This window comes from Apus apus, chromosome Z (genome assembly GCF_020740795.1).
Source record: "Apus apus isolate bApuApu2 chromosome Z, bApuApu2.pri.cur, whole genome shotgun sequence".
Classification (NCBI taxonomy): Eukaryota; Metazoa; Chordata; class Aves; order Apodiformes; family Apodidae; genus Apus; species Apus apus.
The window spans coordinates 14,912,142-15,050,894 of NC_067312.1; the positions used below are offsets into that span (position 1 = coordinate 14,912,142).

Sequence of the window (138,753 nt, forward strand, 5' to 3'; positions counted from 1 at the left end):
AATATATTCATATAATTTAATTAAATTAACTCTTTCTTTATTGCAATAATTTAACACTTTCAGTATCGGGACATTTATCCTCAGTCCAAGTCATTAAAAGAGAAAAATTAAAGCAACACAAATGAATCAATAATCTTGATTCACAATTGTCAAGTGAATCAATAATCTAGTAATACCAAAATAGCACATTAGAAATGAAAAAACAACAACACAAAACCAAAGCAAAATAACAAACAAAAAAACAAGAAAAAACACCAAAATAACAAAAACAACAAAAACAAACAACAACCCAACAAAGACAATCAGCCCTCCTCGATATAAACATTTGCAATGATTTGTACACTTTTTTACCTCTGGGATTGCTAGTAATGCTACCAGCCACAAATGGTATCTACCCAGTACAGGAGTCTGATGACCCTAACCGTAGTCGAGCCCATCAAGAACAATCAAGAAAGTTCATAATATAATTTAAGACAGAGATGAATGTCAATAGTTTATTTCTAAATCAACAAGAAACATTGTTTCTTCTATGCAGCATTTCCCATATTTATCATGTGCTAAGGGTTTATAAACAAGAGCAGTATGTATCAAGAATGTTGCCACACAGCTTAAAGAGGATGAAATACATCTCTGGAATGTTCAGGTCCAGAGCCAGACTAAATTGTTATCTTTCTATTCCACTTAAAACTTCTGTGCTGATCCCTAGCAAAATTCATTCTGAAGAAGAATTTTAAGATTTTTTTTTTTCTACGAGGGAATCCTCTTCTAATAATTTGCTGATGTTGAAATCTTCGTCCCACTACAGTTAACAGCTGTAGCTCCTGTTGAGTTCGGTAAAACCAGGCCCTCAAACAATTTTTTGTGAAGGTACTTCTATCTGTCATCAAAAAGAAAAGGATAACACAGACAGTGGCTGTTAATGCATCACAGATAAAAAAAAAGAAGATAAATATTAAAACAAACAAACAAAAACTTTGAAAATTTAGCTGTAGAACCATAGATCTAATGCAGTCAGAAACATCTCCTTAACTATTAATGGTTTTGCACCTTAAGATGAAAATATCAGCTGCTGGAATATCTTAACTTTTCAATGACCTCACCTAAAAATGTTGTAAGGCACAAAATGATAATACTCTCTGGAATTTAAATAACTTACCTTCTTAAAAGGCAGAGAATAAAGCAGAAAGATTTTCTACTATCAGAGAAACAGCCAAGAAAATTCCTTTATTCTTCCACAGAAACAACACACACACTTTAGTCCCATTCAAATCAATGTCATTTCATGTGCAGAAGAAATTCAGTATAAATGGTAACTGTAAATTGGTATAAAGAATTTACACCAGCTTATATTGAACAAGATGAACAAGAATTCAGCTCTTGTGTATAAGTTGCTGAACATGTGGTTTTGCAGGGCCAATATAAATTTGTGAAGAGTTTGGACAAGAAAGATTTGAATCAGCATTACCACATGGAGGACAGACATTAAGAATGTTGTCTTTTGATACTGAGATAATGTTTTGGTGAGTTGTGTTTAATAACAAAAGACACTGGAAACAAAAACTAAGAACAAATCATCCCTTTGTGTCTTGGCATGGTCCTCTCAGTATTCTATCACTAGAATTATTTTAACCTCACAGCCTCATTTTCCATTATTTCATTTCATTATCCACTGCTTCAATGAAGTCTCTTTCTTCTTTAGTACAGTGCAAATTGGAAGCTCTATAGTAGCTGTCTTCAACTCAAAAGCATGCTTCTTTAAGACTCTTTTTCCTTTATTTTTGTTTCTCCAGAATGAGCAGTGAAAAGAAGAGACAAAACATACAGAGAGCATTTACCTCTATGGCAAAAAAACATTCGGCCAGAAGACATGTCCATACAAAAAGTTCCCCAGACTATTCCCTTTCTATTCCTTGGAATATGGTTGCAGTCCCAGCTACTGATTAATAAGTGCTTACGGTATAAAAAAATACAAGTTGTTTTGTTGGGTTTTTTTTAATATCATATAATGCTGAATTATTCAGAGTGGCCGAGGCACAATCACCTTCCTCTGATCACAAAAAAAAGTATTTTTTCCATTGAAAAACTGTTTAGTGCTTGTGAACTCCTTTTGGAAATACACAATGCAGAAAACAAACCCACAACTTCTAATTCTATTTTCTTCATATATATTGCAGATTTCTGAAAGCTGATAGGGAAAGGTTAAAAAAAAACAAAACAAAACAAACTGGCTGGGAAATTATATCAAATTCAGTGGGGAAATAATAGTAAGAAACACAAAGAAACTAGAGAAAAACCAGGAACTACAGCTATCTGAACTAATTCAGAGTAGTGTTTTCACCTTAAAATCAAAGACAGTAATACTAAAAGTACTGGATTCAATATTAATACCTTAAAAACACTGACTTTGAAGTTTGACACAAGTTTTCTAGCAGTTTGCACAATCACACCCATTCTCCACAGTTTCATTTGCAAATATATTTATTTTTTCCTGGTGCAACGAGATTTTTTAAAATATAAACAAAATTGCATAAGATAAAGTATGAAATTAATTGAACAGATTTCCATAAATATAGTGCTTTCAGTTTATTCAACTGAGTTTACTGTGGCAGCTAAGTGAAATTATTAGGGTTAGTTTATATAATAAGGTTGCAAGAAACAAGTGTCATTCACCAGTAGAAGGGACAGTAAAAGCAGATTTTTATTTCACTCATATTCTTTATGACTGCTTTGTTTTGTGAAAAGTATTTTTCAGCCAAGAAAGACTGGCAGATTTACTGTATAACTGACTATAAAACAGAAACATTGCAACTGACCCTTCACAAAGAACTCTAAGTATTAAAAAAACTCCCCAAACTAAACAGAGAGTAAAAACATTTAGTCTATCCTTTTTTTTCTTTCTTTTTTTTTTTTTTAACATCTCATATTTCATATAACAACAGCAAGGTTAGAAAATGTCATGGAAATTGATTAATGCTGGTTTTGTTCTCTTACAGGTATCTGCCTATATACTACCACAACTTCTGTCTTACATAATACCATGCATTAAAACACAGAATTTAGAAGCAGGATTGATGACACCCAATTTTCCCATTTAAAAATAAAGCATATTGGTTCAGTAAGATAGCAAGTTTCCCCTCTCTGGTCAGAGAAGATAGATGGGCACTCTCAGAGTACAATTCTACATGCTCTCAGGGGATGTCTCTGTGGCATCTGGAATACTCTCAAACTCAGGTTGGTGCTGAAAGGAAAAACTGCTTTCATACATATTTCTACAGGCCTTTGTATTTTCACATTCAATGAGACCAGGAAACAGATTAAAGTCAAAATTAACCTTCAAATTCAGGTGAAAGCACTCCAGGCAACAATCTTTCAGAAAAATAAAACCCAATGTAAGTCAACAAACACGTACAGGAAAAAATCTGTATGTAGAGAAAAGCAGCCTAGTTTCATTTAAAATGGTGATTAAATTTTAGCTTAAACAAGGAAGCAGTTCCAGAGTACCCCTTCACTACAGAAGAAACATAGACAACACTATGAGACTAGTGAAATCATATGAAACCCCTTTAATGTCTCTAATTTCCTTATAGTCTATAGGGCATAGTTATGAGACTTCTACCATAGTGCTTGTGGAGCAAGCTTTTCCTTGCATATCATTAAATTTTTTGTGCAAAACTTCCTTCTAGTGGAGATATAAACAACAAAGTGAACCTCTTAACATAAAATGATTATGCCCTTGCCTTTATTGCATTAATGCAGCCAGCTATGTCCATCTTTATATCTTCAGAAACTAAACTCATGAACTTCACGTGCAACTGAATTACACCTTTAAAAGTTTCTGGGTAATAAGTTAAGACTTTAAATTGCTCCTACAGAACTAATAGTCATGGAACCTGAGATCTGCAGAAAAAAATCAAACACTTAATGGCTACTGTGTAGAATTTCTAAAGCTCTGCTGAGCTGTCTACTGATAGCTGATCCTGCAGAGTTTCTAAGCACAATGAGACAAAACACCACAGACCATCTGAAGGATCTGAAGGTGCACAAGTCTATAAGACCTGACAGGATTCATCCACGGCTCCTGAAGGAATTGGCCAATGAAGTTGCAAAGCCTCTGTTCATCATATTTGAAAAGGCAGTCTGGAGAAATCCCCACTGACTGGAAATGAAGAAACATAACTCCCTTTTTCAAGAAGGGAAGAAAGGAAGACCGAGGGAACTATAGACCAGGCAGTCTCACCTCTGTGCCCAGCAAGATCATGGAGCAGATTCACCTGAAGGTTCTGCTAAGGCACGTGGAAAACAAATGGGTGATTGGTGACAGCCAGTGTGGCTTCACCAAGGGCAAATCCTCCCTGACTAATTTGGTGTCCTTTGACAATGGGGTCACAGCATTGGTGGACAAAGGAAGAGCAACCAATGTCATCTGCCTGGATCTGTGCAAAGCCTTCAACACTGTCCTGCAAGACATCCTCATATCAAAACTGAAACAGTACAGATTCAATGGATGGACCATTCATTGGGTAAGGAACTGGCTGGATGGTCACACTCAAGGAGTGGTGATCAGTGGTCTGACATCCCGATGGAGACCTGTGACAAGCGGTGTTCCCCAAGGGTCAGTACTTGAACCAGTGCAACTGTCAGTGAGAGGGCCAGTGGCACTGAGTGCACCCTCAGCAAGTTTGCTGATGACCCCAAAGTGTGTGATGAGGTTGACATGCTGGAGGGAATGGAGGCCATCCAGAGGGTCTCTGACAGGCTTAAGAAGTGGGCTCATGCAAACCACGTTAAGTTCAGCCAGGACAAGTGCAAGGTCCTGCACTTAGGTAGGGGAAATCCCAAGCATAAATGAAGGCTGGGTGGAGAATCGATTGAGAACAGCTCTGAGGAGAAGGAATTACAGGTGTTGGTTGATGAGAAGCTCAACATGAGCTGACAATGTTTCTGCAGCCTAGAAAGTCAACTGTGTCCTGGGCTGTATCAGAAGTGTGGCCAGCAGGTTGAGGGAGGTGATTCTGCCCCTCTACTCTGCACTCCTGAGACCTCACTTGTAGTACTGTGTACAGATCTGGAGTCCTCAGCACATGAAGGACATGGAGCTCTTGGAGCAAGTCCAGAGGAGGGCTCTAAAGATGATTAGAGGACTGGAGCACCTCTACTATGAAGACAGGCCATGACAGTTGCAGTTACTCAGCCTGGAGAAGAGAAGGCTCTGGCAAGACCTTATAGCGGCCTTTCAGTATCTGAAGGGGCTAAAGAAAAGCTGGGTAGGGATTTTTTACAGTATATGGAGTGATAGGATGAGGGGGAATGGTTTTAAACTGGAACAGGAGAGATCTAGTTTAGACATTAGGAACAAATTCTTTACTGTGGGAGTGGTGAGACACTGGAACAGGTTGCCCAGGGAAGCTGTAGAAGCACCATCCCTGGCAGCATTCAAGGCCAGGTTGGATGGGGCTCTGAGCAACCTGATCTAGTGGGAGGTGTCCCTGCCCAAAAAAGGGGTTTGGAACTAGATGACCTTTAAGGTCCCTTCCAACTCAAACAATTCTATGATTCTGTGAACTCCATACTTTTGGAACAAACAAAAATACATCAGGAAGTGCTGAAAATAATCTGATACATATATTTTTATAATTTCTATGCTAGATCTTACGAGATTTGAAATTCCAGATAGTGTAAGACTTCTTAGACTCTTAAAAAAAACCAAAACAAAACAAAAAAAACCCATGGTTTCCTCTTCTACTTAATACTACCTAATAACACATTTTCCTCAGGGAAAAACAAACAAATAAACAAAGAAGCAAACACCTTTTTTGTAAACCGACTTAACTTTTTAACACTTCAGGTGAAAAAGTAGACTGATTTTTTAAGAATAAGGATACACAAATATACATAGAGTAAAATATTTTTGTAGAATTTTCAATTTTCATAATTTGTGTATCACTTTGGATTTTTGTAAGACTTCCCAGGCTGCTTATAAAACCTGAGAATACAGCATCAAACCTTTCAGATCTCTGGAAAATGGTCAGTGTGCCTGGATGCAAACCAAGTTATACACAGGATACCATTACCTACATGAATGTATCCAATTAACTGGTATGTGGCTCACTGCTGCAAGACCCATTGTCCATGTGGTTATAGCTACATTCTGAGCTATTTTCATGCCTCTCGAGCACATATCTCACACTTTGAAAAATATTCCCACCAGCCAGTCCAGCAATAAAAAGACCAAATTACTTCTGTGTCTTAGAGCTTACAGAGACCATCTTCCTGGGTTTGCACTGTGCTAACTCCTGCTGTTACCACCAGACTCAAAATACACTCCCTGGTCCCCTCATTCTTTGAAGAAAAGAAAGATCAATAAATTGCCAAGAACCATAAAACCACAATTTATTTGAGTAAATTAATATTATGGTGGCTGAGAAAATACAGGAAACACAGTGTGTAAGGCATTGTTAATGGCAAGGACATGCAAGTAGCTTTGCCAGAGGACAAAGTACAAAACTTAGGCCTTCAAGCATACTAGATGACTATGAGACCACAGTGCCTCAAGTCTGATGTCAGTACAAGGTTCTTGAAACCCTTTATGGGTAAACTTCAGCCCCTGCCCTCTACCCTCACTGTCCTTTCTCCTACCCAAGAAGTCTCTAGCTACCAGCAAATATATGAGGTATTGGTATTCTCTCTTAAAGCATATATCTGAAACCTGTTTTTATTCCTGAGTCTCAGTTTTGCTGTTTTAGAGAGCTGTTCTCTTTCCCAGTTGGATTAGTCCCAATTCACACGCTTAAAACGACATTGCCCCTGAAACAGCTGGCACTCTTACCTATGAGCCTCTGAGGTCCCTTGTCTTTTTGTCTCTCCTGCTGACACACACGCACTATTACACAATTAAAATTACAATCCCACCTTAGCCAATTTCTTTGCTTTCACTCCTGATCCAGAATGTTGACCATTGCACTCACTACAGACAAGAGGCATACTTCATCTGCTACCTATACTGCATTTTGAAAGAAAGAAATGCTTTATCCAAGAAATATAATCACTGAGTGTTTAGAACATTATGTTCTCCAGTTCTGTTGGGAGTACCTGTTTTCATAATTTTAGTGCCAGAAATTAACTCATGGCACCAAAAAAAATAATAATCTTATCAATCCATCCTTATAATTTGCTAAAGTCTCCCAAGGAAGGTTTAAGTTTGTACAACACAGCAGTACTGTGCTGCTGCTATAAACAAAAGCCACTATAAGCAGTGTATACATTGAAAATGTTTACATTGCCAAGTGTGGCAGTAGGAGCACATCTGTATTTGCAAACCTGAAAATGGAAAAATAAACAAAAAGCACTAAGTATTTTTTCTAATTTACAGTTGCCAGGAGAATGGACATCCAGATCCTCAGGGATAACAGAGGCATGGGGAGATCACAAGAGAAGTCACTGTTTACAGGAGCCTCTAAGGAATGAAGATGTTATCACACACTCAAAAAAAAGCAAGAGAGAAAGCATTACTCAGAAACAAAAGGACAAAGAAACTCGTGGGAGGACACTGACTACCAAGGAAATGGTGACATGGGTAGTCGTCTAACTCACGAGAGAAAGAAGGAAATGTTGGACTTACCAAGGAAACATTCTTGGAAAGCTAAAAAGGCAAAAAAAGCAAAACTCAAGCTACCAAATAGAGGAGGAATTTAAAAATGTGTCTCTTTCTTTCATCGCATTATTGAAAGGCTGTACTGAAAAGAAGCAATGAATTTCCCCTCAGAAAACTTTTTCAGTCTGACCTAAATATCATATGAAGTATACTACCATTGCCATTGATCCCTACAGTAGAGATCAAGAAGCACAGATCTGTAAAGATCTGCAGAGGGTCTTTATCTGGGTGAAATTCTCCACAGTGGTCTTTTTTGTGTGTTCTAATCTCCACAAAGACAAAGGTTTGCGTTTCAACAATCTAAAACTTGAATGCTTAAGTTATCAGCGTAAATCAACTAGACAAAAGTTTCTGAAATTAAAATTTCAGCAGGATGTCAAGAAAGTTCTTTGTTAAACTTTTTTTAAACTGCAAGTTATTTCTAGCAAAAAGCAAGCATCCAGCCATCATGGCAAAGGCTCACAAACAAGTTGAAAATAACATATGAAGAGCAAGTCGAAAAACAAAGAGCAAAGGTAAGAGAATATAGTCCTACTGAAAAGACAAAATCTGCTAAGGTCTAAGCTCCCTTCTTTAAAACTAGTAGCAGCATCTTTCATTTTTCTTTTCAAGTGTAGTTTATTAAGTCTTAAAACTGGCAAAAAATTACACACCTCCAGTTCTGAGGATATAATCTCTACAAGTAATCCATCAAGTCTATTACGTCTACTGGAAATAGAGCCGCTCATTTTTTTCATTTCCCTAAACTGTTCATCTGTTGTCAGTTTAAATCTCTTGTGCAATATCTGAGCTTTCCAGTTACTGTAACAGCAATTTTAGCTTTAGAAGGTTTCCTCTTCCTCTTAAAGACTGAAATTTGTTTTGCAATTCAGTTCATTTTATTTATAAATATTTAATTTTTCATTTGCCTCCTTAAAATTTGTTCTGAGTGGATAGTAACATGAATTTATTATGAAGTGTATTTATCTTTCTGTACCTCATTAGTGCTCAAGAGTTCTGTTGCCTCTACTAAGCATTCTGCTAAACTTCTGAAGGCCAAATTCAAGTGCATGGAGGAAATGTAGCATAAATTCAGGATGCAGTTCTTGTTTTATGCCCCTCTGCAATCTTTCTCAAAACCACATGCCCCACTGGAATTCATAAATGGCATTAAGGATGGTGATCTGAAGATGGAAGACATGATCTGGATCAGTTTTAACTCCCCTGTTCCCTACACAAATTGCATTAATGTTACTTCCAGGAATAACCAAAAGTGGCAGTTTCAAGGGTTATAAACACACATCCAACAAAGAAAACGAATGAAAAAAACCCTGATCTTTAAAGAAGAAACTCTGAGTCAGGGCTTATAGTTGTTATCCAATATTACTTTGTATTAGATTTACTCACTGTTCATGTCTCTCTGAGACCTGAACACAACCAAATTAATCAGGCAGTTCAAATCAAATTTGAGGCTGCTTGAAAAAAACAGAAGTGAAGAATGATAGGAAGAATGAAGTTTTAAGATTATAAAAGAAAAAATTTCAAAGCCCTTACATAAAGCCTGTTGATTGAGGAATTACTGGCAAAGAGATAATGGAACTTTCATCCCATCTGTGGAGCTCATTGTGACAATGGCTAACAGCATTTTCAGCCTACCTTCAATTCACTACAGTTAGGAAATATTCTGACAACATAAATATCTTTAAAATACCAGCCAGGAGCAGCAGAGCATGATTTCAATCTGCACTAACTTATGTGTATCACTACAGCTTCATAGAAACAGGTCACAACTAATGGAATTTTACTTGTCATTTTAAAACATCTATGATGCAGCTTTCTTGTCTGGCTATCAAAAACTCTCTGACCTCTTACCTTTTAAGGAGAAATAAGAGACAAGTTGGGAACTAGGCAATTCCAAGCATAGCTGCACACTTTTTCCACTAAAGACCAGCATCACAACTCCTTTATGTTGCGTCGGTAAATTCACAAATCAAATTAGGTGTCCTTAAATAATTTGGGAGCTGGAAAAAAATGTAGAAGCAGTTACTTCAGTCTTGATTTTTGACATCAGAAATCATTGCAATGCCAAATGCCTTGAGTACAGTAACTGAGTACATCAGTCTGACTGAAAAACATACTTTATTTACACTCAGTGAAAATCTTACCATTGTGAGCTTAAAGCAATACAGAGTAAAAAAAAGAAAAAAGAAAAAAAAAAAGTAAATACACTAGAAACATTTAACAGAAGTTTTAAAAGAAAAAGTGCTTCTTAATGTCTCTGCACAGATAAAAGGGCTAGATAATGTATGTTGGGGCTGAATGAAAAATGCATTACACTCTTAAATAAGTGGGAAAGCATATAGTCAAAACTACCTCTACTGGCACTCTTAAAATGTCATAATGATCCATTTTCATTAAAATGGACTGATATTAATTTCTGTGTGTACTTCAGATAAGAGAACTAGTCTTTTGAAAAGTTCGTGCTGGTCCACTAAAATAGATACTGCAGTTCTCTGTATCACTAAAATACCCATCAATCTGCCACGCTGTGATATTTCAGACATCTAAATAGTTTTCTGGTTACTATTATAATGGACTTCAGACCAGATTTTATAGTTTATAAAAGATTATGTATTGCTTCAACACATTCTCTTCTTATTCCCAGACAAAACACAATGCTTAGAACTGCCAGTAAGGTTCTACGATAACAGACACACTTTTTCAAAATACTGCTCACTACAGATGCCTGCGGCATTTAAGTTTCCTGAGTAGGAGTTACTCCAAAAATTGATGTCTGCAACATCAGCTTTTATATTAACAATTTCTAGACATTAGACATTTACAGAAGTCACACATTTTATTACAGAAATTTCTGGGTTTATGTGGGGTTTTCTTGGCTATTAGGAGAGTCTTACCAAGAGCACTATTTATTAGCAAAACCTTGTGACAGTGAAAGTGAACTACCATAACCTGTTTGGTCTTCCTGATTATTTCTGGATTCCACTAAAAAATGTGGTTTGCAGTAAAGCACTAACTTTAACCGACGGGTTTTGAGACTGAAGTAATTGTTACATGCTTAGTGCATGGCAAATAAAATCATATGAGATTACAACTTGAAAATACAATTCATTTATCACCACAATAAAACTAAAAAAAAAATAATAATTTTAAAAAGTATTTTTTTTCTTCATTGTCAAAATTATTACCAAAGGAATAGAACAAATTCCTATAAACAGCATAGACATCAAACACTGGAAGAGTTCAGATCATTGATGTGACTGGCGTAGATAGTTTTTAGTATTTAAATCTTTATGCATTTGTATAAGATACTGGATAAGTCTTTACTGTTTTAAAAGATAACCACCAATGACTATCCAATAACATAATGAACAAAAACTAGGATAATAATTCAGGTAAAATAGGTAGATTAGTTCCTGCAGGAAACAAAAAGTGTACAGAAAGAACACTGATGTTATCATTGCCATACATTAGTCAAGTTTGTTAATATGGTGTCAGAAAGCAGTCCAATAAGGAAGTGATGAAAGCTAAAAACAAACTACATAAACTATTCATAAGATAACTCAGCTTTGAACAGATGCATGACATAGAATATTCGAAGGACCAATTTTAGACATGTAATCTACCAAAAAGCAACTAAGGGGTTCTTGCAAGAATAAGTGACAAAATACATGGAAAAGGGAAGCCATGAAAAGAAGAGATACGAAGAGGAGGTTTGGGAGACACATACAACAGAATAAGGATCAAAGCAGCGACAGTAGCACAACGGATTTCACAGAACTTTAAAAACACCTTACTTTTTCAGCATTGCTATGCGTGGCTAGGTCTGTATAAGTATATTATAGGTAGGGTTTACATGTTTGATTTGGTGGCTAAGCTTCAAAATTAGATACTCAGCATCACTACTGCTACTTAACTCTGAATATCAGCACAAACAGTTGTTATTGCTCAAGACAGCTGACATCTCCAATGCCATCATAATTTTAGTCAGTTTCACTTCTGTTCATATCTATGGAGAGTTTCACATTCCTTTGCTTCCTTTAGGTGTGACAGCCTAATCAAGGACATCTTCAGAAAGCCAGGCTGATGACAGGCAACAAGACTAATGACAAGTGTTCCTTGAGCTAGGTCTTAAAACCTATGTCTCACTACTTGCAGACGTGTGAGCTAATCTGTAAACTGATCTTCTTTTGCACTTCCAATTAATATTTAGTCATTCCACACAAAATAAAATACCTTCAAAAGGAGACACTGTAGCTATCCCACCTCAGAGTATTTTATATCCAGGATACTTTCCTGGAAGATAGGAGACACAGATTAGAGTTCCCTCAGGCAGAGGAAGGAACCAAATGCAAGTCTGCTGCCTTTTAACTGCTGAGGTAGTACATAGTATGTGTTGGGTGTGGCAGAACAGTCAGAGTTTTTCAACAAAAAAGGCCATATGTCTTATTTCAGGAAAGGGATCCTGAGTTGGAGACTTTGGTATGCCAGTCCCAGACAACAAAACTGCTTAAGGCACTTCCCCATCTGAAGTACTTATCAAGACCTCTACTAAGCAGCTTTCCATTCAGTTTGTTGGGATTTACCATATAACTCCCTTTTTCAGAGGGGCTGCCTCTGCAGCTAACCTTAAGGGTGTTAATTCACTAACACTGAGCACATAGGCACTGCAAAGCTTAAAGCCACAGCAGCTTTTGCTTTTTTTTATGAGTGTGGCGACCAGTGACTTAGAGAAGGCAGACATCCAGAAACAAGATGTCACTGCCACAGTGGGGAAATACACTGACGACTTGGATGGCAGCGCAATTCTGGGTGGGCTCTAGTTGAAAAGTGAGCAGCCCAGACTGAGAGTACTTTACCATCATTTGAACAGAAAGTTGTGAGAACATGGAGTGAAGAAAACCTTTTGGACATACGAGCAGTGAAATTTAGAGGGAAAGAAGTGCATCTACAAAACAAGTTTTCTCCAACTCTGCTTCTCCACACGCTCCCATTGTATTCATCTCTTCCCTCATTCCTACTCTTATCACCAAACCTCCCACAATTTGTATGCCACACAAGCTGTCTTCTTGAAAGCCACCATCTTTCCACAGTCTTACAGATAAAATCCCTTCTCTCATCACACTAATAAAATTAGCGTTAATCATTAAAATTAAACATTTTACATGTATCTCTCTCTGAACATAAAAAAAAATTGTTTTAGATTACTTGTAACATGGATTGTAATTTCCCCTAATTAGGGATACTGGGTTAGATGCTCAGTCATGATATGAATCAGTACATTTCCAAGAAACCATCAGATTTACATCACATGAGTATCTTGCCTAATTAATATGCATCAGAACATCATGCTGGAATGCTTTCCACATGGCATACCTGTCCATGAACTGAGTGATACATCGCACACATTCCTCCAAGATATGAGGTATCAGAGAGGGTGTCCCACAGCACTGCTGCACTTGCACCTGTTCAGGTAGGTGTGGCTGAAGCATTACTGCAATAAGAATATTACAGATATACGCGCAGGAAGCAGTTACAAATGAGATGGCATAAACCTTCAAGATTTCTATAGCCCATTATCATCCAACAAGAAACACTGCCCCTTTGCATTGTTTTCCCCTTTCTTTCTTGTCAGTGTGTCTAAAGGAGCCTTCTATATCACGGAAATACTTAGTACAAAACTTGAGAATAAAATAACATTTTTTCTGAAAACTGCCCAGCCACTTACAGGATTAGACAATAGGTCTACACATTAAAGTCAGTTTATCTAAGAAAGGATGTGAAACACAGACAGTTAATTTACCATATTACAACAGTCCTAAAGTGCAATCCTTCACATGACATGTGGCAGCTTCGATCTTTTCTTTTTTCCTCCTCAGATTAGATAAGGACTGCAGCCACTCCACTTGCTAAATCCATCTTCAAGTTCCTCAATAATTCTTCCAATTGAAACCAAATAAAAAACTACAATAAAACCAGCTGTGAAGAACTACAGTGACTCTGTAGAGCATTTAAGTTGCTTAATGCTCCCTAACTAGGAAAGAATCGTGTAGAGTTCCTTGAAAATGTTCAGACCTCAGCAAACAACAACCTTCCTAAAATTAATACTAGGCTCAGCAACACTGCACAAGATATCACGAGCCTGTATGATCACAGGTAATTACTCATAATCAGTGCGATTTGAGCTTTCATCACAATACCAAAACTGTTACAGCTGCACACAGTAGCTGTAGCAACTGAATGTTTAGTCAAGAATACTTACATTATCTAAATGCCTCATCTGAAACATGCACACATGTAAAATTCAGCTGCAATTTAGCAATATACATACTGAAATTACACAGAAAAGAGCAGCAACAATACCAACATATATAAACCTGGGTTTATCTTGTGAAAAGTTATGATTGCTGTTGACATGTGGAAGTTTAGACTGTTGCAATCAAAAGGCGTGTTTGCAAGTCTAACATTTATAATTACATAAACATTCCCCCACCCTTAATGTCAAACACACTGAATGCCTTTCCGACAGTGAGAGGCATTCCAGCTGGTGGAGAAAGCAACATCAGGAATTCCATTTGTATATTATTGAAAGCTATTATCTATCTACATTTCTAAAGAGTGTGGAGTTAATTTTCGTTCCAGTCTGCTACTCTACCACAGTCAGACGCTATAATAATGGATAGGCTATATGAATACCAGATGTAGATATGAAAATTCACTTATAAACTGCTCAAAAATATTCTTAAGCTAATACAATACCTTTAACAAATGGTGAACTGTTTATTTTAGACTGCAATGTTTCAAAGCTTATTTATGCCTATTTAAAGTATATTAATTGCTAAGACATGCACTCACCATCTGTGGCAAGCTTACAGTCTCAATTAACCAACATTAGTTCTTTGCAAACCGCTTACCAGTGAAACAGTGTAAAGTTCACACTAAATACAATAGATCAACTAGAAAGGAGTCTGCCTCCTCCAGACAAAGCCATTGCCACTCTGGGAGGCAACAGAGGCATCAGAGATTTCAAGGGGCAGGAAAATAACAATGCTGGGTGACTTTGGAAAAGCTGTCCCAGGTTCCTCCACCTTCTTTGGCTGTGTGGTGTTTAGACAAGAGCAATCTTGGATCAGTACTCAGGCCTGGAATCATCCTGCGTTAGTAAGATATATAACCAAAGTGGCTGCCCTAAGAGATTAATTGCCTGGGCTTCTTCTATAATCAGTGGAGCGCAAGACATAAATCTTCTACTGATCCATATAAAAGCCTTTCTGTATTCCTTTGACCACTTAGAATATGGGTTTAAAAATTGAATCAAGGTACTTCATTATACCTGTATTGCTCTGAAAAAATATTTTAGTTTCATCATTAATCCCTGATAGAGTCTGGGTTGTTTTTTTTCCAAGAAACATAAAACAATAATGTGACACTTCTGAAAGCAAATTCAAAACTAGAACAGTGAGAAAAAGCTTTTAACATAGACAGATGCAGCTAGATTTGATTTATAGGCCTACCTGACTTAGAAACATCTTTTAAAAAAATAAAATAAAACCCAACCCCAAAATACAAAGAAGTCACATACACCACACAGAAAACTCCAAGTGATAGTAAGACCAAGATCAAACTAGCCATGGAAGCATTTTCATGGACTTGATTGACACTAACCATGTTCACAGGTTTTTTTTAAGGAATACTGCTTTCCCTCTCCTCTCCTCTCCTCTCCTCTCCTCTCCTCTCCTCTCCTCTTCCTTTCCTTCCCTTCCCTTCCCTTCCCTTCTCTTCCCTTCTCGCTCCGCTCCACTCCTTTTCAAGATAATTGATGCAGATGTTCAAAATTAAAATACACAGCATGGTACTAATTACATTAAGATTCTGACAAAGATTAATAAAATGATAAATATTAGTTTCTGTTCTGTTATTCACTATTAAATTAGGTGGTTTAACAATGGCTGTGTTGAAAATGTCATCTGCTAGCTGTAAGAACTGCAGACGCCCAAAACAGCCTAAGGTACAGATTCTTAGTTTTCTTCATGGGTCTCTCAGGAAACACCCTGCCTTTTCTTTCCATTATCAGCAGACCAAACTGCTCTTTCTAGATACCAGGTAAAAAGACTAATACCCATGAGGAGCTGAAACTCTCCTTTGAATGGAAACCTATTCTGAGTAATAGGGGTTGATTGGACAATAGCAACAGAACAGCTGCAGATCTGCACAGCCCTTCTGTTATCCTTTGAAAGATTCAGTAGTCACTGCACTTCTCATGCTCTCACAACCAGAAGAGCTTCTGCTGCACTTCAGGACTGACAGCCACAGAATCTTATTGGCTGGACTGTTCCCTGACTGGTGATTTAAAATAAAATATCAGTGAGGAACCCAGAAAGAATAATGCCCTAGCCACCAGGGACCATCAGTATAGCAGAGAGCAGATGCAGGCAGTTACTATCACAGCAATCCACAAACATTTATTCTCCTTAACATCAGCTGCTGCAGCAGTGGGTGCAGTGCCAGAAAGAAGCATGGTAGATATCACCATCAGCAGAACCACCCCCAACTTTGTACCAGGATTTAAGCTGTTGTGTGTTTCACCACCATAGGTGGATATCCATGCCCAAGACTAAAGAGCTAAAACCAGGCAAAATTGCATTAGTCCAGCTCTCAAAGGGTTTTTAAGCCGCTCTAAACAACTAGAGTGATTCTATACATTCAGTAACAACAACAAAAAAAGTTTAATGTTGCATCTACTTTACTAGCTCACAAATGAAAGTCAAGTAGCTCTTAAGCGTCTCAGGCTGGTAAAGCAACTGTTCTCAGTATATGCAAACTACAGCAATTCTTAGAGGGCAAATGAAGTGCTTGGTAGCAGGACAGAAATGGGACTACTCTTGAATTTGGCTGCCTTTTCCAGTTCCAACCTAAGAACACACTATAGCCTTACAGTATGTTTAAACATTGGAACATGTGATGAGGTCATTCTGTTGAAGTTAATTTTTATTGCCCTATCTCAAATAAAAGGAAATGGGAGTCATTAAGTTACCTTTCCTATCATCCCTTCAACACACCTAGCTTCCTAGAGGATAAACTACCCTCTGCTGGAATAACAGAGAATTTACAGGCAAGAAAACATTTCCTTAAAAACTTGTTGGAGACCTTCTCAAAAGGATTCAGCTGCAATCATAATATGTCATTTGCTACAGGATTACTGAAGCTGGGTGTTGTTTAACTGATTTTACAGCCAGTGTCCTCTTAATGAAAGATAACTGACTCACCTAATTAATCATTACCACAAAACTAGCCTTTTTCAATAAAATTAAGTAGATTTTTCTAAGAACCAAGCTGCTGATTTACATATAGATATACAGTAGCTTGTTGGTTTGTATGCTTTTTCTTGGTCCTGGAATCCTTCAGAATTCAAAGCTTAATGTGATATGATCCAACTCATGGAAGAATTTATTACACACAGTAGTTACCTAGTGCACAAAAACTTTCAAAAAAATTGCAATGGCAAGGATTTATAAAAAAAAGAAAAAAATATTTAACAAAGAGCTCAGTCTCAGCATTTATTAGAATTCTTCCACCAGGCAATGAAAGAGCCATTGCATTGTAATACTAATTGTTATTCCAACCTGACAGCTGGAAACGCTTTCAAGCCCAGTCCCATAGTGGGCAGGATGGTGCAAGAAGATGCCTCTAGTAAACTTTCAGCTGATCATAACTCACATCTAGCCTCAAATCTCATGCCCAAGCCAGCTTTCATGCTGCAGAGATGACATAAAACCTCAGCATACACTACAAAAGATTCTGCACTTTCCAAAGATGGTCCAGGTACCTTCTCCTTCAGAAGAAAACAAATTTCACCTTAAGATTGCTGACAATCTTCTTGGAGTGCTTCAGCAGGGTAGAAATGGAGAACACAATTTGTACAGTTAGTACATTTTCCAGAGAAACTTCAGTTTATTTTACAAGAAGGTGTTGAAAAATAAAAATAAAAACAAAGTGAAGGATGACAACAAAGAAAGGAATGCTACAAAACCATGTACAAAACCAGCTACCTCCATGACTGTTAGTCTGGCTGCAAAAATCACAGGTCCATTGATTTCATCACAGGTGTCTTCAGAACACAGCTTTTGACGTGTGACAAAACTCTCAGCTTTCAAATGGAAATGCACAACTTCAGTTCCTTCTTCAAAGCTACAGAATAAGGTTGTTTAACACCTCCTAAATCCTGTTAGCCCACCTCACGAAAAAAGAGAAACTGTAAGAAGCTTGCCATTGTATTGAACTTTCTGGCACACAGATAGCGTCACAGAGTTACAGTCAGGATCCTCAGAAAGAGTCTTCAGTCTTCAGATCTCCCATCGAGCTAGGCTCAAGTAAGACCTGCCAGATAATTAACTTCCTGTGCAATGCTCAGTTGTTTCTTCTTCCACCCCAGACATCAATTACTTTACCTCGTCACAACAAAATGAACTACCACTCAGAGCCAACTGCAGAAAGCTAAAACAATTAAAAACCAAATAAAATCAAATTACTATTATTTACAAAGTATTCTCCAAGGTTCCCTCTGAAATTAATCCAACAAATGTTCTAAAAAATATTACTGCAGTCAAGGTGCTACAGTTTGTGCTCATGAGGAATTTAATTCATAACATTTCTTTTTTTTTTTTTTTTTTTTTTTTTTTGCATAGGGTCTGATTTAACTGTCTACTTGTAACTCATCAGGTAAGATCTGAAATAGCTATAACTATTTTAGGGGCTCAAAACCAAGAAAATGTTGACAGCCAATTATTAGTATTCCTCTGTGAACTTCCCTTTTATACTGCTGGCCTCTGAACTGCCTTTAAAAAAAAAAAAAAAAATCAGAAAAAAACCAGCATAAGCAACAGTTGAGGAAGAAGCTAATTTAATCTATAGTGCTCCAAAGAAACAGGTTGAAAAAAGTGAAAGTATTTTAACTGCTCATGAGGACTTGCTAACTGCTAAAAGAAACAACTTCAGTAGCAGAATTGACTAACTCAGAACACTTGACTGTGGAGTAAATTACAGAGCTGTGTTTTTTGGTATGATAGTGTCCTGCTGGAGTGCAGAGGTGTCTCACATGCCCATGCCCCATCGGATCCACTGGAATTCCCCCACGCAGGGAAATCCCCCATTCATCAAAATGTTTTATCTGGTACAACGGAAATGTTCCAGAAATACTAGTAATATTGCTAGTCATATTAGTAATAACCAGAGCTCCTAAAATAAATTTAATACTCTTACTACCTGCAATGATTTTATATGAAAATATGTTGCAGGAAAATATTACATGTTCTAATCTACTTTCAATGCTATTTCTACTGACATCACATTACAGAACATCCCACTTCCTTTTAAACACTATTTCAACTTACTCCTTTTTTCTTTTCTAATGATTAAAGACTGTTACATAACATTTGGTTCAGTCTACTTCCATTGTTTATTAATACTTATTTTATTTTGGCAGACAGTTTTGTTTAATGTTTGATTTTTGCCTGAAAAACTATGTGTCAAAAGCATGACAGCTGGACAAAAACTAAGCAAAAAAAAAACACAACACAAAACCAAGAAGAAAGTTCTTTCTTTGCCAAATTTCCCACCAAAGGAGAAAGGCTGACAAACTGCTGAGTAAGAATGTTACTGAAATTCAAATATTTAATCAGAGTTTAACATGCATGACATTTTTCAGACCTGCAGCATGTTAAGATCAGTCCAAAGCTTCTGAAGTTGGCTGCATATCCAATTTGTTGCTCCCAGAATACAAAGCTCCTCTGGAAGCAGAGCATGTAGAAGCACCTCCAGAAAATACCCCTCAAACCACAGGCCTACATGGGCACTTTGATGTTAAAATCAAACCTACATACAAAAGGGACACCTTTGTGTAGTTTATTTGTCTGTTTTCCAGCTGTCACTGAGCAATACAAGTCAGGTTTTGGAACCATTAGCTGACTAAAGGAGCTTTATAAAAGATGTCATGTGACAGCAGACACACAATGAATAAATATAAACTTCTTGCCACACCATGGAGGAAGAAAAAAAGAAGTCAAATATATTAATTTAAATCTTTCACCAAGCTAGAAATATGACCACAGCTAGTTATGCAGCTCAACTAATCACGCTATAGTAGTTGACTCATGTATTTGAGTATTAATCTTTTAAAAATTATAATGTTAAAATCAGAAAAAAGCTTACTCTGAAGCAAGAAAAAGCCTGCCCTAATCATTTTCAGTGTACATGTTTCCTAAACTTTTTTTTTTTTTTTTAATGAACTGTTTGGATTTTTTAGTACCCGATTATCACTCCAAAACTTTCATGTTTTCTTTGTGATATTTTGACTTGTCACCTAAGTGGTTTTTGCTCAAGTAGAAGTTCTTCGATGGTGTGCTACAACATGTGATCCTGCTGATATGACAGCTTGACAACTCATGATGCAAGTGGAATTTCTTCAGTTTCTCAGTTCTACTTTAAATCTCTCCTTTGCTCTGAAGATGAAGGCTTTTGTGTGGTTATGCTCCTTATCTTGACTAGCAGTTCTAGGTATCCAAAACATTAATTCAAAGGGAAACTCCCAGAAGTTATGGAACTTTTCTAATAAATCTAGGGGGTTTACACAATGGATAGATACAGTAAGCTCACATGCCACCTGTCCTAACAAAACTGACCTTGCTCTCCCTACACTCTAAACTATATTTTATGGTTTCTTCATTGATTTTGCTGGCTTCCCTACATTTTTAATTAGTTCTCTAGATGTATCCCTTATAAGACAGTCCTTATAGAATGAAAAATAGCCTTCACTCCTTCACCCACACATATACACCCCCCCTTATGGGACATGAGCACCCTCTACTACAGATGGAAGCTGCTAAAGACACACAGTGTGTTATGAGAAAGTCAAAATATCTTGTAAGGCTGCATCTGTGGACAAGAAAATAGTGGGGGAAAAAAAAAAAAAGGGAGCAATGAAGAAACACAAATAATTTCCTATGCCCTTAGTAATTAAAAATCTTCAGGGAAGCAAAGTAATTATTTTCTCATACTATTAATGACTGCTGCACCTGTTTCAACTTAATCCCACATATGGAGTCTAATACCTGAGCACCAAAGTGTCAGTAGAGGAAAGAAGGACTGCTGAGAAAGAAACTACACTGCCTGAATTCAGAGCTTGCTCTGTACCTGGGTTAGCTTTCCTAAAACAGTTAGAAAATTGTTGAAATGAAAAAATAACTTTGTGCTGTACTTTCTTTTGAAAGTATTTCAAAGTTATTAAAATTGCTTCTGACAATTAGGCAAACCTGACTGAACAATATATACTCCCACTTGTAGCTCTGTGCTTGTGGCAGGATGATTTTCCAGTTTTGTGAAAGATCAACACTAGCATAGAATTTTGAAAGTTCTGCGTACTTTCTCTGACCAGACGAGACAGCCACCACTACGATCATTTAGCTCTGTACATGTTTTATTTCAAAACCAATCATTTTTTTCTAAAACTGAATTTTAGTTTTCAAAGCAGCTAGATAACAACACCAAAAAGTTTTCTTCCCCTTTCTTCCTGTCTGTTGACACAGCATTGAAAACTGAAACTCTTGGTTCCCCTTCCTCCAGTACACACTTGTTCTCATATATTTTGTTCCGTCAGTAATTTTGCTGTCAGTACGTTATTTTTCTGACTTTTCCGACTGCTAGCAAGTCCACAGACATCTCTTCCACAAGCTTAAAAAAGAGAGACGGGGGAGGGCAGGAAGACCGGAAAAGGATCAGACTTCTGTACTACATTTTACCTTTACATCAGAGAAGAGGTTCTTTTAAGGATATAAACATCGTGCTTGGGGACACAGGTTTGGTGTCATTGGTAGCAACTGACGTCACCTACTGTATGAGAAAGGGCCTTAGACCATCTGGATCTGGGTGCCTGATGCAGGACAATGGTGTGAGGCTTCATCCCAAACCCAACAGCATTGTCAGAAGTCACTAGTACTTTACCTTCCATCAGGAAGAGCTGTGTGCATCACTTGAGGTGGTAGGTTTCTGTGGACATTTCTGGACCAGGGACTCCACCACCACGGCTGCTTGAATGACTGCCACACAGGCAGGCAAGGCAGAAAAGTGCCTGCTGATCCTCCGCCAGCCCAGCTGAAGACTGATCTGTAACTGTGAGGCTTTGCCGGCAAATGTAACCCTGTTTCCAGCATGCTCACGTTTGTCTCATGGTCAAGGCAAAGTAAGTTCTTGAAACAACCACATAAATACTTCCCTCGAACGCACACACACCCTTCCTGTGTTTAGAACCCTCACTAAAAGAGGCGAGATACTGGCAGGACGGCAAGAGACCTTCTCTTCAGCAGCAGGAGGCACCGCTCGGGCCCGCCTGATGCAAGAGCGCCCGCCGCCAGCTGTGTCAGTGCCAGCTGTCGTGCTGCGGTGTCGCCTCGCTGCACCTGCCCTTATCTTTGTGAGAAACGGCCCGGCCGCCCTCTCTCCCAGCTGCCGTGGCAAAGTTTCCCGGGCAGCAGCCCCGTCCTGCCCCGGGGCAGGGGGCTGACAGGAGCCCACCCGCCGCGAGGCCCGGGCACACATCTTCCAGAGCGCCGCGCTGGAATATGGTAGCCCTGACCTGGCCCAAGACAGCTCCTGGGAAAACACCAGTCCCTCAAGGAGCCCGCCCGGCAGCGCTGCCCTTCGGGGGAAGGCGCCAGGAGCTCTCGCTCCCATCCATTCCCGCCGAGGGACGGGCCAAGAGGGCCCGAGCACACAGCGCAGCGGGGGCAGCGCGGGCAGGTGCCCCGGCCGGGCCGGTGCCCGCCGCCCCGTCGCACGCCCACACACCGACACCCCCCAACCCAACCGCCTCCAAGCGCCGCCCGCCCCGCCCCGCCTCGCCCCGCAGGCAGCCCCGGGCGGAGTTGCCCGCGCCCGGCCCCGCGCAACCTGCCCTCCCCGGCGCGGCCAATGGGGCGAGAGGGCGGGGAGGAGCGGCGGGAGCTGCCCGAGCCGCCTCCGCCCTCCGCGGCGAAACTCGGCGGGAGCGCGGCGGGGAGTTAGACGGCACCCGCGCCCGTCACCGCACCCGTCACCGCCCCGCACCGCACCGCCGCTCCGGCCGGCGGGAGGGGATGAGCGGAGGCCACCGTGCTCTGGCACCTTCCCGCGCCGCCCCCAGGGGAACCTGGAGCCGCCGCAAGCCCACCCAGGGCAGCCCGGCGCCGCGCTGAGCCCTCCCCAGAGGAGGTGAGGTGGCTGCGCTCCGCTCCGCTCGGCTCCGCGCTCGGGCCGCCTCGATCTCCCTCCGGGCAGGGCGGCGGAGCGCTGCGGTCTGCGGGGAGAGCAGCGGCAGGAAGAGGCAGCCTCGGCTCCCCCGGCTGCAGGCGGCCGCTGCCGGACGGCGTCCTGCTTCTGACTGCTTTTCACTTTTTTAACTGAGACATAACCCCCTTTTTTTTTTTTTTTCCTTTTGTGTTTTTTTTTTTTTTTTTTTCCTCCCTCATTTGACTTTTTATTTTCACGCTAGACGACCCGCTCCCTTACTGTGCCTTTCCTTTTCGGACCCGACCTTGCCTTTGCTCAGCTCCCCAGTGGCAGCGTGGCCATCATGTCCTTCGACCCCACCATCCTGCCACCTGCAAACGGCTCCGCCAATGCGACTGCCAGCGGGGCTGAGGGCGGGAAGCCCCCCACCATCCCCACCGTCATGTTCATCTTCGGCGTGGTGGGCAACCTCATAGCCATCGTGGTGCTCTGCAAGTCCAGGAAGGAGCAGAAGGAGACTACTTTCTACACCCTGGTCTGTGGGCTGGCAGTCACTGATCTCTTGGGTACCTGCCTGGTGAGTCCAGTCACCATTGTTACTTACCTGCAGAACCGCTGGCCGGGAGGAGCAGCGCTGTGTGAGTACAGCTCTTTCATCCTCCTCTTCTTTGGACTCTCTGGCCTCAGCATTATCTGTGCCATGTCTATAGAGAGGTACCTGGCCATCAACCATGCATACTTCTACAACCATTATGTAGACAAAAAGCTGGCAGGGCTCACGCTCTTTGCCATCTACGCTTCCAACGTGCTGTTCTGTGCCCTCCCCAGCATGGGGCTCAGCAAGTCCACCTTGCAGTACCCTAACACTTGGTGTTTCATAGACTGGCGAACAAAGAAGGCCACCCATGCAGCATATTCCTACATGTATGCCGGCTTCAGCTCTTTCCTGATCATGGTCACTGTGATCTGCAACATCCTCGTGTGTGTGGCCCTCATCCGCATGCACCGCCAGTTCATGCGACGCATGTCCTTGGGGACAGACACCACCTCCAGCCGTTTATCTGACTTTCGCAGACGCCGGAGCTTCCGTCGGATGGCTGGAGCAGAGATCCAGATGGTTATTCTGCTAATTGCCACTTCCCTGGTGGTGGTCATCTGCTCCATTCCTCTGGTGGTGAGTAACGTGCAACCCTTCTTCTTTTCCATCACCCACACCACGGAGTCTTGTCTCCTCCTAGTCTGTGCTTGTAGGACAGACTCCTATTTATCTGGTGCTGCAAACTGTTATAATAACTTAAAGGCTGTTAGCATACATGCATGGTGAGAGGAGGTTGTGTTGAACTATGTTTATGAGGAAAGAAACACACTTACCCCAAGCCCTGAGTTCCTTTGATTTGTTAAAATACAGGACGAAAAATTCTCAATAATTTTTTCAATTGTTCAACTGGAATCCACACAGCAAAAATCTTACTGAGAGCTAAACACACTTTGAAGTTGAGTTCCAAAATTAATTTGTGATGAGTGAGGTTTGGGTCTGGCCTGCATTTTTGGATGTTTATTGTGTTTTAAAAATGTGTTCTTGGTTGCTGAAGGGTACAGCAGTCCTTGATGTGCAGAAGGAGGAGAGAGCTCTGTTAACTTGGCACCAGCAACACACAAAGTGCTGCACATCCAAAACCCAAGCTGAGCTTCCTGTCCTGAGGGACTTCACCCACCATATCTGGGGTAATCCCACACTCTTACATCCCTCCAGCAGCTTCCCACTGTGGGAGGAGTAAATTCTGTGGAACCACCTGGTGGTGTAACTCTCACTTACCTGAGAGTTGGAGGAATCTGGCCCACATAACCTAAGGATCATACTGAGATGTTAGACATTACCACTAATCATTTGCTAATTTTCTGAAATGGCTGATACAGTTATTGTCATTGAATTGAACATGAAGGATCTACTTATTTCAATTCCTAAACCTTATGTTCAAGGAAGAAAGAAAAAAACCCAAACCCACTAGCTGGAAGCTTGCTTGCCACCCACCATAATAATGCTTAGCAAACTTCTGTCCTCCTCTGGCTCAGAGACATTAAACGAGCAGTTGGCTTGCCTTATTTGCCACCTTCCAAAACACAGAGCATGGAGCCAAGCAGTAGCTGTCAGACAGAAAGTGTTTTTAGAAGGATTGATTTAAGGGGGTTTATTGTACTGTAGCAGATCAGATACGTGTGTGAAATACAGCTGGCCAGCTGGGGACATGAAGCAGTCTATACCGTGTTAAGGGAGGTGAGAGAAGTACATGTGAACAGGACTCTAGAGGTCAGCAAGTCCGTCCCTCTGCCTCAGAGGAGCTGTAATCTCAAGGGTTGGGCCAGTTTGGCCACATTACTAACATAAACAGGAGCCAGTGAAGTGTGGCTGTGCTGGAGCACCAACGCCCGGCTGTCGCTGAAGGCCGTCTCCTGTCCTTCAGCTCTGTCACTTTGCCTTGTGCCGTGGCATGAGCAGGCATGGTGCCGTGTGTTCATTGCTTGACTGGAGGAAGCTGAGAGGTGCTGCCAGAGCTGCAGGCAGGGTGTCTCCGGGAGGTGCATGTGCCATAGATGAAGGAACCGAGCTGTGCACAGCCTGCCCCGCAGCCCAGCTCCAGAAACTGCGGGGTAAGCTGGCTTGCTGCCCCTGCAGGCTTCCAGCCATGGAGTGGCCAAAAACCTGGCGGTACCATGGGTTGATACTATTTAATTAGATTACTCTAGTATTGTAACAGCTACTAAAGCAACACTAATAACTGCATTTTCAAAAGAGATGCTGGTAAATGCAGAGAATGGGTTCTGCATGGTTCTGGGAATTAAATACGATGTCACAATGTGATACAGGGTATCAGCTGATGGACTTCAGAAAGTTTCATAAAAAAGCCAAACCTTAACATGTGAAGGAGCAGCAGGAAGGTGGAGAAGTCTGAAGGTAAAATGCAAAATGAAATTGTTCATATCCCTTTGGAGCTAGGCAGTTTTAACAAATACTGAAAAACAAAAAAAACCAGGAAAAAATAAAGAGGGAGAGGTTAACAGAAAGGGAACTGGGTTGTTGACTGTTAAATTAATAATCCTGGGTGGGGCAAAAAGTTTGTTATTTAAACAGTAGCCAGTGAAAAACTTGTATATAGCAGAAGGTATGTGAAAGTGCAGGTAATAAAGTTGTGTAGCACTCTCAGACCTTGATTTCACTGCTTAAAAAGGCACAGTGTTACCTTGGGAGTGTTTACAGAAATTAGCTATTCCCTGCTAAAGTATTTTCCCTGCTAAAGCAGCACATCTTTTCTATATCTAAAGTAAAAGACTGTCATTTCACTTAGATGTGTGACTAAGAAGAAAAAAAAACTTTCTTTTGAAAAAACAATACAACCACACATGTACAAATCATCAGTGTCCAGTGTGGTTACATTTCTTCATTGTTAAGTAGCTTCTATAAGTCTTTTGCCTCCCCACTGTGGAAATAAGCTATAGCCATAGATGCTGTTTCATGCCAGGGTGTACTGCTGGGTATGCCACTGGATTAAGCCCTCTGGTTGCATACAGACCAAAGTCAAGAATTGAGAGAGCAACTCAGAGAAGTGGTGCCTCTATGTTATGAATGCCTATAAAGAGCCACTAGCAGAGACAGGTAAATAACTAATATAGACGTACATTTTCATGACTCGGAGGAGTTTTACAGAAGCTGTCACGGAGTGAGAAGCTCACAGTCTGGCAGACTTCAAGAACATGCAAGTGGTGTAAGGTGGTCGCAGCAGCATGATTCAGATGCAGAAAGCAGGCTCAGAGGGTGCTTTGTGACTGAAGTGTTCTGATGAGCCGACTTCCTACTGATGATTTCAGCTGAATAAACCATCACTTCAGTGAAAGCAATGCAGCATCTGAAGGAGAGTCCTAAAACTCTAACATTTTAGAACAAACACTTTTACAACAAAGTAAAATAGCTGACAGAGGCAACCCAGCAGGGTATGTTTATTAGAGTTTGACAAAAAAATTTCAAGTCTTAAAATACTAAACAGCTTTGGAATAATCACCAAAGGCTTGTCTTGATTTAAAAAGTGGTTAAAGAACAGCAAGCTGACCTACAGAGAACAGCAGTTTTTAATAATGTCACGTTCCAGCACTCAGTTTACAAGTAGGGTCATGTAGTTATTAATGATTTATTCATAAAATCAGCAAAATTTTAAAGTGACAATAAGTGCTAAAACAAAATTATGGGGGATTGTGTAAAACATCAAATGAACCTGACAGAACTGAAGCCTGATCAAATTTGTCGAGGAAAGAAAAGTTGAATGAAAACCATTAGTGAAAAGAAACTTCTTATATAACCTGATGTGTTCTCCATGTGCAGAAAGTGATGTGAAAGACATGAAGAATATTAAAATAATTTTAAAATTAAATAAGGAAAATACATAAATTCTGTGCTAACTGTTGTCTGCCCTTCACACTGGTTATCCCATCTTTTAAAATATAGTGACGATAAAAAACAGAACTGGATGGAGTTAAAAGGAGAGACTATGCTATATTAGGAGGCATTTTGCCAAGAATAGAGTAGAAATTATTATCTGGCCTTTTAAAAAAAACACAACCTCTTTCAAGAGTAAATATGCACACACAACTCAGAGTCTGCAGTTCACTCAGCAGTCTGTCAGATACCCTTAAGATTTTTAAGTGCATGATCCTTTTCTGATCCTGATTACTGACCATTGTTGTTGTATTGTGGTGAAGTGAAAAACAATATTTCATGTTTCAGAGTGTAGTTCTGGTTGATTGCATAAAATAAAAAGGAGTTTCTAACTTAATGTTTAATTGATCTAAAAGTTTGGATTTTCTTTTTGGTTTGCTTGGTTTCAACTTTTCTCCTTAAATATCAGGGCTTGTCCGCAGCCACAAGCAAGGTGGCAGGCATGATTTTTGAGCAACGGAGTAGACACCAAGCAGACTCCGAGCCCTTGAAGGGCAAAGGTTATTGGCTTGTAGAGGTGAAAAACTTGTTCCCGGTTACTACCATATGGTTTTTAAATTTATCTTATTAGTATGTGGGAAATTTTGAGGGCAGGTAGAAGCAGTGAAGACAATTACCAGTGTGCCTGTAACTATACAAGTCACTTTACAACACTTCATAGGATTAGAAATCATTATTTGCACCTAGTGACTAAAAAGGAAAAGCAGCAAACAGCACACAGGACTCTGATCCTACCAGCAGCTGTCACTTGAACATAAACTCAACATACCTCGAAGCTATGTGCTTCCTAACACAATTGCAAACAAACTGCTAGTACTTCTAAGATATGTTGCCTGAATTCTACAGCTACCAAGCTAACAGACAAAACTCATTCTTTTAAGATCTGAATTTCTCTAGTTCACTTCTTTCTTTAGTTAGGATTACAAGTTGCACAAACTCAAGTATCATATTAGCTAATTTAGGAGTGGATTCCACTTACTTGGCTTACTTGGAGGATGCAAGGCAATAATATCCTTTATCATGCTACATCCTGCCGCCACAGAAGACTGGTAGCCAAAACAGGGTACATCTCTTGCTGTTTTTGTAGATGAAACATTATTAAATGCTGTTTCACCAGTATGTAAAGAAATTATTAAAAAATGACATTCCCATGCAAATTAATTTTTACCTGATTAGGATGTAATCCCAGCAACAGGTCTGAACTGATAAATGCATTTGACCTTCTGGGGAGCTTCTGCCTTTCTGGGAAGTAGAAACAGCTTTGTATAGTCCAAAGTTTTCACTAAATAAATTAATCTTATGAATCTTTAACCTGTATGTGCAGCATATCTGTCAAAAGGAAAGAAAGCATACAGACATAAAATGAAGTAAGCTGTGCTGTGCAATTAGCGACTGTACTTTTCAGTCACAGAGTCAGCACTTAAAGACATTTTTGTCTTTCCAGGAACTCTGCCAGGTAGACGGAGAAATGTGAAATAAGTAGCTCAATTTCATATGCCGCTTATCAAAAGAACAATCCTGCTATTAAACCACCGACGTGTAACTATAGCTGCAAGTTTAAAAAAAAAAAAAAAAAAGTCAGGCCTCCAAAGTTGGACTGTGTACTTCTTCACCTATCTTCAAAGTGTGCCTTCTAGTTCTGTGATCTGGATGAATTTATCAGCAAACGCCCTTCCCTGTTGCACCTCTAATCTTCCTGGTAATGACTGCATTTAGTTGTATGAGCTGCTAGAAGGCCTCCACTCCTACAACACTGTCCTTTGGACTCTTGGCTCTCAGGGCACGTACCTGTCCAGTGATCAACTGGTCAAATACGTAGACTCAGCTTTTACACACTCTCAGGATGTATTCCCCTGCATAAGGAAGTCTCCGTACAGAAAAAGGAGCATTTGGAAAGAAATGTTGTTATGGCACAGGTTAATCCCCTGGGGAAATTTGACATTTTGTATATTTATATATTTGACCTTTGAGAAGTTACACGTTTGAATTCTTGTCGTTCAGGAGGGGGAAAAAGTCACACAAAAAAGGTGATGTAGGTGTTCCAACAACAGATTTTAACCGATGCCAGACACTGTAATGTCAAAATATTTTTCAGCCTTCCAGGTTCAGGAATCCCAACTGCTGCCTTTCAGGTTCAGCACTGATGTCACTAATAGCAGCTTTACTTGCACAAGCTGATAAATCGAGTTACAAAACTTCTCCCCACCTGCAAAGTTAACCCGTGGTTGCCCATTTTCATTCACTAGCTTTCTCTGGGATGCAGTGGCAGAGCAGCTGGCACCATGGCTTTGGGGTGGGCGGCCGTGACCATGGGACATCTGTGAAGGAGGCCGTGACCATGGGACATCTGTATGGGATGCTGTTAGTGTGGGACATCCGTGAAGGAGGCCGTGATGATGGGATGTCCGTGAGGGATGTTGTTAGTGTGGGACACCTGTGCAGGTGGCTGTGACTATGGGACATCGGTACGGGATGCTGTTATCGTGGGACGTCCATGGAGATGTCCATGGTTGTGTGATATCCTTTGGGGTGGCCGTGACTATGGGTGTCCATGCGGGATGCTGTGACCGTGGGACGTCCGTGGGAGCGGCCGTGACCCTGGGACATCATCTATGGGGGTGACCGTGACCGTGGGACATCTGTGCCACCTAGTGGTGCCCTCAGGGAAGGCGTCCTCAAGCCAGAGGAGAGACTGGCTTCTTCGCTCCGACCCCCATCCAGCAAATGGCAAGCGATTTTAATTAAGGGTATTTTTAAGGAATCATCAATGAATAGCAGCCACACTGTAATTATTTAAAAATCTTGGACTCTGGAGGGGCCCTTCTTCTCTCAGCCAGTGATACATGGAAGCACGTAGTGATGGATATCTGATAGGAGGCTAATATAAAATAAATCATTTTTTAAAAATGTAAGCACATAAAGCTTAATAAAAGAAAAACCCTTAAAAATAAGCGGAATATACATAGGAATTCTCATTGAAGTACTTGAATAGCGTGTTTGGCTTAAAAGAAAAATAAGGTAAATAAATTAGTTGTCAAAAAGACATCTGCACTGTTAGAAATCACAAGAAATGTAACTGAGAATAAAACTCAGATATTGCACTATAAATTCAAGATTTTACCATATTTTGAATTCTATGGGTAGTTTTTGTTACCCATAAACCTGGAGAAAAGTACTGAGGAAGAAAATATAGGCAATCATCAGTTTGACAGTCACTTTGAGACAGACTGTATGCATAGAATTTCCAAAGAGGGACTCTGCATTATTTTTAACATACTTCATTGACAGCACACTAAGCACATACTTCACTGAGCACACTCAGTCTCTGAAGAATGCCACGACATTGCCCTGCTGCAGAAAAAATTTGTCCAAACTGAATTAGGAAATTTTTCACCACCCTTGGATGGCTTGACATGCAGAACTTCTAATAAAAATTACGTAAGACGGCTGTTCCTGTTTGTCTTCTTGTCAGTAACCTTCTCCTAGCTAGGCAAGACTTGAATATTTTCAGGAGTTAAAGGCTGAGATTTGAAAAACCTTGATAATTTTGTTATGGTATCAGATTAAGAAGATAGTAAGGGATTTATTTTGACTTACCCTAAGGAATGTGAAGAAAACAGCATCTTCCATTACCAAATCTTCTCACTGGCTTTCTTTTCTATAATTGGACATGGCATAGGTCTTGCTAAAATGGAGATCAGCTATGTGAGACTGATCAACATAACAAACTCATATGATGTCATCCTCCTTAGCGACACTGAAAACATAACAATTGATATCAAAGAACTGAACTGTGTGTTACTCATAGTAGCATTTACAAAAGTAGCTGTGAACCAGGATAGGGCCAAAGTTACCATTTTTTTCTTGGATTCAAAGAACCCAAAGGAGACATTTCTATGTAGGAGATAAGGTCCTAATTAGTCTTAAATTATGTGTATGAACAACTAAAATTGCTAATTGAATAGTCACTTCATGCAGCAGCTTCAACACATTGGATTCTGGACTACTTCATCAGTATTTTTATGTTTTTGTAAGTAAAACCAAAATGCTGGCTCAGGTAGAAAAGCAGAGCACTCCAGTCCTGTGTTGTAGTCTCGACCTATTGGAAGTCTTCTGGCTGGGGGACCATTTCCCCCTGGCCTTCCCCCCTGCTCCCCAATTTCTTTTTTCAAAACCACGTTGCAACAAGCAAACAGCTGAGGGTACACAAACAATAAGAGCAGTAAAATGCATTTCTAAACCTATCAACACCTCTGCACTTGTATCTAGAGTTTAGTGTACTTGAATTACAATCTTTGTTTCAGTTGGTTTCTAAACAAACTAAGATTAGACCTTTGCTAGAGGAACTGATTGTCCAGGTCTCCTCAGTCAGATATCTGCAGCTAATGAAAGACTCAAGGAGGGGAAGGAGAGAGAAAGAGTAATTCCTTTCCTACCTGTAACAAAGATGGACAATTTGTAGCAGATTCATTTCTCTGATTTTTTTGCTATTTCAAAAATAAACCAATTGCAGCCACTCTGAGGTGCCTGGCTTTGCCACCCTCTTTTCTTGTCGAAACTTGTGGTTACAAAACTAGATCTCTGCTTTGAAATGTAAACTTTTGATTTCCTGATGTATTTGTATAATTGTGTCTTTTTTTTCCCCTGTCTTCTTGGGTAGGTCCGTGTCTTTGTGAACCAGCTGTACCAGCCAGAATCAGTGAAGGATATAAAGCAAAACCCTGACCTGCAAGCCATCCGTATTGCCTCAGTGAACCCCATTTTGGATCCATGGATCTACATCCTCCTCCGCAAGACTGTGCTCAGCAAAGCCATTGAGAAGATCAAATGTCTCTTCTGTCGCATTGGAGGGGCTCGAAGGCAGCACTCGAGGGCCAATTTCAACTGCGTGGATGGCCGCAGGACCTCCTCTGCCATGTCAAGTCAGTCACCCTCCTTCATCTCCCGTGAGCTGAGGGAGATCAGCAGCACCTCACAAACGCTGCTCTACCCTCCGGAGTTAAGCGAAAGCAGCGCTGGAGGTCGTGTGCTGCTTCCAGGGCCCAGCGCCAGCTTGGCTCAGTCTGACACCACGTCAGTAAGGACACTGCGTAGCTCCGAGACCTCAGACTCTTCACAGGGGCAGGACTCTGAGAGCGTATTCCTGGTGAATGAGACCAGGTCTGGTGGCAGGGCCAGCTCTACATCCAAGGGCAGTCCTCTCCAGGTCACCTTCCCCACAGAGACATTGAATTTATCAGAAAAGTGTATATAGATAGCCGTGAAAGGCATCAACCTTTGGGGATACTTCCTGGTACATTGGAAAAAACTGGTGCAATAGATAGGTGTTCTGTGTATTTGAGGGGAGAGGGGTTCAGCTGTGCTCCAAAGGGCTACTTTTCTCTTGCCATGTGATGGGTGCATTTATTTTAGACTACTGAGGACTGTGTGGAACTAACACTGCACTTGGGGATACTTACATCAGAAAACATACGAAGCAGCTCTAATGGGACTGGAAACATGAACTGCCTTGTTTTGTTCTAGGACACAGGAGACCTACTGGGCCTCTGGAAATAGAAAGACCCATCACTTATTTTTTTTCTTTCTTTCTTTCCCTTTCCACATCTGGTAGAACTGTGTTTTCTCTCTCCATGGCTGCTCAGCTATCAAGAGTTTAAGCTTTTGGTACCAGAGCTGAATGTGAGGCAGCTGCTATGAACTGGACACAGCTACTCTGAGGGCTGCCTGGGGCAGGGATTTTAAGTGTCTCACTAAAGCATGAAAATGTGAATTTTTACCATTGTATATATATTAGGATTGAAAATATTTAAATCTATTCTTCTCTGTGAGAAGGTTTTTTATTAATACAAGGTATATAGAAATGATTGCCAGCCTTCTCTTCCCCCAGTATTTCCTGCTGATAAGATATTCTTGGTTTAGATTTGTTCTATGCTAGATTCACAGCTGATGAGGTAATTCTCTAGCTGAGAATACATAAGCACTTTCTGAGTGAAATGGGAATATGTACAATATTAAGAGAGAAAAAGAAAACACGTACTTTCAGTTAAGAATATTCCTTTTCAGTATATGTAGATACTCCAAAGGCAGGTTTTATTTATGTGCTGAGAACGTTTCTCTCTATAACGTCTGCGCCTCTCCGAGTACTTTGGCCCACAGTCTGCACACACTAAGGCACACTTAACATCGCCTATCAGAGCAGTCCCTCTGCTGCCAGGGAGACTCCTTACATGTAAATTTAAGGTTGTATACAAGTGCTTTCAATATCACGGCCTAAAACTTTCAACCCCTGGTTAGTAGTCTTAATATTCACTTTAGTTAAACCATCACTGATGTAATAAAAGGTATTTTTTCATAACATTTATCATTTTACTTTAAATAGTAAATAGACTTTTATGACTGTGTAATCTGATACTCCATCGAATAAATGTACAAAACCATGGAAGCAGAATTTTCATTAAAAGTATAGGTTATATAGAAACATATCTTGGTCTTTCGGCCCTTGAAAATGATTTGTTCCTAGAGTTTTAATGGCAAACACATCAGCAAAACCAGCTGTTAACCACTGACAAAAAGGAGTTTTGTGTTTTATGTGGTAAGAGTTAGATCTTGTTCCAGAAACACTGTTTATCAAAATAATTCTGTACAGATATTTGGAAGATGTTTTGTCAAATACGAAGCATGTTATGCTGCTTGAAGTGTTTTCATGTGAAATGCTTTATTGTAATCTTGAGCCTTATGTTGATATGTTTAAGCAACTGTACTGACCAAAGTCATTTTGGAGATCACAATTAAATGAAATGTTCTGCTTGATCTCAGTTTATATGAGTCTGTCATTCAATGCCAACTCCTCATGTTAACAAGAAGTTCCACCTTTGTTCTGTAAGTTTCCAAAACACGACAGCACGATCATCAGCAGCAAGTGGCAGCCATCTCCAAAGATCTCCAGGACCACCAATATGGAGCCATGAAAATTCTTCATGCAAACAAACAAAAATTAAAAAAAAACACCCCACTGAATAAAACCTTAGGCCTGTTCCATTATTTTCTTTTGACAGGGGAGCAGCTGAGTTTATTTGCCTTGATATATGCAGAAAGTGAAGTTAAATCTCTACTCAAAAGTATTTGCAGCAGAAGCCACTTTTCCACAAGTTAAGCTGGAGAACAGTATTACTCAAGGTTCCTACTGCAGCTACAGATAAACATCTGCATGAATTCTTTGCAATTAAACCACTTAACTACAGTGTGTTGCTTACTAGTGACCAACAAATAGAATATACTCATCATTCTTCCCAAGACAGGAAATAATACCTGGCAGAGCAGGATGGTGGGACTGCCACCTGTACCAACACTGGACCACACCTTTGCAGCTGGCCCAAAGCAGCACAGCTGCTTTGGTACTGTATGTAGTGACAGAATTAAGCATCTACAATGCCTTATTATTTTTAATATATTTTTTAATGTTATTATTTTCTTTATTTTGTTATTTCTCACTAGTAATTATGAGAATTACATGTGTTTTGGAAGAGCTGTAAGCAAGAATAGACCTTCTTAAATAGCTGACCATCTAGCTTCCCTTACCAAACACGTAGGATAAGCCACAGATTCTACCTGCCCACAGCATTGCTGTTGTCAGCAGTAGACTGGACCCACAGCACACATCATCAACATTAACACCCTCAGTAATCAACTCAAGGATTCACAACCACAGATTGGACTACAAAGTCTCCTGAACAATACTGGCATTGTCTGCCACAAGTCAATGGAAGAAATGCACAAAATAGAAGCACCCCTGCTGTCTAGTTGCCAACACAGATGGGCATTCAGAAGTAGCCTGGCTAAAAGAACTGAGCACATCTGCCTTTACTTAGGGTGACAGACTACAACATCTCCCTTACTTGCCTGCTGGTCCTGCTCCACTTTGGCACCCTCCTCCATGCTGACCACAACCACATTACTGAATTATCTTCCTCCCTGGAAGTAACAAACCTCATAAAATAAACCTACAAGTTTTGCCACAGGGAAATTTAAAGGTTATTTTCCTGATAAGTGTGATGGGTAGTTTCCATAGCTTCAAAGTGCTTTCCTTCTCACACACAATAGCTCCTTTCCACCCTCAGCCCCCACAGATCAAATATACCCCCTAAACAGCCTGTCTTACACATCTGTATCCCCCTTCCCCAGTCCTCTGTGTTGAGAGAAAATGCAGCAGTTTGCCATTCAAAAAATTCTCATACCAAAATTTTATGTCCCTGATTCCACCCCACCAGTCCTGTGACTGGCAACAGCCGCTCCCTCACTTCCAGCAGTCTGTCCTGCCCACAAGTCCCAGTCCCCTGCTTCACAGAAACCTTCTCATCCAGGGTAATGCTAGACCTCCCACCCCCACACCATGCCCTAACTCAATTTAAGCCCCTGTCCTCTGGCACGGCTTGGAGAATCTGTCCACTCTAGGTAGTACGATAGCCAGTATCTGTAAGAGACAGTGTTTTCTATGAAAATTCATAAATTAATTTGAATCTCAGATCAGTAATATAAATTAGTATTATGATTGAGCCTGGGATTAGGGTGTAGGATATACTGACAAAGGGCTTGGACTATAAGGGTGGGCTGTAGGATCCTGTTTTACATCAAGCTTGTACATTTCTGCTGCCTGCAACACTAGGGCTGCCTAAGCCAAATGGCTGCTATAGGAACAATGCCAAAGCACAAACAAAACCAGGGTACTCTATTATCTTCAAATAGCACCAGGCATCATCCTAACCAAGAAGTGTTCTACGAACTTCTTAGTTCTGCTCTGAGGCACAACTGCAGATCTATTATACTCAAGGCAGATTTACTATCAGAGCTACTAAATACCACCTGACCTTTCCACTCCTAGGTCTTGCTCTAGACCTGCCACCTTTACCAGATGTGGAAACCAACTGAAACATAAATCATCTGCTTTCTGAATCCAGTCAAATCACTCCTCACTTCTAATGTACCCCTCCCCATTTACCGTTTACCACCCTTAGAGCTCCTGAGTTGTAGCTGTTAGAAAATCAGCCCTCAAAACCAGACCAGCATATCTGACAGGATCCAGCAATCATCCATGCTCATTAAGGTATTCCTGCTTCTAAACTAGCTCTCTGGAGATATCACAGGCCAAGGACCCCAATCAGTTTGAGAACATGGTGTTAACTTGATACCAACCTAACAAAAAACACAGGGTGCTTGCAACCTGCCAGTAAACCAAGCCTCCCTGCTTCTGCTTTTCTGTGCCCCAGCCCTAATTATGCTTATTATATAGCTATTATATGACCTCAAAATAAATTAAGAGACCAGCTGCCCTCAGCATTAGTTTTTACCTTCTTCCCATTGGTTTTAGGATTGGGGGAGCACTTACCTTGTATGGCCAGGCAAATTTCCAATGCTACCTCTTCTCATTTTGATCTCTGACACCAACAGATATTCAAAGACAATTTTCAGGAACTAGAAGAGCAGAGGAAACTGTTACATTTGCTTTTTTCCTCTCTGTAACTACTTTTAAAATCCAATCTTTTATGGTATTATCAAATTAAGTCACTGTTGTGTTACCTGATCCGTACTTCAACTCATTTTAATTCAAGTACTGTCAGAAAGGATTTATTCTCTCAGTATAATCTATGTTTAGCATTTTAAGACACTTACATCTGTTTGCTCTAAGGGTGGAATTTGCCCTGTTTCAGCATTTGAAGTTAATTGCCAGTCACCCATCTTCAGCTTCCTTTGTAGGCAAAGGAAATAATTAGGCATGTTGGAAGATACTTATCTAGTACAAGGCACCTGAACGCCCCTCTGAGGCTGTGTATTTCTTTCCATTGGATACAAAGGGATGCAAAAGAAAAAAAATAATTGTATTTAAATCTTTAATTGTAGATTTTAAATTAGGCAAAATTCATCCACCTAACATACTTTTGTTATTGAGATTTCCTCTTTAACAACATTGCAATACTTCATCATTTCAATATGTGATTCATATGGAAGGCAAACACATGGAAGCTACTGCAGCCCTTGCCACCAGTGATGAAGAACCACAAAAATAATTCACAGAATCACAGAACGGTTCTGGTTGTAGATGACATTTAAGATGATAAGAGTCCAACCTTTCCTGATGGCAAAGTGTGCTTCACAGACAGCCTCTGATAACAAAGGCTTTATCCTCTGGGTCCCTCTCATTTGCATATCCATGTGAGGTTTAAAAGCATTGAGCACTACCTACTATTAAACTTGTTTTCATGAGATGGCTTTTTTTTTTTTTTTACTATAACACATTAACACATTCAGAGGAGAAAGTAGCAGTCAACTGACTGAATGAGTAACACTCTAAAATGATCAACAGTAACCCTTATTCTTGTGATAGCCAAAAGAATAAACAGGCATGACTAAGCAGCAAAGAAGTCAATATTTTATTAAAACATATCCAAAAAATCCTATACATGCAAAACATGGTGTGCTGTACAAAAAACAATGTTGAAATAATCAATTTTTTAACTTCTTCCCAGTTTGAGAATAACAGTATAACAAGGACTTACCTGTTCTACCAGACACTATGATCCTAACAATATCTAGAATTCATAACCTAATATAATCAAAAGGGAAATGCCTCTAGTACAGGGATGAAAACAACCACCTCTCGGACCTGGCACAGCTGTTCTGCCTGGTGATGGCAGATAAATGCAAACCCCTCCATTAGTTTGGCCCAGTAGTGCTGAAGTCAACAGGTATTTTGAGAATCATTGAAGTGGAAACAGATTCAGTGATAACATGGATCCCTGGAAGGAGGCAGGCAGTCTTTCCTGTATGAGTAAGTATGTGACACTGACGCAAGTATAAAGCGCAAAGAAAGAAAAGATGTGTTGGATTATGGCCAAGCTCCTTCAGAATGAAAACATACCTTACAGCTTCTTACACATTTCCTTTTCCAGAGAGAGAATGTCTCTTCTTTGAAGAAATCTGTCCAAATCCTTCTCTTATTAACTTTTCCTACAGCTGAACAGCTTGTATTACTTAAGTTGTGAGGAAAAATAAGATTTAAAAGTTCCTAAACTGGGACAATTTAAAGAATCTATCAAACCGTATCTTACTCAAATGCCTGCTCAATAAGCATTTAAGATCTATTTTTTAACTGAATGAACTAGTAAAAATGTAGCATGGTGATGCTTTAGATTTCTTAATCTGTTTTAGTCACTGTAATTATAATTATTTTGAGTACAAAGGAGACATTAAAAACTGTAAATTTTGGATGTGTGCATGCAAAGACAGATCTAAAAATTCATACATCTACAAAATTATATCCAGGAAGAACTTTTGTAGAAAATAATGAAAACTTAAGAAGCATAACATGGCAATTAAGTTTTTGAAAGGGATAATTAATTTCTGCAAAGATTTTAAGTGTCCTCTTAAAAAAAAGATATTAAGCTGAAAGTATAATCTGAGATAACTAATTTTTCTAGAATACACTTTCTATTAGAAAATCACTATGCTTCTTGAGTAGCATTATTTCCTTTAAAAGTGTTTTTTTTGAAAATAGAAATCAGATATGAAAAATGCAAAGATGATTGATTTCAAAAGGTTTCACTTCTCTACAAATGTTTTAATCCAAAATCAAGCAGAAATTGTGTTCCCAATCCTCAGTTCTCCGGGAATTCCTCATTTGAACACTTCTTCTAGTCCAGTTAGGAGGTGACCATCTCTACCATGTCTCCAAGACAATGAAAAGAAAGCACTCTCAGCACAGAGCACAAAGAAACAGCCTGACTTGTTTCTCCAAACTGCTTGTGTGAGGAACCAATAGCCACCTTCCCCTCAAGAAAGATGAACATTAAACAAATCTCCTATACTGTGCCTCTAACAGTGTGAATACGACAGCGCCCAAAAAGAATAAAAAGGGAGACTCAGGCAATGTTGTCCTGAAAAATTGGTTCACTAAGAGAAGACATTAAATAGTAGGTCATAAGAATTTGGAAAAACAAATTGACTCCTGTTATCAGATTAGCCTCATCTGGGAAGAAAAGGCTAAGAGTAATACACTTCAGACACATCTGTTTCCAGCTCCCACCATTTTACTTTTGGTTTTGTCAGTAGCACAGCACTGAAGATAAGGAAAGACCAGTTCCAGTTCCAGATCAGAGTTTGCTCTTCTGGTGAAACACTTAGCCATGACTAAGCAAACATTCAGGGGCTTGTTTGGTATAGCATTTACCTTCATGTGATCAGAAAGTGCTTAACACATTCACCTATGAAAGCAACGTAAAGCTTTCTACTGATTTCATGTAACTACAAATAAGACACCAGATCAATCACACACACACACACAAATAACTACTCTCTGCTTCACAGGAAACTTCCTCATAAAAATGTAATCTTAATTAAAGACTTCTGCTAACAGAGAACAGCTCACACTTTAACTGAAAGATAAATAGTAAATGAATAAGGATTTAAATAGATTTTTTTTTAAATCCCTTTTTCTTTTACATTTCAAATAAAAGGATATTAATATAGACTATAACTTGTAAAATTATGAAATACATAAAGATGAAAGCAGTTGTCAGAATGCAGTTAAGCATTTTAACAGTACATTTGCTCGTAAGATTTTAAAATACTGGCTTTCTTCTCCCAAGATATGAAAAGAACAACCCGGGTCATTGCTTTTTCAATTTACAAAGGAAAAAGAATCGAATTCTTTAACTTTTGTAGGCTCTCCCTCTGCTTATAAAACAAAACAAAAAAGCAAGCCCAATACAATAAATAACACTAGTTCTTAAAACAGTATGGCAACCCATAAGGCTGCCCTATCGGGCTCTGATGAAAAGGGTTTCATCAGGAGTTGTAGGACAATTCTCCTTCTCAGTAACAGTCTCTACTGTGCCTGAAGCAGACACAATCACTACTGTTTTAGCTGCTGACAGAGCTTTCTCCTTCTCTGCAATGGCAGCACAGACTGCCACAATTTCATCACTTTCAAAGTCATAGTCTGGGATTGATTCTTGTACAGGCTCTTTTTCTTTTGCCAGTGGTTGCGTTGCCTCGATCTTTGTTGCCTTTTGTTGTTCATGTAGTTTTCTTGCCCAGGAAAGGTCCTCATTCCACACTTCAGGGTTCATTGGAAAGATGTGTAAGGATACCTGGAAACTTCGGATTGCCTATAAACAAAATAGGGAAGAAGCAAGGATTGAAAACTTTAAAGCCTACATATTTCATTGTAAAAAGTAACACCAAAAAGAAGTACATCATTCAAGCAAAGACAAAAGGGTGTTACTCCCAAACAGCTCTGCATACCAGTGTCTGAAAGTACAATATATGACCAAATCAGGTACCTGGCAACAAGAGCAAAAATGAGAGATGACATGTCAAAAATAATATTGTAATTAAAGAGTAAAAGTGAAAATATTTTTTATGGTTTTCTATCCTGCTCTCGTCCTACCATCAGATGAACAGAAAAGCAAAAGCAGACAGGTATGATTTAAAGAAATGCAGAAAAGGGATGATTTGGACTTGCAGTATCACCAATATTGCTGCTTTTTTATTAGCATGTAGTAATTTCATATACAGACTTAATACTATAGTAATCCTAGCCCTGTGATAAGCAGTTCTGGTAACAGTTCTGTGGTTGCAAACACACTTAACTAAACAGGCAAAAGTAGACAAATAATCTCCCAACTTGGAGAGTTGCTCTAAGAAAGAACTCCCATAATCTTATAAACATGCAAGATTAATACAAGCACATATAGTTGATACTGTTTCTCCTGTCTTTAAACCCAACTGGGAAAAGTCTCACAAATAAAAATACTTAACACAAAAGTTGTTAAATATAAAAAAGCCCTGACCATTTAATCCAGTAGATGCGAATCTTGGCAATAAGAAGATTGCTACAATACTGAAAAAATGCTAGACCGATAAGTACAATTGTGGAATCAGAATATGCTGAGTTGGAAGGGACCCATCAAGACCATCGAGTCCAACTCCTGTTCTTGTGTAGGGCACCCCAAGAATCACACCCTGTGCCTGAGAGCATCATACAAAGGCTTCTTGAACTCAGGCAGGCTTGGTGCTATGACCGCTTCCCTGGGGAGCTTGTTCCAGTGCTCAACCACACCCTGGGTGAAAAACCTTTTCCTGATATTCAACCTAAACCTCCCCTGGTTCAGCTTCCTGACATTTCCCCAAGTCCTGTCACTGGTGACAGAGTAAGAGATCAGGACCTGCCCCATCTCTTCCCCTCATGAGGAAGCCATAGACTGCAATGAGGTCACCCCTCAGCCTCCTCTTCTCCAAGCTGAATAATCCAAGTGACCTCAGCTGCTCCTCATAAGTCAGCCCTTCCACACTCTCCAATAGCTCGATGACCTTTTTACATTGTGGTACCCAAAACTGCACGAGTGGCCACACCAGTGCAGAGCAGAGCGGGACAATCACCTTCCTTGTCTGGCTGACAAAGCTCTGCTTGATGCACTCCAGGACACTGGTGGCCCTACTGGTTGCCAGGGCACACTGCTGGCTCATCTTCAGTTTCCCATCAACAGGACACTCTCTGCTATGCTGCTCTCCAGCCACTCGTTCCCTACTCTGTACTGACCACTAGGGCTACCCTGTCTGAGGTGCAGAATCCAGCACTTGCCCTTGTTAAACTTCATGTGGTTGGTGACTGCCTATCTCTCTAACTTGTCAAGGTCTCTCTGCAAGGCCTGCCTGCCCTTGAGGGAGTTGACAGCTCCTCCCAGTTTTGTGTCATTAGCAAACTTGCTTAGAATTCCTTTGAGTCCTGCATCCAAGTCATTGATGAAGATGTTGAAGAGGATGGAGCCCTGCAGGACCCCACTACTGACCAGTCACCAGCCTGATGTTACCCCATTCACTGTCACTCTTTGTACTCGACCTGTGAGCCAGCTCCTCACCCATCGTATAGCACAGCTGTCCCACTGCATGCTGGATATTTTGTTCAGGAGGATACTGTGAGAGACAGTATCAAAAGTCTTGCTGAAGTCCAGAAATATTACATCCCCTGGCTTCCTCTTGATCAACTAGGTGGTTTACTTTATAATAAAAGAAAATTAAGTTTGATAACAGGACTTTCCTCTCATGAAGCCATTCTGGCTGTGACTGATGACTGTGCTGTCCTCCAGGTGTTTCTTCAATACCTCCCAGAATAATCTTTTCCATAATTTTACCAGGCACTGAAGTTAGACTGACTGGCCTGCAGTTGCCATGGTTCTCCTTCTTGCCCTTCTTGAATACTGGAACAACATTAGCCAGTTTCTAGTCAACTCGGATCTCTCCAGATTCCCAGGACCTCCCAAAAATCATAGAAGCCCAGTGATGACATCAGCTATCTCTCTGAGGATTCTCAGATGGAGCCCATCAGGCCCTGTGGACTTGTAGAGATCTAACTGTAGCAGCAGATTGTGCATAAGTTCAGGGTTAGCTAAGAGTTGATCCTTGTTGCAGTCACAGTCCTCCAGTTCTAGGCATTGAGGCCCCCTTGGTCCATCATCAGTGTTGAAGACAGAGGCAAAGAATGCATTAAACATCTCTGCTTTGTCTGTATCCCAGTTGGTGAAGTGACTACTCTTATCTTGTAAAGGACCCATGCTGTTTCTACATGGCCTTTTGCTATTAATGCATTTTTAAAATATTTTTTTGTCCCCCGCAGTTCTGGTCAGTTTCAGCTCCAGTTGAACTTTGGCCACTCAATTTTCTCCCTGCAGTGGTTAGCAGCATCTCTGTGTTCTTTCCATGTCACCTGATCTATCTTCCACTGGGCATACACCTTCCTTTTTTGCCTAATCTACATGTATAGTTCTAGCAACAGTGAAAAGGTCAGGACTAACCTTACCTACTCAGACTTATATGTACACATAGGCACGTGTGTATTTCACATTTATGACTGTATGGTCAGTTATGGAAATGGTCACCTTCTTGTGTGATGATATACAGAAGCCTTCCTGTAGGGTGGGAAAGCAGTAATGTTATGGATTTGGATTATACTTGGGAAGAGTTCCAGCAGCCTCCATAGAAAGACTCTAAAGACGCACAAACCAAATTCCATACTCTGTTGTAATTTATAAATAGTCAAACCATACAAACAAATTTGAAACATCACAAGTTTTCATCTGCCTTGACAGAAAATACCAATTCATCCTTCTGCTGGCACAGATTAATAGATGAACTCCATATGATATGAACTCAGCAAACAAGATACAAATCCAATTAAAGAAATGTTGATTATGCTATCATTATTACTGCTGTTGTAAGAGGCAGCCTTTCAGTTCCAGGAAAAAAAATTAAAATATTTCGCTATTGGTTCACAGACAGCTCTGAAGTGTAGGAGCATACTGAACTTTAAACAGAAGGAATGCAGCTTAGTTCTTGCAAAGCAGTGTAATTTTATTGAACTTTGCTAGCTTTTTTTTTTCCAGAGATAGATCAGCTACAAGTAAAAACTAAATGAAACATAAGCAAACACCATCTGCTTTCCATGAAAGAGGCCACCTAATCAAATCTTGTCTATATGGCTATGTTAAGGCACAATATACAACATTAAACACAGTAAATCAAATATAAAGTAATATTTAATAAGCTTAGAAGTTGTCTTGATTATTCATACAATCATATTTGTAAATGTACTAGAAAAAAGGTTTTGTTGTGTCATTTTTATAAATAAAAAAATACATCTATTAGTAATTTTTTCTGTGTTTAAAGATCCTTAGATACAGATTTTGGTGGGGTTTTTTTGTTTGTTTGTGGTTTTTTTGTTTATTTTTTTTCCCCCCCAGCCTCCAACGTAATACTTGTCAGTACTGCTGGATGAAAAGCTGGACATGAGCAGGCAGGTGTGCTCACAGTCCATGAGGCCAACCTGGGCTGCATCAAAAGCAGTGGCCAGTAGGTCAAGGGAAGTGATTCTGCCCCTTTACTCTGCTTAAGACCCCACTTAAGAGTACTGTGTCCAGCTCCAGGGTCCTCAGCACAGGAAAGACATGGAACTGTTGGAGCTGGTCTGAGAAGGGCCATGAAGATGATCTGAGGGCTGGAGCACCTCTCCTATAAAGACAGGCTGAGAGTTGGTGTTGTTCAGCATGGAGAAGAGAAGGCTCCAAGGAGACCTTATTGCAGACTTTCAATACCTAAAGAAGGCTTCTAAGAAAGATGGGGATAGAATTTTAAGCAGAGCCTGTTGTCATAGGACAAGGGGTAGTGATTTTAAACTAAAAGAGAGTAGATTTAGACTAGAAAAAAGGAATAATTTTTTTCTGATGTGTGTGGTGAAACACTGGAAACAGTTGCCCAGAGAGATGGTAGATGCCCCATCCCTGGAAACACTCAAGGTCAAGTTGGATGGGGCTCTGAGTAACCCGTTCTAGTTGAAGATGTCCCTGCTGATTGCAGGAGTGGTAGACTAGATGACCTTTAAAAGGTCCCTTCCACCCCAAAATTTTATAAGACAATAACTTACTGGAATTTAAGTCTCAGTTCTTGTACTACTCATCATGGATAGAAGTAATTTTCAAGGAAACTTCTAGTATATTTAGAGGCATCAATGAAATTTTAGTTTATTTAAGGATTCCACATTACATTTCTTTTTAAACAAACAAACAAATTCAATTATTTCAGATATTTTCACTGTAGTTTAAAAATTTGTATTTCTCCTTGGGGTGCAGTACAATGGTTGACATGAGTGGCCAGAGGACATGAGCCTAACGTGCCTGAGCCTGGTGGCACAGAATGTAACAGCCTGTAGTAACTAACAGAAAAACATGTCCTCAGTTTCTTTGGTCCCAAGCATGTGTCTCCACACAGACTAGAGTTTTAGAAAATTTCCCATAAGCTACTGTGTCCACTTCAAGTTCTCTTCAAGGTGCCTCTTCCTCACTTCCATAGTTTCATTCTTCCTCATCATTGAAGAAGTTTCTATCCACCTCTTGAACTTCCTTTTGCTTTGGTGATGCACTCCTGTTTTTCAGATCTGCTTTTGCACCAACTCACTTCTTTCCAGCCCTCTTTCCTCACAGTCTGTCTGCCTTTACATTCAGTCAACATCCCTGCAAGACATGACAGCATGCTCTGCAGAAGTCACTGCTTCAGGCTGCCGCTACCAGAGAGATCTGTACCCTCTCCTTGACTATATGCATGGACATAACCCAAGATGACCAAGGAACAGAAAAAAACCACAAAAAACAAAACCAAACAAAAAGCCAACCAAACAAAAAATCCTATAAATTGACATATTTAGCCCTAGAAAACACAGCCTAAGTGATATGACTGCTCTTAACTTGTAAATCCAGAAAATCCAGAAAGATGGAGGACATTTACCTCTCTATTACCAAATTATACTGCTAAATTTACTATAAGGAATTTTAAAAAAAAGGTAAGACAACTTGGTCCCCAATACCAGTTTGTCATATACTTTGCATCAGTTCTAGCTAACACTTTTAATTACAGGGTATAAACGATGAGAAGATAAGACTTTTTATCATGGCAAGCAGCTAACAAGAGTAACTAACAGGAGGAAGCAGCTAAGTCCATTGAAACAGCTAAGTGCCCCTGTTGGTTGGAGACCTGTTTGCCCTTCTGCTTTCTTGACTGAAAATAAAAACCACCTCTGTGTAGAATATATTTTCATGCATTGAAAAAAAAAAATCATTAGGTGTCTTATAAAAAAATATTTATGATTCCAAAGTGGTTCTATAAAAAAGTATTACACTTCAGTAGCTGAAGACAGGAAGACTAATAAAAGACCTTTGGGGAAGCTTGTATTACTGGGTATTACCTGGTATAGCCTATAACCAGATAGGACTGCTTAAAGCTGTTGGAAAGAATTCAAGAGAACCCCATTTTACCTGACACAGGATTTTATTTTCTCTCTAATTTGGTACTTCCCAAATACTATGCACTAGAATGAGTATATGGCTGGAGTGTAGTTCATGATGGAGTTGGTAGGACAGAAATACCTTCTGTCATATGTTCTATTTTTAAAAGAAATGTCTTTTATCAAATCATAAGGAAAGCAGTATCATTTAAAGTGTGACAAAAACTGTAAATGGAATATAAAAAAATCCTAGGCCATAATTATAAAAAAAAACAGCACTTAAAAAAATTGCATTACCTCTATTTTTTTTCACTTCTGCACACTAAATATATGATATAATATAATGATACAGTTAAATATTCCATCACTATAAAACAATCCACACATTCTGATATACTTAGAAGATTATCACAGCAGTGTAATATAATATTTTAATCTCATATAAATCTATTAAAAAAACCCACATTATTTATCTGCGCAAGTTGACAGAAACACAGTCTGAAGCACAGTTGATTGCTTTTCAGAGGAAAGCCAGCCATCAGTTTCCTTTTGACTACCGAAGTCTTTGTTTTCTACAAATTTATGTTAGTAACAATTTGAAAAATTCTCTCAAATTCAGAATCAGTTATGTTAACTAGCTGGATACTAATAAAAGGCGTAATTCCTTTCTTTGCTAGTATGTAACTCCCATGATTATATAAAAGATCTAAGTGTTTCTTTCCAAAGAAATAAAAGGGTTGATCCAAGCATTCATATTGTCAAGGCTTGATTCCTTTTACCAAATGTAGTAACACACTTAAAGACTGCTAAACCACCAACTACTTAGTAGCAACACAGCAAACCACATCCTTCAAAACATTTAAGAAAAAGCGTGCACAGTTGGTTCATATTTACACATCTGCACAGCTAACTTTGTAATCTACGCTCCAGATTGGATACAGAGGGCCCCAGTCCACAAGGGGATAAACTTCTGTCACAGAGTCACAGAGTGTTGGAGGTTGGCAAGGACCTTTGGGGCTCACGTAGGCCAAAAACCTGCTCAAGCTGGGCCACCTTGACCTGGTTACCTGTGACATGTCCAGATGATTTACTAATTTCACCAAGATAGGAAACTCAGTCATTTTCAGTTTTGTTTTTTTTTTATGCTGCTTTTGTTTTGTTTTGTTTGTTTAATAGTAGTGTGGTGCTTGCTTTGTCTCATGGGAAGAACTGTGCTAATGAAGGTATCAGTGTTACTGGTCAAGTTGGCACCACCAATACAATAAATAAAATTTGTAGAAACAAAAAATTACAATTAAATGAGAGAAATATTGCAAGCCTGACTACATTTCTCCAGCATCTACATTCATGTTGCAAAGTACACTTCGGTATGCTCTTGCAGTTTGATATGTAGAATTTAAGGAAATTTCTGCCTTTACAGAAAAAAATTCTGCCTGTTCACAACTAAATGTTACTATTGGTGTGATGTAACTTGCCAATGTAGACAAGACTTATAGGACTTGCTGAGTAGACCTGGTGTATATCCCCTAGTATGGGTATACCAGTATCTACAATTCACATTACAGCAAAAGTAGCATGTTTTATACAATAAGAAGCATCAGTTACCCATGATTCTTACAGAAAATAAAACTTACATTTCCTGAGATTAATGCATTTTAAAATCTCAGCCATTATTGCAGCAACAATTTCAGATACTTACAAGAAAAAAAAAAAAAAAATTATAGATTGCAGATCTAGACAGGACAGACTTACTGTTACCTCTGACACCACAAAAGCCATGGAATGCCATCAGTTATGTGATGTAGATATCCATAAATTAACACTAAATATAAATAAATTTATATATGATACTGCAACAACAGAAGGTAGCACACTACATCTCTGTCATACACAGCTTTTGTCTTTAAGTTATCATCTTTTTTTTTTTATTACTGCTCCTTACTACATTTTAAAAAGAAAATGGGTTTGCATGATCTGTTACCCTCCCTCAAAAAAACCAATTATTTTTTTATTCTCAAAATGGTTTTTGGCTCAAACATTGCAACTTTGCAAAAACACTTTGAATTGCCCAAAAAATTACTTGTATCAAAGCAGCACAAAACTACTTTTACTAGAAATAAAACCAGTATCCTTTTTTATATGAGAGTTCAATGATATATTTTTTCTAATGGGCTTTTGTGAACACATCTTAATTTAAAAAATCACTTGCTATGTTTCCAGACTAACTGGCAGAAAACTATTACACTACATATGTTACATTATTTACAAGTGTATAGCCTATAGGTAGAGGGTGATCTGACACGGGGGAAGAGTCTCCCTTCACATCACATCATGTAGTCAAGACGGCACCATGGCAATCAGCTGCATCTAGAGGAAAGATGCATTTCAGCTACTGTAGAGCATCGTAGCCTTTCTGCTGTCTGACTAAGAAAAGAACCAACTTCAGTCACCATTTATAGACAACCCAGTGGAAAGCATGAATGAGTACACATCATTTGCTGCACCTGAATCAGAAGTGTAAGAAAAAGGAGGGAAGGGAAAACATACTAGAATGTTATTAGTGGGCATATATACAACCGAGTCTGAATATCAACTGGAACTTTACAGTAGTTTCATCTTCACCATTCACTGAGCTGTGCTGTAGTAGTACAGAACCCAAAATGTAGCATGTGCAGTTATGTCAACATAATTATTCTATTGCATAAGGTCACCACATAAATATAGTATATACAACGGAAGGCTTCCATGAGCCCAGCAACAAAACCACACAGGAAGCACTTGTGAAAAACAACAGTGGAAGAAATACTGGGGATAAATAATAACCTTTTTCCTTGCCTACTTTCAGGTTACGTAAGAATATTCAGCTATCTTGGTATTTGTGTACTTTCATCCTCTCACACACAATCCAGAGGATGTGGCTTGCAAGTTTAGCATAATAATGTTGTCTGTTTTCCTACCAGTGCTATCTCTCCTAATCCAAGCTGGGCACGTCCCAAAGTCTGCCAGGCATCCCAGGAACGTGGGTTTCGCTGGACAGCCATTTCTGCTGCATGCACTGCTGGGAACATTTCATGTAAAGACATCAGGACCTATGGCAGAAAAAGTAAATAAGGAATAAGAATGAACAAAACAGAAAACAGATTTAAGATTTCTGAGATTACACAGGCAACTACCATTTTTTCCAGTAACTAAGGACAGGTTCATCCCACCTAGCTTTTTCTAGTTAAAAGTTTGTTGTCTAATCTCAGATAGTCACCCAGACTCATTCCACAGCCTATGGAGAGAAACAGGCATGCTAGAGGATGATTCATCTGAACTATTTAAGCAACACTATTAGGAGTAGATTAATTGCTGATGAAGGTGTTCTTTCCCTCTCCCTCCCTACCAACTCCACACTCTGTGAAAGCATAACAATACACTGAAGGATGAAGACATTGAGAATTAAACAAAATAAATAAGAATGTATTGTAGAAAAAGTCCAGGGGTGTATTTCTTCTATTTAATAGTAGACTAGAATCTACCAAATACTGCTGCAGTGCACAGGATATAATTACAGAAACAATCTCTGTAATGCAGCATAGAAACAACACTTAACAATGACTGCTGTATTTGGAGAGAAAGCATTCTGCAGTAATAAAGCCTGAGTTAGACATGACATCACCTACACTACAAAAAAAATATTTTAAAAGTAGTTTTTGAATGTGAAAATCACTTTTACTCAGTAGTACAGGTTAGTGTCAGCCTGTTTCCATAGTATTGTACTCCTCACATTTCATCTCCGTAACTAAGCCTTTAAATCATAGTTAACAGTATGTAACATGGCTCAAGCATTGCATTATTTTTCCAAGACCACCATGAAATTGGCATGTTACCTGACGACCTGCATCATTCTGAGGTCATGATTTCAGACACCCACATGCTATGGTGATAGATACCAGCATAAGAAACAAATGACAACTGCATTCCTACAGTATGATGAGAACATCAACCACAAGACTAAGATTCATCTGTGGGCAACCACTTTCATCATAACTGACCCACAAGTACAATGAATAATATTAGAACATATTAAGACTACTGCTGAAGTGTTAAAAAGTCTTTACTTAACCTTACTGTTCTATGACAAATCAAATAGACAAATATGACTGTGTAGTACAGGAGGAATTGTATTAAGTAATATTAGTATTTCCTTTAACAAACATAAACTACAGAACATAAAGAACAGCACTGGGGTGAATGCAGTAAAAATAATACCCAGCTTGACTCCAGAAGGTAATCCCATACTAAAGAAACACAAGAAGCCTAGCTTCTGATAAATCCTTTGGCTCCATACACCTGCTGTTTTAGTAAGACTGTTTTTCTAATGAGTAGTCCTCTGACTTACCTTCAATTCTATTCAACAGGCTGCACACTGCAAGATACAAGTACCTAAAATTCTTTTAAAAAACAACCCATAGCTGTATTTCACATAATTTTCTCTTTTTTCCTCAACAGTTCTCAATGACTGTGCTTTGTAAGAAAAGGTTGTGGATACTAGGCATTTTTCCAAAAGTTTCAGTTCGACTGCATTTTTGTGTGCACTCTCTTATCCACAGCAGATCTGTGAATCAAACTGATACTAGTGGGTAGGTATACATCTGATCAAGATTAAGTGACTCTGCATCTATCAGCTGGCTTTTACATTAATCTCTCAATGTGACTATCCTCATAAGAGGAAAAAAAAAATCAACTATACACTCATCAGAACATTTTTATGCATCCTGAGTATTCAGTATTTCCTACCAGTACATTCTAGTGTGACACAATTCCAAAACATCTGTGTAAGCATTTAGGAAATCTTTTGTAGTTTTAGCGAATTTTACTGCTTTGTTTACTGAATTGTGACCTCTGTAATGAAAGACAATTATTCCACTTTCATCTATTTATCACTGTTGTGTATACTAATTTAGACAGCTGCTTTAAAAATGCTCTTCTGGACTATGGCAGTAATTACTGTGCTCCTAGTAACTACGGCATCAGTTTCTCAAGGTACATTAAAACCAATATAAATTTTAATGTATATGCATTCTGTCCAGCACAGGTGTTTTTTTCAGCTACACTTGTCAGTCATTATAAATTAATTAATTTATTAATGCACACTATTTTCCTGCCCTTCTGTTTTCAAATTAATAAATCCTCGAAATTAACATATAATCGCAGACCTGAATGTGTGCCAGTTTGCTCTGGGTTACTCTACCTGTGATACTGTTCTCATTTTAATAAATTACTGAACCAGCAAGCACATAGTTTTACTACATCTGGAAAGCCATGCTGAAAAAAAGAAACACAGCAATCAAAAAAATTTTTTATTTTGACAAGAGTAGCTCAGTCCTTTTACTGAGCAGGCCACATGACCAAGCAAAGCCAGACAGGAACTACGTGTGTTGTAGTCCCCTTTGTGGCAAAATGTCCCTGTCACATGCTCAGCTTGCAGCCACATCAAGCACCACATCTATGTGTGTCTACTTCATCCCTCGACAACACACAGTCCAGTCTCCATTTCACTAGTATGGTAAGTGCCTAAAGAGTTACTGTCACTCCTTACACATGCGCGACCCCCTTAGACAGGGTGTGTCCGAAAAGGGGGAAGCCAGGTAGTAGATAATGAATTCTCCTGGTGACCTTCGTCAAAACATAGATTTCTCACCCTGAACTAGCTTCTACAGACAGCATTTCATGCACATATACTTCAGTGTTTATACATACTTTAATAATACAATATAATAATCTTGAGTTCTGCATGACAATACAGGATGTGAGGCTTATTTTCAACGACATGGCTACTCTGAAATACTAATTATATTGCATTCAGACCTTCTTGCATAACTCATTGCTAGTTTAAACATAACTAAAACTGAACTTGCCTCATTCCCAAATCATCTAACTTCCTTTCATCTGTCATGCTGTCCTTACCATGACAGTATAATTTTTAATTTTCTCTCCCTTCACATAACCATAGTTTACATTTACCACTTGTTCAAGAGCAGGGTTGTTTTGCTATCTGCAAAACTCTTTTCTTTGTCTTAATTACGTTCTCTTTACTGTTGGTTTCCTTGATCCCTACATACCACACCATAATGGGTGAAAGCCCATTTGATTCAATAAATCAGGCACTCAAAAAATGTCTTGTTCAAAGTCCCGCTCCTGTTTTGTACTGTAGGCACTTTGTTTTTCTCCTCCCATTTGAAGAATCTGTATTATCTGTTTCCTTTTATTCACCTCATCGACAGCATCAATCCAGTCCTGCCTACAACTACATTACTTCATTAGTAACTTTGTGGAGTCTCTTTTGATTCAAGTTATTTTCACACTAATCTTAATGTGTGTCGTTCTGTTGGGGTTTTTTTTGACAGCAGAGGTAAATGTCATGTTCTGCTAGTTACCTCCTGCAAAACATTCAGATTACTAGTAAAAACAGGAACAAGCAAGCATTATTCTAAAAAGGTCACAAACCATTACAACAGAGTACTCGGAACATCTCTTTTTAAACAGAAGTCTACATTTTAGAGAAACTAATTAAGCTGCATTAAGGTTATTTTTCAACAACCAGACAAACAGCATGATCACAGAATCACAGAATCTTAGGGGCTGAAAAGGACCTCGAAAGATCATCCAGTCCGATCCCCCTGTCACTGCAGGATCACATAGAGCACATCACACAGGATGTACTGGACATCACTGAAAAAAGCATTCAGAAAAATGTTTTTGCTTTTAAGAGCTGACACACTTTCATTCTATTCCTCTCCTGTTGCTCTCAAATTAATTTCTCAGATTAAATCATTAGCAAGATGGGACTCCGGTTCCATGTTAAGTAATCTCATTGCATATTTGATTTATTTTCCAATTATAACACTTCATTAGGAAACATTCTTAAAACTAATCAAACCATTAGAAAAAAAATTTTACAAAGCAGAAAAAAAAAACACCCAACATTTCAAGACTTCCATGCACTTATGTATTTAAAATTACTAGAGCAAAATGTCTTCTAAAGATGTTCAGCAGGTGGATTTTCATAACTTGTTTTATTCTATCATAGACTTAAAATTACCCCATGCATTAAAACAAAGACTATCCATGACACTACAATGACTTAGTTTAACAGACCTATCCTTTCCCCCCCCCCCCCCCCCCCCCCAAGAATTAGACAGGTAAGGATTAGAAGCAAACAGTGAAAAAAAATAATTAAGCATAATCATTAGGAGACAGACCAAGTATTAAAAATCCAAGCAAGAGAATGACCCAAATGACCCATCCTGTCCTACCCACAATATTTTGGAAGTGTTATGAATCTGAGTAAGTCTTGGGTTTAGATGAACTCATTGACTTGAAGCTGAATCACTACATATAGACACATTCTAAGTCCAGTGAAACTGACCCAATTCGTTCTTCCATCCAGAAACTCATCTTAAAACACTGATGAATAGAACTTTTCCTACCCATAAATGGTTCACATTTATCCATGCTGTAAAGCAATTAAGTTTGCACCAAACAGAAATGCTTTTTTGCTACACAGATTTCTGGAATTTACATCAATGTTTTGATGGTAAACTATTCTCTTATCCCACTTAAAAAAAAATAAATATTAAAAATAATTAGCAATTGTTAGCTGATTTGTTATAACCTAAACCTGGGATTGTGAGCCTGGTCAGGTCTTAGGAACCTTGTAGTTTCTTAAGTTTGAAGAGGATGGGTAGAAGCTGGTATTATTTCTTCACTGAGTTCAAGATTAAGAAAACCTTTTGAAGAGGGGAAATGGAATTCTTTTAATATGAGTATGATGGATTTGGCCTAATAAAAAAGAGGGAGAGAGACACATATACCTGAAATTCTGGTATCCTGTTCAAAAAATGCAAATTGAGGATTCAGGATTGTACAGAAACTATATCCTCAGAAAGCTGATCACAGATATTCTAAAAGCTTATTTAATGGAGATTGTTTACATTTGTATTTACGTGTTTCTATATCTATAAAGAATTGTATTGTGTACTTTAAGAATCCTATCATAGCTGTACTGTGTGTTTGACCACATTATCTGAGATCTGAGGTGCAAGTATCACTGGACGAGGAACAAGAACCAGGTTAATTCTCAGCAGTGGTGTAGAATAGCAAAGTACCTCCAAAGAGTTTGTTATATATATATATATCATAAAGTAGTATGTCCTTTGGTATCTCTCTTCACCAAAGGAAGAGTCCCACATGGCCCAGCATACAAAAGTTAAGACCCAAATTAGAAGAATTTCTCAAAGCTTGTTCCTCCATTTTTGTACTTCAAAGCAGCAATAAACTAATCCAGTCAATGTTTAAGAAACTTAGCCCAGTCAATTTTAAGTAGTGTTAGTGACTGCATTTTATAGAAGCAGTCTTCATACACTCCTTTGAATATACTTAAGACATTACTATCTAATGTTAGAATCAACACTAGGCTGTTGCTGTTGGTTTTTTTAATTTTTTTTTTAGATTTATTTTTTTTAAGTAAAAATACAGAAGTGAACTGCTTGCATAAACATTTCCTTGCCACTCATTCTTGCAGCAGAAGATCAGTACAGGCTTGTAACAAAGTACCAAGCACATATACTGAATGATCTTGCATTGCAAAGAACATTTAAGTACACCCCTAACATCTCCATACATCAAAATAACCTGTTTTTAAATGGATCAAAGTGTAGCTGAGAGCAGTGGAAAAACAATATCAACTTTTATGGGTTTTTGAAGCAGCTGAGCAATTCCACAATTCCCATATGTTTTTCTGGAAACACACTTACTGCAAGTGTCATTGATGACTGGGAACTTTAAAGACTATTTCCGCCCTTCAGATACACTGAAAGACATTTGTCCTACGTCCGTTAAAATACAGATCTTCAATGACTTACCATAAATATTTACAGATTCCTACTGTGTCATTAGCATAATTCTCTGAGCTTCATATTAAACAGCAGAGTATTTAAAATGTTAAGTCTGCTGCTGAGAAAGGAAATAGTAATGAACTGGGAACATAAGATTCTCTTAAAAAATGTAACAGGATATACAGATACTCAAGCCCATGCAAAACACTTTATCCAATGTTAACTCTGACTTACTTCATGAGGAGACTTTTCCTCACTGAAAGAAAATTAGTATAGACCATAAAGAATCCTTGCATATCACACAAAATCATTCTTAACATGAATGATCTTCTCTCGTATCTGACTCATGTACCAAGACAGGCAGATTTTCACAGGCCCAATGATGGGCAAGCCCTTGCTGAATCTCGTGTACAGTTCTTCCCAATCTGGAGCTATCAAAATTTTCCCAGTTAACTACACAATAATTGCTGCAGTATTTGTGCTGGATTGGAATAGCATAGTCAGCTCCAAGACATGATCATTTAAATATTAACCACAATGTTATAATTTTTTAATGTATTCCTATTTTGGCAAAAATTGATTTTTACAGATCACATTAGTGCCTTTAAAAGTCAAAAGGCATCAAATTACACATTATACTGATCAGATGCCAGTAAGCTTAAGTCATATTGCAAAAAGCATCCGTAACAATTACTTGTGTATACTAATGAGATGTTACCAATTTAAAGATTAGAGGTTTTGTTAAAAGGATTCTAGAAATTTATAAATGCATAATATTTTGTATATAAAGTTTTCTTTTGTTTGTGTTCACAGTGTAAAAGAAGTGTTATGCATTATTGGAAAGTAAAACAAAGGAGAAACAGCGCAACTGCCCAGCACTGTTCTCTTCAGGAAAGGAAGCAAAGGCATGACAGAAGCAGAGGCCCGAGTTCTTTCATTCTTTTAGCTTTCATCATGGTTTAGTTTGAAATGAATGTCTTTGCCATTTTATAGTATGAATGAGAGTAACACAGCTGGTTTCTCAGCTCCACCTGGTCAGCAGGAGAGGTGATTGCCTATTTTCCTCCAACTCACCTTTGCCATTTAGATGAAATACAGGGCCTAGGGGGCAGAGTAAGCAGCCTCCCCTCAGTACTCGGTACTGCAGCTGGAGCACAAACTGAGGAATGTTGCAGAAAGCATCCACCTGTATAAGTCACTGCAGTATAGTTCAGATTTTGGTAAACTACCATAATTCTTTATTCTGCTGTTATTTACATTGTGAAAATATTTAATTTTCATATACTTTCAGTTAAAAAGAGTATTTTTGGAGATCTAGCTTAATTCCTGCATTCATGTAAGACCATAAAAAAGAACTGTTACACGAGAGCTATGCACTAATTTGTCCTGCTGAGCAGAGCAGTCCTTTTCAACAGCTCTCTTGACTTTCGAAAAAAATAAAAATCTAATTGCAAAATAAAGGCTACTTCAAAAACACTTTTAAGGAGCCAGTATTAGAGCACATGAATAATTTCTTTCTGACCTAGAAGAAATCCTACCAGGTGGTCTGTTCTATTAAAAATGGAGCTAAATCCTAAACTATAGTTAAATATATATATATAATTAAAGGACCAATACCATTTTCACATCTTCGCTGAATTTCTTCACTAGTGGAGTGACAAGTTTCATGTACAAATGAACAGTGATGTAAGTTCACAACCATTACAGAAATGTGAAAGGTTGCTAATTAAAGTAGAATTATATTATTCTGTCTCTTGCAATAGTGCATAATTAAGATTTGGAACTCCCTGGCACATAGCTCTGCAGGTGCTAGAAGTTCACATGATAGGAGAAAGCAATAAGACAAGTTTGTTCAAGAAAAATCTTTCAAGCACTTCCAAACAGAGAAGTCCCAGAGTCAAAGCTTGCTGGAGGCTGGGAAAGGTATTGTGGCTACACACTTATACCATTTACATGTCTCTTCCCTAGCTATCCACTGTTGGAAGTTATCAGGATACTAGGCTAGACAGACCTTTCATTTAGGCTAGCATTGGTGTAAAGGCATCCAAACATAAGTAAATATTCAATGAAGGTTTACATGTTTAAGATGGTTTGTTACCATAGAAGTCTAGAACTATGCAAGTGTCAAGCATCTAAATCATACAGGAGATCTGCGAATGCTAAAATGTTATCCAAGTTAACACAAAGATCCAATCTTAAGCATACCCATGGTAAGAGGAAGTACCAGTGCAGAATTTCCACAAGGGTTGGAGCAAATGCATGAGGAAAATTTTATTTTTTTTTCTAAAAAGACATTATGCCTGCTTGTTTAGAAGTTAGGAAGAAAATAACTACAAATCTGGCTGGCAAGAAAGTGGGGAGAACAAATGCCAACTTTTCAGCATCATGTAGGATACAGAATGAGAATTTGCACTAGAAAAGTTTAGCAATTTAAAGTAAAGACAATTTACTGCATCTTATTACCCACACTATTCAAATTAACAAACCAAGTCAGAAAACAACCCAACACACAGAACTGCCCCTGAGTTTTCCTAACACAGTCTACCTGGATTCCTTATACACCTATGCTGTGTTGACAAGGCAATCCCAAAATAATTCAGGAAGAAAAACTTTTACAGTTATAAAGTATTTTTCAAATCAAATGCCAAACCAAGTAAGTTCTAAACCTTCTGCAGCTATATAAAACAAAGCCTTCTTCAGAATTACTGCATTGAAATGTGCTTATGATATGAATTATTTTGCAGAATCAAATTTTCTTTACTTCACAGACAAGATGACTGGGAACAGATGTGACAGCATACAGATCAAAAACAGCAGTCACAATACCTTGAAAAATAGCCATCTTTGGTTCTTGGGTTTTGTTGGGTGTTTTTTCGTGTTTTGTTTTGTGGGGTTTTTTTGGAATTGTTTTGTTTCTTATACAAGGAAAGATTTACTGTATGAAAAGTATTTTAAATCAAGCTTCCAAAAAGTTCCATAACACATTCACTGATTTTACTTTTCCTTTCTACTAACGGTAAACAATATATTTTTCAGCCATGTTATAAATAGCTACCTTCCTAAGAGTCCTTTTCCCATTCTAATGTGTCCAGCTAGTTGAAAGAAGCCATAATTTCTTGTACTCATCCGCAATGCTTAAAATAATTTTTGCATTTTTATTTAATACAGGGAAAAAAATTATGGTTTATGTACAGGCAGAGACGAAAGCTTCACAATGTCAATGAAATAATGGATCCTTGTAATTTAAGCCACACAAAGACACAGTGAAATTACAAGTTGATCTCATACTTTTAGTGAAGCGTTGACGGATGCAAGCTTTTTTCCTCAAATCAGCTTTAAAATAAAAGCTCGATGAACTGATATCAAAAGTATATTCTGTTTAATGCTGTTTTCCAAGATAATTTATCTATGTAATACTTAGTATGAAAACAGACTGGTGCATGTCTTTTCCATACAATATCCCTGTTAAATGCTGACAGTATTAACTCAGGTGTTTAGAAAGAGCAAGCAGATTTTTAATGGTCAAATTTGCTAATCTACCACAGTAAGGCTCTCCCTCCTCCTTCCACTAGAATTTTAAAGTATTTCAGTTGCTTTCTCCACATTGTTACATCATAATTCATGTTCTAACAAATATATTTTTTTATTGTGATTGCCCGGGATAACAGCGTTATTTGAATCCCTGTTGAAAGATGTCCTGTTGTATCAGGAAAAACAAAAAACCTAAATTGCGCTGTAGTTTATTTGCACAACTACACAATGTTGCATAATATCCATTCACAAGCACAAAGTTTTCTGTTTTCATTTCTAAACTGATTAAGAATTGCCATGCTTTACCTGTGATTTCATCTCGTAAAGAGTAGCATCCTCTGGAGTTAACTGAATTGCTTCATCCCACTTGTGAATAGCTTCTCGGTACCTGTAGTTGAAACAGTATTATAGTCTCACTATATTTAAAGATATTAGAGATTTCTATGTATATCTTGACATTGTCCTAAGTCAAGTGCCATGTTATCCCATCAGTATGCAAGATTTTTCTAACCACTTCCCCATAAGACATGCTGATCCGTTTTCAGGAACTGGACCATTTATTGTTCTGACCAAATGGATAAAAAGAACTACTGTACAGCTGGCCTTAAGCAAACTTACAAGTCAATATAGCAAACCTATGGCAAAGCAATTACTTAAAACTAGAAATCTTTAACTAAATCCAGTTCCCCTTATAGTCAAAATCACCCTTAGTCAAGCATAACATAATCTGAACTCAGCATGCTACAGTTGTAATTTAAAATTTATTTTCAATTTAAAATAGGCTGAAATCACTCAACTTCAGGAAAACACACAGTAGCTTCATAGTATGCTGCCCTTCCCTAGAAAACAGAAAAAACTTCAGGAAAGTTGAACAAAACCCAATAAAAAGTAGGTCTTTGTCTTCAACTAAGAGGTAAAACTTTGACAAATGCATCATAGGGTTTTGAACCATATTGAGAACCTTTAACACCATAGTAACACATAGCTACAGGGGTGCAGTCTTCCAGTCCTAAAGGTGGTAACATTATTGAGCCTGTGGTGTGCCACATTTCAAAATCCAACTTTTTTATAGAACTGGGTAGGAACTCATGTACTTGTATTATTTTCACTGCAAAGGTATGAAATCAGTTTCTCATGACAGAAACACACACTACAATTTTATACAATAGTATAGAAAAAATGGAAGTAATTTTGCACTTCATATGGAAACAGTTTTTATCTTCCCCTATTCCCCATTTTTCCTTTCCTTTTCTTTCCTTTTTTTTTTTTTCAGTCCTCGAGCTTGTATGACACCTCAAGGTTTTCCAGAGCAGTCACATGAAGAGTTTAGAAAGTCTAATCTGGAATAGAAGAGTAGATGAGAAAAACAATGCAGTGGAAGTCAAACTCTCATGATGATTTGGGTATTGTTAATTTGTAAATGACACTGCTAAGTGTGTTTAGCAGTCAAATTAAACATCAAAGAATGTTTTAATAATTACCACATTTCCTCAAAGCTTAGCCACCAGCTGTGCATTTCTCATCTCAGTTCAATCTCCATGGGCAGGTGTTCATACTAAAGGAAATCACATATTCTTCATATTTCAGCAGAAGCCCTAAGCCTAGATAGCAAGAACTACTTTTTCAGTACAAGATTATAATTTTGCTAAAGACCTAGCACAGATATAGTCTAATAAAACCCACATAAATAAGGGAAGTCCTCAGCTCAGCTAGGCTGTGTCCTGGCCATGCAGTAAGGCACAATATTGTGACTGTAGCAAAAAAGTTTAGAAAAATACAATTTTGAAAACAGAGCAAATACAGTCATGACTTCAGCAACCAGAAGGAAAGCAACACTGACATTCTGGCAAGGGCAAGATTTAAGACAAAAATTGCATTTCAGGAATCTTCATTTTTACTTCTAGAGAGGGACATCATTGCTCAAAGTGTCAATCTGAATGGGATAAAAATTCACATTGAGAACATGTGACCTCTGAAGGGAGTGCCAAATATAAGCAAATATTCCACCAAATCTTGCTGGGTTTTGCTGCCAATTTGTCAACAACCTGCCAACAAAACAAAGATGGGCAAGGGAAAAGAGGCTGTCCATTCACAGAAATGCTGTGCTACCTGTGTTCCGTGTATGACCAGTAAGTGACTGAACTCTGCCTGGGTGCCTCAGAAAGCATGATTCAAAAGAACTGACAACAGAATGCTGGAATTTCTTCCCAGGACTTAGAACACAGCAGAAGGCTGGAGAAGGATGATTGATCTGCAGGTACATGCTGAACTCCTACTCAGAAAGACTGACTACACTGTTTGCAGTGTGGAGATATTCATATGGCTGTGAAATACTGACCTTTTCAGTGCATGTATTTCCTTAAGAAGAAAGTCTGACAAAATGTAACTGGTCTGTTCTTACTAATACTTTGCAAAAATCATGTTTCCATTGTTGTTCCAGGAAAAACTATGGACACTGCTCATATTAAGAGAAAATGAGTCATGTTGCTTCCTCCAGTAATGCAAATTAGGGAAAAATGCCTTTCTATAAAGATAGCCCATCAATCAGATAATTTCCTAGATAATTATTTGCAAGGAAAAGATTATATACTGTACTAAATATCAAACCCCTTACTGAAAAAAGTTGCCAGTGTTCCAGTAATTGTTACAAAACCCATACATCTTGGCTGAAATGAGAAGTAAGCTAACACAAGGATAGTGTCACATAATAAATAAAAATCAGATCATTTTACCGTCAGCATCTTTTTAAACCTGAACTGTACAGGAACTTACTACCATAAGGAGGGAGAAATAGTTTAGAAAAGGAAACTTTAATATAAATATGGCATCTGCTTTGGGTTTAACACAAATTTAATGAGCATTCCATTTGCTATTCCCATTTTTTTTCTTAGCAAGTAGATGTTACATACAGTTGAATGGCTAGCAGGTAAGAAGTTTCCACACAACACCTGAGCCGCAAAAACTGCCAACGTCATTGCTAGCAAAAGTGAAGTAGAAAATTTTAGCTTATTGCTGTTCCACTGATGTCTACCTGAATTCCTTCCCACATGCCTGATACGTAAAGAGAGCTCACATGTTCAGGACACATGCTACGGCAAAGCTGATACACAGTGACATGTATTTGAATCTTACATCCATCCAGAATAACTGACATGAAACCTAGAACTTCAATAATTAAAATAGCTTGTATCAAAAACAGTATTCCAGAAACAAGAATGAGACTCAAAAATCACAGATCCATCCACTGATGATGCTACAATGTTCTTCAGAAACCTCTGATATTTATCAAAGCGGTGATTAATCCCAGTCACCAATTTGCTGGGAACCTACTGACCGGAAAGCAGCTTTGCAGTAAAAGACTGAAGCTTCCTTGGGGACAAGAAGTTGAGTACAAGCCAACAACATGCCCTTGAAGTAAAGAATCCAAATAGCATCCTGGCCTGCCTTAGCAACACAAGCAGACAGAGAGGTGATCTACCACAGCTCTGATGAGATCACATCTGGAGTGCTGGGTCCAGTTCTGGGCTGGCCACTATGCCAGATATGGACATACTGGAGTCAGTCCAGCAATGGGCAGCAAAGATGATTAAAGGGCCTGGAGCATCTGCCATATAAGGAGCAGTCCAGAGAGATGGGCCTATGCAGTTTAGGGAACAGAAGGCTCAAGGGGGATCTTATCAAAGTGTAAAAATACTCATTTTGGAAGTGGAGAGAGTAAAGAGGATGCAACTACTCTTCTCAGTCATGACCAGTGACAGGACAAGAAGCAACAGGCAGAAATTAAAGCATAGGAAATTCTGTTCAAACAAATCTTCATCAAGGGAGATACCCAAAACCTAATCAGACAATGTCTTGAGAAACTTGGTTTAGCTGACCTTGTCTTGAGCGGGAGTTGGAATACAGAATCTCCTGCATTCCCTAAGATTACATGATACTAAAACAACAGCAACCGCAGTGATACATGATTTAAGATGAAACACGATTATCTCTTGGCTAAATTAAAATAAATTCTAAGCAAAATATAATCTTACAACAAATAGGTGCACTACTTTTTAAATATCTGGGATGATCATAAAAACTTATCTAATGTCGCAGTCAGGAAGCCACATAATAATGATGGCCGTATCTTGATTTTATAGAATATCAAATTAATAGTTCCAGCAAAAGTAAATACTTAACCTGTACATACATTGTAACTAAGTATCTGAACACGAATAATATAAAGCATTTTTAAGACTTTGCTATTTTGAAGTATGGAATTACAATTTGAGTATAGAGATACAATATACTTAATCTTTTCTACCTACAGTGATTTCAGTAAAACAGTACACCTTCCTACAAACAAATTACACAATTATAACCAGAACTAAAACTCAATTTTCTCTTATTGCAGTAAGAACTCTACACATCTGGGATAGCTTTAGTGCAGAAGATAAAACAAAAATTGGCACGATTCATTGAATAGAATATGAAATCCCAAAGCTCTTCTGAAGCACTAAAACTGCTCTCTTCAGACACGCTATACAGCTATACAGACTTGGCACATGTAACTACAGCTTGCTAAACTTTAGAAATAAGCATCTCATGCTTACACTTCACTTTTTCAACACCAGTTCCAGGAAAACAGGATCTCTTCAACTCTTAAACAAAACCACTGAAACAAATTTGTATCCCTGTAACAAATATTTAATAGGATTCTTCTGCGTAAAAAAAAAAATATAAAATAAACAAACAAACCCAAACCAAACACATTCAAGTTACAGAGATCAGGTTTTTTTAGTCATACATATGTGTATGTGTGTATATATATATAATATACATATGCGTGCTGGATGGTCACATCCAGTCATGGTCAATCACTCAATGCCCAGATGGAAGACTGTGACAAGTGGTGTTCCCCAGGGATCCATACTGGGACCATTGTTTAATATCTCCATTAATGATATTGACTGTGGCACTGAGAGCACCCTCAGCAAGTTTGCTGATGACATCAAGCTGGGTGGTGCAGTCGAAATGCCAGAGGGATGGGATGCCATCCAGAGGGACCTGGGCAAGCTGGAGAAGTGGGCCCAGGTGAATATCATGAGGTTCAACAAAGCCAAGTGCAGGGTTCTGCACCTGGGCTGGGGTAACCAGAGATATCAATACAGGCTGGGGGAAGACAAGCTAGAGAGCAGCCCTGTGGAAAAAGACTTGGGGTTATTAGTGGATCAAAAGCTGGATATGAGCCACCAACGTGCAATTGCAGCCCAGAAGACCAACAGCATCCTGAGCTGCATCAAAAGAAGCGTGGCCAGCATGCAGAGAGGGTGATTCTGCCCCTCTACTCTGCCCTGGTGAGACCTCACCTGCAGGATTGCATCCAGCACTGGTGCCCCCAACACAAGAAGGATGTGGACCTGTTGGAGCATGTCCAGAGGAAAGCAACGAAAATGACCAGAGGTCTGGAGCACCGTTCTTATGAAGACAGGCTGAGAGAGTTGTGGTTGTTCAGCCTGAAGAAGAGAAGACTCCAGGGGGACCTTATAGTGACCTTCCAATAACTGACAGGAGCCTAAAAGAAGGCTGGTGAAGAGCTGTTCCCAAGGGTATGTAATGATAGGACAGGAGGTAACGGTTTCAAGCTAGAGAAGGGTAGATATAGGTTGGACATTAGGAAAAAGTTCTTCACTGTGAGGGCAGTGGATCACTGGAACAGGTTACCTAGAGAGGTGGTGGGGGCCCCATCCGTGAAGACATTCAAGGTCAGATTTGATGGGACTCAGAGTAATCTGTCCCAGTGTGAGACGTACCTGCTTATTGTAGGAGGGTTGGACTAGATAGAGGTCCCTTCCAACCCAACACATTTTATGGTTTTATTATTATACACACACACACGCACGCATATATATGTACAAGCATATATATATATATATATATATATATATATATATATATATATGCTAAAAACCATCCCTGCAGATCACACAGGATCTTGAGTCGTGTAGCTTTACTCCAATATGGTTTCTTGAACCTGGAAAGATTGAGACAGGGCATGGTCAGAGTGACACTGAAAATGTCCGAAGATATACTGTAGTGATGAGATGGTATTAAATTCACACAAAATGAAACAGGTCTGCAGGAGAGAGTCACAGGATCACAGGAGTACCGTGTCAGCCAGGCACAGGGATGAGGCAATGTGACTCCTGGTAATTCCTAGATACTTGGAGGGACACTCCTACAATCAGATGTTACTGAAGGATAAGAAAAAACACTGTCAAATCTAAAAAAGAGAAGAAGAAAACCAGATTTAAAAAAAAAAATATGGCTAATTGTCAAATACTCATATCATAGAGGGTGAACATGAATGATTAGTCTGTGGCCACCAGAAAAATCAGCAAGAACAATTTTCACTGTAGGGTCAAATTCAGACTTTAGAGAAAGCTAGAGAAAAAGAACACTAATCAGTACTTAGTTTACAGGAAAAAAGGAAAGAAATGAAAAGCATAGGAGAAGTTGACTACAGAAACAAACTTCTCTTTTTAAGCTGGGAGATGATGCAGAGATGGACTGCAGGAGAAAAGATTCAAAGAACAGGTGAAGGAGGAAACTAAAAAAAATAAAGGAGAATGAAAATAATATGGCTTAAACATACAGCAGAACAACCATTCTTCTGTCTAAAAAGGCAGTGCTAAAAGTAGTTGTTGATATAGAGGAAATAACAGTTATAATCACTCTAATATGATTTACAGTCTATGCGACTAAGAACAGAAATTGTGAAGACCTTCTACAGCTTTGAGAAATATTCTCACACAAGAGAACATTTAGCCTGTTGTACAACTTCTGTGTTAATTTATTTTAAGACCTTAAAATGAATATTAATTATATACATATAACTAAAAAGCCCACCATTTTCAAATACTTTCATCTTCCACACTAGTGTCAGACAACAACTAGTAAAAAGAAAACACCTAAAGAACTCTGTATAGGGTCTAGAAGCTGCTTTGCAACCTTCTATGAACACAGGTGGTATTTTGTTAAATCCCAGCCTTGTAACATAACGAATTAAAATTTAAAAATAAAAATTGATTACCATTTTATGGGAAAGACCTCTATAAGAAGCCAAAATAAAAAATTATAAATAGGACCAGAACTGAGGTTTACACATGGAAATTCAAACCAAGAGCAGGAATACAAGTTTTATCACTTCTGCACTTGTCATTTCTTTATTTAAGTAATAAGAACAGCTATAACCTTATAAGCTTCAAAAGAGAAGTAACTGTATAGTTTCAGTAAAATCAATTCACTGTTTTAGTATCCTAATAAAAGCTGCAAATTAATATACATCAAGTATCAGATACTGTAATAGTTATATCCACAGAAGACTAATGTACTTTTATTGCTGAAATGAAGTTTTAAATAAGAACTTCAGTTCTTCAAAATAGTTTCAACAGGAGTTCCTCTGAAAAAAAGCAGGAAGAAAAATGTAGAAGAAAAACTGTCTCAGGTCATGTTCTGGTCCTGAGAATTATTTATTCAGATAGCCTTCAGAAACATAGAGCTAGAATGATGCGTACCATCTGTTCTACTCTTACTTGAGTACACATTTAATCTTTTTAACCTTTAATTATGTATCCACAGATAATTGACAGCTCTGTCTCTTTTACCTCCTGTTATGATCCTACTGGTTCTCAGAAATCACTCACAGAAACTAGGGCAAGAAGTCAAAAGCTGTCAACAGCAACAAGAAAAAAAAAGTATCAAATAGAGCTTCTGGGATTTCAGTATCAGTATTTGTCTGTCCTTCCCAAAATGACAGTGCAAAAATATGATGCTCAAGGATAGGGTATTAACAGGGCAAAGTGTTTTGGAGGAGATGATACAGAAAAAGCAATAGTCTGCTCACATTCTACTCTGAGCAGTTCCATTTCATCTGGTTGACATGTTCTTGGTATCTGTACTAAATAATGTAATTCCCCTTCATTTTCTTTCCCTCTATTACTTCTGGCCTCTTTACAATATTTAATAATGTTGACATCCCAGAGTAATAATGACAGGAATTTTATATATAAAAACAGAGAGGAGATAAAGACAGAGGAAATATGTAACTCTCTACAGCATTTTGCAACTTAAGAGGGCAATTTAAACCTATTTTTATGAAAATACCATTATGTTTTAAGTAGGCACGTACCCTATAAACCTCCCCACATAGCTGAAACATTTCAAAAGCATTCATGTAAAGCAACCATAAACTACCAGTGCAAATACTGGTCAGCAAAAATCATCAAGTGTCCTGAAATAAGTGAAGTATAGATATGAAATAAAAGAGTACAATCTACCTTCAAGGACATAGTACATACATATACAGACTGCATAGAGACTGGACGCCACCATTCACAACTGGAAGAATGTATCAGAGACTTCAAATCCCAAGATGACTAAGATACAAATCATACATATGAAGTGGCAAGAAGAGTGGGAACTCTCACTACCAGCACTGCCAAGGCAAGGACTGGTGAGCCTCAGTGTGACTAGGCAAAAATGTTCTGTAAAGTAACAGATGAGACAAGTTTATGCTTCAGTTTCCATGACAGAGCTAGCTAGTCACTTACAATGCTGTTATGTTTCTACTGATAACAACCTTACAAGAATCAATAGATTCAGATGGTGACTTTTGTTGGCAGTGTGATTTTGCATATACATAATACTGTCTATCCAAAAAGAGTAACAGCAAAAACTGTCTGGCTATCTCTTTCATTTTTTTCCCCACAATACAACATGAGATGCAAAAAAACCCCAAAACATTAAAGATTCAACAACGTATTACCATTTCAGATGTTTTTATCTACATTAATTACTGATGAGGAATAGTTAAGCCATTTCTTCAACAGTATCCTATGCTTCTGAATCCTAACTTCCAAAATCAATTCTTCTACTTCATCTTATTTTATTACGTAAATCCTATGCTCTACCCATCAGGGAACATTTACAAAGAATATCTTGAGTTCTGCAAGGACCCCCTTTCCATTAAAGTACCCACAGATTTGCAACACACTTTCAGAAAAGTAAACAGGACAATAGACACTAGTTTGTTGAAATAAACAACAAACAAATGTTGTAACACATCTGTGAAATGGAAGATCCTTCTTCTGGACAAAAAAAAAAAGAAGGAAGTAATCAAAGCTTGATAGCTTCACTGTTACATCTGGTCTTTCCAGTTTTGCTCAATATTTAAAATGTCTCCCTCTCAATCTCAATTTATTATCAGAGCATGATGACCAAAATTTGTTCATCCTCATGAACAGTTAAACAATATTCAAAAACTATAAAATACCCAGAAAAAAAAAGCCAGGTTAAGGATTTCCCCCACACTTACACAATGCTCCATGTAACAATTGTTCATAACAGTAATTTACATAAGACTTCCTGAAGTTTTATGACAGCAATTTATTCTGTACAATAATTAGGACATTTTAATACCTATTATTCTATTTTTAGTATTAATTTCTTTCATTCTGTGTATCAACACTTTTTTTTCCAGTATTGCTTGGAATTCCTTTCTCACTTTGAATCTCACAAAAGAAATCAGCTACTAAAATAAATAATTTCTGAAACCTCATTCATTCAGTTCCACCCTCAACAGAAGTATTGGAATTCTGCCACATTTTTGAAAGGCAAAGACAAATGTTTTAATATAAAGTTATAGAGTCATTATATGTGAGTTTTCAAAAGTTGTTCTGCACTCTCCTTATCTCACTTTACTTTCATGCCCCTGCTTTCCCCCAGTAAACAAGCTCTTGCTTCTTAAGTCAAGTCAGCAGCCTAATCTAGGCTATGACCCCCTCAGACACCAGTTTGTTCTAAAACATCAAGCAGTTCCCTAGTGCAAAATCTCCATTTGGGTACATGAACATGAAGAACAGAGCTTTACTTTGGCAGCAATGACACCACTATATTGTAATTATTTCACATGACAGCTAAACTTTAACTTCTCAATTATAGGTTTGGATGTTGGAGAAGTTCTGTCCTTACTTTATAAAACAAGACAAATGTGATAGTCATGAAACTGAATGTGTCGTAAACAAATAGCATCTTTAGCCAATAGCTTCCTACCACCTCCATAATAAGAGCTTTACAAACAGATTTTTCAACTTGGCAGTGAGAGGAAGATAGTCTAGCAAAAGCTTACTAAACCAATTTATTTTCTATATTGGAATTTTTTTATTTCATTCTCAACATGTGATCCTACCCTCTAGAATGTTTTATACAAACCTCTTCTATACCAAGTCCCTATTTACATCCTTTCTGAAGTCTCAATAAATATAAATCAAATTCAGACCAGAAATGCTCTTTGAAGAAAGTTGAATTACTTCACTAAACTACAATTATATTTTAGAACACGCAATACATCAAATATTATCTCCAGGAAAATAAGACATGAGTGAGCAATACCAGGGAAAGCTAACCTTGTGACAAACAGAACAGTTTCACTGGCAGACCTGGTTAAAGGCAATGAGAAACATCTATGGAAACATCCAAACCCAACTGAGCGTGAATTTACCATTTTCACAAGAGCCAACTGCCTTGAAAAGGAAAGCTTGTAATAAAGCTTCCAGGCAAATACAACTTCCTACAAAGAAGCCTAGGCTACTGAACTCCCTTCAGTAAGTTTATGCTATTTAACAGGTGTCTTTCATTTCTAATATTAAAGTAGGATTGTGGAGCCAGCTGAATTCAAGCCATTATTTGTCATCAACATCTCTTGTCCAAAGAACTTAGTTTAAAAAATAATAATTCTCAAGTTTTACGCGTCATTTCTTAATTTTTGCAGAAGACAAAAAACTTAAGCCAGAGTCTACATTAGAGTTCTGTTACAAGCTGACAGGTCAAAGACAAAACAAAGTTTTACGATTTGTCATTTAGTTGCCAGAGACAATGAAACTTCGGAGACTGGTATGAAAACACGACCAGTACACAGTACTGGCAGCCTCTAAAAATTATCAGTTTGAACTGGCTTCAAAATAGTAAAACTCAGTTCTGTGTGGCTCCCCCTAGAGTAAAACAAAACCAAAACACAAAACAAAACCAATCCCAAACAAAAAAAGCACTATTGCAAAGAGTGGAAATGAGAAGGAAGGAGAGCTGGGTCACACTACCCCTGACTGAAATCAGCTTAATCAGTGATGGAACTGCAACCTTTGACTACATACCTAATTTGTAAACAACCAAAGCTAGGTTGCAGGTACACCAGCCCCTACTTTCAATTAACTCAACACAGATATAATTTAACTAATTAGTCTACTTTGTAGACAATTGTTAACTCCCACGTAAATAAATGATCAGGACAAAAAGCAATAGAAGTCATCAAGATCACCCCCAAAATAATTTTTTAATTTTATAACCATATGTTAGTGTATGAGACCTTTACAAGTATTTTTTCTTGTGGTAGTATATTACATCGTGAAATCAGCTCTTACGAGCAGTCCTATATCAAATATTTCCTGGAAGAAAAATGAGAATGTACTGCTCTTGATTTTTCCCACCCAGTATTTGAACTAACCCTCAAAAACAACTGATGGAACAAGACACTGTTCCTATGGAGTATTTGTTCTGAACCTTTACTGCCAAGCACCCTGTCCAAGTTAAGGATATCTACATTTAGGGATATCTTAATAAAAGGCCATAAGACATGGATGACACAATTTAAAGAACTAGAAAGCAAGCTGGCATAGTATAGAATCCAAGATATTTGTAACAAAACACATTGCCATATCCTACTAGTTTAAAGAACTCCTGAAACAAATGCTGATGGGCAACTGCGATAGCCTAAATTCAGTACAATTTAATTTTAGAAGATATGGTCAACAGCTACACATCATGTTCAATGAGGATCATGCAAGGGATACTGAATTACTGTTTCAAAATTAATTTCCATAAAGACAGTTAAAACAAAAGAGCTGGAGGGGGATATTATGTCAGCAACAATCCCTAGGCTTTGTTTAAGAGCAACTGGAAAATGTACTAAATTAGGAGATCAATTTTTTTTTCCTCTGCAGCTTCCCCTATGAAGAGTAATAACATGAAAAAATAATTTCTAAATACATGGGTTTTATTAATCAAGTAAAGGTAACTAGGTGTATTTAACTGTAGATCACAAAACTGTAACTTTGAAAAAAATTAAATACAATCCTCTTTTACTATATCCACATTCCAATACATAGTGCCATTAATACAGGGAATCCTAGACACTGCGACAGCAGTACTACAGCAGAGCAACTCTTACCAGTTTCTGTCAAAAAAAGTACATGGAAAAGGCCCCAAGTGGTATTTCTCAACAAGAACTGCTTAGATTACTAATATAAACTTCTAGATTTTCCTAAATTGTATTATACTACGTACATAAATAATAGCTTTCTCTATATTTAAATGCTGCATTAAACATTAAGAACTGATACCTGAAGTTATGGGCAAAATCTCTCAGCTCAAGTAGGAAACATGTTCTTTAACTTGCTAAATTGACTTTTGCATTAAAGGATTTACATTAATCTCTACCTGCCATCTACCAGTACAGACCTGCTAGCAGAAATCGGTTTCTGCAGGATGGTGACAGTGCTGGTTTTGCTGCCAACACGTTGGCTATTTTAAAACACGGTCCCTGTCCCAACCAGTTTGTAACAGTAACATGTGGCAACAAAAAAAGGAATGAAGACGGTTTCAGAGATGAACTCTGAAAACAAACAAGCCAACTGTGAGAGAAACTCATGGTGAAGCACTCCATCTCAACACAACACTTCAGAGGAAATGAGAATGCACCAGATGCACTCTGCTGTACACACTTTCAGTATCCCTTGTACACAGCAAGAGGTTGTTAAGCATTGCCGAGGAAAAATATCTCAAAGGCTGCACTGCAGACACACAGCAGATTGAAAGACAATTACAGACTACAAAGAAAAAAAATTAGAAAAAGGTAAGAAAGTAATTACTGCAAAAGTCTACTTTTGCATAACTACATGGATAGAAATTGGGCAGTACATGTGCTTTCATTTTTTTTTTTACTTAAGTTTTAAAGCACAGGTACGATGAGTGATAAAATAATAAGTAACAAAAATAATAAAATAATATTAATATTTTCATATTATTTATTCACAGTCTGTTATGTTACATAATTCCTTATAGGTCCATAAGAAGTACTACAGAGTTAAGTCTGGGATTAGATGCAAATATTCTATTTGGCCATAAAAAAGTGGTCTGGAAGAGGAGCTAGGAATTAAACAGACAAGAGAAGCAGCTAGCAGTGTAAAAATTCAGAAACCAACAACTCCTGCCATACTGATTACTAAGAAGAAAATCCTTTTTTTAAAAAAATGAAATACAAAAATCAGAGGTGAGTGTTGATTGTTTTTCAGTAACTTTATATGCATTAGAAAGAAGAAATTATGAGGCATGACTCTTCTATAGAGAGATATTAATATACAAATAAAAATATATACTGATTAAACTTTTACAAAAAAAAACTAGTATCTCTTCAACTCCAGTAACATACTCTACATATCTAAATAGATGGGATTTTTAAGTAAGCAGGCACATTTTCAGAGTTCATTTAAAACACTACACAGCACACGCCCAGTGAATACAACAGCTTCTCATTTCTATATTCTGTAAATTATATTTAATGCATAGAATGAACAGACTCCTAAACTTAAATCCAAAGACAGGTAATGCACAAACTATCCTTCATCTCCAAACAGGTATTATCAGTTATGCTCGATCCCTCCCACCCAAGCTGAGGTACCTCACCTCAAGCCTGGGCTCAAAGCCCTCGGTCAGCCTGTCTCCTGGCAGGCGGTTCCTGCACTATCAAGACTCTCAGTGCCAGGGATCGCTCCCAGGCAGCAGCAGCTGAGCAGCCACACTCCCAGCCTCATGGAGTGGTCCTTGCCATGGCCGTGGACAGCCAGCACTCTTCCAGTTTGTCTACAGCCACTCTGTTCAGGAAGGCAAAAGCAACACAAAACAGTCCTGGTACGTGCATAATGTATCTATAGGGTTAACCTCCCAATGGCAATTTCAGCTCTTAGGTGAGCTGAATCATCTAGACACCTCTTCCTCCTTACATTGTGAAGAAACAGATTTGTGTGTCTTGGCTGACCCCACTGAGTGCTTCAAGTTATACAGGGTAATATGTAGGCATAAATTAAATTATATTTTCTACTTAAGGAAAAAAAATACATGTGTTTCTACAGTTGTTCCATTAATACACTCTGTTTCTATCTACAAATAGATACCTACATAAATATGAATAATTCAAATACAAATGAATACTATAATGTCACAACTAAATATCCTCAACTAACAATAATTCTATCAAAAAAATACATTCATAATTATTCAAACTCTTAAATAATCTACAATTTTTCTTGCAAACACTCTCAAAAGCAAATGCAATGACTTAGTAAAAATTTCAAAACTAAACTCCGGTTTTGCCAAATAATAAGCAGTTGTTGGAAAACAGTATTTGCCAGAACAAAAGGAACACAGTTAAACTTAAGATCAACTGCAATTTTTACAGAAGGAACTGTTTAAAACAAACATTCTGCAAAGAACTTCCTCCTCGATGAGGGAAGAAAACTAGATGCATCACCAGGAAGCAACAACTCTGTCAGCTAGTGAGAAAAAAACCAATAAAGCTAGCAATAACAATTAACTTAAAGACAAAAATCAGCATATTACTTCACACGGCAGTTTATGGGAGGATGTTAAACACTGCAAAACAGTTGCACTTTTTTTTTTTTTTAATTCTGTAGAAAGGTTATGAGGCCAGCAAAACAAACAATATGTTCTGACTAATAAGAGAGAAGCTGCAACATGTGCCTTTCCCAAAATTGGAGGTAAGAAGTCCATACTTGTTCAGTCTCTCTTTTGCTTCAGCTCATGTGTTCTGCACTCAAGAGTTACAGCTTACACACCCTTCGTCTCATTTTGTGAGCTTATCATGTGGAAGGCATTCTCAGGGAAGCTAACAGCAAGGAAGTTTTATGTATACACACACAAGAGACAGTAAAGCTAAGCACTGAAAAACATTTAAAAGTGGTCAGGTATTCTGACTAGAAGTCAAGACTTTTTAAAAATCAAGCCCCTATTTGTACTATACAATTTTACTTAAGAGTGATAACCCTACCTACTTACTCTGCATTTTTTCATGACTGACCTTAGAAAACACTCAAACTAATCAAAGACAGTAACTACGAAGATTGAAAATTTTCACTTTATTTGGAGAACACTGGCACTGGTCATTCTCTCTGAAAGGAGGCAAGCACTATATGGAATAGCTAATCATACCAGGCATGCAAATTGCTCCCAAGACCAATACCAAACAGCTGCTTTTCAGCCTCCATGAAATAATAGGAGTGAGCACTTAATATATTCTCTTAGTTTCATCATAAGCCAGATTTCTAAACGTCCAGATTATCTACTGTTTTAATTTTCTAACTTTCAAAAATACATCTTTTTTTTTTTTTTTAAATTAGGTCAGTCAGCAGACAGAGATGGAAACAAGGCAGAGCAAAGACTGCCCATATTTTCGCATCTCCCTCTGTAAACAAAGTATTCCAAAGATTTATGGACTAGTGAAACAAAATGAAAAATACATTCAAGAAACGGGTTTCCCACTCACCAAAAAATGTTCCATGGCAACATCCTGTACAACTTAATTCAAGTCTGGGGAACTTAAATTCTGTATTCTAAATGCATCTTTAGTTTTCATGGGATATAATTACAGAATGGCAAAGACTGGAACGGACCTCTGGAGATTATATAGCCCAATCACTGGACTCAAAGTCAGGACTTCTAAAGCAGGTTGCTAAGGTTATTGTGCAGTCAAGTTCTGAGGATCAACATGGATGGAAATTCCACACGCTGTCCTCTGATCGATGTCACCTGTCAGGCTGGCCAAGGACAAGCCAAGGCCAAGCACATCTCCTGTGCTAATCAATGCCAGCTAAATAACCTTCTTGTGCTTCTTGTGTTTAAAAATGGTTTTAATAATTCTTTGCTCCATCACCTTCCCAGGGACAGATTTGAGCTTGATGGGCCCATAAGTGCCTGAATACTTCTTCTTACCCTTAATGAAGACAAGAAGTGACTTGGCTTTCTAGCAGCCCTCAGAAACCACCCCCAGATCTCATGACCTTTCGAATGCTGTTGAACAGTTTCTGCAATGGCATCAACCAGCTCCCTCAGTACTCATGGATGCACTCCATCAGGTCCTTTTAACTTCTTTGGTTTGTCCAAATATTTCATAGTCTACTACTCTTCCACCAAAGGTAAGTCTTCCTTGCTCCAGACTTTCCCTCTGGTCTGGGCTGGGCTCCTGAAGGCAAGCCTCATCACTAAAGACTGAGGCAAAAATGGCATTGAGTACCTCAACCTGTTCTGTATCCTTTGTCACCAGATTCTATAACCCCTTCAGGAGAGGACCCACATTTTTTCCAGTCTTCTTGTTGCTGCCAGTGCATTTGTAGAAGCTCTTCTTGTTGCCCTTCACATCCCTCACCAAATTCCAAATCCAGGTGGGCTTTGGCTTTCCTAATCCCATCCCTGCATACTCAGACAGCACTCCTATGGTCCTCCTGGGTCACATGACCCTGCTCCCACCTCTAGCACATTTCCATCTTATGTTTAGATTTTGTCAGGAGCTCCCTGTACACTCATGCAGGACTCCTACCATCTTTTCTTTATTTCCTCCACGTCAGGATGAACCACTCCTGAGCTTGGAGGAGATAACCTGAAAAACATGCAACCTCCTAAACTCTGCATCTCTCTAACACACCCCACTTCTCCTAGGCTACTCCATAAAGTAACTCCACCTAGTAAGCAGATGAAATGTTTCTGCCAAAGATACATGTTGAAACTTCTAGAAAACCTCTTAACACTACATTATGTAAGTAACATCACTTTTATTGACTGAAAATTGAAACACTATTTTGACACTGATCTTTGCCATTTACTATTTTAGTTGCATCAAAATGAACAAGCAAGATAATATGAAAGCAATGCTATTATTTTAGCACTGTCCTAACTCATTAGTAATCGTACCTATCATGATCCAAACCTGAAAGGCACAAGTAAATTGAAGAAATACAAATGTAAGAACATGACAAAAGGCCTTTTCAGTTTTATTTACACAGGTATTATTCCTCTGCTTCATCTGTTAAATACATTAATTTTTTTATAACTTAGCACTACATTAAACACAATTTTTTATTTAAAGAAAGGTGCCTCTCATCGTCTGACACTAACACTCTGCAGTGTCTAGTGAGAAAGACAAACTCAATTACAGCCTATAAAGCTAACAGATCAAACTGCACATGTTGAAGTTACGATGGCATATTAGCATAAAGGAGGAAAAAAAAAGTCTCAACTGCTAAAATGTGGAATAAGTAGCACTTCACAGAAGTTCACTTTAAGAAAAAAAAAAAGAAAATTAAAGTAATACCAAAAATTATTTCCTCTACAAATATTTGTTTTAAATTGACCTATTGTTTGGACTGCTCATAGCACTTTGACACGTCCTTACTTAACTTGCTGCTGCAAAAGGTAAAGGAAGGAAAGAGTAAAACCTTATTAACCAGTAGAATTTATACATCAAGTGACATCAACTACTTATTTTAACACAGATGAATCTCTGTAAACTCAGCCAAAACATAAGAGTGTTCCAGTTGAAAACATGATCTTCACAAACCAGGACCAGCCTTAGGGATAGAGATTTTTTTTCAGTGCAATATGGAACAGTAAATAAATACGTCAGAAGCAAGGACAGGATTGACTTTTATTTAGCGAAATTAAAACACTAAATGGAAATCAGTAAGAATTAACTCCAGCAGTGTTCTTGCAAGAGAGAAGTATTTAGACGAGCATTTTTGCACACTTCCGCGTACATGGAGTAGAGCTCTATCGCCACCTACTGGGCCAGCTGTAAAAACGCTTGTAGTTTGAAAACGGCCCGGGGGCATCTTTGCTCAAAGCCACCTGTACGAATATGCAGCTCAATTATATTGAAGATACTAGTCTGACAAAAGTTTTTCTTCTCCTTGCTATCACCTCTCTACATGCCATATGTTTAAGGACATTATACTTCATTGTTTAATCTCACCTAAACCCATTCTTAAGCTTGTGTCCCAAGCCAGACTACCAACCTACCTGTCAGAATACACAGTAACTGCACCCTTCTGCGTTCACAATATTGAGGCTGAGCACGTAAACTTTTATCCCTTTGGATTGTACTGGATTTAAAACAGTGCAGGACTATCAGCACAGACATAACACGGATTATAGGTTTTTTGGTTGCTTTGGTTGTTTTCCTGAGGGTGTGTTCCTACTCTGGTCTATGTGGCCACACCCACACTGCTGAAATCATTTTAAGTTCCATACAAGAAAACTCAGTTTCTCCTCCGGAATATTCTCTATTCTTTCCACCAACAGCCAACATTCTGTTTCCTGAAAGACTCTGTGTAAGTTTGTACATGTTCGTTTAATTGCTCCTTCCCACATATCAAAGGAGCACACAAACTTGCCACTTCTCTGCCTTCTCCCTCTGTTCTGTCAGAGATGACTCACTCATGAGTCATCTTTGTAACTGTCAGATTTCTAGATCATCATTTACTAAACCATGTCTTCACCAATAAAAGAAGCACTTGGGAAAATCGATCTAATTCAACACTTGTTTCTGGTAGTATCCCCATCTTCCTATCCCACAAAAAAAATCCAAAATTTCAATCAGAAACTGTTCTCTTCAGTACCATTTTTTTTCCTGTGTTTGTGTCTCAGTCTCAGCTTAACAGGTTCATGCCCACATTACAGCAGGTACGAGTACTCCTCAAGCAGCTTCCACAAAAGCTGAAAACCCATACAGCGCTTCCATCATCAAAGCAATTCACCCATGCCACTCCCGAGTCTGCCACTGGGCACAGAAAGCAGGCTGTACATATTCTGATCCCCAAGAAGACCATTATTCCTTTCCCACATAAATGACCGAGACTCACTTTAAAAGCACAAGTCAGTCAGATCTCACCCACAGAAACAGACTTACTACATACACAGAGACTACCAGAACTATGGTGGAGGTGTAAATCCATCACTGCCTTCCCTTAACAGAAAAGTAAGTTAGTGAACTAACCAAACAAAGGTGGTAATCACTACTCTGACTTATTAATAGTCGATCTACTTATAAAATTCATATTTCATCATACTGATTTTCCTATGCGTCTCTGTTCCATAAAAAGTGAAGCTGAAATTACTGCTTTCCATTCTTTCCTTTATTCAGACTCTTGCTTATTCCTAAGCCCTTTCAGGATGCTCTTCTTCTCTCCACTCCACGAGTAACACCAACTAAGATACCACCTTCGTTACCCTGTAGTGCTCTGTCTTTGCTTTTCTTCAGTGGAAGAGATTCCATCCTTTTACCCTGAATGCTACACAATCCAACTCAAAACCTTTCCTTAACTGTTTTATGTTTTGGTATTTCAGGAAACAATCTGCACTAAGTATCTCATTATTTAGGTGAGCCTGGTTATGTTGTACAAATGCATATACAATAAATAGAGCCTAGAAGTAAAATACAATTACAGCAACTACTTCCCACCAGAGAGAATAAACATTTCTTCCAATCTGCTTCCTCAAGTCACCTGCAACGGTATGTCAATTATTCCACCTGTTAAAAGTAATAAAAGCCTTTCACTGAGAGTTTAGCCTCTAACCTCTGTGAAATCTTTTTTTAAGAGGAAAGATCCGTGTTAAAGTTTTGCACTGACATAATTGCCCAAAATATACAGATTGTGCTAGAGTAACTAATGGAAACTACAGTTTCAAGTCAGAACTTCTGTTAAGCCTCAGATGTAACAGTGTTAACACAAACGTGTGGGATAAACCTCCCAAAAGCCGCATTTCTTGTAACTTGTTTCTCATATTTCTTACAAGCCATTCCGCGCTACTCAGTAGCTCTTACGAGCACTTCTTATGAGATACATTTTGCACTGAATTCACAAAAAAAGAGTTGATGTTTACACTTGGGGATAGGTTAAGCTTTCGTTTTGTTTTCTAACTGAGAGATGAAGAGAAACTCAATTTCTAAGACCAATCTAAGATACTGAAAGTACCAAAAAATTATCTGCTGCTCAAAACAGATATGCAGCAGTCTGTATCTCCCTGCCCTAAAGCATATATACAACAGATTATTTGCTGCTGTTCAAAAGATTTATTGCACTTTACATAATACACAAAAACAAATAAAGAAGAACACCAAAATCCACAGAGAAAACATTTACAACATCAAAAGTAAAATACAAGGCAGGCGAAGGTGGAACAGAAGACAGAAATAAAAAGCTATCCCTGTTTAATATATTTAAGTACAGTAAAAATGTTAGTACCTCCTATTTTCAGCCAAACTTGCACCTTCATCCTTCAGCTCCTTACTTTTCTTTACACAGTCTTCTAAGAGAATTTCCTTCCTTCTCTTACTTGCTTGCACCCAGTTAGCATCATCATCATCAGCCAGATCCTTGTCATCCGCAGCTTCTGCTTCAAATTGCTGAGAAGTAGCTTTTGAAACTTTCTCACCAATCTTTCTCTTCCACCCAAAAGAAGCCATTTGGAGAACTAGAGAAAAACATATTTCCAGTAGTCAGGTAGCTTAGCTTTTTAGTATATAATCACAGAATTATTTTGCCTGGAAAAAAAAAAACAACAACACAAAACAACAAAACCAAACCAAACCAAAACACCTCAACGGGTAACCTAGCACACTGCCAAGTCCACCACTAAACCATGTACCAAAGCACATCTATACATCTTCTAAATACCTACAGGGATGGTGACTCTCAACATCTCCCTGGGCAGCCTGTTTTAACGCCTGACAACCCTTCCAGTGAAGATTTTTTTTTCTCCCCAATCTAAACCTCCCTTGGTGCAACCTGAGGCCACTTCCTCTTTTACTATTGCTTACTACTTGGAAGATCAGTCACAGGTTACAGATAGGATTTTCTCTTGCCTGTTACTACTGTTTTTCAAAGCTGACTCAAACCTAGGTTTGTGGAAGAAAAAAATACATCCCAAATCTGAAAGAGTAACATGTAACAGACTGCCGCTCCTCCCACAACAACTTCTGCCCACTCGCTCCACCAGAGACGTCAGTAGGCACTGATAATTCTGAGCCCGGCTGGAAGACGCTCTCCAGCACGGAAAAAAAATACAAGATGCAGAGTTCTGACACATCAGAACGCCTTGTAACACTGAAGGCAACACACCGGAGGCCAGGCGAAAGGAGAAGGGCGACAACTCGGCCCCGGGAGCTCCCGCCACGGGCCGCAGGGGCAGGCGCGGGGCCGAACGCCCTCGGCCCGGCGGCCCCGGGAGAAGCTGCCCGGCACGGCAGCGAGACAGCCCCGGCACGGAGGCCTCCGGCGGGCACGACCCGCCGCACCGCCCGGCCGGCCGGCAGCGGGGCCCAGCACAACCGGTGTTGCGGCAGCAGCTGAGGCAGCTCCGCCCCGGCTCCTGCGGGGGAGGCCCCGCCGCCGCCCCGCATCCCCCCGGGGCAGGGGGCCCGGGCGGGGGCCCGCGGCAAAAGCCCCGTTACCTGCCGCCCTCCTCGGGGCGCTTCTCTCCCGGCTGGCAGGAGCCCGCGAACCTCGACCCCCGGCCGGCGGGCAGCGGAAGGGCGGGGCGGCAGCAACGGGAAGGGCGGGCAGCACGGGCGGCGCCGCCGCTCCCGGCGCCAGGAACAGCGGCCTCGCGGGGCGCGCCGGGAGCTGTAGTTCCAGCGGGAAGGGCTCCCTCCCCGCGTCTTGAGCACGGCAAGGCGGGCATCCCGCAGCTCTGAGCACGGCGGAGCCGGCGGCGCGCGGGCGGGAGCAGGCAGCTGCGCGGCCGCGGAGTGCGGGGGGCCGGGCGGGAGCGGCCGCTGTGCCCGCACAGCTCGGCAGCGCCGACCGCTCCGTGGAGAGCGGGAAGTAGAGGGACGAGGATGGAAACGGTCGGGGTTTTGTGTGGGTTTGGGGTTGGGGTTGTTGTTTTGTGTTTGTTTGTTTTTCTAAAAGGGAGAAAAATAGAAGAGGCGGGGCAAATAGCACCCATGGTGCATGCAAACAGCAGAGTGGAAGACAGGAGGCCTGTCGCCAGAGGGCCTGGCCAAAGGGGACTTTTCCACTGGGTGTTGAGTGTCCCTCCCACCTCTTTTTCCCAGAAGGGGGTTTGTGGGATCAAGGGCCTGGTGGTCAGCAAGGGCCCAGGCTCGCACAGCTGGGGCCCACCCCGCACAGCTGGGAATCCTGCACAGCTGGGAATCCTGCAGTCTTGGTGCTGCTTATTCTGAAGTCGTTAACTCCTGCTGTTTTTTAAAACAAGTGTCAACAGTCTGTGTCTGTTAATTTTTAACACATACGTAACCATCCAAAGACAGCATGCACACAGTTTCAAACAAGGTTGATCAGTATTTCATGTTTACTTAGTTTTAAGTTTTGAAAGTTCAAAAAGTTACACGGTTATAAACAAGCATTTTTGCCATTCAGCTTTGTCAAAAGAAATAAACATAGGAAGTAGGCACATAGTTGTGAAAGAACAGGACTTCGTATCTTACAATGATAATCAACTGGTAAAATAAAATTTATTTCCAAGTTTGTATTAAACATTCATATCAAGACAAACATGAAAGTTGTTGGTTTTTTTTTTTAATATTGCACCACCAAGATGAATTTTATCCATTACCAAGTGAGTATATATATTGCACATGGACACATCAGATTCATCCATGTCTTTGAAAAAAATAAAAATACAAAGGCAAGATAATGTACTCCAACGGGAGCAAGCTTGGGAATACAGAGTAACATACTTGACCAATTTGTGTATTTGCATAAGCTGCCTCCTTTACATCCCCGACAGCTCGCTTAGTGAACTTTTTATTGCCTACTGGCAGATACTAGTATGATGCTAAAAAAGGGTCTGCAAAATCAGTAGGAACAAGTGAAGAAAGCCATTTAAACAGCAAAATCTACAAAGCATAGGAAAGTCACACAACAGACAACTGTTCTGGGTTCAACTAGGTTGTCAGTCCCCTTTTCTCCCTTCCCCACCCCCTATAAAAGTCTCAGTTCAATCAGAAAACTTCTGGCCATCAAAACTGATTTATCATACCAATAAAAATTACTTTATTTAAAACTACACATAAAGTACACTTCTGCCAGAAACTTACATTAACCTCCAGATACCAAGACAAAGTAAAAACCATGGTTGCCTTAATGCACAAGAGGGCCAAAATAGTATATAAAAATTAAAAGCTATTCACACCCTGGCACCTTGCATTTGTGGTCAGCATTACAAGTTCGCAATCCAGAAGCAGATACCATTTATAGATACTTAGTTGAACATATGCAAGAGTGATCCCAAACCAATTTTAGATGAGGAATTACTACAATTAAAAAAACCTGTGCGTTTGCTCTATTTGTCCAAGTGCAATATTTAACAGATTCAAAATAAAAGGGTAGCAAAAATGAATACACTGATTTATTCAGTATATCCAAACCAATTTTACAAGACTAAAGACAGGACTTAAAAGTATGGTATGCAGCTGGCCCCTCATGTTGACATCTCAATCCTGGGAGTTCAACTCCAAAGCTTTATCTCTGGAAAATCTTCCGCTTTGAGATAAAGGAAATCAACCTCCCATACAGGGACCGTGTGTAACACTTAAGGATAAAGAACTGAAGTTGTAACTTGTACCTACATACGAGACAGATCACACCATTGCCCAATTCAGAACGCAGCTACAGCAGTTCCAGGGCTTAAAGCAGCTTTATGTTTCTTCAGATTCTGTGCATGTTTGTAACAGATGAATTCTGGACTGAAGCCAGTTGGCCTCGATTAAACAGTTCTTTTATCTGCAGCTAGCAGTTTTCTGTGGATGAAATCTCGGTCACTGGCAAAAATCCCCATACATTTTTAGAGTCCAGGTTTCACTGTTCATAGTAATGCCTTGATTTCCAGCCTCTCCCTGGGAGAGGAACCATTGAAACCAATTACGTCATGAATATTACATTGAAGAGAACATTGATTCTTGAATGCAAAACTAAGTATTTTATGACATACAGTTTACTGTTTATGTCTACTAGTACTAGATAAAATGGAACTGTGGCTAATTATATGCAATTTACAAGAGATTAAATATTTTTGTGCAAGTACCAGCTGTTATTTCAAGATATAACATTCAATTTTCTTCCTGAAACATCACAAAAAACATAAATTCAGAAGGATTTTTTACTGGTAATTGCAATCTACTGTTGAACATTTTTTTAATAATAGCACTCAAATTCTCATGATCAGTTTTCAATGCTCAGCTGAGAAGCCAGACTATTTAATTTCACAATTAATTTAAAGAGCAAAGTTTGCTAAAAAGGTAGCCTGGGAAAACCTAAGCTACGTATGTAGTTCCAACTGCAAGTGAATTCCATATAGCATATGCCAAGTTAACATGTGATAAACAGCTGTATAAACTATTAACATTATTTCAAAAACCTGTCAATTTTAGAATCTGGAATAGCGTGCAAAAGCCCTTAGGCTGTGCTCTTAACTACATACATGTGTCAAAGAAAAGGACGGTAGCAGTGGGGAGCTTCTGTGCTGCTACCACACTAAGGTATATATGCACAGCTCAGGAGCTCAGGAGCTCTCCTTCAGAGAGAAGCCCATAGCATGCCCAGTCTTCTCAGCATTAAGTCTCCTGCCATTGTCATGGACTCAATTGCTCTACTCACAGCGCACAGAATTTCACCCTCAGTGCGTTATGGAGCACCTACATGCGTTTCCAAGTGGTTGGATTTGCATGCTTTTAATCAAATGTGTAACTTGTTAAAAGCACTGCATGGTAACAGATTTCCTGTCAAATAAGAGGGAAGAAACAGCAGTTTTAACGCATTACTGCTAGAAGATGCTGACAGTTCTGACCAACTGAGGCACAACTGTAGATTGTGACCAACAAGTCATATTTAGGTCACTGAACTAGGAAGTGTACATTTACTTACACTGCATTAGATCTATGTATTACCAGTGAAGAAACCAAGAAGGTCCATCTAACTTAAATGTTATATGCAGCCTAATGTGCACTCAATGTAAAATGTTATGAACATTGCCCCTGTACCTGTATTACGCTATTGGACAGCAGACAATCAGAATTCACTCCAGCTTCAAAATAATACACATTAACTGCCCATAATCATTTCAATCCCTGTGCAAATTGCATTCTGTGGCTAGCTTTTACAGCGCCTTAGTTAATTCAACTTGATTATAACTGGAAGCATCTGACTATGATTTAGGCATGCTTATTGCTGTAAAAGAAATAAGCCCATCTTCAGAATTATTGTGCAAGAATCTTAATGAGATTTGCACACATCTCAAAAAATTCAATTGTATGACTCCCTGGTCTTGGAGTTAAGTCAGCTGTAGAGGAGTCAAGCGAGGAGCTCACTGATGAGGTAAGCGACGTATCTGCAGATTTCCCTTGCGCATCAGCATCCGAATCTTTTTGACAGGATCTATAGTTGCTCACAGAACCTGACCTCTGTGGAGTTGCAGTCCCAGACTTTGCTTCAGTAATTTCATCTGGGGGGCACGTGGAGAGAGGAGGAAAATTAATTATCAGTATCAAATCAGTTATAGGAACAGCAAAAGTCTTCCCTTTCTCACACTTCGTGTTTTTTAAATGTTAATACATAAACAGCTTTTGCAAATTGTATATAGTTGATACAAATAAAAGCTTATACATCTAGTAACACAGAGGCACATGTCCTAATGCAAACTATTCCTGTGATCTGAACTATGGAACCATTTAGATCTAGTTCAGACTAGCACTGGCTATATTTTCATGAACTAATTTCAGCAGCTAGTAGTTCTCACAATCACAGAATCGTCACGGTTGGAAAAAATTTCTAAGTTCACTGAGTCCAACCGTCCACCCAGAAGGAGAAAAAAACACCTACGAACACAAAACCAAAAAACACACAACACCCACCAAGCCCACCAGAGCATTTCTGAAGCCATGTCTACATGTTTTTTAATATTTCCTGAGATGGTGACTCCACCACCTCCCTGGGCAGCCTGTTCCAGTGCCCAAGCACTTTTTTGATAAAGAATTTCTCACTAATATCAAGTTTAAAGCTCCCTGGCACAACTTAAGGCCAGCTCCATTCTCATGTTCAAGATAGTTTACTTATAAAACATTAACAGGGTAGCATCTTAAAGTTAGTCAAATAACAGTCTGAACATTTTACAGATGCTTTTTGCTTATTTTTGTTTTATTTATATTTGGTTATATTTTTATTACAGCTCATTGATAAATTAATTGCAAGCACCTACACTGATTTATATTTCACTTTTGGAAATTTACTACTTAGATGGAAGCATTTCCTCCTCATACTGAAGGTAATGTTCTGCTAAAGTATCCTTGAAATACTTAACATTAGTTTGACCGGCACCTGCACTAGAAAAGTAATTTCCAGTAGAAATCAGTGAACACATGAAAGACTGCTTTTTCACATCAAACCTAATACTACAGTCTGGTAAGAGGAAAGGTTAGCTGTGGCAGAGGAAAAGGAAAAGCAAATCAGCTTCATTATTGGAAAAGAGATGGCAAATCCATGTCAATGGGTTGTATTTCCTCAAGAGCTGAATCCAGGGCAACAGGCTGTCCTCCCCCAGCTGCATGGCTTTGAGCAGTCATCTCCACTGCAATAGCGAGGGCGTTTGTCCTGTATTGCAGTAGGTCACTACAGAAACTGCCTAGTTCACTGTATCAAGTATCACTTAATTTAAGCACCTGTATTGACAGAAAAAATGTGGCAAAAACTGCACTACCAAGTCAGGTCACATTAAACTGTCATGAAACACAGCCTTAGCCACCCTATACTATAATCCAGCCACACTTCTGTAAATCCTTTTTTCATGCCACATGTTCTCCCCTAGGTACATCACCTACACCTTTGGCTCTAAGTAGTACTGGTTTAGTGTACTGTGTCTATAAACAAGAATTGCAGCCAGTCTCTATTAGGTCCTCCATCCATTTTCAGGGAGGTATCCAGCTGGGACTTGTATGCTACATTACTGTCACTCTACAAAATAGATCTGTCTACAGGTTAGACCAACTGCTTTCAATACTTTACTGCAAGCGTACAATTCTTAACTCAGTTTTTGTCTACTACTATTATTTGTGGGTTGACTCTGCCTGGCAACTAATTCAGTGCAATGAGGAAAAGAACAGGAAGGGCAAAGTGAGAAAACTCACGGGTAGTGATACACATAGTTTAGTAAGAGGAAGAAAAAAATAGAGGTGAAAAAAAGAAAAAGGAAATTATTCAAAGGCAACTACTCACCAGCTCTTCAAAGCAGACTGATGTCCAGCCAGTCTCAAGTCTATCTTCCCCAAACCCTGGTCCCTTCAGCTTCTTTGCTAAGCTTAACATTATATGGCCTTTGTCAATCTGGCTCAGCTATGCAGGTTCTGTCCCATCCCAATTTCCTGCTCACTCCTGGACTACTCATTGCATGCAACAGTGTTGGAAAATAAAGACTAGATACTGCACAAGCAAAAGAAGGAACACTGGTGTTTTATCAACAGTCTTTAAACCACATATCCAAAAGCACAGCACCACATAGGCTATTATGAAGAACTCCACCTCAGCCAGACCCACTACAGCAACGTATAGTCCAGGTCAAATTTTAATGTTTAGATTCCAAGATTTATCTTCACTAGGGAATCTTAGCCACATGCTTACTTCAGATCTAAATTAATGCTCAAATCTGCGGGTGAGGCTCCAAAGGCAATTTAGGTTGATCCAGATCTCACCTCTCACAGCCCTGTTCCATTCTGCAGTAGTGGTATTAGTGCTTGCTTGAACAGCCACAAAACGGAGCAGTTCAGGAGTTGATATCACTAAAAAGCTGTTATTTAAGGGATGAAGCAGGTAATCGTCTGATCACAGGATCACTAGATCAGAAGTGAAGAAACACTAACACAGATCTAGATTGGCTTAAACTAATGAAGGACAACGCTTCTAAATAAGTAAATTAAGGCATGTTTGTGTTTAGAATTTTTTCCCATACAACTCCATTAACCTGTGCAAGTCTTCACATACCATCAATGCTACGGAAGTCCAGTAAGTACGTCCTGCTGTCCACCTGATACAACTGCAAACTCATTTTGGAATATGCACTTGTTACTGGATTCTTCCTTCGAACACGTAGATAGTATGGATTTACAACCTAGTACAAAAGAGATTTGAATTATTTACCAGAATTGCTTGAGAAACAATCCATATTGTTTTTGTCACTTCAGCTCACTGGTATTTCAGGCTTTCCTGTTGGAGTTGGTTTTTTTACCTGCTGGGGTTCAGGGGCAGGGGGAAAAGGGGGTTGGTTTAGCCAACAGAAAAACATTCCTACAGCCCAATAGGAAAGTTAGATAAGTTAGCAAGACTTTGTTTCCTGTCAGCATGAATAGCCTCCCTCAAAACCCTTCCTGGACAGCAAGCACAAGCAGTCAGCACAACTCATGAGATTATTTTCCAGCAGAGAAGAACATCGTTTCAGACTTCTAGCCTATGTAACTACACAAATTTACTGTGTATGCTGTAAAGATCCTTTATTATTTTACCTTCCATTCATAATCCAGTTGTTTAATTGCTCGACAGACTTCAGCCATTATATCATTTGGTCGACTCTGACTGCGTATTCCCAAGTGCCACTTAGCTCTTCTTACACCCTGATGTTTTGACTTCTGTGGATTCAGCTCATCAAGAGTATGACGAGGACGTGGTGCTTCAGCGACCAAGAATGGCACTCTTTCAGGGTGAGGCCGAGACAGGTGGTGATCATCCAGGAAAGAATCTGGTGGGCTTGTAGCCAAGTAGAAGTCTTTGGCCTCATTCATTATTCTTCTGTTATCTATAATAAGGTGATAAGCAACCGCTAAAGGGTCCTGATGATTTCGGCTGTACAGACAACTTAGCACTTCCTCTTCAGTGCATTCAAACTTCTCACAGACTTCTTTTAAGGCTTCATCATCAATCATGGTAGAGCTATATGATGGATCTTCAGGAAACAAGTATTTGGGAAGATCCTGCTTAAACCATTCATGTTCCCTAGATTCAAGAATAAACAAAGTCTGACTATATATATGTGAAGCAAACATTTTTAGTATTAAATCCTTTTAAAAATAAAATTATTTTAGTCTGTACAAAAATAATCATAGGTTTCAAAAGTCCCCTTCTATGCAGCTTAGATAATAAGGCAGTACATAACAATAAGTAATCCCTCCTTCACAAGATTTTGCAAGACATTTTGCAGGAAACTAGAAAAAATGTTCTTTCTTTTAAGTGTTTCAACTTCCTGAGCTCCAAAAAACTCTGTATATTTCATCAACCAGCTTTTTGTATAAATGGTGCATTTTTTACTGCCACTATATTAGTTTTGAGGTATTTTCAACTGAAATTCTTATACTACCCGGTTATGTTGTCCCTCCCCAAGTACACACTTAACAATACATAATATAATTAAGAAATGCTGATGCTGAATAATGAGAGAGTAGTTTGGGTTGGAAGAGACCTTAAAGATCATCTAGTTATAATCACCCTGCCATGGGCAGGGAAACCTCCCACCAGACCAGGTTGCTTAAACTTCTGTTCCATCTGGCCTTGAACACTTCCAAGGAGATGGCATCCTCAAGTCTCCAAAGCTCTGTGTCACCAATATAAATGTCCCTCCAGGTGTATTCATTAGTGCCACAGGCAGTTCAAGTCCTACCCATGTTCTTTTGGATGTCCCTTCCCATGGGTAACTTCAAGAACTGGAGGCACCTGGGGCGCAGAGCACCTAACGAGAGGCAGCAGGACCTGACTTTCTCTCTGGGGAAGCAGCAGCTCGTGGCTCTTGGTTACTGCTGTGTGGGAGAGGATAGAGATGCCAGAACCAGGCCATCTGTGGCCACCTGCTTTCCCCCTCTCCCATGAAGAGATCTCCATTACAGACCAGCTGCGAGCAGAGAAGTGGAGAGCAGGAAGAAGGGCTAGCATTAAAAAGAGCTAAGGGCCTGCTGATGCCATCTTTGGAAGACCCATGACCTCCTGAGGCTTGACCAGCACCTGGCACAGGCTGTAGGGACACTAAGCCCCTGCATTTGATCAAGTGCTCTCCCAAGGAGCACCAAAGAAGTGCTCAGAAGGATGGCACAGCCACATCTCCCCCCACGTCCTGCTGGGCCACACTGCACCCAGGAGAGAGCAGGATGCAACCTCTGGGGCAACAGAGGAGTCCCTTTGCAGGCACTGGCCCCGTTGGGTCGTGGTCAGGCACACACAGACTTGGAAAACAAGAACTCTCTGTGTGTTCAGTCCTGGGCAGGAGACCACACTGGAGCCATGCGCACAGCAGCAGCCACGCTGGGGCTTGTGCTGGCCCGCAGAGCCCCCGGGAAAGGCCTGGCCAGCCCCCGGGGCAGCAGCTGCAGCCTGGGATGGGGGTGGGTGGCAGCCCCAGTCAGCCTGGGCACTGCACTCCTGGCCTCCTGCTTCCCTGTCCCAAACAGCACTGCTGGGAAGGCACCAACCAGTGCTCTGATGGCTCATGGCAGGCAGAGATGCTGGGCTGATGTCACTTACTAATTGAAATAAGTCAAATTTGGGGAAAAGATCACATAAAAATTAATAGAAAGGACACGCAGAACAAAATCAGGGCCCAGCTAACAGTAACAATTAGACAAAACCAGATTCCAGTTAGAGAAAACACACCCCAAGTAGTCAACACGCTGGCCTTGAGACAGGCCTGCTAGACACCTGCTAGAGAGATGAAAGGGACGGAAAGGAGCTCTCCCCACAGCTTATCTTGCTCACAGCCTTGAGCACTGAGACGAAAACGACTCAGTAACTGAAATCACTGTATTGCTATATCAATAAGCCATTAGCATACGAAAATTCACACCCACAGGCTAGAGGGACCCCTACTAACAGCAACCCCCTTATTCTTCAAGCATGCGTCGTGAAATTTTTTACCATTGCCACTTTAAATGAAGTGAGGAATTAGCCAACCGATCAGGTGTGCGAGTGACAGAATAATGTAAGAGACAAAGTTCTTTCTCATGTTTTTGGGTATAAAAGTAGTACTCGTGTTTCCGGAAACTCAGCTTGCTTTATTGAATACCATCCTACTCCCTTTTCTGCGCAGAACTGGGCATTACACCAAATATCTCAACTCTGTGTGTGGACTGGCTTCTTGGACAGCAGGTAACAGCTCCTCTTTCGCGAAAACAGGGCTCTGTGGTGCTGTGACTCCCCTCACTCTGCAGACTCTAACTCGGGGAGGGCAGGACCCCATCCCGCCCCACCCCAGCCCAAGGGGCATCAGGAACTGAACACAAAAAGCCACCTGGAAGAGGGACTTGCCTGGTGCAGCCACCCTCAGCAAACAGACACCCAGGGGTTGGGGCTGGGGGCAGACATACGCTCTGATCCCCGAGAGCCAGCCAAGTGCTGCCTGCGACCCACCGTGGGAGGAAGCAGGGGAGCCCAGAGGGCTGGCCAGCAGTGCTGGGCTGTGCACACCTGAGCAGGCCCTGGGAACACAAGGCCAAGACCTCAGGAGATGGCCTGAAACACTGACCCCAAGCACAAGACAAGAGATGTAGGGATGGAGTGGGCAGTGGTGTTGCAGTAATGCTGGACACCTGTGTGACTGCTGCAGGCAAGGACGGCCATTTTGATGTCCCCAAGCAATGGCTGGTGACACCACTGAGCCATGGATACTGATGTCACCAAGGGATAGACTATGATGTCTGCAGGTGACCAGCATCCTTCTCTGCTTATATCCCACCCAGCTGGCTTGTGCCCACTCTCCAGCTGAGCAAGGACGCGAGGTTGGAGCATCGTGCGAGGCTGTTGCTGAGGTCACGCTCGGGGAGTTAGTTCTTCACTGCAACTCTCAGTGCCTGACCTCAGAGCCCTTGAAGGATTTTCCCTGGCCCTGCCTGGTTCAGGTGGCAGGGACACCCAGGAAGCACGCTCGCAGCAGCAGAGGTGAGCTGTGCCAGGAAACCTCACCTTGGGGAGCTGGAAGTGCTTCCTCATTGAAGGGTCCTGGACAGTTCTTCCACCCCTCCCTGGTCCAGCAATGACTGTGGCTTCTCTTCTAGTGTGACACCTGCTGCTGCAGGGCCCATGAGAGGGAGCAGCTCAACATCCCCAGCTGCCCCCTGCCCACCGCAGCACGTGGAGAGCATGGCCATGGAGCTGGAGAACCACTGTCCAATATGCCTGGACAACTGGGAGGAGGCCAGCTTTGTCCTGCCATGCCTCCACCAGTTCTGCTACCCATGCATTGTGCGGTGGGCCGAGGGCAAGCACGAGTGCCCTCTCTGCAAGACAATAGTGAGCTCCATCTTGCACTCAGTGCGGGCAGATGACGACTTTGAGGAGCACGTCATCCCGCCTCCTGCAGCACCACCACTTGCCCGCGTGACAGGAGGAGCTCCTGGACACCCAGCCGCCCAGGGCCTCCATCAGCCCACAACGCTCTGGCCTCCAGCTGCAGGGCCCCGGCCCATGGCTACTGTGGGCGGCTTCTACACCTGTGTCTGGGCATCCATCTTCCGCATCTACCCGGCTGTCCTCCGTCCCCTGCTGCCCTGGCTGCAGCAGGAGCTGGGGCAGCTCTTGGAGGATGCCCAGGAAGCAGCAGCAGCAGCGCAGAACCTCGTCATATCCAGCCTGCGCTACTTCGGCCCGGAGGAGGAGGTTCTGATCCAGCTGCTCCGGGCCTCCCTGGGCCGGCGCACGAGGAGCTTCGTCCACCGGCTCGTTGACACCATCGCGCGCCGGTGCAACGCAGAGGCCCGACGTCGGCTGGGCCAGCAGGACAGCCATGCTGGCCCCAGCCCAGACTTTCAGGGGGGGCCCAGCAGCCCCCCAAATGCCTCTCTTCCCACCCATGGGGAGCAAGAAGAGCCACGGGAGGACCCAGACGGGGCTGGGCCCCGGCCTTCCACTTCCAGCAGGGGCAGCAGCTGCTCCAACGGGAGGCCCCGCCGAGCCCCAAAAAGGAAGGCTGGCAGCCCTGAGGAGCCCTCCCAGCCCAGCAAGAAACCACCCCACCAGCAGTGACACTGGCTGGGCCAGCAGCTGTGGCTCAGGCTGGTGCCTGAGAGGTCCCAGCACCCTAAATCTATTTGAAATAAAAGAATTACAGGCCTGAAAACTGCAGAAGATGTCTCAGCATTACCAGCGATGCAGGTGGTATTGCTTTGCTAATATGTGGCTAATATGTGGCTGCACTTCCTGGGAAGAAAACTTGCTGTAGGTAAAATTCCCCCTGGAATGAAGTCTGTGAGTCTTCAAAGCTGCTGCAAGCCACTGCATTTCTGCCTCTGTTACCCTGACATTACACAAGCACTCGTTTCTCGGAGCACAGCTGGTGCTGAGGAGCTGCAGGCAGCAGCACCAAACAGCTGAGCTCCTGCCTTTGCAGTGTTGTGTTGGTGGGTCAATGTAACAGGCTGCTCAGCACACGAATCCCAGACTACACAAAGATCATCTGAGACTGCAAAGCTCAGGCTTCCATTCCCATCCACAGTCAGGATACCTGTCCTAACACTGTCCCAGCAAGCCCAGGGAGCCTTGCTGGCCTCTCCTAAGATGCTCTGCAAGACTATTCTTCCTCTGAGAATATCATCAATGACACATGTAAGACTCCTTCCTCCTATGATTGTGTCCCAGTGTATCACCAAAACCCCACATTTCAGACGCACTCCTGAGCCCTGCGAACACACGGATGTGAGGTGTGGCCAGTGTATTGTAACAACTTCACAATCATTAACTTCCAGACTTCCCCAGAAGGACCTGGTCCCTCAGGAAGGTCTGACACGTCAGCAGAGCTGAACTGCAGCCTAATGGCAATGCATGTGCAACTCTGCTATACACCACCCAACCAGGGCAGAGGCAGATGAGAAACTGTACAAGGACTAGGGAGAAATCTCATGGTCACTTGCCCTTGACACTTGACGTAAGGGTTGGAGGCCGTCTAGGGCACAGTGCACATGTAATGAGAGCTCTCTGCTCTTAGAGACGTCAGGAGGGGAGCAGCACAACTGCCACCTTGGATGTCTCAAGGGCAGACCCTGACTTCCTTAGGAGGCTACTTGATAGAAGCCCTTGGGAAGTAGTTCCTAAGGGTACAGTCCAGGAAGGCTGGATACTTTCTAAGAAGGAATTCGTACAGGCACAGGAGCAGCTCGTCCCGTTGTGCCGTGAGGCGAGTCGGTGGCTTAGAAGGTCTGCCTGGCTGAATAGGCAGCTTGGGCTGCAACTGAGGGGAAAATGGAGTTTATGGCCTTTGGAAGAAGGGTCTGGTCACTCGTGACAACTACAAAGATGTTGTGAGGCTGTGTAGGGAGAAAACCAGAGGGTCCAAAGCCCAGCTAGAAATTAATCTGGCTTCTGAGGTAAAAGGTAACAAGAAACGCTTCTACAAATATATTGATAGCAAAAGAAAGACCAGGGAGAGCCTCCATCCCCTCTTAGATGCAGGAGGAAACATGGTAACAAAGGATGAGGAAACGGCAGAGGTGTTTTGCACCTTGTTTGCCTCAATCTTTAGCAATACAACCAGCTGTACTGAGGGAGATCAGCCCCTCAAGCCAGGAGACAGGGACTGGGAACACAATGACCCCCCACACTCCAGGACGAGATGGTCAGTGATCAGATGCACCATGCAGACACACACAAGTCTGCGGGACTGGATGGGATAACACCCAAGGGTGCTGAGAGAGCTGCCAGGGGTGCTCACCAGGCCACTTTATCATTTATCAGCAGTCCTGGCTGACCAGGGAGGTAGCAACAGATTGGCAGTCAGCCAATGTGACACCCATATATAAACAGGGACAGAAGTGTGATAGGTAAAATACGTTATTTGTTCCTTAAAGTTTTGAAAGTCTCTGTAACAACATGTAACAGTTAAACTCTTGTTTGCTGGGAGGGGGTGTGTAACTCCATCTCTTTAAGCGTGCGTCTCAGAGCAGGAGGGAGGACTCCCCGCCTCCTCTCCGCCCTCCTCTCCGCCTCCTCATCCCCTTGACCAATAGGGGACACTAAGAGACCCCTTGACAACAGCCCGTGCAAGCAGGGACTATAAAGGACTGTGAAGTTGATTGACGGGTGCGCGCCGTTGGCAGAGCGGAGACTCCCCGGCCGCTCAGCGCTGTTTTGCTTGTTGTTCGCTTACTTAATAAATTAATTTGGTTAATTGGTCTGGCTCCTGTCAATTACTGGGCCTCAATTTATAACAGAAGGATGATCTGGGAAATTACAGGCCTGTCAGTTTGACTTCGGTGCTGGGGAAGCTGATGGAGAAAATCATCCTGAGTACTATTACGCAGCACATGGTGATGAGGCCCAGTCAGCACAGGTTTGTGCAAAGCAGGTCCCTTTTGAATAACCTGATCTCTTTCAATGACAGGGTGACCCCCTTATTGATAAGGCTATGGATGTTGTCTATCTTGACTTTAGCAAGGCATTTTACATGGTTTCCCACAGCATTCTTCTAGAGAAATTGGCTGCTCAGAGCTTAGACTAGCACACGCTGGAAAAGCTGATGCAGCATATCAGTTCTGCTGCCTCCCCTGGGCCTGAGCCATGGATGTAACTAGGAAACTTCCTGTTCTGAGACAGAATTCAGATTACTACCCTCTTTGGATCATTCAGGCAGGCAGTGATGAGGTAGAGACAAGAAGTCCGAGGGTAATGAAGCAAGATTTCATGGCCTTGGGATGACCAGTCAAGGGATCAGAAGCTCAAGTGGTGTTCTCCTCTATCCCTTCAGTTCTGGGAAATGATGAACAGGTAAAGAGACCTGATAAATCAATGCCTGGCTCCAAAACTGGTGCTACCAAGCAGGACCTTGAGTTTTTTGACTATGGCTTGATTTACAGGACACCAGGCCTGCTTGCAACAGATGGGAAAACCCTGTCTCACAGGGGGAAAGAATACTAGGGCAAGAGCTAGCAGTGCTCATAACAGGGCTTTAAACTAGTCTTGAAGGGTGAGGCCCAGGCCTCACCAGAGACGAGCCTAGCGGTGAAGAGCCAAGAATGGGGTGCAGTCGGTAGCCCAGTGCATACTAATGCATGTAGCATGGGCAACAAACAGCGTGAGCTGGAAGACACAGTGCAGCAGGACAGTTATGATGTAGTTGCCATCATGGAAATGTGGTGGGATGACTCTCACAACTAGAATACTGCAATGAATGGATATAAGCTCTTCAGAAGGGATAGGCAGTGAAGGAGAGGGAGCGGTGTGGCTCCATATGTTAGGGAGTGTTTTGACTGTATAGAGCTTGATTATAGTGACGATAAAGTTGAGTGTTTATGAGTAAGGATGAAGGGGAAGGTGAATAACAGAGATACTTTGCTGGGAGTCTGTTACAGACCACCCAACCAGGATGAGGAGGCAGACTAAGGATTCTATAAAGGACTGGATGAAGTCTTGCAAACACCAGCCCTTGTTCAGGTTGGAGACTTCAACCTACCAGACATCTGCTGGAAATATAACACAGCAGAGAGCAGGCAGGCTAGGAGGCTCCTCCACTGTGTGGAAGTAACTTTTTGACAGAACTGGTAAGTGAGCCTGCTAGGGGAGGCCTGGACCTCTAGTTCATAAACAGAGAAAAACCAGTGGGAGATACAGTGGTTGGAGGACATCTTGGGCTTAGTGATCACAAAGCGGTTAACTTTTCAATTCTTAGTGGCATAAGGAGGGGGCTTAGCAAAACCTCCACCTTGGATTTCCAGAGGGCAGACTTTGGCCTGTTCAGGACACTCGTTGAGAATCCCTTAGGAGAAAGTCATGAAGAGCAAAGGGGTCTAGAAAGGATGGATGCTCTTCAAGCAGGAAATCTTAAAAGCCCAGGAGTAGCTGTACTCATGTGTTGCAAAACTAAAGGGTAGGGAAGACAGCTGGCCTGGCTGAACAGGGAGCTTTTGATGGGACTTAAAAAAAAAAAAGGAGTGTTTATCATCTTTGGAAGAAGGAACAGGCAACTCAAGACAAGTACAGAGACCTCCTTAGGTCATACAGAGAGAAAATAAGAAAGGCAAAAGTCCAGCTGGAGCTCAACTTGGCCACTGACAGAGGGGACAATAAAGTTTTTATAAATACATTAACAATAAAAAGAGAGCCAAGGACAATCTCCATCCCTTACTGGATGCAAGGGAGAACAGTGCAACCAAGGATGAAGAAAAGGCTGAGATACTTGCTGACTTCTTTGCCTCCAGCTTTAATAGTCAGACTAGCTCCCCCCAGGGTGTTGAGCCTCCTGAGCTGGAAGATAAGGATGGAGAGCAGAACAACCCCCCCCCCCCCATAATCCATACAGAAGTAGTTAATGATCTACTTCTGCACCTGGACACACGTAAGTCTATGAGGCATGATGGGAGCCACTCTACAGCACTGAGGGAGCTGGCTGGGGAGCTCACAAAGCCTCTCTCCATCATTTATCAACAAACCCGGTCAACAGGGGAAGCCCGTGACTCTGTGGGAAGCCCAGGCTGGAGCAGCTCTGGACCTCGTGGGAAGGACTCATGAAGGAGAGGTTCGTGGAGGACTCTCCCATGGGAGGGACCCTGTGGGGAAGCAGGGAAGGACTGTAAGGAATCCTTCCTGAGGAGGAAGGAGCAGCAGGAACCACCATCCTGTGAACTGACTCTAAACCCCATCCCCTGTTCCCCTGTGCTGCTGGGGGGAAGGAGGGAGAGAAACTGGGAACAAAGGGATTTGGGCCCAGGAAGAAGGGAGGGGTGGGGTAACATATGCAAGCCCTGCTCTGTGTGTTGTCTGTGTCCTGTGTGTGTTTGATTAGTGTGACATTAAATTATTATTTTTCCCCAAGTTGAGTCTGTTTTGCCCGGGACCTTAATCGGTGAAGAACTCTCCTTGTCCTTTGTCTCAACCCAGGAGCTTTGTCCTCCTCACCCCAGTGTGTGTGTGGGGGGTGGGAGCACTGAGTGAGCAGCCATGGGGCTGTTCCTCTGTTGTTGTGTTGGGCCCAAACCACAACAGTGGTAAATGGGGTCAAATCTAGTTGGTGGCTGGTAACCAGTCATGTTCCTCAGGACTCAGTTTTGGCGCCAATCTTGTTCAACATCTTTATCAATGATCTGGATGAGAGGATTGAGTGTGCCCTCAGTAAGTTTGCAGATGACACCAAATTGGGTAAGAGTGTCAACCTGCTAGAGGGTAGGGAGGTTCCAGAGAGGGACCTGGACAGGTTGGATCAATGAGTGGATCAAGGCCAACTGAATGAGTTTCAGTAAGGCCAAATGTCAGGTCCTGCACTTGGGCCACAACAACCCCCATCAGCTCTTCTGGCTTGCGGAGGAGTGGCTGGAGAGCTGCCCAGCAGAGCAGGACCTGGAGGTGCTGACTGACAGCCAGCTGTGATTCTGTGCATTTTCCCTCACTTAAGTTTCCCTCTCGAACAAAGCTGAAGTGAAACTGTGATACAGTGTCTCTGCACTGATGCTCCTCAGGGCTTGCAGTGCAGTGCATCCAGGTACCACAATATCCTCTGCTGCAGACTGCCTTGCAAATGGCTCCAGGAGAGAGGAGCCCCAGCACTTGATGATGACTCTCAGCTCGTCCTTGGCCTGCAAAGCATTGATCCTACATTTGGAGAGATCAAAGCAGGCAGCAGGGAAGCTGCACAGGCCCAGAAGCTCCTCTCAAGATTTGACTGCCTCTCTGCCAAGGGTTTTGGCCTTGTTTTTATTGTTGCTTTTTGTTTGCTTGGTTTGTTTCTGCAAAGCTACAGACACTGTCCTGGAAGGCTGTCTGCCTTCCTCCACCCTACCAGAATGAAAAGACTTCCGTCTGTGTAGGCAGAGCACAGGAGAGCAGGCAGGGAGGCAGGCAACAAAAAGAGCACTGCCAGGTTGGCTGCCCGCCTCCGGGAGTCATAGAATCATAGAACGGCTTGGGTTGGAAGGGACTGTAAAGATCATCTAGTTCCAACTCCCCTGCCATGGACAGGGACACCCTTCCACTAGACCTGGCTGTTTAAAAGTCCTGTCCCACCTGGCTTTGAACACTTCCAGGGAGGGTGCACGCACAGCTTCTCTGGGCAACCTGTTCCAGTGTCTCACCAGCTTCACAGTGAAGAATTTCTTCCTACATGTCATCTAAATCTACCCTCTTTCAGTTTGAAACCATTCCTCTTTGTCCTATCACTACATATAAACTTACATACTTATAAAAAGACCCTTTCCACATACTGAAGTATCCAGATACTGGATACCTCCATCAGTTGTGGTCCATTTACTTAGGGAATTTTCAAGATTTTCCTTGAAGACCTGTTCTTTACAGTCGAGAGGATTCACCTCTACAGACTAAGGACTCCTGTCCCTTTCTTCCATTTCCTTTGTCAATGACCTTATCCCTAGCAAAGGATTCCAACTGCAGGATTCTTTACCCTCTAATTCCTAACTGTTGTCCCAAATGCTCACCTGGCAGAGGGCGAGCAAGATTTCATCTTTTCTCTCACAGCTCATTTAAGGAGAGGCAGTTTCTGTTTCATTTATTATTTCAGTCCATTCCTCCTCCTATTCTTGTGACTGTTCCTCTGCAGAACAGGCAGCATCTTCGCATTCTCTCTGTTGCTCCTTCTTAGAAGCTTCTTCATCCCATACTAACCAAGCTGACTTCCACTTGATTGCTTCTTTATATGTACAGGGGCAATTGATACAGTTGAAGGCTGGATCTCTACCTTAGCCACAGTGCCTGTTGTGTTTTCAGACCCAGAGACCGTCTTCTCCTTGAATGTGCCGAATAGCACTGAGCAGTGTTCAGTATGTTAAGGCCAGGGCCCAGCCCAGTGCAGTAAGTTAGAATAGCCACAGCATTATTATTTTTTTCTAAACATTCTATCATTTTATCAGGATGCCATACACTTGTTTGAAGTCTCAGACCACCAGAGGCGACAAGCTTCCCAGATACCTTCCCATATTCTCCCATATGCCATGCCACCCATACCTACACTGCCATGGGTGACATTCCTTAATACTGCCATGGGTGACATTCCTTAATAGCTTGTTAACCTTTGAAAAAACCAAAATAATATCCCTAAGAAGTGAAAGTATCTTGATTCCTCAAGGATGTTCAACATACTGAAGAGTAACTGTAACAAGGGAGAAAACATCAGAGAAGGTAATGGTGAACATGCCATTCTGTATTTCCTCCACAAAAGAAAACACTCTTAGACAAAAAGAAGCATAATTGCTAATGGTCTCCATGACACGGTACCAAAATACAGCAACAGCTTCAGTAGAGAGTCCAAATACCAGATTAAGCTCAAGCCAGTGTTTCAATAATAAATCTCCCAGTCAAAACATCACTAAGCCCTACAGAGCACAGCAAACTGCAAAAGTCAAAAACAGTCTTTAACATGTACACCAAAAAAGGGAACATGACATCGATCAGATAAACTAATACCAAGGATAAATCACTACTGTGACCAGAACCATTAACAGAGATAATAACTACAAATTCCATCTACAACACTCTGGTCTGATCCATTATTATCTCAAACCCTTTGAGCCCCACATTGGGTGCTAAAAGAAGGGCTGCTGCAGTTTAAATCCAGCCAGCAGCTAAGCCCAAAAAAGCCACTCACTCACTCCCTGCCAGTGGGAGAATCAGACGGGTAAAAGTGAGAAAACTCGTGGTTTAACTTGTAAAACTCTGCAGAGAACAAAGCAAGGAGGGAGGAAAGTGAAACCCAATAAAAGCAAACACTGCAAATGAAAGCAGGTGCTTACCACCAACTGACTGATGCCCCACAATCCCCAAGCAGCAGTTTACCCCCACCAACCTCCCTCCCAGTTTTATTGCTGAGCATGACACCATATACTACAGAATATCCCTTAGGTCAGTTGGGATCAACTGTTCCAACTGTGTTCCCTCCCAGTATTTCATGCACCTCCAACACACTTGCTGGCAAGACAGTGAGCAGCAGAAAAGGCCTTGACAGTGTGTAAGCACTGCTCAGCAACAACTAAAACATCCATGTTTTAACACTATTTTATGTGCAAATCCAAAACACAGCCACATACAAACTACTATGAATAAATTTAACTCTATCCCAGCCAAGGTTAGTACAATGGACCAAGCTCTGGTCAGTGAGATCCTGAGAAGACGCCTCAGCACAAAGATGCTGAACAAAATACACTTTTATCAGAAGCAACCAGTTAATTTGGAAGCAGAAAGAGCTCTTCCTATACCACTAAAAAGCACAGTCCCAGCTGGTTAATTGAACCCAGAGGAATACTTCTGTTACTATTCACTGCAGAGGGCTTCTCCACTTGAATCTACACACACCTCCCCCTAGAAGAATTAAGGTAGTAGTAGTCTGTCCTTTAACTGTGAGATGACATGTCTTACAGCTACTAGCTCTGTAACCAACATTTTTCAACATCTTTTTCATACTGTTTCTCAGCTGGACTTACTTAATACAACTATCTAAGCAAAGTTCCTATCCGCTCAAGTTTTACAATGCTTTGTTCTCACATAATTTCCAACACTATTTCCCCACTGTAATAAAGTACCAAGGGTAGGTTTACCATGGGTTTTTTTGTTCTGCTGAAAGAACATGAACATTGTTGACTTCCTAACTCTAAAAAGAAGCAGAATTTTCACTAAGGTAGTATATATCAGAGCTCTCTTACAGTATTTTACAAAGGAAACAGAAAAACCTAATTAAGCTGCTGCATGGCATACAGATCTATCAGCTACCTTTTTTTATTATTTATTCGTTCCACTCTACACCTGTCAAAGTCATCTTCTCCAGAATCTCCTCCTGCAATCTAGAGCCTGCAATGGCTACCTGTACCTACAAACTTTACCTTAAGACTACTCAGTGCAATAATTATCACTCATACACAAATTTATGCTAGCATTTTGAACCTAGCAAATGCTGTCTTGCATGTGGAACATTCAGAGTCTTAAGAGATTCAGTGTCTTTAAAGAGTTTCAAGAAATATTAATAGAAATGATAGTTATCAGATTAAAGAGCCATAACTTCCTCTCAGACATTTACAGTAGAGAACAGTAATTCTTAAGAGCAAAGACTTTTTTTTGCCCAGAGAAGTCAATACAGTGTCGGTTTTGCAAACCATTCTGCAGGTAAATAGCTTTCCTATAGCAGCCTTAAACCCAGAGTTTCTCAGATTTTCTATACATAAATGTATATAATTTATTTTACTGGGACCTCCAATAAATACTTCATTGGCCACTGGAGATCAGAAACACCACAGCTAAAGCCAAACCACCAGAAGCTCAATTTTTCACCTCAGTCTATAAAACACGGACAAGCTGTATGAATTATTTCTTTGCTCTGCATATTTGCACAGAGATTATCATTCCACCATCCTGTGACTCAACATCAGTTATTGCTTTACCTAATGTCTCTGATTGTTGCTCTCTTCATTGGATCCACTTGCAGCATGTGCTTCAAAAGGCTAATTACAGACGGATTCAGGTACTGAGGAGTATAAAAGATACCATCACATATCTTCTTAAAAAGGGTTGGCACATGATCATCATCAAATGGAAGCGTTCCACACAACAAAGCATAGAGTATAACCCCACTGCTCCAAATATCTACTTCTGGACCTGCATATAATCTGGGAAAAAGTTAACTATTAGTGATTTGTATTTAACACATTGAAATAGATTTTTTTTTCTCTACTTGCATACATTGTATCACAATAAATAAAAGTGTATGAACTTGGGCCAGCTAATCTGCCAGTAGAATAACATTACAGTTCCATGCCATGCCTCCCTTAACTTTAGTGTCCTTCCCCTTGAAACACATAACAGGGCACAAAGTACATAGTTTTCCTCTCTACTGTATAACAATAATTCACAAACGTAATTTAAGACAGAAACCTGGAAGAAACTTGCACCTACTACCAAGAACGTCCACGTTATACATCGCTATCGCTGTTACAGTGGAATTTGTGCAAAGTCATCTATCTCCCAAACATGGGAGGCTGAAAAATTTAACATAAGTCCATATAGTAGAACTTATCATGTATTCTGTGCTGCTGTCTGAACAGAACAGACATTTGCGCTTCAATCAGCAAGAGGCAGTATTACTGAAAGCAGAGTTTTTTAAATCAGTTCAGGCACATTGTACATACTGGATTTGGGACATTAGACATCACCTCCACCTTACAGGAACTATTCAAAGCTAGCTGACAGAGCCTCAAATAGCCATGAAAAGTTAAAGAAAATTAAAAGGTCAGCCCACAGTTTCTCAGTATCAAGCCTGTCAACTGCATTAGTTTTGTAGCCTTTAGAATCAAGCAGTAACATGACTGAAGTACATGCACACATACATGCAATATAAAACAAACTACCTTCCTGAAATTACTTCTGGCGCAGCATAGTTCGGGGAACCACAGCTTGTTCTTAGAAATTCTCCATCTGACATCATATTTGACAGACCTGAAAGTGTATAAGAGTAACCACTAAAAAGTCAGAGTGCAAAACGTTTTCACGCTCAAATTAGTTTCAATTTAACATCAAAACAGTACGTGAGGAAACTGTGGCACTCAGTTAATCATGCCTAGTTTCTTTAGTAGAGGCTGAAGGATGAAGACTACTATAAACCAGAGAACTCAACTTCCAAGGGAAATTATGCCCTTTAATGGGGAGGGGTGGGAGATTAAAGACTACAGCTTCGCTAGCTTTCACGTTCTATTATACGAAAGCTTTTATTAAGGTCTTGTTTAATACACTAGTCATTATTAACTGAGTGCTACAGCTTTGCTGACACTTAAGTTACAGGAAGATATTTTTGTAAGTTCCTGTACCTCATTTCTTCACCAGGGAAGCTATTTCACCCTAAGCATTTTCTATGGACAAGAAATCAATGTTTCCCAGTGCCCACATACTTTAAGACCATATTTTTTAAAATACACTTAGAATACTCAGCATTGCCTAGCACCTTTCATTAGAAACCTCAAAGTGCTTTACAAGGGCAGGTATTATGCATTAGGCCTACAAGAGATGTATCACAATGACACAGCAGTATGGTTATCTTACTATCCTTATAAGGTCAGGTTTTCTGATTCAGATAGTTCCAGGAACTAGCTGCCAGTCTTCTCAGCAGCTGTCTTACAAATAGTTAGCATAAACAATTAAGTTTTCTGAGTTAAGCAGGTATATAGCAAAAAAATACAGGAGTTTAACAAACCATTATTATTTTAGCTTTCACGCTTTAATTACTTTTCTTCATTCACATCTTTATTACAGAGTTTTTTAAGTGAATTTAGAGTAGTTTCATAGGAGGGGTAGCGTATTTTACTATAAGCATGTGGCTCCTAAACATGATGAACTGCCCTTGCATTATACTTCCAAGAGACCTCTGTTTTATAAATGGCGAAATAGGCAAAAGGAGTGAATTTTGAAGTGGAAAGTTCAGGAACTAAGTCTATTTAAGATTTCAGAGAAAGTACTGCTAAGCAAAACCAAACAAGTCAGTCCACAATTTCAGCCAGTCACAGAAAATACCTGAAAAAAAACCTTGAGAGAGAAACAAGTTCTACATATGTGCAAGAACACAATTTTGTTTTAAATTCATGCTCTTCAAGTTCTTGTATTGTACCCTACACCAGGATATTCAAGTATACACATTTTATTTATTTTCCCCATAATAACATGGGATTATGTATTTCCCATAGTAATTAACAGGATCTGAATAACAACAGAATTCTAACCAGATATAAAATAGCAATACTTACCAAAGTCAGCTATCTTGGCATTCATGTGTGCATCAAGCAGCACATTTTCAGGCTTCAGATCTCTGTGTACTACCATATGCCTGTGACAGTAATCCACACCAGAAAGGATTTGCTGGAACAGCCGTCTGCTTTCCTTCTCATCAAGCTAAGGCAGACAAAGGTTTTAAACATAAGACAGCAGAAGATAACTTATTCTTCACTTATATGCATGAAAGAAAATTTTCCCATTACCTAAACTTATCATTTATAGTTTTGATACTTTATACAGCAGATTATCAGAACCTATAGCAGAAAGCTTCATAACTTACATAATTCTAAAACTACTAAAGCAAAACATACCCACCAACTGAAAGTTGCTGCAAGTTCTCAGTCACACTTCTGAAACTGATTAGGCAGATATTACATACATGGTAAGCAGAAACATTAGCATCTAAACATTTACTTTGTGTAACAGGAATATCAATGAATTTCAACATTTAAGCACAGCATCAGATTTAAGTAGACAAAAGCTGCTGACAGGGAGCACAGAAGTGGTAAATTTCAGACACTATTTATGCTATTAGCAGCCAGCTCCAAACAGCAAACTTGGCTGGGCATTTCCTACAAACAAGCCCTAGTCCATGGCAAAGTTTAACAACTAACTAAAAGTATCCTGGCTATCTAGATGGTTTGCCAAGTGCCTTCAGACCTTTCACAAAAACAGTTCTACTAGTATAAGAGCAAGTAAAGGGCACAGTGGTAGTCTTCCAGTAATGGGAAATACCAAAAACATAGTTTTCAGCTAATCAGTTTGTACACAGCAATTGTAAACTAATGTCTCAGTGGAGGGGAAAAAAATGTTATGACAAATTCATACATAAATATCTGAAACATGTTAACAGACAGCCATTTTTTACTTTCAGAACAAGAGCCAGTCATGAAATATATTTTAACTACTACAGCAAAATTCATGCTTCATACACAAAAACAAACCTTCATTTAGCAGGTTGTCCTGTTCCCAGCTCCAGTAATGTAGTTAGCATAACTAACACCATTTAATGAGGCAAGCTGCCACCCTACTACTGAGTGAGTCATGTATTAGTTTCCTTTCCTGTGAACCACAAACAAAACAGCTTTCTTTCCCTCTCTACTGGCCTCAAGATTCCCGGTGCCAGGCTGATTACTCCCCTCCCTCACCAGTCTCAACGGTCCCAGGTACTCGGCCAGCCAAACGTTCCTGATGACTCCCCTGCAGAGACTAGAGAAGCATAACAGAAAACAGGGTACTGTCCATAAAACCAAGCAGTCCTAAGTGGAGAACCTGGATCAGAACCACTGCTGGACAGTGAGACCCATTACCCCCTCAGTAGCCAGGGATGCTGCAGCTGTGCTCCGTGTCCTCCAAGGATTAAGTGACTCACTTTTTCATATAATTTTGGAGTCGGGAACTTAACTGTTATGTCGATAAAGTAAACCATGTACTAAGATCTGACACAATCTGCAGAGGGTCTAAGTGATTCAAGTTGTATGATCAATCTGTACTACACTGCTTAAAAACTGTACTACATTGATTCTGCTTGTAGAAACACTGTGCCACTCTACTCAAATTCTGGGCTATGCTACTAGTAATATCCTTTTAAGAAAATAAAGCTTTCAATATATAATTCTGCCAAGCATCCCGAAAAAAAGACCTGTCTGTTCCCTAAGTGTCAAGTGACACAGGAATGTTGCAAAAGCAGTAAAAGAATGCAAGTAAATGATTTGTAGAGTTGGACTACTTCTTACCCTTCCATTTTTACAGATATAATCAAACAGCTCTCCTCCTGAAACATATTCCATCACCATGAAAATGTCAGTTGGTGTACTGATGACCTGGTACCTGATAAGAGAAGGTATCTATTAATCTATACACTCAGTAAAAGATGTTACAGTTAATTAAAAATCAAAATTACGCAGAGATAAATACTTTAAGTAGACAGCTTGCTGCAGTGAGAACAGAATTCAAAAGGACTTTGCAAGTGTCTCAAAAATAAGACACTTTTCAACCTTAGCACACAAAAAAACTGACTTGACATGAAGTGTTTCAAGACTAGAAAAAGAAAGCCATTCATAAAATATTAATTATATTTTACAAAGACAGCTACATTTGTCATTTGTATTTAAGAATATTGACATTCTGGTTATTATATTTTTATCATTCTACTTCAATTAGTTTTCAAAAAACAACCCTGAAGTTTTGAAGTCTATGGCTGAACTTCCCATTTCAGAGACTTTTATTTTGTTCTACATGTCCTCACCTAAAAGTAGTTTAATTTTTTCCCCTTACAGCAGGAGAAAATGAACACTTCACCCAAAATTCAGATATGATATTAAGAAGATAGGAGGTAGCAATTAGATTAAAATCAATGCTTCAAGGTACTAAACTTAAGCATGCAAGTATCTGAATTGTAATAAATAACTGAATTAACACACACTACAGAAATGCAACATTCTTCAAAATGTCAAATTCTGTAACCTCAGTGCTCTACAGAGGTAGTTATCAATGTATAGTTTCACCTAACATATTCCAGTTCAAGACCTTTCACCTTTACTAGTTTTCTCTCTAATACCTCATGTACTTAAACAAAAAAAATTCTGAAGCTATTGCTAAGACACTACTACAGAAATTGTATTTTAATCCTTTTAATTCAAAAGTTACAGTCCCGCCTCTCTACAGTCAGGTCATTTTTCTGGTTATAGAAGAGGAGGTAGTGGAATAGTTATGTATCTATAATACCAACAGGGTTATCAAACCACACAGAATAGATGACCAGAACGCAAAAAGAGACAATTTTATGTAAGAAAACAAGATGCTTTATATTACTAGATGTCAAAAACCACAAGAAGGGATGTTCCAAAGGCTTTCATTTAAAGCATGGTAGAGAAAAAAAATATTATTGAGACAATCTTGCAATTGTATACACAGTTAAAGCAACATATGAGTTTCTCATAAAGTACAGCCATGTTCCAAATTAGATGTTGTCTAATTCATAATATTAAGAAATGTGTTTACATTTATCCCAAATATCTTGAGCTGCTATGTAGCAGTTCTCCAATTCAGATTCTCATAGCATGAGCAGCATGATCCTAAGTTACCTGCAAGTCTACTTGCACAATAGTACCAATTACATTTACACACAGGCTAATAAGCTTTCTGCCTTAGAAATGCAGGCTGACCAACTGAGAAGTTGAGGATCCATCAATTTCTCCATCATCTTCTATATCTTGTCCCTTCTCTCCACAATTCCCCAAGAAATTGTCATCTGATACCAGCTAAGCTGACTTAACAGTTCAGCAGCAGCCCAAGTACGCACTCCTGTCCCACCACCAGTTGCTACAATGACACTTCGTATTTTGTTTTGGCTTCAGCTATGTCCTCTGGACTCCTTTATTAACTCTACCTGGCAGCACCTGCAATTTTGTAGCCAAAGTATCTCAGTAATCTTCTGAAAGTTAATCCACTGAAGAATTTAACCAGTTGTTCTTACACAATCCAACTTAGCTTCAGTGCTAGGAGCTGTTACCAAATTAAAGGGAGTGTACAGGGATGGCATCTGTCAGTGGCAGGAGGATCTGTCAGACAACACTCTGCCATAAAGAAAACTAACACAAACACTGTGATTAAGTCAGTGAAAGTCACTGACACTCTGGAGGCAAAGGTTAACTTTACAGGAAACAAAGGTAAAAAAAATTAATGGCATTTATAATTAATTTCCTCGGACTACACATATGGGGTCTACTCTGGGACATACCTAACTGTTATTTGAAATCAACTAATGGAGTATTGATCAACTAACAGATGTAAACAGGCACAGTGTAAATACCACATTTAGACAAGTGGTAGCAGCTATACTGAAGAATTCTGAAATATCAATTGCATTTAACAAACTGTACATCCTTAATTCAGAAAAGTCTCCAAGAACCATCTACACTGGAAAACCACAGATCACTGACCAGCAACACATCTTAAGTAAGAAAGTAATAAACCTAATAAATAAAAGTCCTTTACAATAATCACAATTAATTTTCTACCCAGAAAAAAAGATCAATTTTAACCAGGAAAAGAAAACTGAAACAGTAGCTGAAAACAGAGATGGATGCTAGTAGAAGTATCTGTGATGTTATAAACATGTCCAAAGAATTTGTGAGCTGAGATCTAATAGAAGCTCTCTGGCCTGCAGAGATCAGCATTGTGAAAATGCATTACAGAGAACATGGAAAATTGTTGCACACTTAGAAGCTACTTTCCTGACAATATACTCTCAGTAGTATTGCTCTTTAAACATGTTTTAGATAATTTCAGAGAAGAAAAAGACATTACTGCTTAAATACATTTGATTATACCAAGCAAAACTTACAGCTTAATTATATGAGGATGCCTGAAGAGTTTGAGGTTTTGAATTTCCCTGCGGATTTTTCCTACAACATCAAGGCTGCGAATCTTCTGTCGATTCAGGATCTTCACTGCAACTTTATGCCCAGTTAACTCATGTTTGCCAACTGCAAGGAACAAGGAAATAGTCAGGGTTTTCAATTGTTCGGTAAAGACATTAATTTGCACATTTCAACAGCTGCCAAGAAATACGAGATGCTAGGATTCCACAAAACTCCATTATCTTTGGGGAGGTTGAAAAACAGATGGCACATAATTTCTTCTTCTTCTTCTACTCCAATCTATCCCACAATTCTACTATTAGAAGATGAATGGGATATGGAAGAAAAAACCTTAAACCTAACCCTCAGAAGTCTTGCACCATGGCCTCATTTTTGCCCTATTGCAAACAAAGCATATCCCAAAACACCACCATTCTTGCCAATTAGAGAGCCCATTTCCTCTCCCAGTACAAGTCACACCAAGCTTCTGGCTTACCTGGTAACCAACGCAGACATGTTCTCCGACAAGTTTTTCTACTTTTATCTGCAAGACTTGCACTCAGTATAGAAATCTTTACTATCTTTTCCCTCAAGAAGAATGTTTCAGCAATTACTCTGAATTATCACTGACAGCAATTGACCAATTGACTTGAAAAATAATTATTAATCTGTCCTGGGAGCAGCCTGATTCTATATAAGCTCCAGAGTTCCTGCAGTAAACACCAGAGCTTTGTTATATAAAAGAGGCAGCAAAAGCTACAGGAAACGCACAAAATAAAACCCAATAACAACTATGAGAACAAATGCAAACACACAGCCTCGTACATTTGTCATTTTCTTTCCCACTTCTAGCAGTTTGATTTTTCTTTCAACAGAGGAACTCAAAAGTGCAGAGTATCTCCTAGACAACTACCACTCTTTAAAGTCCTTAAGTTGGCAGGTGCTATTGGAAGTAACCACAATGAAGTTGCTAAGAATATTTTTCTTAACATTGGATCACAGATAAACTACAGAAGGGAAGTATCTCTCCCACTAGAATGCTTCACTATCTGCACTAGTTTCTGCATGCAGCGATTGCAACTACATCACTGTAATTCCTACCTTTTGAAGAGAAGACATATTCCGGGGACACTTACATGGTTCATCCTTATTCATTTGAATGGACATTGCTACCAGATCTGTGCTGAACACCCTACTCACTCATCTGGATGCCTCTCCTCACTTGAGCATTTAACTAAGCCCCAGGCTTCAAGATTTACTTACATACATCCGTGGGAAGCTGTGATAAACAGCAGTAATCCACAAATATCTCTCTGCACTCAACAGGTAATTTTCATAGGATTAACCAACACCTATCAATCTGTAAATCTCACTCCCAACACAAGACTTTTCTACTGCCTTTTGCCTCTACATCAAACTGAAAAACAATGTAAGTGAGAAGAAATTCTTGGCAGAGATAGAAATAAGGATAAGCATCTGAATGATTTTTCTTACAAGAAGATAACCACTGTGTAAAATAAAGCAGCTTGTCTAAATTCCTGTAGGAAAGTAACCAAGTAGTGGATTACCCAAGACCTTGAACCATCACAATGATGGTGAAATGCTTTTGTGCTGGACAATATAGAAAGGCTCCCACTGCAAGGTGAAAAACATCCCCTCATTCAGAGAGGCCATTACCTAAAAATGGCCACAATAACCAAAACACTGGATAGGCACATTTCCCCTGCAGGGGAATGCAGGACAAAGTCCATACCCACCACAAGTTCTAGACAGAACTCAAAGCATTGGTCTGAGAGTGTCTAGAACTGTAAAAATCATATCACCTATAAGAATTATTTGCTTTCAACTACATTTATACTTAAGGCAATTACATCCCTTTTTTTTTTCCTTCAGTTCTAACGTGACTGACGTTTTAAAGGAAGCAAAACAAATATGCTCAAATGCTAAGGAGTAATGAATCATTAACTTAAAATATTAAAAAAGCAACTATTCCATTTGAATTTTGAAGTCTTTATCTATTGATAATATAAACTGAAATAAGCCAGAAGAATTAAAAAAAAATCTTTAATCAGCAAGTTAAATTTTAACAATAATTTTTGTTAGCAGGAAACAGATTTTTTAGAAACTTAACAAAATCAGTTACACAAGAATTTGCAGCCTCTTTGCTTTAAGAAGTACATTTCAGAAGGTGATTAATTTCAGAAATAGCATACAAATTTGAGTAACTGTACAGCTTAGTGTATAAATACTCAGCTCTGACAACCACTGTATTATAAAGTCTCATTTATTAGCTAATTTGTTTCTTTTCTGATTTGTCAGTCTACCTTAAATGAAAACTGGAATTTAATTAGAACACAGAAAACAATCATCCACAACAATCTTCGTTCCATATGCAAGGCATGTAAGAAACAAGTTTTCCATAACACTTTTTTCAAATTAAACAGTAACATTTGCAGCTGACCAAAATAAATTCCAGTTGTCCCAGCCTTCAAGACTGCGTGCCTCAACCCCTGATTTTCTTCATTGACTGGAAGAAAACATTTTCTGCTTCTTCAACTCTGTTTACCAACTTGAAAAAAATTATTGTAATGAAAACATACTGTGGTTTTGTGCAGGTACAAAAATATCTCCAAAAGCCTGTTCACTTGCTTAAAATATTTCAAACTGCATTGCTATTTCCTTCAGTAACTTGCCTCTTTTTTTAAATTCAATTTACGATTTTAACAAGTTTCCAATAGCCATGTACTTCATGAAACAGAACTGTTTGCACATGGTTCAAGGTATCCAATACCAGGAAGAGAGCAGACACTAAGTGGTATTAGTGCTGACTAATCTTGAATTTGGCATAAAAACAGAACTGAAAGCAAGATCTCAGATGATAACCCCATGTTGAAAAGTAAGCTGCCAGTGTTATTTTTTTGAAAGCTACTTTATATTAACCTCTTGATAGAAGTTTATCTATAAAAGGGAAGGCTCACAAATTAGAAGTAACCAAAAACTTAAATTAGTCACCCTAATTCTCAACCACCTATCAGTCCTTCAAAACCACTGCAAAAAGTTCACTTTGCAGACCTAGTATTGCTCTATTGCACAGATTTCCAAGACAATGACATAGTCTCAAAGCAGCAGACACTTTAACTACTAAAGAAGAAACCATCTCTAAACTCCATTCAACAGGTCTTTACTGGAAAACTGATTAAGAGGCCATCAAGAGTTAAGTACAACATTCTTAGGAAATACAGGTACCAGTCATGATGTTTGTAGAAAAAAGCAGAACAAGCCTACGTTGCATGTAAAGAAACATTTCTGCAATAGGCCAAAAAGCCAACACAAGGCTTAGAAGAAAGCAGTCTTTAAAAGTATGAGCTAAACAAATGTTTCCACCAACATTAAAAAAGTGTTAATGATGTGCAATTGATATTGCCACACAACATTAGACAGCAAACGGATCTTCACTGTCCATTTCCATTTCTTTTACTGCCTTGGCCAAGAAGACCTATTTACATCAGTTTTGCAGCCTAGACAAATCAGAGTTTTTAACCTAGTTCTACAGACTTGAATAACTGTTTAGTTACAACCTTAAGTACTAACCCTCATTTTCTCATTACACAGCACCAGAAGCCTGACCACTTTATGAAAGCTAATTTGATTCCCAAAAAAAACCTGGAAATGAAAGCTTCTGTTTGGTTTTAGCAGGAAACATCAGCAGTGGGGCTTTTAAAAATAAAAATAATTAAAAAATAGGGATAGATGTTTTAACCATAATGCAGTGTAAGTTTAAATAAGAATGCATCTCACACAAGTGATTTAGGTTCAGTACTCTCCTCTATCCCACAGCTTTTCAATTCTTTGGAATTTCAGCTTTGCCTAGATGATGGCTATAAACAGCGGCCTCTTCCATGACTGCCCATCTGAGGCACAGCCAAGTGATTTCAGTCAGTCACTAGTTAATTCCAGCTAGTAAAGCCAGATGAACTGTTAAACTGGAAAAACATCACATCAGTAACAGTTATGTGTGAGGGTAAAAGGCTAATCAGCACAGTGAATTCATCTGATAGCTTTCTTGACGGTAGGAGGCCTTTAATAATTACTAAGTAAAGCACTGGTTTTCCAGTTCAACCTTTTTTGTGCTGCCACTGCTGTTAAAATTAAAGATTTGCTTTCAAGTAGCCTGACCCCCCACAGCATGTGAACCCTAAATTAATTTATAACATTATGATATTTGTTACAGTTTTTCAGTTTATTGTCAATTGATGAAACTGAATCAGTTACCAAGGAAAGGAAAGTATGAGGATTAGAGGAAACCAAACAAGAGGTATGTTATTAAATAAAGAAAACACTTGACCAAGAGGAAGACAAGTATTTGATTAAGTACAGCTAAAACAAGACCAAACTAATACTATACATCTAGGGATAAGAAAAAAATATCTTAGTTCATGTATGTAAACAGAGTATTCGTACATGACCACCAATACTTGTTCCCAGATCCTAAATAAACACCTAAGCCACTTAAGGAAGGTATTCAGCATGCAGAATTACGCTGCATTTCACTAGAAAGCAACTTCTCCCCCATCCTGAACAAAAAAATATGTTCATACATGCATGTGTGTACTCCTCATATAATCAACAGTTACAAACCACCCTGAAGGAACACATTAACATCAATCAAACAAGACAGACAGAGGGGTATTATGGAAATAGAGCAGTAACAAAACTGGCAACTCTTTCGTTGTTGTTTTTTTTTTTTCCAATTAAGTGATTGAAGCTAACTATTTCATGACATACTAATAGGAGTACCATTTACTAATATTATAAAATTGCAACAGTAGCTCCACAAATTGAAGGATTGTCAGTGTCAGATACGTTTATTTCAATACGTGTAAGAACAGCAACAGTAATGCAACAGTGGTCTTTGAAACTTAAGAGCATATTACAACAACATTTATGGCTATGCTAACCTTAGTTTTGTGCAGTGTGCACCGAGGAGAAAACCTAACAGATCTTCGACTCATCATCAAGCATGCAGTCTCACAGTGAGGAAAGGGAATTCGATGCCTGCCTTATCTCATTTCCTCTCTATTTAAGGAGATGCTAAGTTCCCAAGGAAAGGAATGGTATCCCAGCTGCAAGTGGAGGGTCACTGCTCCCTGGCAGCTGGGGTATCACTTAATAAGCCTGCCTTTAAAAAAGGAGTCTCAAAAGCTCCTACTCTCCAAATATTTTCTGTTGCTTTCACAGACACTATTAGAGACTCCCTACTTCCTATACCTCAATAATTTCTTCCAAACACGCTAATAGCTGAAAGAGCTTGTGCAGGACATATATACAATACGAACATCTACACTGCCAAAATGTGTTATAAGTCAGCTACCATGTTAGGTACAACACGATGAGCTGTGTTTTACATGGGTTATAATAATGAGCAATCCATTCGGTTAAACATAAAACAGCCTTGTAAAGAATACAACCCGAGTCCCGTCTAACTTGTTTCTGAAAGGATGGTTTCAACTTGCATGCACCAATACTCGAGCAGCTCTCACAAACAACACAGCAGGAACAGCGTAAGTTACTGCTCAGTTTTGCCACCTGTGGTGGGAAGTTTATTTTTTTCTCTATTAGGCTTCAAATTTGCATCACAGCATCTGCACTCCTACCAGGAAAAGTTTTTGAAGTCTGAGCGGAAAAAAAACTTTGATAACTACTGGCCAACTAGACCTAGCATACATTCCTCTCATATCCATAAGTCATCCGTTGCCAGGTAATCAAATAATTTGCTTTTTGCTCTTATTTCTCTCTTTATAGGAGAAATCTTGCCTTCTTAATAAGGCTATAAGGCTCAAGTGCTCGCACTTGTGCAGCAAAATGCAATGTTACAGACGGCTCAAGGATTCAGACTCGCCCTCCATCCGGTGCCATTTAAAACCAACGCAGCATCGCTAGCTTCCCGTAATTATTTCCGCGCTCACAGAAGACAAAAGCCGTTCTCCCCCCGCCACCCCTTCCCGCTGCGGGGCTGCAGCCCCGCCCCGGCCCCGCCAGCTCACAGGGCTCCCTCCTCTCGCCGCGGCCACAACGCCGCGCTCGGCCGCGCCCGGGGCCCCGCTTCCCTCGAAGGGCCCGTCAAACCCCCCCGGGGCACTGCCCCGCCGGCCCGCGGCCGCTCTCCCCGGGCCCTCTCCCCCCGCCTCCGCCGGGCCGCGCTGCCAGCGCCGCCGCAGCCCGGTGACTCATCCGGCCCGGCGGGAAAGGCCAGGCAGCGCCCAGCAGCTCAGGTTTCCGAGCGGCGCCCCGGGCGAAGCTGCAGCCGGGAGGCGGAGCGGGGCCAAGCCCGAGCAGGGGCAGCAGCCCGGGTCTCCCCCGGCGCCCCCCCCGGCCTCGCCGCCCCAGCGCACCGGCCGCCGCGGGGCGACCGCAAGCGGCAGCGCTAAGAGAGACCCCGCTGCTCAGCCCGGCCCACGGCCCCCGCCGCCCGGCTGGGCCGCTGCGCGGAGCCGGCGGCGGCCCCGCTCCCGACCGCTCACCTTTGACTTTGCCGAAGGTGCCGACGCCCAGCGTGTCGCCCAGGATGTAGTGCCCGATCTTCACCCGCCCGTGCTCGTGCTTCTGTTTATCCGCCGCCGCCATCTTGAGCCAAGGGCCGAGTCTGCGCATAGTGCCCGCCCGGCCGGGCCGGGCCTGGCAGCCGCCGGGGGAGGAGCCCGCGCCGAGCGCCCGCCCGCCCCGGCGCCCGGAAGCCGCGGCCGAGCGGCCGCCTTCCCGCCGCCTGCCCGCGCGAACCATCGCCGTTCCGGGGGGGGGCCGGGCCGGAGCGGCCGGGCGAGCTGGCAGCGGGGGAGCACGGCCCCGCAGGGCGGCGCGGGGGGCCGGGCAGTCACTCCCGTGTTTACACCCCCAGCAGAGGAGCAGAGGGGTTTCACGCGGCTTTCGGGACCGGGGGGAAAGGCGGGCGCGGGGCTCGCCCCTCAGCAGCCGTGGCGGTTCCCCCTCGCGGTGCGAGGAGCGGGGCCGGGCCCGCCGGTGCCGGAGGCGGGTCTGGAGCCGCGCTGCCTGGAGGCTGAAGTTGCTCCGTTGCCAGGTGGCTCCGCGGGGCCTGCGCCTGCCGGCAGCGGGGAGCCGGGCCCGCGCCTCGTCCCTGCTGGCCCCAAAGCGAGGAGATGCAGAGAACGTACACGTATCTTTAACTGAGAAAGCGCCCCGGTGCCATGAGATCGCCCAGCGGCCTGCAGGGCCACGGGCTCAGGGCGCTGTGCTGGAAGGCCGGCCCGTGGAGAGCGAGCCTCGGGCCCCGGCGCTGCTCACGCAGCAGCTGGATGGTGTGTTCAAGGCGCTGCCGTTTGCTTGGCTGTCTCAAACGACCGGCGACCGCTACTGTACGTGCAGTCTCAGCTGCTGAAGTGTTTTGTATCTGGGGTGGGAACTCCTGCGTTGCAGGGTGTGGCAGTCTCAGTATTGCAGAGAAGCTGCCGTCTCTTCAGAACTGAAGTGTTTCAGATGGCAGGTTCTCTGCGTATCAGTGTCTTTGCTTCCAAGGAGAAGATGAAAAATTAATACATTGTTCTGTCTTCTGGTACAGAGCTACATGAACTAAGGAGAGTAAGTGTGCCTGAGACCATAGCTTTAGTTGCCCAAGGACCACTGAGAAGCACCTGCACAGAGGGAAAACTGGCAGCTGTACTACCAAGATCAAAGCACCCTGTAAGCCAGTGTCCTGTCTGATAGCAGCACATGGGAAAAGACCAGATGAACACAGCAAGCAGTTGGCAGACTTTCTTCCACTGAGTCTAAGCTTCTGGGTGTCATGGGCTCAGACCTCCTCAACCAGATTAAGTGTCTTCCACCCTGATGGTCCTTGCACTTTTTGTCCCCAAATATATAAGTTCTTAAAGATCAGGTTTTCCAGAAGTTATTAAAGATTAGGTTTTAAACAGGTGCAAAGTACCTTGTGGGAGTCATTATAACTCAATGAAACATTTCTTTATGGCAGCAACCTGGCTCTGCACCGTGCTGAGAACAACAGAGGTCTATTGCGCTCTTAATGTAAGTGCTTTCCTTTGAATTAAACATTGAAATAATGGGTTTTTTCTCTTTGAGCTCAGCTCTACACTGAGATGTGCAAGCCTATCAAGCAGTTTTGACCTCAACAATTGCTACAACTCTGCTTTTGGCAATTAGTGGTGCCTCAGCTGCCGCTACAGAGTGACATTTTGCAGGTACCCACAGAGTCAGATTTCCCAGTCCCTCAGTGAAGACTAACTTCATTTCTACCCATACACAACTCAGAACAGAGAGGGACAGGATGCATGCTGCCAGAGAACTGAAGATTTACCTCAAGTATTCTGAATTCAACAGGAGTCTGCTGTTATCACCACTGATAGAAAAGGAGCTGAGCTAATAAAGAAAGCTTAGACCTAGCTGAGGCAGAGCATGAATTGCCACAGCACATCATCTTTTCTGAGTGGATCCCAAAAATGGGTAGTCATAAGATAAAAGGTACTACCAGGTCCACTTCTCAGGTTATACTGAAACAAAACAGGAAGAAGGAATTATGCGCATGTTTGGCTGTCTGATATGGAGAGAGATGGCATAAGCTTGAGAACATCAGGTCCAAAGTGTCTCGCAGAAAACAAGCAAACTGAACACATGGCAGAGTCGGCACAGAAGGTTAGCCATCTTTTTAATTAGATCACAGTGAAATACGTATCTCATCAGTGCCAGCTCCCATAGTCTAGACATATCACAAGGGGCAAAGCACTAATTGCAGTCTCCATTTGGTTAGGAGGACACTCACTCACATTGCTAGACAGGAAGGCTTGTCTGTGGCACACTGTCTCCTCTGTTCTGCCACATGCAAGGAGACAATCTTTATATTCATGACAATGAATTAAAATGCTTGTCCTTAATACTATTTTGGAAACCAATCTAGTTTTTAATTGGAGTCTCAGGAATTTAAAGTCACATTGCTGTCAGTGGACCCAAGCAGCTGTCACTATCAAGAAAGAAAAAGAAAGTGGTCCTAGCTATAGAACCTATAGTTGCCATATAACCAAAAAAGCTGTTTCCTTCCCTGCCTAACATTCCACATTTCTTGACACTAGTAAGTCACTTTCATTAGCTTGTTCAGACCAAGAATGATGGTATTTTGTTCATCTCCTAGAATGGTGGGGAGCCTGAAGGACTACACTTCTGCTCCTGCTGCAGTGAGCAGAAATCAGCTCTTCCAAAGTGTCACACCCTGGTCAGTCATAAAAGACCACAGAGGGAGGCAAAGAACAAGAAGCATGGTCTAACAGGACTATAGGAATCGATTTCTAATGGTTGGGTAAGCCCTAGTCCCTCAGGAATGTCTGACTTGTCAGCCTAATGGCAATGCACATACACTTTCCCTCACTGTTTCCCTCAGGAAGCATTGTTGTGCTCCAGGTGGACAGTGGAAACAAATGTCTTTTTGAACAAAGCTGAAGTGAAAGTGTGATAGTTTCTATGAATGATGCTCCTCAGGGCTTGCAGTGCAGTGCATCCACATACTACAGCATCCTCTTCTCCAGGCTGCCTCGCAAACAGCTCCAGGAGAGAGGAGCCCCAGTACTTGATGATGACTCTCAGCTCCTCCTTGGCCTGCAAAGCATTGATCCTACATTTGGAGAGATTAAAGCAGGCAGTGGGGAAGCTGCACAGGCCCAGAAGCTCTTCTCAGGATTTGACTTTCTCCTCAGGGCTTTGGCCTTGTTTTTAGGGTTTTGTTTGTGGTTGGTTTTTTGTTTGGTTTTTTTGTTGTTGTTGTTTTGTTGTTGTTTTTTATGGGGGCTTTTTGCATGTTTGGTGTGATTTGTTTTTGCAGAGCTAGACACTGTCCTAGAAGACTGTCTGCCTTCCCCCACCCTCCCAGAACGAGAAGACCTCCATCTGTGGGCAGGGCACTGAGAACATGTGGATGTGTGGTGTGTGCAGTGTATTGTAACAACTTCACCATTACTTACTTCCAGACTTCTCCAGAAAGACCAGTTGCAAGAAAGCAGAGCTCATTTTTTACATGCTAAAAGAACAGCATGGCAAGATTTCTTTGTGTTTAGAAACAAGTAGATGCACTCAAGTATCCAAAGCATTCGTATCCTTCATTTAAAAATTTAAGAAAATGCAGTCAGACACGTTCCTATTTCACGCCTGGATGAGAATTTCTTGTCATTTGCAGAAATCAGTATGTTAACTGCTGATCCTTCTGTACTGACAAAGTAGTATGCTGCTTCCGTAAATTCATGGCAAAACCAAAGCAACAATCAGAAAGAAGAGCCTCAGAAGCTTCAAGTATCAGTTTTATTTAAGTATTTTCAAGGCATCTGAAAATTCTCTAAGCCTTTCCAGCAATTGCTGCAATTCCCCAGATCTTCCTAACAGCATCTTATTATCCCTTTTTTACAGCTGAGTTTGAATGCCAGCCCAGTAGCACACCATGCAAGGCACAAATGCATCAGGCATCTCTCACGGATACCCCCAAATAACTTATTTCCATATCACACTACCTGCCATTTACCATTTATGCCCAGCAGTTAACTCAGACCTTTCTGTGTGCCAGCTTTCCACATCTACATCCTCAGACAACTGGGCAACTTCTGCCCCACCTGTAGCAGATGTCCAGCCCCTTTGTCTGGTAGCAGGAGTGCTCCAGACTGAAGTTTCTCTTTGCCCAAGAAGCAGTGACCCACTGAGTAAGCAATACACTTGCAGGACTTTCAAAATGGCCAAGAGCTTTTAACTGTTGTTCTGGGAACAACATCTGGTGCCACTTTAGAGTTACTATCTTGGAGATCCATTCTGACTCTTGACTCTCCATACTAGGGAACAATGAAACACAGAGGCAAGCAGGGCAAGCAACAGAATTCTATTTCTCTGGCAGTCCTTTTGAGGAACACAAACCAACCACTTTTTTAAGTCCGGCGTGGAGCTAAGGGTCCTTTTCAAGGCAGAGGTGCTATCAAATGATAAGTCAATTAGAGATTTTCATTACTTGTTTTAACACATACCATCAAGAAACTGTGTGTGTAAACACTCGTGTTTCACCAACCCCGCACTTCACTGAAATAAAAACACATAAAAGCAACAGATTTTCTGGATAAGACCATTTATTTTAACAAACAGATGAGTCTTTATGATGAACTGGAGGCTGCAACAGCTGCTCTCTTGGGCTTCGGTGTGGTTCCCTCACGGAATCCATTCCTACCAGTAGAAATACAGTTAACACTTTCTGAAGGGCTAATCCTGCTGCAGGTTATTTTCTGACAGGGATGTTTTAGGTTGAGTTCACCAGGCTTTTTTTTCAGTACTATGCACAGTGTATTGTAACAGCTTCACAACCACTTACTCCCAGACTTCCCCAGAAGGTCCTTGAGGAAGGCCTGACATGTCTGCAGAACTGAATTGTAGCCTAAGGGCAGTGCATGTGCAAGCCCTCCATGTCTCCAACCAGTGATTAAGACTGGCATTAAGAAAGAAGAGTGAGCCCCAGGCTTGCTTTTGCATTGGACATTTCTGCTTTCAGCAACACTCAGAGGAAAGCAAGCTGTAGCTGCACAAGGGATCTTCTGGCTTCTGCTGGGATAGACTGCACTCACCAAAACAAACAGCTGAATGGATCTCTTAACTACACCCACCCCTTAGGCTTCTACTTTCACTATTAAATCCAATGTACATTTACACAAGACTCTTGAATTACATGGCATTTTTCATTCAGCTTTCTTGTGTATTGGTCCAGAAGCTACAGAGTTCAAAATCAGAACACTGAGGTCATAGAAGATAAATTCTCATTAAGTTAAACAGCACAATATCCCCATCATTACCTCCTAAGTCCAATTCAAAGCTTTGCAACAAGTTTCAGAAACCTCAGAATCTCATGTTATAGCAACTTATTGCTAACTGAACTCCAAGTAAGAGAGCCATTACTGAAGTTATTCCAGCCCTCAACTGTTTTCTGTGGGCAAAAGGGGACTGGAATGCATTTAAAGACTTGTGTCTTACAAAAACCCACATTTCAGTGCAACTGACAAGTTAATTGACTAATAAGCAGAGGCAACAGAGGGAGTACTTCACAAAGCTTGTATTTTTAAATGTGGACATTGCATTAAAACAATCTCTGTGTTCTGTACTACCTATACTTAAGAGAAACACGAGAACTGGTTATACACCCTGCGTACTAGCAGTAAGCCAGTTTTTTTTATCCTCAAAGGAATATGCAATTATATAAGGCATCACTTATTAATGACATACTTAAGATCATACCACAGTAAGTGTACTGACAAATAAAAACGTTAAATTAGAAGGGTGAAATTTATAATTAAGTGATATCTATGCAGCAAGACTTAACACTAATATGTAGCCAAATGTTATACCTGAATCGACGGTAGACCTTTTTCAGGTGCCTCATGCGACCAGTACCAGTGGTGTTGCGTCTCTTAGCCTTCGCACTCCAGTTGTCTAAAACAGACAAGCTACTGTTATTCATCAGCACCGAATAATTAGGTTGCACGTTACACTCACACAGCTATTCAATCTGACAGAAGTAAAAAAAACCACCCTATAAATTAAGTTGATTTCTATGTAGAAATAGTGCACAGTAAAAAGCTCCTAACACCGCAATATGACACAGTATTCCTCCTTGGTTGGAAAACTGTCAGGCTTCTGAAGAAGACAAAGAAACACCAGTTTTTAAACTCAACTCAGTTAGGAGCCTGTTACTTACACTTTCTCTTGCGCTTAGCGGGATATCCACACTTCCCACAGGTGGATTTCTGCAGGTGGTATGCCTTGGACCCACATCGGCGACACAAGGTGTGTGTCTTATTTCTTCGCTTACCGAAGGACGATGTACCCTTCGTCTGAAAAGCATTTCAGGACATAGCATGTTGGAAACACCACTAGCACTTCCAAGTCATGGAACTAGAAGAAGTTCCTCTAAAAAAACACACACAAATCCGAAAAGTCCAACAAAAAGGCCAGAGGCACGCTGGACTCTGAAACACGAACTCAGTTTCACCAACAGGTAGTCTTCATTTCTAGAAATCACCTCCTTACGCCTCTCATTGCTATGCTTTATAGTATTCCCCACACACAGCATTTCCTGCTTCAGATAAAACGAAGCGGCTACCTCCAGCTCCCTCTCATCGCCCGCAGACTCATAACCGAGAAGTACTAAGCTGCCCTTCCCTAAAGTTATTCGTTTCACTCAGGTCAGACGCAAACTCACCACACGAGGCTCTGGCGGCCCAGTCTCCTCTTGCTAAATTACCTGCCCAGCTGCCCTAGCGACGGGAGAGGCCGGCCCGGCCCGCAACACACACACAGGAGACCCCGACGGAGACCCAGGTGGCACCCGGGCGGCAGCGCGGCCCCGCAGCCCACCGCGGCTCCCCGGCCCTGGCCGAGACGCCCCGCTCCCACCCAGACCCAGGCCACCAGCTGCGCCCGCTCCCAGGCCCCGGACCCGCCAGGCCCCGGACCCGCCAGGCCCCGGACCCGCCAGGCCCCGGACCCGCCAGGCCCCGGACCCGCCAGGCCCCGGACCCGCCAGGCCCCGGACCCGCCAGGCCCCGGACCCGCCAGGCCCCGGACCCGCCAGGCCCCGGACCCGCCAGGCCCCGGACCCGCCAGGCCCCGGACCCGCCAGGCGCGGCCTCCCCGCAGCGCCGTCCCGCCGCCGAGCCCGGCCGCAGCAGCGCGCACGGCTGCCCCCCGCCCCAGACGGCGCCCGAGGCCCCACGAAGCCTGGCGCGGCGGCGGATGGCGGCGGATACCAGCGGATACTCGGCGCCCGCGCCCCGGCACTCACCATCTTCCCTGGGCACCCGCACCAAAGAGACCGGGCCCCGCCCCACTTCCGCTACAGCCCGGCGAGCGCTTCCGGGAGCGCCGCGGCAGCTGCGGCCCAGCCCGGCCGTGCTCTGTGCTCTGAGACCGCTCTGTGCCGGGCGCTGCCGCCGGGCCCGGCTGCTGGGGCGGGGCGCACCTGCAGAGGCCCCGGGGTGGCGACCCCGACCCTGCCGGGCCGGGCCGGGCCCTGCCCGCGCGTTGTCCCGGTGGCCCAGCCCCTGGGCCGGGCGGGACGTGGCGCTGGGCCTCAAGCCGCGGCCTGGCTGCCGCCGCAGCGGCGGCTGCGGTGTCTGCGCCGAGGTGTCTCTGCTGGGCGGCGGAGGAGTGCGGTGCAGCAGGCTGCCGCCTTGGCACGGCGTTGTTAGAGTGCCCCTGCTGCCGTGCAGGGGTACCCGCGAGGTGCCGGCCTCTCTGGACACCATCGGAATGACTCTAGTGAGAAGCTGCGGGACGGGCTGTGTTGGGCTGTTAGACGTCCTCTTAAGTGAGCTGCCTTAACACAGAGGCAGCCCCAGCTGTGTGCCCACGGCCGTGCCGACCTGCCCCAGCCCCTCCTCGCCCCCCGCGGTTTGCCTGCAGTCGAGAGCATCACCAGGGACCCCGTCAACGCAAAATCTGCTCACATTCTGAGATGCCAGCCTATCGCACATCTTCGGTAGATTAATCTATACACAGTTCCATTTTACAAGAGAGAATTTTGGGGAAGTGACACGTACGCAGAAAAACCGAAGAAATTTCAGGGTGTGGAGGGTTAAAGCCCTGTAAGAAGGAGTTTGTTGTCCGGGAACATCCTGTGGTACAGTCCCCAAAGCGGTGAGGCTGTGTCTGGCTGCTGCATTTTTACTTCTGGACAAATGAGCCTTGTGTGGTTGTCTCAATTCATCCTCACCTTTTTCCTGCTCACGGCCTCTCACTGAATGCATTTGGTGCTAATTCATGTGCACAAACGTGCAGCCCAGGCTGTTCACTCAGCTTTTTCATTTTGGTCAGCAATTTCTGTCACTGAAATAACACCTCAGGCAGAGGTATTTACTTAGACTCGTTTTACCTCACCTGAAAATTCAGGCATCTAGTCCATTCACGGTTCAACAGTAAAGAAGAGAGATAAATGGTTGCAGAGCCTAAATAATACCATCTTAAATTAGTTGCCTAAACTGGGCTGGAAAAATCGTCCCTGGGAGGAGCCTTCCTCCTTCCATTAACTCACTAGCCTAGACAGCCCCCTTAGTCTAGGTGCATAGATTGCTGAAGTTAGGTAAAATGAATTTTGGCCTCGCTGAATTAATGAAAGTATTTTTATAGCAATTCTGTCTTCCTTGTTAAAAATCAAAAGAGAAAACAGTATCCTATGGATGAAATGCCATGCAGAAAAAAAAAAATAAATAAAATTAAAAATCCGAGTTAGCTCAAGCAACTTGAATACATCCTGCAGTCTGGTGTGAGTTGTACTTTTCCCAGCAACCTTGCTGTGTGTCTTTTAGCTAGTGCTTTTCCTCTTTCTATCTCGTTAGATCTCAGAAATCTGGAAGATGCTGTGAAGACGTTGGACAGATGCCATGGCAACAGCCTCAAAAGGAAGTTTGTTGGATTGGCTGCCTGCAAGAATTTGGTGCTGGAGGAATTATTCTTGTGCTTTGTGGGATAAAAATAACCTTTTTCATTTACATGTCTTCAGACCTGTTAGGAAAGAGAAATTTTTTGTATCATCATGCAGTTGTCTTCAGTGTTCAGGAACACTGGATACTTTCAGGGTACAGAATGGGCAGAACTGTGGCTGACCCAGAACCATCTCAGAAGCTCTTAGCCCCATGCAGGTCATGTGTGAGGACAGAGGTCACCATCCATAGTGAACTTCAGCCTTCTGAAAACCTGCAGGTTCATGCTCTGGCAGCTGCTGAATGCCATCAGTCATAGTTGAGCACTGGCTAATTCACCCTTCTGCTTTGATGCATAGAAAGGAGTCCAAATTTAGAAGGAGACGTGTATGGGTTTCTGTGTTGTCTTTTTGATACAGAACACAGCAGTCTGTCACTGCAGCCAGTGTCATTCCGCACGGCACTTTTGGTCCAGACAGGTCCAGTGGTGGAAGAAATTCTTTGTCATGCCAGGAAACACTGATCCTATTAGGTATCTGGAGCAGGGTTTATTGTGCCGTGCTTTTCTGTTTCCCCTAGCACCATGTTCTGCAGCTTGTCCAATCTCGGGGTTGAAAAACTGAAGCAAAATGCTACAGAGGTTATTCCCATCCATTTTTTTCTTCCATCCTTTTGGGGTATAAGCCCCTCTAACTCAAGCTGATCCCATCCATGTCCTATAGACATTCCTGGCCTCTTAGCTCTGCCCAGGCGCTTGCTGGGAAACAGGAAAATCACCTAATTCCAGGCCCTCCCACGACTAAAGCAGAGTGGCCTTAGAGATAAGTCCAGCTCAGGGACAGAGAGATTAAAACCAGAGCTGGCTGTGCAGTAGAGAATTAGGTAGATATGAACACCAGATAACCTCAGTGGCATTTGTTTTGTACAGGTTTGCTGTCATGCTACTATATCACACTGACACCAGGGTGCAGTACAGCCATACAATCCCTGATGTGACCGTGATGGGATTGGCTTCAAAAAATATAGTTGTACTGGTGCTGTGAAACTTCAGCACTACTGAAAGTACTTGTGTGTAGCAAGGGCAAGACTAATATCCAAGCAATTTATGTCTGATATCATATGGCATCGCTTATTTGTGCACTTGTGTAGGAGCCTTTTGCACAAGTGGGGATGGCTTCAAATGGTAGGATTAGTGAATATTCAAGCTTCATAGATAGTAGAAGCTAGTCAGTGCTTGATACCAGTTATCTTAAGAGGTGCAGACAAGCCGAGGTCTGTCTTTCTACATGTGATCTCTTAGACCAAATGTATGCCTTTCAGTATCATCTGGGATATTGACCACTTTGATCTAGGTACCAGTGTCTCAGGAAGGCTGCAGAACTGATGAGTCCAAAGACTCATTTTAATGAGACAACATTTTAATTAGAGTTAGTTTGGATGCCTTTGTTTCTGGGTGTCGTCTGGTTTTGCTGAGGTAGACACCTCGTTCAGAATTAACGAGGAAGAAACTGTACTGAATATCTGTTACCAAGCAGCCACAAGAAATTTAACTATTTGTGTGGTATCTGGATTCTCAGTTTGAAAACTTTCATGTGTGAATTTGAACCAGAAACATTGGTCACCACAAGGTGACAGTATAGTTCAACTAAACCTTTTCTCGTAAACAAGTCGGTAAAAACACTAAACAGTAACAGTAAATTAGGTTAATAAATTGAAACCAATATTATCTGCACAGTTCTTAAATGACAATAACAGGACACATGAGCAAACAGCAATGCTGATGAAAAAATCTGCTGCATCCTGCTAAGAGACTAATGAGTATAATACAAAAGACTTTATATTTGTTTAAGATGAAAATGGATAGAATATAATAAAACAGCTGTCACTAGCTTATAAAATAGCATGCTAAAATATATTAGAAATTATTAAAAAAATATATAAACCACTTTTATATAACAAAGCTTATACAATGTGTCTAAAACACATTTGATGCTTTTACTTCGTGTAGCCAGTCCTGAATGCAAAGGCATTAGCCCCTTTATCACAACTACATACTCTTTCTGTGCATCAAGACTCTTCTGTAGAAAACAGTACAAAATATGGCCTCAGATGTAGCACACAGAAATAAATTCCAGAGTTTAATAATAAAAATCAGTTATTTGGACTCACACTGAAGAAAGTCTTTGAGTGTTTTTTTCGATACAGAATTAGAAATTTTTATAGTCAGTCATCCTTTTGATTTATGATGGCATGAATCTCTTCTACATGCTCGTGATAATAATAAATCTTCTACAATGCTCATGAGCAGGGTTCTTTCAGGTAAGTTGCATTAGATGAGCAATATTTTTTTTATTACCACTCCTTAGCATTGGACAGAGGGACCAGACAGTAGTCATCAGACCACTGGCAAATGATTGGAGGGTGGCACTAATACTTCGTAGATCATGGATGAAGCATGGCTGCCATCACAAACAGGAGCTCCTCCTGTTTCCCCAGCTGACTTGAACCTTTACCTTAGGGTAGCTGGGGACGATCCTGGGTCCTTCCTCATCAGGAACCCCACTAAAATCTTTATTGTTCCATCTCACCTAGGGGAACAGGGGCAGCATACCTCTGTACAGCAGAGGTTTGTGGGTTTTTTTGGTTTGGTTTGGGTTTGTTTGTTTTTTGTTATTATACTTGCATACGTAGCAGGGTTGTAGTGCATTGCTGCACCAAAGCAGTCAGTCTCAGAGGGGATTTTACTGGCTAGCCTCACATTTGCAGAGGTGATTGTGTGGCAGTTTGAGTTGAACACTAGAAGGGCTACATAGGAGATAGTCACAAGTTCCTTTACAAGGTGATGGCCGTTTTCTTCTCAGTTGTATAGCAACTAAATATTCTTGTCTTAGTATTATTTTGATAAAAAACAAACTGTGGTGATTTTGTTTTGTTTGATACTGTCACCTTAAACCTTTGTTGCATTATTTGTGCACAAATGTATGCACACACAAGCCTAGAGCAACATTTTCACTGGAGATGCACAGAAAACATTTGGGACACTATGGTCCAGAATTGTAGCCTGCATCACATTCTGGATGGAAAGGCCTAGCTTCTAACCATGTTTCCCTTACTTTGCAGCAGAAAATGTTTTAGTTATTCCTTAGGAACATTTTTGCACTGGTGCAAATTGCAAAGCACTGGACGTGATTTTCCTTCAAATGGTTCTGGAGTTTTTGAGAAAAGGCTGAGCAAATGTTTCTCTGAAGTAGCTTAGGTGTAGCAGTTCTTGTAGTGAGGAGGTAGGTAAACTGGATGATCTTCTAAGGTTCCTCCCAGCCCTGTTTTTGTGATGCTGTGATTTTATAAGAAGACTGTAAGTATAAAGACATAACTGTACCTCAAATTTCGCTGGCTGTCATGTTCTCAGACAAATGCATTTGACCAATTTTGTACCTGGAAAAAAAGGTCAGATATTTCTGAATTCTGTCTTTGAATGTTGTCTGCTATTTCCTTTATGATGGCTGGCCAAATAAATGCTATGGCCTCTACGTTACAGGCATGCCTTGCACTGACAGGCCTGCATTTTAAGCATCCATCCTTCCTCTGGGTAATGTAGGTCTCTGACTTGCATTTTCAGCATTATTCTAAACCACATTAAGCCCAAAAAAATAATTATTAGACAAAAGAAAAACAAAAGACAAAAGATGTTGCCCAGTCATATGTATGAATATATTTGTGTATCTCCCTGTGCAGGCATATATATACATATATACACAAGTGGTACATACTTAGCAGTACTAGCAATGTGTGGTGATTTTTGGTTTGGTTTGGTTTGGTTTACCAGAAAAGTTATCAAAAGCTGGTCTGATTTATAGCCTATACCTAGAACCGAGACATTGTGGCTGAAATTTGCTGACTTGGAAGCTGAGTGTCTTAACATAACTTACAATGTCAATTCTTTTATACTTTCAAATATTCCAGTATGAATGACACATGGGCATACTCTTCAGAAAAGAAACATTATTTCAACTGGTTGGGGAAAAAACTGTCCTGCAGAAATGTTGAAGTAAAAGCCTTTGCCAGAAACTCGGGAAAGGAAGACATCTTCAATTTAAATTTAGATTGAAAACAGTTGGTTATCTTACCCTCTCTGTTTTCTTAGTTTTTATGTGGAATTACACACTTGCCTAGGTGTATCTCTGACATCACATTCCCTCCATGTGTTACTCAGCTCTGTTTCAAATGTATATGTGAATTATTATACTTATCACCAGCCACTCCTTAGAACATAACTTGACATTGCACTCCTCCCAGAATGGAGAAATGAACATGAATGCTGTATAGTGTCTTAAGTCTCCAAAGGAAAGCAGGTAATTCAGTTTTACAAGACCTATCCAATTTTGGCAGATGTTAGTGTTAAAAGCACTGGTATAGCATGTGCATGGTACAGTACACTTTTGAATTTTTAATGTATGTTGCAATTAGAAGCCTGCAAGTGTGTGAATAAATACAAGGCTGTGTACAAACTGTGAGTTAGGTAAATATAAAGTGTGTGGTTTTCTTTCAGAAATATGTATTTACTTCTCACAAATATTTACTGTTCATACATTTCAATTTTTACTTTAAATCTAACATTCAAGGAAAAAATACTTATGTCTGCAGTAAACTGGAAGGTTAAAGAAGAAAACATTGAAGGAAACTGGGACATTCATGTTTAGTCTAAAAACCAGTAAAATAAGCCTAATATATAATTTATTTTTTTACTGTATCTCAGATCTCACTGCAAGCATCCTAAAGAATTTACATTTACCTCCCTCTGGGACTACCACAAATGACTGCTTCCTGCTCCCTGGTCACTCTGGCCCTTATCTAGAAATAAAAATATAAGCTTACTTTAAAATAGAGAAATCCATCACTTGCATAGCAGTCTTTACCCTGTATGGAATTGTAAGGTTTGCCTTTAATATTTAGATGCAAGATACAAAACAGTAAGAAAATCAGGCCTTGTGGTAGAACAAGTGGACAAATGTGAGATCTTTACACGTTGAAGATCACTCCTGTTTCCCCAGCTAAAATAAGCTTACATTCTTTCATCAAAATCACTGTTGCATTTAATTATTTCTACCAGCTGAGAACCTTCTCTAAGTACAAATGCTTTGCTAACAAAGGTCAGCTTAACTCTTCAGTTACAAATGTTATCTTCTGTTTATTCTGGAATAAGTTTTCCCAGTATCGGTCATTTTCAGCTTTTAGTTTACTGGAACTGATGCATGCTGTCTCCATCAGGGAATTCCCCTAACACCCATGCACAATTTCTGTCTTACACTATTTCACTCTAATAAACATAGAGGACAAAACAGTTCCCAGCCTTATTAGTGTGTGTAAAGAGGACACAGAAAATAAGTTGAGCTCTTTGAAACTTTTTTTATCAATTGCAATGTAGAGGTCACATTCCTGTGGCCCTAACACCTAGATGAGATTAGCACATGCAGTACAGCCAGTCTTCTGGAGGGAAGGTTCTGCACCAGCTAGCAGGGCACGGGGAGATGCTGTATTGGTCTACCTGCTGAGGCAGCACATGTGCAGAAATGTTTTCCAAAATGTCCACTTTAGTCGCTCCCATTATTATGATTGGAGCTACACCTTTCTGACTCTGAAAGGCTGCCTTTGGATGAAGCAGGGCAAACTCGGCTTCACTGGTGTTTATGCGAATAGTGGAGAACATGCCAGTACTTACAGCTTTAGATTTGTTTTATTGTGTTATTTAGTACTTGTTAACTAATTATTGTAAATATTTTTCATCTGTCCTTTAACATATGTTAAGGTGAGATGAAGCCTAAAAAGTGGCTGCATAAGAAAGGAGAAATGCCTGGGGGATGTTGCACTGTAAAAAGTTCACCAACCTGACAAGTCCAAGCCTACTTATTCTTACTAAATTTTAAATGCAAGTTATCTGGTAACCTTCCAAGCAACAATATTTGTAATTTACATTTTCTTCTGAGCCTCTCAACTGCCTTACAGGTTTGTTATTGACTTCAGTCAAAACTGACTACTAACCTTTCTCAAGGTACCTTTCTCATGACTGATGCATTTTTTTTTCTATGTGGCAGTATTTACTTCACCTGGCTTTATTACTACCTCTGAAGACACAATGTATAGTCACCAATAAATGGGCGGAAGTGCATACTTCCCTTGATGTGAGCCCACACAAAGGACAAAAAAGGAGGCTTCCTCATCTGTTGTTATTACAAGCCTTCCATTTCACATTGTCTCCTTGGAATGATCATTGTTTATCTCTCTTTTTTTTTTTTATCATTTATAAAAATCTCAAAGCCATTTGCTAGCTCTAAAAAATCTGGATATTGCTGTTTGCTGAATACATTTTCCCAGCTAGTAATCGATCCACAGAACCTCTGCCCCTGTTAAGAACACCATATTTTTTATTGCTCTCATGATGGTCATTCAACCAAATAGGCACAAAATGGGATGTGTTCACAGGATAAGTCAGAGCTAGTGCCATGTCCAGAAATGCAGAGTATTTAAAAAATATTTAGTGATATGGTCTCCACTGCCAGATAAAAAACACTTCTAGTTCAGACAACTACAAATCAACTTTTTCCGTGCTAATCACGATTGGTACATGCTGGTAATTGCATGGCTTCATAGGCCAAAATGGTTTGAGAATTTTGTATCTGGAAATAACAAAGTACATCATTAATACAGGCACAAAAGGAAATATGTATTCACTTACACACACAGGATTAAGGGAGTACTTTGACCCTGTGCTTCAGTGCTGCTCCTTTGAAGTGAACTTCAAGTACAGATGGAAGCTAGAATAACTTGCAAAAATGAAATCACACCAATGTTAAGGGCTTATAAACTTGTTGTAGAAGAAGTAACAGATCTTGATCACAGTTAACTTCCTCTGGTGCTCCACTGAACCTCTGCAACTATATCAGACCTTTCTTATAACTGGTATATATTTTATTTCTAATAGTCTAATGGTTGTTGTATGCGTAGCCAGGCCAGAATCAGGGAGGGCAAAAGTCAACTCTGTGTAATCTGTTTCTACACAATGCTCTGCGTCTCCTTTATCTATGAAAGTTTGCAAGAGCTTACTTTATTTGTTGAACTTTGGTTCCAGCTGCAAGATATCTGCAAAAGTTCATTCCAGAAAGTTTCACAGTAGCAGTTAGGGTTAATTAATGACTTCTCAAGTAAGCTGACAAAATTTTAATAACTTTCAGGTGGTCCAAAAATGTTGTAGTTCAAGAAGACATCCTCGTAAGATCTGTTTCTTTGAAGTCCTGCTTTAATTTTCTTCCCTAACTCTCCTTTTTAGCAGGGGAATCTTTGTTCTACTTCTTGAAAACATTGGTTAGGTTTTAATTTCAAGATACTGGGAAATACTCAAGGGATACTGATGGACTTTGGTGAAAGATTTTTGTTCAAAGTTTGCTGCTTGATGGACTTTAGCTTTACAACTACTTAAAATAATAATAATTCTAAAATATATAACACACATACACCACTGATTCAGAAAGAACCAGAAATATAAAAGCATGGGCAAGGTTGCTAATGACTGTGATGGTTTAACCTCCTTGCCCCCATTGCAGTCCACATCACGCTTTGTGTGATCCCACTTAGGCCACACAGCAACCTGAGGCAAGTCAAGTATGGTTTGTGAAAAGCAGTGTGCCAGAGTATTGTGCTGTCTTGACACACTGGGCTCCTGCTCTGCCAGTTCTCTGCGGATAACAATGATATCTAGATTGCAAGCAGTCAACTGGAGCATGGAGACACCCCCTTGGTACACCTGGCTCCTGCTCTCCCTTTGAGCCACTGGAGAGGTGGGGATGATCAATCACCTCATGACAGCCTAATACATCTGTACTTGGGTCATGGCCCAAAAATGGGCTATAAGAGAACTCCAGAATTTAGTGGGTTCTGGGAATACGCAACTGGTGGAAATGTACTGGAACCATCTGAGTTGGGCCAAAATAGAAAAAAATTAAATTCTCTTTGATTCTTATAAACAGTGATTCCCAGGGAGACCCTTTGAGATCTTCTAGATCGCAGCAGGCTGTGGCCAGTGTCTTCCTTGTGCTGGGGTACCTGACAGACACAAACTCCATAAGGATTATCTGCTGACAAAGCTGATGGGAGACCAGGGTGAGTTCATTATCTCCGTTATGACTCCTTTGAGGAATGTTGATTCCTCAAAGAAGGAAATTTTAACTATAGGCAAGCCTCTCTACCTATCTATGTGTTTGAATATATGCATTTGCCTTCAAGAGAGTGGTTGTCTGTATTTTACAGGGACCAAATATTTCTGTCTGTGTTTGTATGTTATGTGTTTATGCGCATTTATGTAGTTCAGTTTAGGAAGCCTTGTTAGTGTGAATCTTGGCATTCTCAAATCTGTAATTAAGTAGATGTTTTACTCATGACATATTCTTCTGAATTGCTTCCTAATCATTAAATTGGTTAATGACTAAGTGCTGCTGAAATTCAATCTTTCAATTAATAAATCATAATAGTGTCAAAATATTTCATGTTTGATGTTCACAGAGTCATAGAATGCATTGGGTTGGAAGGAACCTTTAAAGGTCATCTAGTCCAACCCCCTGCTGTGAGCAGGACCTCTTTAACTAGATCAGGTTGCTCAGAGCCTCATCAAGCCGGACCTTGAATGTCTCCAGGGGTGGAGCCTCCACCACCTCTCTGGGTAACCTGTTTGTAGCAAGATGCTCCATCTCTCAATATGCCTGGCTCAGTTTCCCTGCTTTTTGTCTCAGTTTTGCAGACCCAAGGCTGAAGTGGAAATATTCCCATGAGAAAGGAAAAGGCCTAGCAAACTCTGAGCTGGCAACAACCTTGAATTGCACAGAGGCCAAGCTGATGTTCATAACACCAGCTGCTTTCCAGTGTTGAAGAACACAGAGCCCAGCCCAGCCACACTAGGCCTGAAATGGAGATAAAGTACGAACCAACAGATAAACAAAAGAGTTTGCTTGGTGAGAACTAGGCCTTCACGGTTTTTCTACTATTTTTCTTTTATTCTGCAATGAGAGATTTTTGAGGTATGGCTAATGGTTAAATGACAGCAGTCAATCCACTTTATTCTATACAAGCCTGGTCCTATCTTTGATTGGGGGGACTTCACATACACTTTCCCAGGAGGTTGCTGGATCTTCTCGTCTCCAGCAGAGATGCATGCCAGAGAGACTAATTCTCCAGAATTGTGATCCACCCAGGGACACCCAGGTGTGGCTGGGCAAGGGTGAGAGATGTTAACTCTTTCATGGTCTTTGCTAGTAAACTTAACGTTAAGTAATTTTCATCATTAAGTTTAAAGATTATAGAATCCTTTAGGATTGATAATGTTTTAGGCCTACTATAAAACTTGATAATAAGTAAGTTGCTAGCATTTTCATGGTTAACCTTCATTGTTTGATCTAACTGTAAGTAGTAAAATTCACTGTTAAGGTACCCTTTGCATCCAAACTTCAGCTTCTGTTCTGATCTCCCAGTTTCCCTGCACTTTGACTGTACTTGTGCTTTCTACTTTAAGGAGTTAAGACCCCAGTGTTACATGCAGTAAATCTTGATCTGTGCATATATGTCTTGTCTGCCATGGGTCCCATCCGTGACACTATTCCAGTGCTTCACCACCCTCATAGTAAAGAACTTCTTCCTAATGTCTAATCTAAATCTACCCTGCTCTAGTTTAAGAACATAACATGTTCTATTCACTCTACAAAAACAGTAAGAAAGAGATGGTATTTTGAAAAGCACCAGGACATCAGGCTATAAGGGACCTGCTGGATCATCAGCTCAAGCTTCTGCCATCTCAGACAGTAATTTAAAGCTGCTTTTTTATTAAACTCTATTCATTAAATTCATAGCTAAACAATGTAGAAGAATACAAGAAGAATCAACAAAAATGTGAATCATTGGATACTTGTGAAAAATTGACCTTGTCTGTCTCTAAGGACAATTGCTTGGAACAGGATCTGAAATCCTCAGTTTGATTTAACCTCTGATATACCCCTTTATGCACTGTGTGTGGTTTTGGCATATTACTTTACATCAATACCTTGCTTGTAGCCTGTTTCTTGTGACTCTTTCTATGTTTATTTAAAGTGCTAAAATCCTGAGAAGAGCTCTCTGGTTCATTAAATACACCTATTTTATGTATTGCTCAGCCTCTCTTTTGCTGGGCAGGCATGTGAGAGCACGTAAATCTGTTGTAGACACAGTACCTTTGCTTCTTCATACAGCCAGTAAGTGAGCTCTCAGAAGAGCTTGTGCAGAAGTCCTGACCCCTGTGAGCTTTGTTGGCATGATTTTCAGGTTGAGAAGGACTCAGAGTGGACCTGAACCTGCTCCCAACCGTCAGTGACGAAAGCCATTGAAAATCTCACTCATAATTACTATCCATACTTTGATTGCAGTCATCTCCAAAGACACATGGTCTGAACCTTAGCAGTTTTTTTCATCCTAAAAGTGAGATCTCAGGGAAGCAGGTATCAGTAATGGTAAAAATGAAAAATAAATATTCAACTTCAGTAAACATTTAAGTAGATCCTGTCTTGGCAACTGATCACTCGACAGGATGGTAAATTCAGATGTCACTGTCCTGCACAGGGGAGTCCTGTGAAGTAGTGAGCAGTGGGGTGGTCTACATGAGCAGCAAACAGAAGCATCTGTGCAAGGTGTTGTCTCACTGGCACTTGAGTAGCCACAGTGGCTGGATGCATCTCCAAGCAGAAGGCTCTCCTGCTGCCCTCTCTCCTCTCACACTTACCACGTCTTTTCTACCCTCTCTCTCATTCTCTGTATGTTTTTACCTTCTCCCTGGGTCTGTTGCACACCAGACCTTCCTGGGAGAGTAAAACAACACAAAACCACACAGGATTTTTTTTTGCTGGATTTATTTCCTGTCACTGTAATAAATCAAGTTGCCTCACAGAGAGGACTGAAATATGCCAGATGTGCAGAGGGAGCACATGGTGGGGATTGGAAGTGAAAGCTGGGAAAGATATGGGAAAAAAACACAATAGTAACACCATTTTGGGCAGTTTTAAGCTAGTAAATTTGTTCACCATGTTTTGTGTCCTAACATCAGAACCTAACTCTAAAGAACAGTAATTATTTGTTTGCCCAGTGGTGACCTTTGTGTACACACAGGTTGAAATGTCTATACTCTAGAGAAATCTGACTTGATGCCTATACACTACTAAAGCTATTTTGAATTGTAGTAACATGAGCTTCTCTCTTCCAACCCAGTTTGTTTGAACCAGAAGCCTCACAGCCCTTGTTTGTTTGGCATAGTTTCTGCAGCATATGGATTCCAGTATCTAAGGCAATATCCTTCTACAAAGTCCCTAAGAGAGACTAATTTTCATTACAGTCAGCACAGCATTAATGCTATTTGACATGTTTCAGAGAGACACATGCCAAGGCATTGTCATTAATCCTTGAAATGTGACAAATACATGAAAAGCAAAACAGGCAATTAAAACGCTTTAAAAAAAAAAAAGAAAAAAAGTGTGATGGCATTAGCAAACAAAAACAAATCCAAAAATTCTCTAAGTCAATTTCCCAATTTAAAACTATAACGACAAGATGTTCTTTCTCCACTCGGTTGTCACAGGATCTTTGGCGTTTGCAGCAGTCACAGAGCATAGATTGTCTTAGATCCCTAATACATAATGGACTTGGACAATGAAGATACAAGACTATTTAAAGCTTGGTAAACTATTGAGTAACCTTAGCATCAATCCTCTAAAAGGCCGGAAGTCTATAGGTGAATATTGCTAATGTAATTATTTTCTGGCTGACTTTAATGTGTAGTAGAATACAGACAATACCATTTCATGCTGTCTCCAGACCAAGTAGGATATCATTAACCCAACAGGTGAAGAGTTGCATTCATCATTCTTGTGCTAGACTGCTAGAATTATTGTTTGGTGCAAGACAAGGAACGCCTTGCTTTTTGGTTAACCCTTTAAGTCTTTCAAACTATTTATCTTTTACCTCCCTAAAACATTGTTTTAAAGCCTAAAGACAGTTTATTTCTGAATGAACAGTAGAAATGTTTAGCAAGAACTTAGTCGCTATGATAAGACACATTCTTAACTGCAAAATGGTTAGTAGATTGTTGTCATTTTTTGCTACTAGTAAGGGAAAATTAGCCCTGTCTTCTCTGTAGGTTATACTCTGTCTCTCACTACCATGCAGTCAGGGGAAGTAACTGAGGAGCTCCCTCAATAAGGCCTTTTATTATAATTCATGTTATTGTAGAAGTGCCTATCAGTGAGAATGGAACTGTTATAGGTCCTTCTTAGACCCTTGTTACAAAATTGCAGTCTAAGTCAATTATCATGCAACTGTGCATAGCTTTAAGTATCAATAACACACAAAAGTAGAAAATTATATAAATGGTTCAGAGCCTAAATGCTAAAAAAGTTGCTATAAGTACCCTATGAAATGGAGGAAGAATCAACCATTCATGGTCCCACTGTTTCAGAGGAGACTGAACATCCATCCATTGCAAACCACTGAAGTGCCCTGGGATCTGTGGATCTCCAGTTCCAAGAGTAATACAAGTCCAGATCTAACCTCCCTCTGTTTTGCACTGTATCAGTTCAGTCTCTTTGCTTTTGTTACTGCTGCAGCCAGGATCAACAAAAAAGCAGGATGCTGTCTCCAAATGAAGGAAGATCAACTCTTTAGGCTGAGGTACCTGAAAATGCATGCTAAAAGAACTATTATACAGCATCTGCCAAAGAAACATTTTTGTCTTACTGAAATGCTCCTTGGAAGAAGACGTTCCATTAGTATAAACTCATTTGAAAATGATACCCACTTCTATCAGTGAAGAGCAAACCCCTCCACCACACATACTTTCGTTGCTAGCTGTAGTTGTCCTCTTCTGTATCTATTTGAATGTCTTGTTTGTGAGTAAATTACAGTACATCTTTATCTTGAAGGCTATTATAGCTAATGATGTACTTACAGAAAGTGAAATTGCTATTTAAGCCATTAAAACATCTAAATGCATGATCAAAACATATGTCTGCAGAGAGAAAATATTCTTTAGAGTTCCAGTATTTTGAGCCAGTTATTAAACAGCTTAACTTGGTTTTAATAATTTCCTTCATTAGCAAATGACCACTGACAATTTAGTACAAATCTGTCATAAAACTTAATAGGAGCTTGAGAATTTCAATAAAAAGCTGTGTGGGGAAAAAAAAAAAGTAGTACAGAAGTGATGAAAGTTTATTAATTACATTTTCAAAGATATGCATTGTTACTAAACCTGAAAAGTACCAAAGACAGGCTATGGCTTACCTAAATTGGATCTGGGGTTGCTAAGTTCTGAGGAGTGGACATTGGCATCCCCCACATGGATGGAGATGTGACCCAAGTTCTAGGCATCTTCGTAAGGAAAGCAGACCATGCCAATGAACTGGAGAGTTTAAAAGTCACCATGTAGTAATGCTGTGACTTGAAGCATTTCATTTTCTGAGGACTCTGTTAATCTGTTCAAAATAGATATAGTATCTGAGATGTAGTATATAAAGAGTTTTCAAATAGGGGTGCTGCTTTTCCGTGAATGCTTCACCCAGGCTTCACTAGGATAAACTCATGTCAATTTCCACAGCAGTAGCATTTCCTTGCTGTTACTGGAATGGATAAGCTCTGGAAAGTGAAAAAAAGTCCAAGGAAAAAATAAGAGGGCATGACAGGGTGAGGAAAGAAAAAAAAAAAGTGTTTCTAAATTGTAGCAGGGTGCCCCATCTCTCAGTATGCCTGCCTCAGTTCCCTTTTATGATTCAACTGCTTTTTGTCTCTCATTTTGAAAGTCCTGGCCTGCAGTGAAAGGTTCCCATGAGAAGGGAAAAGGCCTAGCAAACTCTGTGCTGGTGACAGCCTTGAGAGGTACAGAGCCTAAGTGGATGTGCGTAACACCAGCTGCTCTCTGGTGTTGAAGAACAAGGAGCTCAGCTCGGCCACAACGAGGCCCGAAACAGAGATAAACTACTAGCAAACAGACAAACAACAGAGTTTGCTTGGTGGGAACAAGGCCTCCATGGTTTTTTTGTACTGTTTTCCTTTTATTCTGCAATGAGAGATGTTGGAGATATGGCTAATTGTTAAATGGCAGTAGTCAACCCACTTTATTCTATAAAAGCCTGGTCCTATTTTTGATCAAAAAGATCTCTGTACACTTTCCCCAAGACTTTGCTGGACCTTCTCTTCTAGCAGGGACACCTGCCAGAGAGACTGATTCTCAGGAGTTGTGGTCCAACCAAGGATACCCGGCTGTGGCCTGACATGGATGAGAAATATTAATCATTGACTGTCTGTATTAGCAAACTTAATATTAAGTAATCTTTATTATTAAGACTGTAACATTCTTTAAAGATGATGGTAGGCGTAGTATGGTATTTGATAATAAGTATGTTGCCAGCATTTTAGTGGTTAACCTTTGTTGTTTGATTTAATTATAGGTAGTAAAATTCACTGTTAATATGCCCTTTGCATTCAAACTGCACTTCTGTTCTTATCTTCCAATTTCCCTATACTTTTACTGTACTCATGCCTCTCGTCCAGAAAAATTAAAACCCCCAATATTGTATGAAATCAATCTTGATTACTGCATATACACATTGTCTCTCATCCATCCTGTCCAGCACATAACTCCTGTAAGACCATCCCCACAAAAAGCCAGCTGTTGATGTGTCATTGAATAAAGGGGGCTGTACATGATATTGATCTCAGGAAGTCTTTCACTGACAGGACCAAGCCAGAATTGGCTGAAACTTGCATTTAGATCCAAAAGCTGATTTTTCAGTGTGCAAACTGGTACACAAACATCAGTATGACTGCTTGAGCCAACAAGGTGCCCTTGTGAGGCCAATGTCATCCTGGGTTGCATTAAGAAGAGTGTAGCCAGTAGATTGAAGGAGGTTATCCTCTCCCTCTATTCTGCCCTGGTGAGGCCACATCTGGAATACGGTGTCCAATTCTGGGCTCCCCAGTTCACGGACAAGGAATTACTGGAAGGAGTCCAGCACAGGGCCACAAAGATGAATAGGGCAATGGAGCATCTGTGAGGAAAGGCTGAGAAAGTTGGGACTGTTTAGCCTGGAGGAGACTGAGGGGGGATCTCATAAATGCTCATAAATATCTAAAGGATGGGTGTCAAGAGGATGGGTCTAGTCTATTTTCCGTGGTGTCCAATGACAGGACAAGTGGCAATGGGCACAAACTGGGGCATAGGAGATTCAACGTACACATAAGGAAAAACTGTTACTGTGAGGGTAACAGAGCACTGGAACAGGCTGCCCAAGAGGCTGTGGAGTCTCCTTCCCTGGAGACATTCAAAACCTGTCTGGATGTGTTCTATGTGACCTAGATGATCCTGCGCTAGCAG

General features: G+C 40.7%; 4 protein-coding genes across 4 annotated transcripts; 1 reads left to right on the forward strand and 3 right to left on the reverse strand.

The window, feature by feature from the left end:
* The first annotated feature begins 23,133 nt into the window (after positions 1-23,133).
* Positions 23,134-34,202, forward strand: PTGER4 (prostaglandin E receptor 4). Its single transcript, XM_051642622.1, has 2 exons — positions 23,134-24,080; positions 32,053-34,202. Exons 1-2 carry the CDS (start codon positions 23,250-23,252, stop codon positions 32,644-32,646), a joined length of 1,425 nt encoding a protein of 474 aa, XP_051498582.1. The 5' UTR covers positions 23,134-23,249; the 3' UTR covers positions 32,647-34,202.
* A 3,591-nt stretch (positions 34,203-37,793) lies between these two features.
* TTC33 (tetratricopeptide repeat domain 33) lies at positions 37,794-80,322 on the reverse strand. Its single transcript, XM_051643196.1, has 5 exons — positions 80,239-80,322; positions 79,031-79,259; positions 58,935-59,016; positions 49,173-49,304; positions 37,794-40,552 (listed from the first exon to the last, which is right to left on the reverse strand). Exons 2-5 carry the CDS (start codon positions 79,249-79,251, stop codon positions 40,202-40,204), a joined length of 786 nt encoding a protein of 261 aa, XP_051499156.1. The 5' UTR covers positions 79,252-79,259; positions 80,239-80,322; the 3' UTR covers positions 37,794-40,201.
* Positions 80,323-81,082: 760 nt separating this feature from the next.
* Positions 81,083-114,538, reverse strand: PRKAA1 (protein kinase AMP-activated catalytic subunit alpha 1). The gene is made up of 9 exons (XM_051642920.1): positions 114,393-114,538; positions 107,856-107,997; positions 105,244-105,337; positions 103,480-103,624; positions 102,094-102,181; positions 101,131-101,355; positions 87,298-87,784; positions 86,780-86,906; positions 81,083-84,251 (listed from the first exon to the last, which is right to left on the reverse strand). The coding sequence occupies exons 1-9, from the start codon at positions 114,520-114,522 to the stop codon at positions 84,007-84,009; spliced, it is 1,683 nt and encodes a 560-aa protein (XP_051498880.1). The 5' UTR covers positions 114,523-114,538; the 3' UTR covers positions 81,083-84,006.
* A 4,432-nt stretch (positions 114,539-118,970) lies between these two features.
* On the reverse strand, positions 118,971-121,772 carry RPL37 (ribosomal protein L37). The gene is made up of 4 exons (XM_051643367.1): positions 121,688-121,772; positions 120,602-120,737; positions 120,252-120,336; positions 118,971-119,082 (listed from the first exon to the last, which is right to left on the reverse strand). The coding sequence occupies exons 1-4, from the start codon at positions 121,688-121,690 to the stop codon at positions 119,013-119,015; spliced, it is 294 nt and encodes a 97-aa protein (XP_051499327.1). The 5' UTR covers positions 121,691-121,772; the 3' UTR covers positions 118,971-119,012.
* Positions 121,773-138,753: the final 16,981 nt, after the last annotated feature.

Coding starts and splice junctions, on each gene's coding strand:
- RPL37 (XM_051643367.1), bottom strand. Junction 120,337..120,601: donor CGCTAAGCGCAAGAGAAAGT/GTAAGTAACAGG, acceptor TGTCTGTTTTAG/ACAACTGGAGTGCGAAGGCT. Junction 119,083..120,251: donor AAGGTCTACCGTCGATTCAG/GTATAACATTTG, acceptor TTCTACTGGTAG/GAATGGATTCCGTGAGGGAA.
- TTC33 (XM_051643196.1), bottom strand. CDS start 79,251: ATGGCTTCTTTTGGGTGGAAGAGAAAGATTGGTGAGAAAGTTTCAAAA. Junction 59,017..79,030: donor AGTTTGGCTGAAAATAGGAG/GTACTAACATTT, acceptor TTTCAACTACAG/GTACCGAGAAGCTATTCACA. Junction 49,305..58,934: donor TTTACGAGATGAAATCACAG/GTAAAGCATGGC, acceptor TTTCTGCCATAG/GTCCTGATGTCTTTACATGA.
- PTGER4 (XM_051642622.1), top strand. CDS start 23,250: ATGTCCTTCGACCCCACCATCCTGCCACCTGCAAACGGCTCCGCCAAT. Junction 24,081..32,052: donor TCTGCTCCATTCCTCTGGTG/GTGAGTAACGTG, acceptor CTTCTTGGGTAG/GTCCGTGTCTTTGTGAACCA.
- PRKAA1 (XM_051642920.1), bottom strand. CDS start 114,522: ATGCGCAGACTCGGCCCTTGGCTCAAGATGGCGGCGGCGGATAAACAG. Junction 105,338..107,855: donor CATCCTCATATAATTAAGCT/GTAAGTTTTGCT, acceptor TTCTCTTATCAG/GTACCAGGTCATCAGTACAC. Junction 102,182..103,479: donor TGCCAAGATAGCTGACTTTG/GTAAGTATTGCT, acceptor ATACACTTTCAG/GTCTGTCAAATATGATGTCA.